This window comes from Prinia subflava, chromosome 5 (assembly GCF_021018805.1).
Source record: "Prinia subflava isolate CZ2003 ecotype Zambia chromosome 5, Cam_Psub_1.2, whole genome shotgun sequence".
Taxonomy (NCBI): domain Eukaryota; kingdom Metazoa; phylum Chordata; class Aves; order Passeriformes; family Cisticolidae; genus Prinia; species Prinia subflava.
This window is the reverse complement of record NC_086251.1, coordinates 4,316,933-4,438,828: the sequence shown is the minus strand read 5'-3', so window position 1 is coordinate 4,438,828 and position 121,896 is coordinate 4,316,933. Positions and strand designations below refer to the sequence as shown.

At 52.3% G+C, this 121,896-nt stretch overlaps 10 protein-coding genes across 10 annotated transcripts; all 10 read left to right on the top strand.

Annotated features, from left to right (window-relative positions):
* The first annotated feature begins 248 nt into the window (after window positions 1-248).
* LOC134550800 (mas-related G-protein coupled receptor member B4-like) lies at window positions 249-3,705 on the top strand. Its single transcript, XM_063397642.1, has one exon. It carries the CDS (start codon window positions 264-266, stop codon window positions 1,170-1,172), a length of 909 nt encoding a protein of 302 aa, XP_063253712.1. The 5' UTR covers window positions 249-263; the 3' UTR covers window positions 1,173-3,705.
* Window positions 3,706-4,917: 1,212 nt separating this feature from the next.
* On the top strand, window positions 4,918-6,535 carry LOC134550537 (mas-related G-protein coupled receptor member A1-like). Its single transcript, XM_063397275.1, has one exon. It carries the CDS (start codon window positions 5,026-5,028, stop codon window positions 6,013-6,015), a length of 990 nt encoding a protein of 329 aa, XP_063253345.1. The 5' UTR covers window positions 4,918-5,025; the 3' UTR covers window positions 6,016-6,535.
* Window positions 6,536-8,297: 1,762 nt separating this feature from the next.
* LOC134550536 (mas-related G-protein coupled receptor member H-like) lies at window positions 8,298-10,298 on the top strand. Its single transcript, XM_063397274.1, has one exon. It carries the CDS (start codon window positions 8,326-8,328, stop codon window positions 9,244-9,246), a length of 921 nt encoding a protein of 306 aa, XP_063253344.1. The 5' UTR covers window positions 8,298-8,325; the 3' UTR covers window positions 9,247-10,298.
* Window positions 10,299-21,225: 10,927 nt separating this feature from the next.
* LOC134550535 (mas-related G-protein coupled receptor member X1-like) lies at window positions 21,226-22,373 on the top strand. The gene has a single exon (XM_063397273.1). It carries the CDS (start codon window positions 21,241-21,243, stop codon window positions 22,150-22,152), a length of 912 nt encoding a protein of 303 aa, XP_063253343.1. The 5' UTR covers window positions 21,226-21,240; the 3' UTR covers window positions 22,153-22,373.
* Window positions 22,374-24,524: 2,151 nt separating this feature from the next.
* LOC134550533 (mas-related G-protein coupled receptor member H-like) lies at window positions 24,525-27,507 on the top strand. Its single transcript, XM_063397272.1, is given in 3 exon segments — window positions 24,525-24,725; window positions 24,727-26,931; window positions 27,246-27,507. Coding segments are annotated over 2 exon segments (921 nt in total). The 5' UTR covers window positions 24,525-24,555; the 3' UTR covers window positions 25,478-26,931; window positions 27,246-27,507.
* Window positions 27,508-32,628: 5,121 nt separating this feature from the next.
* LOC134550641 (mas-related G-protein coupled receptor member B5-like) lies at window positions 32,629-33,625 on the top strand. The gene has a single exon (XM_063397370.1). It carries the CDS (start codon window positions 32,705-32,707, stop codon window positions 33,623-33,625), a length of 921 nt encoding a protein of 306 aa, XP_063253440.1. The 5' UTR covers window positions 32,629-32,704.
* A 6,125-nt stretch (window positions 33,626-39,750) lies between these two features.
* LOC134550532 (mas-related G-protein coupled receptor member H-like) lies at window positions 39,751-41,738 on the top strand. The gene has a single exon (XM_063397271.1). It carries the CDS (start codon window positions 39,766-39,768, stop codon window positions 40,684-40,686), a length of 921 nt encoding a protein of 306 aa, XP_063253341.1. The 5' UTR covers window positions 39,751-39,765; the 3' UTR covers window positions 40,687-41,738.
* A 3,909-nt stretch (window positions 41,739-45,647) lies between these two features.
* On the top strand, window positions 45,648-47,725 carry LOC134550795 (mas-related G-protein coupled receptor member H-like). Its single transcript, XM_063397637.1, has one exon. The coding sequence runs from the start codon at window positions 45,742-45,744 to the stop codon at window positions 46,660-46,662; it is 921 nt and encodes a 306-aa protein (XP_063253707.1). The 5' UTR covers window positions 45,648-45,741; the 3' UTR covers window positions 46,663-47,725.
* A 3,761-nt stretch (window positions 47,726-51,486) lies between these two features.
* LOC134550797 (mas-related G-protein coupled receptor member B5-like) lies at window positions 51,487-53,293 on the top strand. Its single transcript, XM_063397639.1, has one exon. The coding sequence runs from the start codon at window positions 51,542-51,544 to the stop codon at window positions 52,451-52,453; it is 912 nt and encodes a 303-aa protein (XP_063253709.1). The 5' UTR covers window positions 51,487-51,541; the 3' UTR covers window positions 52,454-53,293.
* Window positions 53,294-57,115: 3,822 nt separating this feature from the next.
* LOC134550796 (mas-related G-protein coupled receptor member H-like) lies at window positions 57,116-58,111 on the top strand. The gene is given in 2 exon segments (XM_063397638.1): window positions 57,116-57,601; window positions 57,604-58,111. Coding segments are annotated over 2 exon segments (918 nt in total). The 3' UTR covers window positions 58,036-58,111.
* The last annotated feature ends 63,785 nt before the right edge of the window (window positions 58,112-121,896 follow it).

The following is a 121,896-nucleotide window of genomic DNA, read 5'->3' as shown; positions in this document are numbered from 1 at the left end:
CTCCCCAGCTCCCCCCTCCTCTGCCCTGCCCTTCCCTTCCACATCCCCTGCTGAACATCCCAACCCTGCCACCTCCCTCTCCCACCCCACCATTTCCACTGCCCTCCTCCCCTCACATCTCACTTCTCCCCTCTGAATCCTTCCCACTGCAGGGAGCTGCAGAGGAGCCGCATGCTCCATCCCGGCATTCTCCAAGCACTGACTGCCCATCCACTCTGACCACAGCCAGGGGCCACATCCCACTGCCTGCCCAGCGTCCATCCATGGAGGTGACCACCGTGTCCCCATCTCCCGCCTCACCCACCGAAGGGGACAATCTCTGTGACACAGATGTCACCAGCGTGGCCATACACAGTGTGACACTGCTCATCAGCCTCTGTGGGCTGGCTGGGAATGGAGCTGTGCTCTCACTCCTCAGCCTGAAAGGGCATAACTCTGGCATCTTTGAGCTGGCTTTTTTTGACTTCCTCCTCCTCCTCTTCACAGTCCCCTCTGTCCTCCTCTTCTTGGTGGAGGACATGTCCTGCTCTCCAATCGTGCCACTGCCGTACTTGAGTTTTGTTTTCCAGCTCTCTGTGGTCTCCTACTACTGGGCGCTGTTCCGGCTAACACGCATCAACAATGTGCTGAATATTTTCAAGCTCTGCTGCCACTGCGAGTTTCCCGAGCGCCTGGTGTGGTTGGTGTTCATTGTCAACTACTGGGCCGCTTTTGCTCTCTTCACTGCCATTCCAGTGACATACACATGCCCATCAAACCAGCAGGAGCACTGCAGGGCAGCTCTCATCTCCGTGTACACCTTCATCCTGCTCCTCTTTGCTGCACCCACGGTCATTTTTCACACGATCGACTTCACTAAGGCCAAGTGGGGCACCAAGAAACAGCAACCCCAGAGGCGTGACATCATTATCTACCTCATTGTGCTCTTCATTCTCCTTCTCAGCCTCTGCAATTTCCTGCAGCAGCTCGGCTACACCGTTGTGTCTTCCCAGGTTGTTTTCCTGCTCAACTGCATCCACAGCAGCATCAAACCCTTCATCTACTTCTTGGCAGGAGGTTTCCAAAGGCCCTGCTCCCTGAAATCCCTCCGGCTCTCCCTCCAGAGGGCCTTTGATGAGCAGGAAGAAGAAACTGCCCACAGCAATGAGGACACCACGGACACAGGTGTCTGAGCCTGGTGATCCCTTCCCCTGCTCTGCTGAAGGACCCTGGCAGAGTGGCTCAGGATTTCCTTGAGCCACCTGATCAAGAAATACCCACAGGATGCCCCTCCCTGTGGTGCTGGATTCCTGCAGGAGAAGGCAGCAGGGGCAGTGCCTTGGGTGATTTTTGACCGATGCTCTGCAGGGAGCTCATTGAAGCATGGATTTGCTCCCATGAGCCCAGGGCAGGTTTTGGCAACGATTCTGGAGCTCTTCCCAGAATGGGAGTTGTTTCTGACAAGCAGCCAGGAGCTTCACCAGCACTGCCAGCACTGCCAGCATTGCAGGGCCACCAGCAGCACCAGCAGCCCTCTGCTGCTGGAGGGACAATGACCCCTCAGGGAAGGGAGACAGCGAATGGCAGAGACCTGACAGGAGATGGAAGGAAGTTGAAGAATGGGACACTCCCCTGGGAAGGAGCGTTTCTATTTAGGGGTAAATCAGGAGCCATTCAAAACTATTATAAATATGTGAAATTGGAGATTGGCTCTCGCAAATGTTGAACGGATATTATGTGTGTTGTAATGTTAAAAGAAGCTCTGTGAAGATTTGGAGTGTTCCTAATGTGAGTATTGTGTTCGTGCTGAAAGCTGCAATGCTGGTCTGGGACCACAGCGGGGAGTGGAAGGCAGAGGGAGGGCACAAGCTCCGGGAAGGCGGGAGGAAGGAGGAGCAGTGTGGGAAGAGTGGGATATGGATGAGTGTGGGGTTGGCTCAGCAAGGGGATCTAAGGGATTGTTGCTGTTGTGGGTGGGCTGCGTCTGGCCGTGCCTCCGCCTGCGGCTGAGGGCCCAGCAGAGTTTCTTTTACCTTACTTTGTCCCTTGTTGTAATTTAATAAACTTCTTAAATTTTTAAGAAGCTAGGCATTGTTTCTCACAACAATGAAAAAGACCACTTGATTTGTGGGGGAAAATAATAAAAATCATTCTCAATAACCCCGAGGCGTGGTGTATCCCGGGATTCTCCAAGCACTGACTCCCCATCCACTCTGACCACAGCCAGGGGCCACATCCCACTGCCTGCCCAGCATCCATCCATGGATGTGGCTACTGTGTCCCCAGCTTCCCCCTGTCCCACTGAAGGAGATGATCTGTGTGTGATCGATGTCACCACCGTGGCCATACACACTGTGACACTGCTCATCTCCCTCTGTCGGCTGGTTGGGAATGGGGCTGTGCTCTGCCTCCTCGATGTCCGCTTCACCACCGACTTCATCTTCAGCCCGGCTGTAACCGTCTTCCTCTTCCTCCACTTCATGCTCCTGTCCACAGTGGTCCTCCTTGTAAAGGCTGTGTCCTGCTCTGCTATTGTGTCCCTGGGGTATTGGGCTCCCTTTTCCAGCTGTCACTGTGGTGCCCCCTTTTCCAGCTGTCGCTCTTGTGCTCCAGCGTGGGGCTGCACCCATGAATATCACAGGGTTGGGCTCTGTAGCCTTGAATTTGTTGTGCTGCTGCTGCTCCTTTTACAAACTCCTGCCCTGTGTTGTGATGAGTGCCCTGCAGTGGGACTCCCTTGCTGTTGTCCCTCTCCATCCAGCAGTGGCTCCCTGAGCCAGTTTCATGAAGAGCACTGCCAGGTGCCTCTCATCTCTGTGCACACCCTCCACCTCCTGCTCTCTGCTCCCTTCGTGCTCATTTCCAGAGTGTTCTTCTGCATTCAGGACGCATGTTGCTCAGAGAAGTGCAAGCTCAACAGGCTGCACGTTGTTGTTTTCCTGTCTCCTTCCTCAGCCTCTGCAATTTCCTGCAGCAGCTGGGCTACACCATTCTGCCATCCCGGGCTGGTTTCCTGCTTGCCTGCATCAACAGCACCATCAAACCATTCTTGGTAGGGAGAGACTGGAAAAATTGTTCCATGGGGCCCTTCGGGGAATCTCTCCAGAGGCTCTTTGGGGAGCAAGAAGAAAACAGAGCCAGCAGCAATGACTCCACCAGGGACACGACAGTCTGAGCCTGTTGTTCCCTTCCTCTGCTCTCATGTAGCACACTGGGACACTGGCTTAGGGATTCCTTAAGGAGGCACCTGATTAACAAATATCCACCAGATCATGCTCCCACCTTTATTCCTGCAGGAGAAGGGAGCAGGGGCATTGCCAAGGGCCATGTGGGAGCAATGCTCTGCGGGGAGCACATTGGAGCATGGCTTTCCCTTCTCCCTCACGCCTCCTAGAACACTATTCCCAAAAGGGATCATGCCCCACGTGGCTGTGATCCCAAAATCCCCCTGGCACCTGGTTCCTCCATCCCACTGTGGTCTGATATCAATAAACAGCTTTGTTAGCACTTCCTGGCCTCCTCTGGCTCCTGCTGCCAGCCGGGAATGTGGCTGGAGGGAGGGGACACACCCATGGCTTGTGCTCCCTGGAGCAACCGTGATCCCGAGTGCCCAGAGCTGGGCAGGCACTGGCACAGCTGGCACAGACAGGAGGGGCTCAGCATTCCCCCCTGGCTGCTCCAAGAGTGTCACAGCAAGGATGTCCCTGCTCCCGGGTGGGGTGGGGCAGGAAGGCGGCCCCGGGGAGTCTGGGTGTGTCTGAGGGGGCAGGAGGGGTCAGGAAAGGTCAGGATGCTGCCAATCCCAAATGTCCCAAACGGAGAGCAGTGGAGCCCAACGGGCAGTGCTTCAAGCCCACGGGATGGGATGGGATGGGATGGGATGGGATGGGATGGGATGGGATGGGATGGGATGGGATGGGATGGGATGGGATGGGATACTGTGCCATGCCATGCCATGCAGAGTGGGACAGCGATGGGGATGAGGAGTGATACCAAAGTCACAGAGAATGAAGTTCGTGTGAAATATTAGGCAGCAGGACACACAGGAGGATCTCTCCTTATTTCTGTTTGTGGCAAGAGTTTACAACAGGGGTTTTATCCATTATAACCACACATAGTCATTAAAAAGTCTTTCTTTTGTAGTACATAAACACCATTTTCCTAGAACTAATTTCCATGCATAAATTTCCTACCTGGAGTCCTTTGATACTCCTGGAGGATCATTCAGAGGGGTCTCTGGTGGTTGTATTCACTGAGTGCTGGGATGTTAAAGGTGGCCTTGTGTAGGTGCTGACAGTAGTCAAAGAGAAGTTTTTAGGCATCAGGCAGCAGCAGAACCTGTGAAAGGAAGTCAGATAGACTTTCCCATGCATTGCTCTGGAGGAAGACATTCCAAACAATTCCTAATCTCTGCACCTGCTCTTATTGCAATTTCTTTACTTACAGGGATGTTTTTGAAGAGGTGTTGTTCTGAATGACCAATCACGTTTCATTGTGTCAGAACACTGTATAAAAAGGATGTGCCTTTTAATAAACATTGCTTTTATGCTCTCCAAGGAAATGGAATTTTATATTGTTATTTCAGCTGTCCTGAATACTGTAACAATAACCTTGCCTTGAACTTTTGCTTTGGCTCTGTGCTGTTGCTTCTTGTTACAGAACTTGCCCCAAAACCACTGGAGGCCTCTTAATTTGTTTCTGCACTGGCTGAAGCCACGTTTATCATCCTGTGTGCCTGTCTTTACACCCTTTTATCTTTTTTGCCACTTGGTCTTTGAGCGACTTCAGGAGAGCTGAATTTGTTTATTCTCTGTGTTCTTTATCAACACCCTGCCAAACAGCCCAACCCTCCCACCTCCCTCTCCCACCCCACCATTTCCACTGCCCTCCTCCCCTCACATCTCACTTCTCCCCTCTGAATCCTTCCCACTGCAGAGAGCTGCAGAGGAGCCGCATGCTCCATCCCGGCATTCTCCAAGCACTGACTCCCCATCCACTCTGACCACAGCCAGGGGCCACATCCCACTGCCTGCCCAGCGTCCATCCATGGAGGTGAGCACCGTGCCCCCTCCTTTCACCTCACCCACCGATGAACCTGATCCGTGTGGGATCAATGTCAGCAGCATGGCCATACAGGTTGTGACGCTGCTCATCTCCCTCTGCGGGCTGGCTGGGAACGGCGCTGTCCTCTGGCTCCTCCACATCAATCCCATCTCCGACTTCATCTTCAACCAGGCTATCACCGACTTCCTCTTCCTCATCTTCATGGTCCCCTCCAGCCTGCTCTTCCTGCTGGAGGACATGTCCTGCTCTGCTATAATGCCCCTGATGTATTTGAGCTTGCTTTTCCAGCTCTCGCTGTTCTCCTACAACATGGGGCTCTATCGGCTGACCTTCATCAGCATCGAGAGGTGCAGGTCCGTCCTCTGCCTGTTTTTCTGCGGTTTGCAGCTTTCCGAGCGCCTGCTGTGGGTGCTGATGCACGTCCTGTTCTGGGCCTTCCTCTTCGTTGTCATCGCTGTCAATCCCATGGTGACTTCCCTGTGCCAGTCGCACGAGCAGGAGCACTGCCGCGTGGCTCTGCTCTCCATGTACGCCCTCAGCCTCTTCCTGTTTGCCGTGCCCATGGTCATTTCCAGCACAGTCCTCTTCATTCATTTCCAGCCTGGCTCCCAGCAGCAGCAGCAGCAGCAGCAGCAGCAGAGGCTTGACATGGTTGTTTTCCTCGCTGCACTCTGCAGTCTGCCCCTCAGTCTCTGGTATTTCCTGCAGCAGCTCGGCTACACCGTGGTGTCCTCCCAGGTGGTTTTCCTGCTCACCTGCATCAACAGCAGCATCAAACCCTTCATCTACTTCTTGGTGGGGAGCTGGGAGAGAGATTACTCCTTGGGGAGATGCTGGGGACAGTGCTCCATAGAGAGCTGCAGGAGTCACTCCTCCATGGAGTCCCTAAGGAAGGCTCTCCAGAGGGTCTTTGAGGGGCAGGAAGGAAACAGCGCCCACAGCAGTGATGCCACCATGGACACAGGGGTCTGAGCCTGCGGATCCCTTCCCCTGCACTGCTGAAGGACCTCTGGACAGTGGCTGAGAGGTTCCTGGAGCCACCTGATGGATAAATACCCACAGGATCACCCTCCTGTGCTGGTGCGCACTGGGGCCTGAGGAAGGCCTTGTGAGGCCTCAGCGCTGAGGAGCAGCCCCTGGCGCTGGTCACAAACACCCTCTGCTCCAGGAGCTGCTGCTGTCCAGCCTCCTCTGGGGTGTATGAACAGCCTTGGAGATTGGTTTAATTCCCTGAATCCCTGTTCTCACCCTCCCAAAGCGAGGTGCTGCCCGAAGCGTGGCCAGGGTGAAACATTGCTGTGGCTGAGGGCCGTGGCCTGGGGCTGTGACCAGCGGTGCCAAAGGAGACCCTTGGGGCTCTGCTGGGCCCAGCAGCGCTGACCAGAACCTCCCTCGGAGCGGGGCCTCTCCCAGCTGGATCTCTCCTGTTTATTTGGAGAAACCTGAACTAAGATCCTGGGCAGATCCCCCACTGCTCAAAGCTCCACCCTTTGCCTGGTGAGGAGATGCAAAGGCTCCTGGAGTGAGCATTGCTCTGCCTTCAAGGGGAATCTCTCACAGGGACCTTGCACTGTCTCTGTGTCTGTTTCCATAAACGTGTCATATTTCTAGTTTGATTGGCTGGGTTTGTTGTTGTTTTGTGGTTTTTGGTGGTTATTTTGTGGGTTTTCAGTTTGTGGGGGGTTTATTGTTTTGGTTTTGGTTTTGGTTTTGGTTTGTTTGCGTGGGGTTTTTTCCTCGCTGTGCCTATCTGGTCAGTATCAGAGTGACCCCGGCCAATGAAGTCCATTGTGCTGTCACTTAGCATCAAACGTGGTTTATACTGATTCCCCTTGGTGGTGATTTTTTCACATAATCCCTTGGAGCATTCTCGCGGTGTAATCCCGCAGGAGAAGGGAGCAGCAGCTCGTGGGAGGGATGCTCTGAGGGGAGCACACGGGAGCGGGGATTTCCTTCTTTCTCCTGGAACACTCTGGCCAGGAGGAGCAGGGACACTGCCAGGGTGGGGCGGGGCAGGAGCGGGGATGTCGGGCCCGGGGCGGGTCAGGGGGGTCCGAGGAGGTCAGGAAGGGTCAGGAGGGGGTCTGGATCCCGGCAAAGCCGACTGTCCCCACTGGAGGGCAGCGGAGCCCGGCGGAGCGCGCTCGGAGCCGCGGAGCCGCTGCCGGGACGGGAGAGGATGGGGTGAGGATGGAGAGCGCGGAGGGGGAGCACGGATGAGGATGGCGTAGGCACAGGCAGCAGGAAAGGGGAGCCGGGATGAGGATGGGATTGGGATACAGAGAGGAAGCTCAGCTGAGCGTCCTTGGGCCCAGCTGGGGTTTTGGCAATTGATCTCGGAGCTCTTCACAGAATGCGAAATGCTTCTGAGAAGCATCCAGCTCCTTCATCCGTACCGCCAGCGCTGCCAGCATTCCAGTGCCGGCAGCATTCCTCTGCTGCTGGAGTGACGATGACCCCAACAGGGAAGGGAAACGAGGAATGGTAGAGGCCTGTCGAGAGACTGAAGGCCGTTGGAGAATGGGACATTCTGCAGGGAAGGCATGTTTCTAATCAGGAAGAAATGAGCAGCCAGTTGCAAAATTCCATATGTGGGGCATCTGGCCAAAGTCATTTCCTTAGTTTACAAAAATCAAAAAAAATCATGACAAATGACTCTGTAGAATTGGAGCTCTGACGTTGCCATGATGCAATTTCCAACACCCCAGTGACTCCACCAAGCCTTGGGGAGGAGCACCAGGACAGGGCAAGAGAGGAGCCAGCGGGACGGGAGTGGGGAGCTCCTGGTGGTCTGGGCACTTTCTCCTTCCTGTGACTGACCTGAGAGGAGCCAATTTAGGAGACTGATCCCAAAGGAGCACGGGGTACCAGGAAGCGCCGCTGATCTGCACAGACCCCTTGGCCTGCTGCTGCCCCACTGGGAACAGGTCAGTGCAAGGTTTGCCCTCCTCCCTACCCCACCTCCCTCTCCTCCAGCAGCTGCTCTGCTCCTGCCACCCTCTCTGGTGACCGCAGGGCCCTCCCCAGCTCCCCCCTCCTCTGCCCTGCCCTTCCCTTCCGCATCCCCTGCTGAACATCCCAACCCTGCCACCTCCCTCTCCCACCCCACCATTTCCACTGCCCTCCTCCCCTCACATCTCACTTCTCCCCTCTGAATCCTTCCCACTGCAGGGAGCTGCAGAGGAGCCGCATGCTCCATCCCGGCATTCTCCAAGCACTGACTCCCCATCCACTCTCACCACAGCCAGGGGCCACATCCCACTGCCTGCCCAGCATCCATCCATGGAGGTGACCGCCGTGTCCCCATCTCCCGCCGCACCCACTGAAGGGGACGATCTCTGTGACATAGATGTCACCAGTGTGGCCATACACAGTGTGACCCTGCTCATCAGCCTCTGTGGGCTGGCTGGGAATGGGACTGTGCTCTGCCTCCTCAGCCTGAACGTGCGTAACTCTGGCATTTTTGACCTGGCTTTTGCTGACTTCCTCTTCCTGCTCTTCACAGTCGCCACCACCCTCCTCTTCCTGGTGGAGGACATGTCCTGCGCTCCTATCATGCCCCTGCCATACTTGAGCTTCCTTTTCCAGCTGACAGGAGTTTCCTACAACTGGGCGCTGTTGCGGCTGATGTTCATCACAAATAATTTGAATCTGTACAAGCTCTGCATGCTCTGCTACCGCTGCGACCGTCCCAAGCGCCTGTGGTGGTTGGTGTACAGTGTCCAATACTGGGCCTTTCTTGCTCTCTTCACTGTCATTCTTGCAGTGACAAACCTGTGCCCATCACACCGGCAGGAGCACTGCAGGGGAGCTGTCAACTCCATGTACGCCCTCATCCTGCTCATCTTTGCTGCACCCTTGGTCATTTCCGTCACAATGAACTTCATTAAGGCCAAGAGGGGCTCCCATCGGCAGCAAGCCAAGAGGCACAACATTGTTATCTTCCTCATTGTGCTCCTCATTGTCCTTCTCATCCTCTACAATTTCCTGCAGCAGCTTGGCTACACCCTTGTGTCTTCCCAGGTTGTTTTCCTGCTCAACTGCATCCACAGCAGTATCAAACCCTTCATCTACTTCTTGGTAGGGAGATGCTGGAGGCCCTGCTCCCTGAAATCCCTCCGGCTCTCCCTCCAGAGGGTCTTTGATGAGGAGGAAGGAGAAACTGCCCACAGCAATGATGGCTCCACGGACACAGGGGTCTGAGCCTGGTGATCCCTTCCCCTGCTCTGCTGAAGGACCCTGGCAGAGTGGCTCAGGCTTTCCTTGAGCCACCTGATCAAGAAATACCCACAGGATGCCCCTCCCTGTGGTGCTGTATTCCTGCAGGAGAAGGCAGCAGGGGCAGTGCCTTGGGTGATTTCTGAGGGATGCTCTGCAGGGAGCTCATTGGAGCATGGCTTTCCTCCTCCCTCCTGGATGCACATGGCTCCAGGCAGAGCAGCTGGGCTCAGTTCTGTTCCCCAGCTCTATTCCCCAGGGAAAGATCCTCCTTGCCTCAGCCCCAGGGAATGAACTCCATCTCCTCTGGCTACACACAGCAGTTTCCTGGTGTTTTCAGGGGTCTCTTGCCTGCAAAGAATGTGACACCTTAAGGCCTGGGGACACACCCAGCACGGGGTGCTGCTCATTTCCCAAATCCCTGCAGGGCTGGTGCCTCTCGATGGCAGGAGAGGTGCTGGGATCACAGGGAGCATCCTTCCCCTTCTGTCTGGCAGAGCCGGCCCTGCATTCCCAGCTGATGGGGAGAGACACCAGGAAGGGCTGCAGAGCTGGGCAGGGACAGCAACATTCCCTTCTTCTTTCAGGGGGCATTTGTCACATTCTTGAATTCCAGAATTCAGTCGTTCTGAGTACAGGGCAGGGTCGATGTTGAACTCTTTGGAATCCTTGTGCCTGTGACCAGCAAGAATATGGAACATGGAAATTCCCATGCCCAGATGCTTGGACCACTGAATTTCACAGGAATGAGGGGGTTCTGCTGCTGTTCTGCAGAATGGGGCCATCCTGTGGTTCCCAGCATCCAAGTCCAAGGAAGCCCTGGAGCACCTCCATCCTCACCTGGCCACCCTCGGGAGGAGCTGCAAAGAGATTCTGCACAGCAGCTTCAGCCAAACTCCATCTTGTTCTGATCTGTGTTGTTTTGTAACCACTCCTGAATTGAGTTTGCATTTATGTCTCTTGTTTGTTTCCAATGTGATAACTCCAAACCCAACATTTGTTGAATAAACAACATCCAGGCTTTGCTACAGAGCCAGTCCCTGGTGAACAGTGTCAAAAAATGGCTCATTTCTCACTTCTCACCTCTTCAGGAGGTTCCCTGCAGTGGTCACTTGGGAAAGGGCAGCAAAGCCCCTGGGCTGAGCCCCAGCAGCGTCCGCAGCAGCTCTGTCCCAGCTCCTGCCACAGCCCCTGTTCTCCTGCTGGCTCCTCTTCTGCAGGGCTCTCACCAACAGGGAACCATTGCACAGCCTCTGCTGGGATCAGGGCTCTGCTGCTGATCTGCTCTTGGCTTTCCCCAGGAAAGGAGCAACAGGAGAGAGCCTCAGCAAGGAGATCGATGGGAAAGGGAGTTTGTCCCCATGTCAGCTTCTGATTCCATTTTTAAAGTGACCCCAATCCCAAAATCTTCTCATTTGAACTGCCTGAACTTGCTCCCTCTCTTTCCTGGGGTGGATCCTTGGGACGCTGCACTACAAATGTGCTGCTAAAATTGTTATAAACGCCAGGACAAATTTATTGCCAAATTCAATAGTTTGGTTTATTAACATCCAAATTACAAAATTTAGAATCAAATTATAACAATTTCAAACAATAAAAACAAAACAATACGAACCCCACGAACAGCGAAACTTACTTGACAGAAGTTCTCCCGGGAAAAGCAGAGTCAAGGGTGACCCCAGAGACACCGGACCTGGCAGCCAGTGTACTCTAGCTGGGTTCACAAATCTGCCCACCTAAAGGCCCAACTTAAATACCCTTAACTTTCCCTTCGGCAATCTTCCTCCCATTGTTTCTTTAATCATCGGACATTAACTTTATTTACATTAAATCCCGAAAGGGTCCCCAGGCATATTCAAATGCTAATGTCCAGAGTTAGTCCTTGCTTTGAGTAGGTGTGTGATGACCGGTGTGAGTCCTTGCTGGCACGTCTTTGCTGGCACGTAGCGTTTGACCGTTGCAAATCCCGATGAGTTTTCCTGCACGTAGGCAGGGGCAAGTCCTCAGCGCCTCGTGTTCTCACCTTCTATTTTTGGAACCCGGAAGATCAGGGAGGTGCTTTACAGAAATTCGTGAAATGTGCGAGTTGAGCAGACACACACATACCTTCATACAATATATATCACAGTTCCCAATCTATAATTATTTATAAAACATGAATTAAATAACCATATTTCCCACAACTCCCCCATTTCTTTTCTTTTGTCAATAATTTTAATTCATGTTTTGTATTTAACCTAATTGTTTTCCTCTATTTTTGTTTATTCACATGTATTTCAAACCTTTTTAAAACCTGAGCCGCCCTTTTTCGTTGATTTTTCTTTGTATTCTTACTTCTAAAAGGCCCCATTCCCATGGTAAATCTGGAATTTACCAGGATCCATACCATTCCCATAGCACATAATCCTATTATCCCTCCTCCCCCTTTTATTATCCACCTCCACATTTGAAAACAGGTGTCCGGATTCTTTAGCTTGCTTAACCTTTTTTCTTCTTCCCCTTTTATAAGACAGTCCACCCTTTTTGACTGCACATTTGTCCAATTTTCTATTTCGGTCCAAATTAAATTGGTCTTACTTTTCTGCGGGTTGCCTCCCACCAGCCCCATTAATCTCTGCAGTCTTTTTAATTCAACTTGTATACTGATTAGAAATTCGTGGACCGCTCCCTCCAAGGATCCCTCTGAGGGGGTACTCTTGAAAGAAGAGGGTATTTCTGGCCACAAATCTTCAGACAAGGTCTGTGGGCTGGAATTTAGTTTAATCAATTTTTTTCCCGTATCCAGATTTCCCTTTTGAGGGTGCTCCATTTTGGACATTATGTCAACTTTAAGACCGTCCTTTCTAGGAATTCCCAGGCTGAGCCCAGTTTCATTGTAATAACCCTTTGTAGGTATTACAGTTAAGCTTATGATCAGTAGGGAAGTCCACAAACGAGTTCCTCTGTATAGACCAAAGCCCATTGGGTTGCGACCAACGGCTGGTTTCTGGGTGCTTCTCACAGCAGGAACAGGTTGCTTGGACCCCCTTCCTGATCCTTCCTTCATTTTCTGCTGGGTTGTTTTCCCTGGACGGCTTGAGTTGCCCTTTTCGTCACAATAGGAGCTTCACTGGATCAATCGCTTCACTTCTATGCTTTTTGCACTCTATCCCCCCCTGCCGGCCGAATTTCAGGTATTTGCCAGATTAACCCACTCTACTCCCAGCAGACCGTGAGTTCTAAGATTGTATGACCAAGGAGAAATACCTTCTTTCAGGTTACCCTTCCCTCTTTTGGTTCTCCTTTTCGAGTGGTTACAAAGTTTCTTTTGAGGCTCCTTTAGGATGCTGCTTAATGTTCCTCAGGGTGGTTGCGTCCTTGATACAGCCGGGACATCAGATCTCTGGGGGAAGAGATGACATTCCACTCGGGGTTTTCCCTCGGGGCTGGCTGTTAATTTCTTAGCTCTGGAGGCGTGTGCCCAATCTCTTTCAGCTGCTGTATCTGCAATTAAAGGACAAGAAAGGGTCCCTCCCAATGAGGGGTTAATGACACCGCTTTCCAAGCTCTTATCAGTATTTTATCTCCTGGTTGTATATCATGAATATACATCGAAATCCTGCAACTTTCTCAGATTGAATTTACCTAATACAAAATTCCAAACCAGCCCAATACTTACAGGAATATTGTACAGAGAGAATCCCTGTCATGTCCAGAAAATCTGAATATTAGAACAAGTTATCTAATAGTACATTCACACCTTTACCATAAAAACAATTTTGTCCCTGGATCACTATGATTCTCACCTCACTGTTTACCCAATGTACCATACAATCCAGAATTTTCCCCTTTTTTGTACTGTTACAGGAAAAATTAAAATTAACAGAAAGAGAATTTTACTTCTTATTAAACGAAGTTTATACTGAAACATACAAACAATTCTTTTTACATCCTACCAATACTTCTGACAATGTCCACTGGATATATAGCGAGCAAACAATAAACACTAAGACTACTCCAAATCCCATAGTATTAACACAGGTTTTAGCCTTTTAAAGAAAAATTCAGTTTAAAAAAATCATAGATGAGCACAAACAATTTGGGCTTATTTCAGGAATCAACTCAGCACATTCAGAGTGATTTGGCATACAGACAAACATTCATAAAACCCAGTATCCTACAATGCTCGGTGACAACAGCAGTTTCCAGGACAATCAGCTGTTAAAGTTACACACATCCTCACTCAGTTTCTACAGTCTCAGTGTACTACTGCTAATTAACTGAACTACAAATTTATATTCCAGACCCCTACTCAGCACATTCTCAGATACACACAGCCAAAAGAAGGACGCAACTTGAGTGAGACAATGGGACCACCTTGTCCCTATTTTCGATGTGCATCCTGCCATGGCCATTCTCACTCAGCCTCCAAGAAGCATCTGCCTTCACAACTGCTTCTCACCCTTGCTTCAGCCACCCCTAATGATCAGCAAAATTAACACAATTCCAGAAGCACTATCGGACCTTTCAGCTCTGCTGTTAGCTTGATGGCGACACTTCTTATTTTGGTTTGTAATTCCACTGCCTCGTAGCAATTGTGACTACACTCCTCAGATCCTCCCCAGGACCGAAACTGGGCGGGGTTTCGAGCAGCAGCAGTACGGAGTTCTAACTCTGGGGAATTTACCAGAATTGCCTCATATTTCAATAGCCGAGATTCAGTAAGCCATTTAAAACATACCCCACCGGTTTCCTGGCTCCCGCCCACTCCTGTGTAAGAACTCCATACGCCGTGTGATTGCTAACATCCACGAAAAGCTGGAACTCCCGGTCAATATACCGGGGCAGTTCCCGTCAACTACTCGTGCAGATCCGTCTACAAACCATTTCTCACAGACAGGATCAGCTGCAGACCCCTATTTCAGCGTGGCAAGATACAATCCTGCAGCAGTAGCTGAAGTGACTTCTTCACTTCATCAGAGAGCCAATTCAAACAATCAGTGAGCAGTAAGCAAAATTTGTACAAATTAAGAGAAAAACTTAAGACCTCACCCATAATCCTGGGGGAGTATTTTAACAAGACAGAAAAAAAACAAAGCACACCAAATAGAAGAAACTATTACAAAGAGCAGAACTTACTCTGTAATAAACCATACATTACTTAAATTCGGAACTTAAAACCCAGAAAAGTTTTCCAAAGCCAGGAGTCACTGTAAACATCAGGCCCCGGTAATCAGACAGCTTTATCTAGTACAATTATCAGAACATTAACACTACTGCTTTTTACTTCAGTCCAAAAAAAACTTCACAAACTTAGCCTTTCTTAACAAACAAACTCGAGATAACTTGTGCCTAATTCCCAAAGTAAAGCTCCTGTATTTGCTATCCATTCTTGCGTATTATTAAACTTAAATACACAAGCAAACACCGACCAAACTTAACACCGGTGACAAAATGCTGCCTCTCATACATCACTTACTCTCCACCCCTGAAAACACAGGCACCAGGGCAACCTCAAGGTTCACATCCTCCAAATTGAGGAGCAAGTAAGAAGACATAATATCAAAGGGACAACACAAACCATCTCCTTCTAAGGAGTCAATAATTAAAATTAAGAATCCCGGTTCCCAACTAGATAAAATACATACAGAATAGGAACTGCAAAGAATAAAGAAAAATCCTGTAACTACCAACACAGAGAATTATACCACTTTCCCAACTTAATACCAGAATCCTGACTCCAATTACCATTCCAACACTATCTCGACAGAAAGATTTAGTTTCCTGCCTCTCAACAGCCACTTTAATTTTGGCTTCACCTGCCACATGCTTCAACCTTTTGAAAGAAAAACTGAAACACACAAAACCCTTGCAGTACACTGTCTGCCAACACAAATGCCATATTCCTGCTCAAGCTAACAATCCGAATTCAAAATGTAGCAATAGACGAGCTACATCCACCATACTATCAACCTTTTGATTTGCACAAAATCCTCACATGCAGCAGACAGACAACTAAAAGGAAGATATATTTTCAGCTTTTCAAGAACAAACACCTAGGTATTTCCTACGCATAAGTATAGCTCTCATTCTTGGTCTCTTCTCTCAATACTTTTATCCATTTTTGCTTCCTATTTCGCCTTACAGGGCGGTTTTCTGCCCCGGGCAGCCTCGTCTAATCACTTTAAAACTGCCGCTTTCCTTCGTCTCCCGGCAACCATGGACTGACTCGCCCTGCCGCTTGCGGGAAGGGGCGGGTTTCGTTCCATTCCCACGTTAGTGAAAAAAAGAAAAAAACAACTCAGCCGATCTCGTCCAGGAGAAAAAAACTCTTAAAGCAAAATACACAACTCTAGGGAGTCTCCAAAATGTATTCAGCCTGAAGTAAAAGATCTACCACCACCAAGGAAAAGAGTAGGCAAGATTCCTTTTAATCCCTTTTCAATCTTTTTCTCCTTTTGCAGACTCACATGAACTCTCGCATTTCTAATTTGCACGCTTCCCAACACCACTAGTTATTCTCTAATGCATTCCAATTCACCTTTGGTAATTTCTGTTTTGCTCTAATGTCAAATTTCTTACGAGAATGCTTCTTTTCCCCCATTTTTCCTCCCGGGCCATTCTTGCTCTCACACCAACTGTCCCACCCCGAATCCCTCCCGGGCTCTTCAAGATCTCCTTCGGGGATCCTGGTTTTAGCCAGGGCTCTAACTGGTGTATACCTGTCTGGTTTATTCTTCCACCCTTCGTTTTCCTTACCCTTCTTCTCTTTCTCTCCATATTTTAGCGTCGGTGGCCGAGGTGCGGGGTCAGGACCAGAAACGGGGGCAGGATTCCCTCTCGGGAATCTCCTTGAATGGGAGGGAGGTTTCTGGAGTGGCCGCTGAGCTCGGGGCTCCGCATGGGTCTCGGATGGCAGTGCTAACTCTGCCCCTGAGAAGGCCGGGGAGGAGGAAGTGGTAGGGGTAGGGGCTGGCAGGACGGGGGCCACCGAGCCGTGAGAGAAGTTTATCCCGTAGTCCAGTTCATTCCGTGTTTCCCTTTCCTCAGAACACAGCTTTACTCGTACCTCATACCATAACAGAACGTATGCCAATTCCTCAAATTCTCTCCTTTTCTTCTTTGCTACATGTTCCCACAGAGCTTCCCACGCCCATTCGTCAAAAGTACCAAACACAGGCCATATAATATTAGGTCCTATCTCCTTTCCTCCCCAAACATTCATACACAAATAAATCATCCGATCTTTAGATGCTCCTCTCCTAATTGGGCATTCTTGCCAACCTTGCAACAACTTTCCTAATGGACTTTTCCGAGGAATTTCAAGAGCAGCCCTCGCTGAGGTTTCCCTTAAGGAATCCTCCCGATCTCTGCTGAGATCTGATCCCATACTCCCCGTGGCACAGAAGTTATGGGATACCAAAAATTAAATCCCGAGTTTCCGAACTCGATGCCGTTAACTTAATGATCCAACGGATGACCGTTCCGTGGATGTTCGGTTAACGGCGGGGCTCTGTAACCGCCACCGAAAAAATTAAGCGACCCCCCTGGTCGCGGTCAAGAAGGCTTACTCGTCCCCGAACTCAAAAAGGGACGTCCTCTTTCCTTCAGGACCCCCTGGTGACCTCCCCCACCCCGTCGGGTAACACTCACACACGAAGCGAAATATCACACGTTCCAATCGCTTCCCCGTCGGTCGGCCGTGTCCCTTGCGGGAGCAGCGGAAACGCGACCTTAAGGTCCGCTCTCGCTTCGTGATAAATCACGTCTCATTCACACACACACTCACACGCACATACACGTTCTCAAGCACTTGGTCACCCCCACTCAACCACGCTATACTTACGGTCCTTTTCCTGCGTGGATTCTTCGTGCACTTAGATTTTTACGAGTGAAACAATACCGCGGTTCCAGGGGAAAACCCCTGCTGAGTTCCCGAGCCCCCCCAAGCTAGCTTGTCCTAATGCCTAATCCCTTCGCTGTCGTGGGTTCTGGGTTCGTAAAGCCAGTTCGTTCTTCCGGACTTACCCGTTCTGCCAGGCCGCTTTTTACGGCGGGGCGCCCCCCGGTCAGAAGCAGGGATCCGTAGAATATTCAAAACTGGCCCCACGTTGGGCGCCAAAATTGTTATAAACGCCAGGACAAATTTATTGCCAAATTCAATAGTTTGGTTTATTAACATCCAAATTACAAAATTTAGAATCAAATTATAACAATTTCAAACAATAAAAACAAAACAATACGAACCCCACGAACAGCGAAACTTACTTGACAGAAGTTCTCCCGGGAAAAGCAGAGTCAAGGGTGACCCCAGAGACACCGGACCTGGCAGCCAGTGTACTCTAGCTGGGTTCACAAATCTGCCCACCTAAAGGCCCAACTTAAATACCCTTAACTTTCCCTTCGGCAATCTTCCTCCCATTGTTTCTTTAATCATCGGACATTAACTTTATTTACATTAAATCCCGAAAGGGTCCCCAGGCATATTCAAATGCTAATGTCCAGAGTTAGTCCTTGCTTTGAGTAGGTGTGTGATGACCGGTGTGAGTCCTTGCTGGCACGTCTTTGCTGGCACGTAGCGTTTGACCGTTGCAAATCCCGATGAGTTTTCCTGCACGTAGGCAGGGGCAAGTCCTCAGCGCCTCGTGTTCTCACCTTCTATTTTTGGAACCCGGAAGATCAGGGAGGTGCTTTACAGAAATTCGTGAAATGTGCGAGTTGAGCAGACACACACATACCTTCATACAATATATATCACAGTTCCCAATCTATAATTATTTATAAAACATGAATTAAATAACCATATTTCCCACACTTTGATTTCTGGTTCAAATCTAATTTTGCCACTTGTATACCACAATTGCAGTGGTACTTCACCTTCACCTCCCAGTTCCTAATAGAATCCATGGAATAATAAATTCTGTGCAGGAGCTGGAGCACAGGCACACAGCAGAGGGATGATTTAGGATTCCAGCAATGCCATTTCTTCTGTGAAGAGGTGAATCAGTGCTGCTCTCTTGGCTTTAATCCTTAGAAAGTCAAAGGTTCCATCTGAGTCATCTTCTGCACTCCCTTGGGAGTCCCACAGCAGCCTGCAGTGAATTCCAAGCAATTCCTAGACAGCTGAGGTGAGATGATTCCTACCCAGGCTGACATGGCTCAGGGATCTGGTATGTTCCTGCTGGAAAGTGGCCCGTGTGGTGGCCCTGGGAGCAGAACTGTCACCTCTCTGCCCTGCTGACACCACGTTTGTGTCCCCAGCTATGGAATCTCACATCCCCTCCCCAGGCAATCCTTTCAAGGGCAAACACTTCATGATCCGTGTGCTGACGGGGCTCCAGGAGAGGGGGAGAGGGACTTTGGACAAGGGGAATGGCTTCCCACTGAGAGTGGGTGGATTCAGGTGGGATGTTGGGAAGAAACCCTTCCCTGTGAGGGTGGGGAGGACCTGGCACAGGTTCCCAGAGAAGCTGTGGCTGCCCCATGCCTGGAAGTGTTCCAGGCCAGGTTGGATGGGGTTTGAAGGAACCTGGTCTAGTGGACAGGTTGGTAATCTGTCCCTGCTTGCAAAGGGGTGAGATCAGGCAAAAACAACCACAAGTATTCCCAAGACTGAGGAGGATGAGCTCTGGTGAAGGGCTGCAAATGGAACCACAGAACCCCAAAATCTGGTCTCCAATTGCTTTCATTGCATCATCAGGGGTATTGGCAGGAAGGAATGTGGGCTCTAATGCTGATTATGCAAGCATGTCCTGGTTGGACACTGACCAAAAACCAGGCACCCAAAAAAGCCCTGTGCTCACCTTCTCTTGCTCTCCGCTGGGCAGAGGAGAGGGAAACAAGAATTAAAAAAGGGCTCATGACTAGAGATGAGGACTGGGAGAGAAAACACGCTAAGTGTAAACCTTGGTTAAAATTTACCCCTAATAAGTAGATTTATTATTAACAGAGTCAGAGGATGATAATGAGAAGTAAAATGAAACTTTAAAACACCTTTTCTCCCCCTCCCTCCTTCCCACTGACAGTGCAGTGAGACAGGGCATGGGGGTTTTGGTCACTTTGTCACTCCAGATCTTCTTCTGTTTGCTCAGGGAGAGGAGTTTTTTCCTGCTCTGTCATGGGGTCTCTCCCACGGGATTCCGTTCTCCATGAGCTTCTCCAGGGGGGCTCTAATCTCAGGAGCAGCACTCCTGCCAGAACTGCTGCAACCTGAGTCCCTCCCCAGGGCAAACCTTCTTCTCAAAACTGGTACAGCGTGGGTCACTCTTCCACGGGGTGCAGCCTCCAAGGACAGGCTGCTCTCGTTTGGAAGCAGGGCTCTCTTTCTCTCTCCAGGAGCAGGAGTCTTCTCTCTGCACTCAGGTCTCCCACTGGATCACTGCTTTCTCTGCCACGCACCCACTTCAGCTTGAGCACTTCTCCCACAGGCTGCGAGTGGATTTGTGCATCCCCTCTGCACTTCATGGACTGCTGCAGGACAGTTTGTTTCATCACAGTCCTCACTGCAGCCTGCAGAGGAATCCCAGCTGGGACGTTTGGAGCACTTCTTCCCCCTTGTTTCCACTGACCTTGGTGCCACCACGTTGTGTCCCCTCACATGTCCTCACCCTCCCTCTCATCTCTGACTCCAGGAAAAACTGCTGCCCATGGGTGCCACTGCCAACAAATTGTCCCAGCTCAAAGATTCTTCCAGAATTCCGCAGTGCCCAGGGGTTGATCTCGCAGGGGTTCCAGGCTGGGAAATCGCTCGCCGTGTTTTCCCCACGGGCCAGACGACCCCGTGGAGGCAGTGCAGGCTGCTTTGATTTTCTGCTTAAATGTGTCCTCACCGAGGCGTTACCAACCTCTCCAGTGGTGCCAGCAGCGTGTCCATCTTCAGAGCCAGCACAGATTGGCTCTGGCAGACGTGGTGGAAGCTTCCAGCAGCTTCTCACAGAAGCCTCTTCCTGTGGCCCTGCACCGCTACCAAAAACCAGGCTGTGCCAAATCAGCACAGAGCACCTGATTGCTGTCCTTCCCTTGGGCTGGGGAGCCTGCATCAGAATGAAAAAATGGGAATTGTTGGCTCAGTTGTGCTTCCTTGGGCCCAGGGCAGGTTTTGGCAGTGATCCCAGAGCTCTTCCCAGAAAGGGAGGTGTTTCTGACAAGCACCAAGAGGCTTCACCAGCACTGCCAGAATTCCAGTGCCACCAGCAGCACCAGCAGCCCTCTGCTGCTCGAGGGACCATGACCCCTCATGAAACCAAAATGAGAAATGGCAGAAAGAAGTGTTTCTAATGAGGAGGAAAAGAGGATCCATTCTATTCTCAAGCAGAGTTTTGACACGACTCATTCCTCTGTAGCAAAACAAAAAAAGCACCAACGAAAAAAACCAATCAAACCAAATGTATTGAGACACTGATCCAGGCAATGATGCAATTTTCTACTGCACCGTGATCACACCAACAAACAACACCAGGACAGGCCATGGGAGGAGCCAGCAGGACGAGAGTGGGGAGCTCCTGGTGAACTCTGCACTTTGTCCTACATGTGCCTGAGCTGGGAGGAGCCGCTGTAGGAGATTGATCCCAAAGGAGCACGGGGTACCAGGAAGCGCCGCTGATCTGCACAGACCCCTTGGCCTGCTGCTGCCCCACTGGGAACAGGTCAGTGCAAGGTTTGCCCTCCTCCCTACCCCACCTCCCTCTCCTCCAGCAGCTGCTCTGCTCCTGCCACCCTCTCTGGTGACCGCAGGGCCCTCCCCAGCTCCCCCCTCCTCTGCCCTGCCCTTCCCTTCCGCATCCCCTGCTGAACATCCCAACCCTCCCACCTTCCTCTCCCACCCCACCATTTCCACTGCCCTCCTCCCCTCACATCTCACTTCTCCCCTCTGAATCCTTCCCACTGCAGGGAGCTGCAGAGGAGCCGCATGCTCCATCCCGGCATTCTCCAAGCACTGACTCCCCATCCACTCTCACCACAGCCAGGGGCCACATCCCACTGCCTGCCCAGCGTCCATCCATGGAGGTGACCGCCGTGTCCCCATCTCCCGCCTCAGCCACTGAAGGGGACGATCTCTGTGACATAGATGTCACCAACGTGGCCATACACAGTGTGACCCTGCTCATCAGCCTCTGTGGGCTGGCTGGGAATGGGGCTGTGCTCTACCTCCTCAGCCTGAAAGACCGTAATATTTGCATCTTTGCCCTGGCCTTTGCTGACTTCCTCCTCCTGCTCTTCACAGTCCCCTCTGTCCTCCTTTTCCTGGTGGAGGATGTGTCCTGCTCTCCTATCATGCCCCTGCTGTACTTGAGTTTCCTTTTCCAGCTCTCAGTGGTCTCCTACTACTGGGCGCTGTTCCAGCTGACAGACATCAGCAATGTGGTGAATATTTTCAAGCTCTGCTGCCGCTGTGAATTTCCCGAGCGCCTGGTGTGGTTGCTGTTCAGTGTCCAGTACTGGGTCTTCATTGCTCTCTTCACTGTCATTCCTGCAGTGACAAACCTGTGCCCATCAAACCAGCAGGAGCACTGCATGGCAGCCCTCATCTCTGTGTACACCCTCATCCTACTCCTCTTGGCTGCACCCACGGTCATTTCCACCACAATCTACTTCATTAAGGCCAAGTGGGGCTCCAAGAAGAAGCAACTCCAGAGGCGTGACATCCTTATGTACCTCATTGGGCTCTTCATTGTCTTTCTCAGCCTCTTCAATTTCCTGCAGCAGCTTGGCTACACCATTGTATCTTCCGAGGTGGTTTTCCTGCTCAACTGCATCCACAGCAGCATCAAACCCTTCATCTACTTCTTAGCAGGAGGTTTCCGGAGGCCCTGCTCCCTGAAATCCCTCCAGCTCTCCCTCCAGAGGGTCTTGGATGAGCAGGAAGGAGAACCTGCCCACAGCAATGAGGACTCCAAGGACACAATGATCTGAGCCTGGTGATCCCTTCCCCTGCTCTCCTGAAGGACCCTGGCAGAGTGGCTCAGGGTTTCCTTGAGCCACCTGATCAAGAAATACCCACAGGATGCCCCTCCCTGTGGTGCTGGATTCCTGCAGGAGAAGGCAGCAGGGGCAGTGCCTTGGGTGATTTCTGAGGGATGCTCTGCAGGGAGCTCATTGGAGCATGGCTTTTCTCCTCCCTCCTGGATGCACATGGCTCCAGGCAGAGCAGCTGGGCTCAGTTCTGTTCCCCAGCTCTATTCCCCAGGGAAAGATCCTCCTTGCCTCAGCCCCCAGGGAATGAACTCCATCTCCTCTGGCTACACACAGCAGTTTCCTGGTGTTTTCAGGGATCTCTTGCCTGCAAAGAATGTGACACCTTAAGGCCTGGGGACACACCCAGCACGGGGTGCTGGTCATTTCCCAAATCCCTGCAGGGCTGGTGCCTCTGGATGGCAGGAGAGGGACTGGGATCACAGGGAGCATCCTTCCCCTTCTGTCTGGCAGAGCCGGCCCTGCATTCCCAGCTGATGGGGAGAGACACCAGGAAGGGCTGCAGAGCTGGGCAGGGACAGCAACATTCCCTTCTTCTTTCAGGGGGCATTTGTCATATTCTTGAATTCCAGAATTCAGTCATTCTGAGTAAAGGGCAGGGTCGATAGTGAACTCCACTGAACCCTTGTGCCTGAGACCAAAAGGAATATGGAACATGGAAATTCCCATGCCCAGATGCTTGGACCACTGAATTTCACAGGAATGAGGGGGTTCTGCTGCTGTTCTGCAGAATGGGGCCATCCTGTGGTTCCCAGCATCCAAGTCCAAGGAAGCCCTGGAGCACCTCCATCCTCACCTGGCCACCCTCGGGAGGAGCTGCACAGCGACTCTGCACAGCAGCTTCAGCCAAAATCCATCTTGAACTCATCTTTGTCCTCAGGAATTAGGGTGGGCTCTAAGTGCTTACAAACTGCTGCAAGCACCTGATTGCTGTCCTTGCCTTGGGCTGGGGGAGCCTGCACTGGAATGATGGAAATGGGAGTCCATGGTCCAGGGGTGCTGCCATGAGCCCCGGGCAGGTTTTGGCAACGATTCTGGAGCTCTTCCCAGAATGGGAGTTGTTTCTGACAAGCAGCCAGGAGCTACACCAGCGCTGCCAGCACTGCCAGCATTGCAGGGCCAGCAGCAGCACCAGCAGCCCTCTGCTGCTGGAGGGACAATGACCCCTCAGGGAAGGGAAACAGGGAATGGCAGAGACCTGACAGGAGAGGGAAGGCAATTGAAGAATGGGACACTCTCCTGGGAAGGAGCGTTTCTATTTAGGGGTAAATCAGGAGCCATTCAAAACTATTATAAACGTGTGTTATGGAAATTTGCTCTCGCAAACGTTGAACGGATATGATGTGTGTTGTAATGTTAAAAGAAGCTCTGTGAAGATTTGGAGTGTTCCTAATGTGAGTATTGTGTTCCTGCTGAAAGCTGCAATGCTGGTCTGGGACCACAGCGGGGAGTGGAAGGCAGAGGGAGGGCACAAGCTCCGGGAAGGCGGGAGGAAGGAGGAGCAGTGTGGGAAGAGTGGGATATGGATGAGTGTGGGGTTGGCTCAGCAAGGGGATCTAAGGGATTGTTCCCGTTGTGGGCGGGCTGCGTCTGACCGTGCTTGTGGATCTTGTTTTTTCATGGTCGTAGTTTAATAAACATTTTTAAAAATATAAGGAGTGAGGCGTCATTTCTCACAACAAAGAAAAAGACCACTTGATGATTTGTAGGGGGAAGAAAGAAAGATTCAAGCTCAATATCCCCGAGGCTGTGGAACTCCGACTGCCCCGTGACTGCACCGAGACTTTGGAAACAACAGCGGGACCGGGCACGGGAGGAGCCAGCGGGACGGGAGTGGGGAGCTCCTGGTGGTCTGGGCACTTTCTCCTTCCTGTGACTGACCTGAGAGGAGCCAATTTAGGAGATTGATCCCAAAGGAGCACGGGGTACCAGGAAGCGCCGCTGATCTGCACAGACCCCTTGGCCTGCTGCTGCCCCACTGGGAACAGGTCAGTGCAAGGTTTGCCCTCCTCCCTACCCCACCTCCCTCTCCTCCAGCAGCTGCTCTGCTCCTGCCACCCTCTCTGGTGACCGCAGGGCCCTCCCCAGCTCCCCCCTCCTCTGCCCTGCCCTTCCCTTCCGCATCCCCTGCTGAACATCCCAACCCTGCCACCTCCCTCTCCCACCCCACCATTTCCACTGCCCTCCTCCCCTCACATCTCACTTCTCCCCTCTGAATCCTTCCCACTGCAGGGAGCTGCAGAGGAGCCGCATGCTCCATCCCGGCATTCTCCAAGCACTGACTGCCCATCCACTCTGACCACAGCCAGGGGACACATCCCACTGCCTGCCCAGCGTCCATCCATGGAGGTGACCACCGTGTCCCCATCTCCCGCCTCAGCCACTGAAGGGGACGATCTCTGTGACATAGATGTCACCAGTGTGGCCATACACAGTGTGACCCTGCTCATCAGCCTCTGTGGGCTGGCTGGGAATGGGGCTGTGCTCTCCCTCCTCAGCCTAGAACTCCCTAACTGGCATTTTTGACCTGGCTCTTCTTGACTTCCTCTTTCTGCTCTTCACAGTCCCCTCCACCATCCTCTTCCTGGTGGAGGACATGTCCTGCTTTGCTATCATGCCCTTGCCATACTTGAGTTTCCTTTTCCAGCTGTCAGTGGTCTCCTGCTACTGGGCGCTGGTTCAGCTCATGTTCAGCTTCATGAATCTGAATATCCACAAGCCCTGCATGCTTTGCTGCCACCACAAGCTTCCCAAGCGCCTGTGCTGGTTGGTGTTCAGTGTCCAGTACTGGGCCTTCTTTGCTCTCTTTACTGTCATTCCTGCAGTGACAAACCTGTGCCCATCACACCAGCAGGAGCACTGCAGGATGGCAGCCAACTACGTGTTCATTGTCATCGTGCTCCTCTTTCCTGCAACCGTAGTAATTTCTAAGATAATTGACCGCATTAGGGGCAAGCGGGGCTCCAAGAAGAAGCAACCCCTGAAGCGAAAAATCGTTCTCTTCCTCATTGTGAACATTGTTCTTCTCCTTCTCATCCTCTGCAGTTTACTGACGATTTTTGGCTACACAGTTGTTTCTTCCCTGGTCCTTTTCCTGCTCAACTGCATCCACAGCAGTATCAAACCCTTCATCTACTTCTTGGCAGGAGGTTTCCAAAGGCCCTGCTCCCTGAAATCCCTCCAGCTCTCCCTCCACAGAGTCTTTGATGAGCAGAAAAAAAAAGCTGCCCGCAGAAATGTGGACTCCACGGACACAGGGGTCTGAGCCTGGTGATCCCTTCCCCTGCTCTGCTGAAGGACCCTGGCAGAGTGGCTCAGGCTTTCCTTGAGCCGCCTGATCAAGAAATACTCACAGGATGCCCCTCCCTGTGGTGCTGGATTCCTGCAGGAGAAGGCAGCAGGGGCAGTGCCGTGGGTGATTTTGGAGGGATGCTCTGCAGGGAGCTCATTGGAGCATGGCTTTCCTCCTCCCTCCTGGATGCACATGGCTCCAGGCAGAGCAGCTGGGCTCAGTTCTGTTCCCCAGTTCTATTCCCCAGGGAAAGATCCTCCTTGCCTCAGCCCCAGGGAATGAACTCCATCTCCTCTGGCTACACACAGCAGTTTCCTGGTGTTTTCAGGGGTCTCTTGCCTGCAAAGAATGTGACACCTTAAGGCCTGGGGACACACCCAGCACGGGGTGCTGCTCATTTCCCAAATCCCTGCAGGGCTGGTGCCTCTGGATGGCAGGAGAGGGGCTGGGATCACAGGGAGCATCCTTCCCCTTCTGTCTGGCAGAGCCGGCCCTGCATTCCCAGCTGATGGGGAGAGACACCAGGAAGTGCTGCAGAGCTGGGCAGCGACAGCAACATTCCCTTCTTCTTTCAGGGGAGATTTGTCACATTCTTGAATTCCAGAATTCAATGGTTCTGAGTAAAGGGCAGGGTCGATGGTAAACTCCACTGAACCCTTGTGCCTGAGACCAAAAGGAATATGGAACATGGAAACTCCTATCCCCAGATGCTTGGACCATTGAATTTCACAGGAATGAGGGGGTTCTGCTGCTGTTCTGCAGAATGGGGCCATGCTGTGGTTCCCAGCATCCAAGTCCAAGGAAGCCCTGGAGCACCTCTATCCTCAACCTGGCCACCCTCGGGAGGAGCTGCACAGCGACTCTGCACAGCAGCTTCAGCCAAAATCCATCTTGAACTCATCTTTGTCCTCAGGAATTAGGGTGGGCTCTGAGTGCTGACAAGCTGCTGCAAGCACCTGATTGCTGTCCTTGCCTTGGGCTGGGGGAGCCTGCACAGGAATGATGGAAATGGGAGTCCATGGTCCAGGGGTGCTGCCATGAGCCCCGGGCAGGTTTTGGCAACGATTCTGGAGCTCTTCCCAGAATGGGAGTTGTTTCTGACAAGCAGCCAGGAGCTTCACCAGCGCTGCCGGCACTGCCAGCATTGCAGTGCCGGCAGCAGCACCAGCAGCCCTCTGCTGCTGGAGGGACAATGACCCCTCAGGGAAGGGAAACAGGGAATGGCAGAGACCTGACAGGAGAGGGAAGGCAGTTGAAGAATGGGACCCTCTCCTGGGAAGGAGTGTTTCTATTTAGGGGCAAATCAGGAGCCATTCAAAACTATTATAAACGTGTGTTATGGAAATTTGCACTTGCAAACGTTGAACGGATATGATGTGTGTTGTAATGTTAAAAGAAGCTCTGTGAAGATTTGGAGTGTTCCTAATGTGAGTATTGTGTTCCTGCTGAAAGCTGCAATGCTGGTCTGGGACCACAGCGGGGAGTGGAAGGCAGAGGGAGGACACAAGCCCCGGGAAGGCGGAGGAAGGAGGAGCAGTGTGGGAAGAGCGGGATATGGATGAGTGTGGGGTTGGCTCAGCAAGGGGATCTAAGGGATTGTTCCTGTTGTGGGCGGGCTGCGTCTGACCGTGCTTGTGGATCTTGTTTTTTCATGGTCGTAGTTTAATAAACATTTTTAAAAATATAAGGAGTGAGGCGTCATTTCTCACAACAAAGAAAAAGACCACTTGATGATTTGTAGGGGGAAAAAAGAAAGATTCAAGCTCAATATCCCCGAGGCTGTGGAACTCCGACTGCCCCGTGACTGCACCGAGACTTTGGAAACAACAGCGGGACCGGGCACGGGAGGAGCCAGCGGGACGGGAGTGGGGAGCTCCTGGTGATCTGGGCACTTTCTCCTTCATGTGCCTGACCTGGGAGGAGCCGCTTTAGGAGATTGATCCCAAAGGAGCACGGAGTACCAGGAAGCGCCGCTGATCTGCACAGACCCCTTTGCCTGCTGCTGCCCCACTGGGAACAGGTCAGTGCAAGGTTTGCCCTCCTCCCTACCCCACCTCCCTCTCCTCCAGCAGCTGCTCTGCTCCTGCCACCCTCTCTGGTGACCGCAGGGCCCTCCCCAGCTCCCCACTCCTCTGCCCTGCCCTTCCCTTCCGCATCCCCTGCTGAACATCCCAACCCTCCCACCTCCCTCTCCCACCCCACCATTTCCACTGCCCTCCTCCCCTCACATCTCACTTCTCCCCTCTGAATTCTTCCCACTGCAGGGAGCTGCAGAGGAGCCGCATGCTCCATCCCGGCATTCTCCAAGCACTGACTGCCCATCCACTCTGACCACAGCCAGGGGCCACATCCCACTGCCTGCCCAGCGTCCATCCATGGAGGTGACCACCGTGTCCCCATCTCCCGCCTCAGCCACTGAAGGGGACGATCACTGTGACATAGATGTCACCAACGTGGCCATACACAGTGTGACACTGCTCATCAGCCTCTGTGGGCTGGTTGGGATTGTGGCTTTCCTCTGCCTCCTTGGCCTGAAATGGCGTAACATTGGCATCTTTTTCCTGGCTCTTCTTGACTTCCTCTTCCTGCTCTTCACAGTCCCCTCTGCCCTCCTCTTCCTTGTGGAGGACCTGTCCTGCTCTCTTATCCTGCCCCTGCTGTACTTGAGTTTCCTTCTCTAGCTGCCATGGTCCTTCTGCTACTGGGCGCTGTTCTGGCTGATGTTAATCAGCCATAATCGGAACATGTACAAGCCCTGGATGCTCTGCTGCTGCTGCAGCCTTCCTGAGTGCCTCTTGTGCTTGATGGACACTGTCCACTACTGCATGTTTCTTGCTCTCTTCATTGTCATTTGTGTAATGCCATACCTGTGCCAATCACACCAGCAGGGGCACTGCAGGGCAGCTCTCATCTCCATGCACACCCTCATCCTGCTCCTCTTTGCTGCACCCATACTCATTTTTCACACAATCAACTTCATTAAGACCAAGAGGGGCTCCAATCAGCAGAAAAGCAAGAGGCAAGACACGGTTATCTCCCTCATTGTGCTCTTCATTGTCCTTCTCAGCCTCTGCAATTTCCTGCTGCAGCTTGGCTACACTGTTGTGTCTTCTCAAGTTCTTTTCCTGCTCAACTGCATCCTCAGCAGCATCAAACCCTTCATCTACTTCTTGGCAGGGAGGTGCTGGAGGCCCTGCTCCCTGAAATCCCTCCGGCTCTCCCTCCAGAGGGCCTTTGAGGAGCCACAAGAAAGCGCTGCCCACAGCAATGACCCTGCCTTGGACACTGTGCCCTGAGCCTGCTGATTCCTCCTGCTGCGCTCCTGAGGGCCCCTGGGACCGTGGCTGAGGGATTCCTTAAGTCCCCTGAAGAATAAATATCCAAAGTGTCACCGTCCCTGTGCTGGTGCATCCCCTCTCCCTTTCCAGGCCGTGCTGGGATCTCAGGAAGGCTCCGCAGGCCTCAGCGCTGAGGAGCAGCCCCTGGCCTGGTCACAAACACCCTCTGCTCCAGGAGCTGCTGCTGTCCAGCCTCCTCTGGGGTGTATGAACAGCCTTGGAGATTGGTTTAATTCCCTGAATCCCTGTTCTCACCCTCCCAAAGCGAGGTGCTGCCCGAAGCGTGGCCAGAGTGAAGCCTTGTTGTGGCTGAGGGCCGTGGCCTGGGGCTGTGACCAGCGGTGCCAAAGGAGACCCTTGGGGCTCTGCTGGGCCCAGCAGCGCTGACCAGAACCTCCCTCGGAGCGGGGCCTCTCCCGGCTGGATCTCTCCTGTTCCCTGCCCTCAGGGATGCCCAAACACCCACAGATCCTAAACCCATCCCCACTGCTCGAGGCTCAGCCCTTGGCCCACTGAGGAGATGCAAACAGATCCGGAGTGAGCATTTCCCTGCCTCCAAGGGGAATTTCTCACAGGGACCTTGCACTGCCTCTGTCTCTGTGTGCACACACGTGTGCATCTGCTGTGGCACATGTGGGAGAAATGCTGCTCCCTCAGGTGTTGAAGGACCTGAGACATCTGAGTACCTCAGGCCTGGAAGGAAGTATAGGGCATAAATGAGGTTAAAGGCTGTTGAGGGTTCTTCCTCTATTGAATTGCTCAATTTAAGGTGGAACTGAAGTACTGTGAAGTGTGAGTGCAGGAAAGCTTCAAGGCCATTTTCCTTTTTATCCTTACCCTCACTGTTCTTTTGTCACACACACAAACACACACACAAACACACACACACTTTGCTGTGCTGTTGCTCCAGATTAATCCTGGTTTTACTGATATCCTTGCTGGTGATTTTGTGCCTTCAGAAATTCTCCCTCTGCCCTGGCTTTGGCCTCTCCCTCAGCAGGCTCGGATGGTGCAGCTGCAAGGGAAGGGGGAGTCTGTGGTGCTCAGCACAGGCACCCCCTTCCAGGAGCAGGGTGACATCTGTGTCTGTCACCACGGGCTCCACGGGGCATCAACCCCCTCCCTGTGGCTTTGCTGAGGGCACTGAGCTGGGGGTGTTCAGCCTGGAGAGGGGAAGGTTTGGGGAGATTTTAGAGCCCCTTCCAGAGCCGGTAGAGGCTCCAAGAGCTGGAGAGGCACTTTGGACAAAGGCCTGAAGTGACAGGACAAGGGGCAATAGTTTCCCACTGCTAGAGAGCAGGGTTAGGTGGAATATTGGGAAGAAATCCTTCCCTGTGAGGCTGGAGAGGCCCTGGCACAGGTTCCCAGAGATGCTCTGGCCACCCCATGCCTGGAAGTGTTCCAGGCCAGGATGGATGGGGTTTGAAGGAACCTGGTCTAGTGGACAGGTTGGTAATCTGTCCCTGCTTGCAAAGGGGTGAGATCAGGCAAAAACAGCCACAAGTATTCCCAGGACTGCAGAGGATGAGCTCTGGTGAAGGGCTGCAAAGGGGACCACAGAACCCCAAAATCTGGTCTCCAATTGCTTTCATTGCATCATCAGGGGTATTGGCAGGAAGGAATGTGGGCTCTAATGCTGATTATGCAAGCATGTCCTGGTTGGACACTGACCAAACACCAGGCAACCAAAAAAGCCCTGTGCTCACCTTCTCTTGCTCTCCGCTGAGCAGAGGAGAGGGAAACAAGAATTAACAAAGGGCTCATTAGTTGAGAGGAGGACTGGGAGAAAAAAAACCCCTAAGTGTAATACTTGGTTAAAATTTAACACTAATAAGTAGTTTTATTATTAACAGAGTCAGAGGATGATAATGAGAAGTAAAATGAAACTTTAAAACACCTTTTCTCCCCCTCCCTCCTTCCCACCAACACTGCAGGGAGACAGGGCATGGGGGTTTTGGTCACTTTGTCACTCCAGATCTTCTTCTGTTTGCTCAGGGAGAGGAGTTTTTTCCTGCTCTGTCATGGGGTCTCTCCCACGGGATTCAGTTCTCCATGAGCTTCTCCAGTGGGGCTCTAATCTCAGGAGCAGCACTCCTGCCAGAACTGCTGCAACCTGAGTCCCTCCCAAGGGCAAACCTTCTTCTCAAAGCTGTCACAGCGTGGGTCACTCTTCCACAGGGTGCAGTCCTCCAAGGACAGACTGCTCTCGTTTGGAAGCACGGGATCTCTTTCTCTCTCCAGGAGCAGGAGCCCTCTCTCTGCACTCAGGTCTCCCACTGGATCACAGCTTTCTCTGGCAGGCACCCACTCCAGCTTGAGCACTTCTCCCACAGGCTGCGAGTGGATTTGTGCATCCCCTCTGCACTTCATGGACTGCTGCAGGACAGTTTGTTTCATCACAGTCCTCACTGCAGCCTGCAGAGGAATCCCAGCTGTGACGTTTGGAGCACTTCTTCCCCCTTGTTTCCATCGACCTTGGTGCCACCATGTTGTGTTCCCTCACATGTCTTCACCCTCCCTCTCTTCTCTGACTCCAGGAAAAACTGCTGCCCATGGGTGCCACTGCCAACAAATTGTCCCAGTTCAAAGATTCTTCCAGAATTCCGCAGTGCCCAGAGCTTGATCTCGCCCGGGTTCCAGGCTGGGAAATCGCTCGCCGTGTTTTCCCCACGGGCCAGACGACCCCATGGAGGCAGTGCAGGCTGCTTTGATTTTCTGCTTAAATGTGTCCTCACCGAGGCGTTACCAACCTCTCCAGTGGTGCCAGCAGCGTGTCCATCTTCAGAGCCAGCACAGATTGGCTCTGGCAGACGTGCTGGAAGCTTCCAGCAGCTTCTCACAGAAGCCTCTTCCTGTGGCCCTGCACCGCTACCAAAAACCAGGCTGTGCCAAATCAGCACAAAGCACCTGATTGCTGTCCTTCCCTTGGGCTGGGGGAGCCTGCATCAGAATGAAAAAATGGGAACTGTTGGCTCAGTTGGGCTTCCTTGGGCCCAGGGCAGGTTTTGGTAGTGATCCCAGAGCTCTTCCCAGAAAGGGAGGTGTTTGTGACAAGCACCAAGAGGCTTCAGCAGCACTGCCAGAATTCCAGTGCCACCAGCAGCACCAGCAGCCCTCTGCTGCTCGAGGGACCATGACCCCTCATGAAACCAAAATGAGAAATGGCAGAAAGAAGTGTTTCTAATGAGGAGGAAAAGAGGACCCATTCTATTCTCAAGCAGAGTTTTGACACGACTCATTCCTCTGTAGCAAAAAAAAAAAAAAGCAGCAACGAAAAAAACCAATCAAACCAAATGTATTGAGACACTGATCCAGGCAATGATGCAATTTTCTACTGCACCATGATCCCACCAACAAACAACACCAGGACAGGGCATGGGAGGAGCCAGCAGGACAGGAGTGGGGAGCTCCTGGTGAACTCTGCACTTTTTCCTTTATGTGCCTGACCTGGGAGGAGCCGCTTTAGGAGATTGATCCCAAAGGAGCACGGGGTACCAGGAAGCGCCGCTGATCTGCACAGACCCCTTGGCCTGCTGCTGCCCCACTGGGAACAGGTCAGTGCAAGGTTTGCCCTCCTCCCTACCCCACCTCCCTCTCCTCCAGCAGCTGCTCTGCTCCTGCCATCCTCTCTGGTGACTGCAGGGCCCTCCCCAGCTCCCCCCTCCTCTGCCCTGCCCTTCCCTTCCGCTTCCCCTGCTGAACATCCCAACCCTGCCCTCCTCCCCTCACATCTCACTTCTCCCCACTGCAGGGAGCTGCAGAGGAGCCGCATGCTCCATCCCGGCATTCTCCAAGCACTGACTGCCCATCCACTCTGACCACAGCCAGGGGCCACATCCCACTGCCTGCCCAGCGTCCATCCATGGAGGTGACCACCATGTCCCCATCTCCCGCCTCACCCACTGAAGGGGACGATCTCTGTGACATAGATGTCACCAACGTGGCCATACACAGTGTGACACTGCTCATCAGCCTCTGTGGGCTGGCTGGGAATGGGGCTGTGCTCTCCCTCCTCAGCCTGAAAATCCATAACATTGGCATCTTTGACCTGGCTTTTGCTGACTTCCTCCTCCTGCTCTTCACAGTCCCCTCTGTCCTCCTCTTCCTGGTGGAGGACGTGTCCTGCTCTCCTATCATGCCCCTGCTGTACTTGGGTTTCCTTTTCCAGCTCTCAGTGGTCTCCTACTACTGGGCGCTGTTCCGGCTGACAGACACCAGCATTGCTGATTTTGTGGAGAAGCTCTGCGAGCTCTGCTGTGGCTGCAAACTTCCTCTGCGCCTGTGCAGATTGGTGGACAGTGTTGAATACTGGGCCTTCTTTGCTCTCTTCACTGTCATTCCTGCAGTGACAAACCTGTGCCCATCACACCAGCAGGAGCACTGCAGGGCAGCTCTCATCTCTGTGCATGCCCTCATCCTGCTCTTCTTGGCTGCACCCGTGGTCATTTTCAGCACAATCGACTTCATTAAGGCCATGTGCAGCTCCAAGAAGCAGCAAAGCAAGAGGCGCGACATCGTTATCTTCCTTATCCTACTCTTCATTGTCCTTCTCAGCCTCTTCAATTTTCTGCAGCAGCTCGGCTACACCTTTGTGTCTTCCCAGGTTGTTTTCCTGCTCAGCTGCATCCACAGCAGCATCAAACCCTTCATCTACTTCTTGGCAGGGGGTTTAAAGGGCCCCTGCTCCCTGAAATCCCTCCAGCTCTCCCTGCAGAGGGCCTTTGATGAGCAGAAAAAAAAAGTAGCCCACAGAAATGATGGCTGCATGGACACAGTGATCTGAGCCTGGTGATCCCTTCCCCTGCTCTGCTGAAGGACCCTGGCAGAGTGGCTCAGGCTTTCCTTGAGCCACCTGATCAAGAAATACCCACAGGATGCCCCCCCCTGTGGTGCTGGATTCCTGCAGGAGAAGGCAGCAGGGGCAGTGCCGTGGGTGATTTTGGAGGGATGCTCTGCAGGGAGCTCATTGGAGCATGGCTTTCCTCCTCCCTCCTGGATGCACATGGCTCCAGGCAGAGCAGCTGGGCTCAGTTCTGTTCCCCAGTTCTATTCCCCAGGGAAAGATCCTCTTTGCCTCAGCCCCAGGGAATGAACTCCATCTCCTCTGGCTACACACTGCAGTTTCCTGGTGTTTTCAGGGATCTCTTGCCTGCAAAGAATGTGACACCTTAAGGCCTGGGGACACACCCAGCACGGGGTGCTGCTCATTTCCCAAATCCCTGCAGGGCTGGTGCCTCTGGATGGCAGGAGAGGGACTGGGATCACAGGGAGCATCCTTCCCCTTCTGTCTGGCAGAGCCGGCCCTGCATTCCCAGCTGATGGGGAGAGACACCAGGAAGGGCTGCAGAGCTGGGCAGGGACAGCAACATTCCCTTCTTCTTTCAGGGGGCATTTGTCATATTCTTGAATTCCAGAATTCAATCGTTCTGAGTAAAGGGCAGGGTCGATGGTGAACTCCTCTGAAACCTTGTGCCTGAGACCAAAAGGAATATGGAATATGGAAATTCCCATCCCCAGATGCTTGGACCACTGAATTTCACAGGAATTAGGGGGTTCTGCTGCTGTTCTGCAGAATGGGGCCATCCTGTGGTTCCCAGCATCCAAGTCCAAGGAAGCCCTGGAGCACCTCCATCCTCACCTGGCCACCCTCGGGAGGAGCTGCACAGAGACTCTGCACAGCAGCTTCAGCCAAAATCCATCTTGAACTCATCTTTGTCCTCAGGAATTAGGGTGGGCTCTGAGTGCTGACAAGCTGCTGCAAGCACCTGATTGCTGTCCTTGCCTTGGGCTGGGGCAGCCTGCACTGCAATGATGGAAATGGGAGTCCATGGCCCAGGGGTGCTGCCATGAGCCCCGGGCAGGTTTTGGCAAGGATTCTGGAGCTCTTCCCAGAATGGGAGTTGTTTCTGACAAGCAGCCAGGAGCTTCACCAGCGCTGCCAGCACTGCCAGCATTGCAGGGCCAGCAGCAGCACCAGCAGCCCTCTGCTGCTGGAGGGACAATGACCCCTCAGGGAAGGGAAACAGGGAATGGCAGAGACCTGACAGGAGAGGGAAGGCAGTTGAAGAATGGGACCCTCTCCTGGGAAGGAGCGTTTCTATTTAGGGGCAAATCAGGAGCCATTCACAAATGTTATACAGAGGTGGTAATGGAGATAGGCTCTCGCAAATGTTGAACGGATATTATGTGTGTTGTAATGTTAAAAGAAGCTCTGTGAAGATTTGGAGTGTTCCTAATGTGAGTATTGTGTTCATGCTGAAAGCTGCAATGCTGGTCTGGGACCACAGCGGGGAGTGGAAGGCAGAGGGAGGGCACAAGCCCCGGGAAGGCGGGAGGAAGGAGGAGCAGTGTGGGAAGAGTGGGATATGAATGAGTGTGGGGTTGGCTCAGCAAGGGGATCTAAGGGATTGTTCCTGTTGTGGGCGGGCTGCGTCTGGCCTTGCCTCTAGACCTTGTTTTTGCCAGGTCGTAGTTTAATAAACAGATTAAAATTTTAAGAAATGAGGCGTCGTTTCTCATAAAAATGCACAAGACGACTTGATTTTTAGGGTAAAAAGAAAGAATCAAGATTGTCATAAATGCCAATAACTCGCTTTTTGAAATTTATGAAAATTTAATAAAGAATAAAAATTGGTTACAAAAAACTTAATACAATAATAAAAGTTCAAAAAGTTTTCAGAGACAGGACAAATAATGAGGCAATAAGAGCAAAGAAGGTAGCCCGGGCCTACCGTCCCCTCTCCTTTCCAGAGAAAGGCTCACAAGGAGAAGGGCCCCGTTAGGGAGAAACCTCTCTATTTTTGAGGACAAACTTTAATGATTATGCATACTTTATCTAAGAAAAACCCGTTTGTCAAGAGCCTTCTGCTAAACCCTTGGCGTCATGGAGTCTGGCTTGACCAGGTGGCTTCTGTGGATTCAAGGAGATCTGCATCTTTGCCTCTGAAAAATCCAAGAGGGGTTTTAGTCTGGTGTAATTGTTCTCTCTGTGCAGAAACCTCCGGGTTATCTTCTCTTTTCTCTTGAGCTAAGGAAAATACCTTACACACAATTTTTACTTAGATTCAATGTTAAAAACTACATTTACTATATTATTAAAATGTTAATACTGCATAACTTTTCTACCTAGCATATTACATATAGTAAATGTCTGCGTAGAGCCACACACACAATATGCCTTTTTCACAAAGATCAATATCCCCGAGGCTGTGGAACTCCGACTGCCCCGTGACTGCACCGAGACTTTGGAAATAAACAGCGGGACCGGGCACGGGAGGAGCCAGCGGGACGGGAGTGGGGAGCTCCTGGTGATCTGGGCACTTTCTCCTTCATGGGACTGAGCTGGGAGGAGCCGCTTTAGGAGATTGATCCCAAAGGAGCACGGGGTACCAGGAAGCGCCGCTGATCTGCACAGACCCCTTTGCCTGCTGCTGCCCCACTGGGAACAGGTCAGTGCAAGGTTTGCCCTCCTCCCTACCCCACCTCCCTCTCCTCCAGCAGCTGCTCTGTTCCTGCTGTTATGAACGAATTCTCAGTGAGTGTGGATGCTCCAAAGGCTGCCCCTGTGTAGGTGCTGTAGCCCGGGATGTGGTGGGGTTATGTCTCCAGAACTCCTGAGACTGATGTCGCAGCCCCTCTCCGCGGGAAAGGGGCGGCCCCGCCGGCCGGCCGGGAGCTGTGGCTGATGTCGCACACCCTGAGAGGTGTCGGAGTGCCTAGCGTGGTTCTGTGGAGCTCTGGAGGGGGCAATGGGAGGCGCCGGTGCCCTGGCGCCTCAGAGACAGGCGACCCCCATCCCTGGCAGGTCTGGACAGCCATCCTGCCGGTCCTGCATTCCTACATTAGCATGTTAAAGCAAGGTGATTGTCCTAGCTGTGCCTACCCAAGGTGATTGTCCTAGCTGTGCCTACCGTAATGGGAGCGCACCTAGTTCCCCTCCATGCTGCCTACTTGAGCAGGGCGTATGCAAATAAGACGAACACACAGCACGCTGGGAGAGAGTTCTTTGGGGATGAAAGGCACTCCAAAATGGAAGACTGGACACAGTGAAAAGATCCAGGTGGTGCTCTGGCCGAGGAAGGAGTGGATGCACCCCCCTGGCCTGATTCAAAGACTCGCCAAAACCTAGTAAGTGTCTGAATGGAATGGGAGTGGACCAGCTCTAGGGACTAGGACAGAGACTGGGAAACTGTAGGGCTCTTTCTCAGAGAGAGAAGAGCTGCTATCTGCTACTCTGCATTTCAGTGATAGACTTTAGCTTCTCTGCCTTTTCATAGTTGACCAGAGAGAGCTTCTACCTGTTCCCATGGGGACAAGGATTTGCCATCTACTTCTGCCAGCTGAGTGATGAACTGCAAAAGCACTTGCTCTTTCGGATTACTACAGCAGTGTGAAAAACTCTTGCTAAGCCTTACCATCCAGCTGATCACGATTACAAAGAGCTGATCACTTTAATAAAAACTGAATATTAATAAATGCATATGCCCTGTTCTTTTCACTGCCATCCTCTCTGGTGATCGCAGGGCCCTCCCCAGTTCCCCTCTCCTCTGCCCTGCCCTTCCCTTCTGCATCCAGTGATGAACTGCACAACCCTCCGATTGCTTGCATTGCTCCGTCAGGGGTATTGGCAGGAAGGAATGTGGGCTCTAATGCTGATTATTCAAGCATGTCGTAGTTGGATACTGGCCAAATGCCCAGAACCCAAAAAAGCCCATTGCTCACCTTCTCTTGCTCTCAGCTGAGCAGAGGAGAGGGAAACAAGAATTAAAAAAGGGCTCATGAGTTGAGAGGACGACTGGGAGAGAAAACACCCTAAGACAGAAAAAAACTTGGTGCAAATTTAATGGTATTAAATAAATTTATTATTAACAGAGTCAGAGGATGATAATGTGAACTAAAACGAAACGTTGAAACACCTTTTTTCCCCCTACCTCCTTCCCACCAACACTGCAGGGAGACAGGGCATGGGGGTTTTGGTCCCTTTGTCACTCGAGATCTTCTTCTGTTTGCTCAGGGAGAGGAGTTTTTTCCTGCTCTGTCATGGGGTCTCTGCCATGGGATTCCGTTCTCCGTGAGCTTCTCCAGTGGGGCTCTAATCTCAGGAGCAGCACTCCTGCCAGAACTGCTGCAACCTGAGTCCCTCCCCAGGGCAAACCTTCTTCTCAAAGCTGTTACAGTGTGGGTCACTCTTCCACGGGGTGCAGTCCTCCAAGGACAGGCTGCTCTCCTTTGGAAGCAGGGCTCTCTTTCTCTCTCCAGGAGCAGGAGCCCTCTCTCTGCACTCATGTCTCCCACTGGATCACAGCTTTCTCTGGCAGGCACCCACTCCAGCTTGAGCACTTCTCCCACAGGCTGCGAGTGGATTTGTGCATCCCCTCTGCACTTCATGGACTGCTGCAGGACAGTTTGTTTCACCACAGTCCTCACTGCAGCCTGCAGAGGAATCCCAGCTGGGACGTTTGGAGCACTTCTTCCCCCTTGTTTCCACTGACCTTGGTGCCACCACATTGTGTCCCCACATATGTCCTCACCCTCCCTCTCTTCTCTGACTCCAGGAAAAACTGCTGCCCATGGGTGCCACTGCCAACAAATTGTCCCAGCTCAAAGATTCTTCCAGAATTCCGCAGTGCCCAGAGCTTGATCTCGCCCGGGTTCCAGACTGGGAAATCGCTTGCCGTGTTTTCCCCACCGGCCAGACGACCCCGTGGGGGCAGTGCAGGCTGCTTTGATTTTCTGCTTAAATGTGTCCTCACCGAGGCGTTACCAACCTCTCCAGTGGTGCCAGCAGCGTGTCCATCTTCAGAGCCAGCACAGATTGGCTCTGGCAGACGTGCTGGAAGCTTCCAGCAGCTTCTCACAGAAGCCTCTTCCTGTGGCCCTGCACCGCTACCAAAAACCAGGCTGTGCCAAATCAGCACAGAGCACCTGATTGCTATCCTTCCCTTGGGCTGGGGGAGCCTGCATCAGAATGAAAAAATGGGAATTGTTGGCTCAGTTGGGCTTCCTTGGGCCCAGGGCAGGTTTTGGCAGTGATCCCGGAGCTCTTCCCAGAAAGGGAGGTGTTTCTGACAAGCACCGAGAGGCTTCAGCAGCACTGCCAGAATTCCAGTGCCACCAGCAGCACCAGCAGCCCTCTGCTGCTCGACGGACGATGACCCCTCATGAAACCAAAATGAGAAATGGCAGAAAGAAATGTTTCTAATGAGGAGGAAAAGAGGAGCCGTTGTATTCTTCAAGCGGAGTTTGACAAAACTCACTTCCTTTGTAGCAAAAGAACCCACGCAAAATCCGATCAAATCATGAGAATTGAAAGTCTTATGTACTCAAGGACAGAATTTCCTACTGCACCATGATCCCACCAAGAAACAACAGCGGGACCGGGCACAGAGAGGAGCCAGCAGGACAGGAGTGGGGAGCTCCTGGTGAACTCCGCACTTTGTCCTACATGTGCCTGAGCTGGGAGGAGCCGGAGCCGCTTTAGGAGATTGATCCCAAAGGAGCACAGGGTACCAGGAAGCGCCGCTGATCTGCACAGACCCCTTGGCCTGCTGCTGCCCCACTGGGAACAGGTCAGTGCAAGGTTTGCCCTCCTCCCTACCCCACCTCCCTCTCCTCCAGCAGCTGCTCTGCTCCTGCCACCCTCTCTGGTGACCGCAGGGCCCTCCCCAGCTCCCCCCTCCTCTGCCCTGCCCTTCCCTTCCGCATCCCCTGCTGAACATCCCAACCCTGCCACCTCCCTCTCCCACCCCACCATTTCCACTGCCCTCCTCCCCTCACATCTCACTTCTCTCCTCTGAATCCTTCCCACTGCAGGGAGCTGCAGAGGAGCCGCATGCTCCATCCCGGCATTCTCCAAGCACTGACTCCCCATCCACTCTCACCACAGCCAGGGGCCACATCTCACTGCCTGCCCAGCGTCCATCCATGGAGGTGACCACCGTGTCCCCATCTCCCTCCGCACCCACTGAAGGGGATGATCTCTGTGACACAGATGTCACCAGCGTGGCCATACACAGTGTGACACTGCTCATCAGCTTCTGTGGGCTGGCTGGGAATGGGGCTGTGCTCTACCTCCTCAGCCTGAAAGAGCGTAACACTGGCATCTTTGACCTGGCTCTTCTTGACTTCCTCTTCCTGCTCTTCATAGTCCCTTCTGCCCTCCTCTTCCTGGTGGAGGACGTGTCCTGCTCTCCTATCGTGCCCCTGCCGTACTTGAATTTCCTTTTCCAGCTCTCAGTGGTCTCCTACTACTGGGCGCTGTTCCGGCTGACAGACACCAGCATTGCTGATTTTGTGGAAAAGCTCTGCGAGCTCTGCTGCGGATGCAAACTTCCTCTGCGCCTGTGCTGGTTGTTGGAAAGTCTCAATTACTGGTCCTTCTTTGCTCTCTTCACTGTTATTCCTGCAATGACAAACCTGTGCCCATCACACCAGCAGGAGCACTGCAGGGCAGCTCTCATCTCCATGTACGCCCTCGTCCTGCTCCTCTTTGCTGCACCTACGGTCATTGTTCAAACAATCTACTTCCTTAGGGCCAAGTGGGGTTCCAAGAAGAAGAAACCCCAGAGACGCAAAATCGTTATCTTCCTCATTGTGCTCCTCATTGTCCTTCTCATCCTCTGCAATTTCCTGCAGCAGCTTGGCTACACCCTTGTGTCTTCCCAAGGTTTTTTCCTGCTCAACTGCATCCACAGCAGCATCAAACCCTTCATCTACTTCTTGGCAGGGAGGTGCTGGAGGCCCTGCTCCCTGAAATCCCTCCGGCTCTCCCTCCAGAGAGTCTTTGACCAACAGAAAAAAAAACCCGCCACCAGAAATGATTCCTCCATGGACACAGGGGTCTGAGCCTGGTGATCCCTTCCCCTGCTCTGCTGAAGGACCCTGCCAGAGTGGCTCAGGCTTTCCTTGAGCCACCTGATCAAGAAATACCCACAGGATGCCCCTCCCTGTGGTGCTGGATTCCTGCAGGAGAAGGCAGCAGGGGCAGTGCCTTGGGTGATTTCTGAGGGATGCTCTGCAGGGAGCTCATTGCAGCATGGCTTTCCTCCTCCCTCCTGGATGCACATGGCTCCAAGCAGAGCAGCTGAGCTCAGTTCTGTTCCCCAGCTCTATTCCCAAGGGAAAGATCCTCCTTGCCTCAGCCCCAGGGAATGAACTCCAACTCCTCTGCCTACACACAGCAGTTTCCTGGTGTTTTCAGGGATCTCCTGCCTGCAAAGAATGTGACACCTTAAACCCTGGGGACACACCCAGCACGGGGTGCTGCTCATTTCCCAAATCCCTGCAGGGCTGGTGCCTCTGGATGGCAGGAGAGGGACTGGGATCACAGGGAGCATCCTTCCCCTTCTGTCTGGCAGAGCCGGCCCTGCATTCCCAGCTGATGGGGAGAGACACCAGGAAGGGCTGCAGAGCTGGGCAGGGACAGCAACATTCCCTTCTTCTTTCAGGGGAATTTGTCACATTCTTGAATTCCAGAATTCAGTCGTTCTGAGTAAAGGGCAGGGTCGATGGTGAGCTCCACTGAACCCTTGTGCCTGTGAACAAATGAATATGGAATATGGAAATTCCCATCCCCAGATGCTTGGACCACTGAATTTCACAGGAATGAGGGGCTTCTGCTGCTGTTCTGCAGAATGGGGCCATCCTGTGGTTCCCAGCATCCAAGTCCAAGGAAGCCCTGGAGCACCTCCATCCTCACCTGGCCACCCTCGGGAGGAGCTGCACAGCAACTGTGCACAGCAGCCTCAGCCAAAATCCATCTTGTTCTGATCTGTGTCGTTTTGTAACCACTCCTGAATTGAGTTTGCATTTATATCTGTTGTTTGTTTCCAATTCAATAACTCCAATCCCAACATTTCTTGAATAAACAACATCCGGGCTTTGCTACAGAGCCTGACCCTGTTGAACAATGTCAAAAAATTGCTCATTTCTCATTTCCCACAATGTTGTAAGCTTTTAATACCCTCTGCATGTCTCTAGACTGAAAAAAGGCATGACCAGGTTCTACCCAGTGAGGGGGCTCTGATCCAGTAGAAGGAGAAGAGTCTGACCTTGTTTCCTCTCACAGCCTGGAGAACTTCCCCACACTGCACTCCCATCACCCCACACACCCCAGCTGCTGTCCCTGGGTCAGGATCTTCAGGAGTTCCCTGCAGTGGTCACTTGGGAAAGGGCAGCAAAGCCCCTGGGCTGAGCCCCAGCAGCGTCCGCAGCGGCTCTGTCCCAGCTCCTGCCACAGCCCCTGTTCTCCTGCTGGCTCCTCTTCTGCAGGGCTCTCACCAACAGGGAACCATTGCACAGCCTCTGCTGGGATCAGGGCTCTGCTGCTGATCTGCTCTTGGCTTTCTCCAGGAAAGGAGGAACAGGAGAGAGCCTCAGCAAGGAGACCGATGGCAAAGGGAGTTTGTCCCCATGTCAGCTTCCTTTTCCATTTTTAAAGCAACCCCAATCCCAAAATCTTCTCATTTGAACTGCCTGAACTTGCCCCCTCTCTCTCCTGGGGTGGATCCTTAGGACCCTGCACTACAAATGTGCTGCTAAACTTTGATTTCTGGTTCAAATCTAATTTTGCCACTTGCATACCCCAATGGCAGTGGTACTTCACCTTCACCGCCCGGTTTCCAAGAGAATCCATGGAATAATAAATTCTGTGTGTGAGCTGGAGCACAGGCACAGAGCAGAGGGATGATTTAGGATTCCAGCAATGCCATTTCTTCTGTGAAGAGGTGAATCAGTGCTGCTGTCTTGGCTTTAAGCCTTAGAAAGTCAGAGGTTTCATCTGAGTCATCTTCTACACTCCCTTGGCAGTCCCACAGCAGCCTGCAGTGAATTCCAAGGAATTCCTAGACAGCTGAGGTGAGATGATTCCTACCCAGGCTGACATGGCTCAGGGATCTGGGATGCTCCTGCTGGAAAGTGACACGTGTGGTGGCCCTGGGAGCAGAACTGTCACCTCTCTTCCCTGCTGACACCACGTTTGTGTCCCCAGCTATGGGATGTCACATCCCCTCCCCAGGGCAATCCTTTCAAGGGCAAACACTTCATGATCCGTGCGCTGACGGGGCTCCAGGAGACGGGGAGAGGGACTTTGGACAAGGGGAATGGAATCCCATTGAGAGAGGGTGGGTTCAGATGGGATGTTGGGAAGAAATCCTTCCCTGTGAGGGTGGGGAGGACCTGGAACAGGTGCCCAGAGAAGCTGTCGCTGCCCCATCCCTGGAAGTGTTCCAGGCCAGGATGGATGGGGTTTGGAGCAACCCGGCATACTGGAAGGTGTCCCGGCTGGCAGAGGGACAGGATGGGATCAGGTACAAACATCCACAAGTGCTCCCAGGACTGAGGAGGAGGAGGAGGAGCTCTGCTGAAGTGCTGGCAGGGGGTTCACAGCACCCTGGTCTCTGACAGCTTCCATTGCATCATCCAGGGGATTGGCAGGAATTAGGGTGGGCTCTAAGTGCTGACAAGCTGCTGCAAGCACCTGATTGCTGTCCTTGCCTTGGGCTGGGGCAGCCTGCACTGGAATGATAGAAATGGGAGTCCATGGCCCAGGGGTGCTGCCATGAGCCCCGGGCAGGTTTTGGCAACGATTCTGGGGCTCTTCCCAGAATGGGAGTTGTTTCTGACAAGAGCCAGGAGCTTCACCAGCGCTGCCAGCACTGCCAGCATTGCAGGGCCAGCAGCAGAACCAGCAGCCCTCTGCTGCTGGAGGGACAATGACCCCTCAGGGAAGGGAAACAGGGAATGGTAGAGACCTGACAGGACACAGGGCAGAGAGAGGAGCCAGCAGGACCGGAGTGGGGAGCTCCTGGTGATCTGGGCACTTTCTCCTTCATGTGCCTGACCTGGGAGGAGCCGCTTGAGGAGATTGATCCCAAAGGAGCACGGGGTACCAGGAAGCGCCGCTGATCTGCACAGACCCCTTTGCCTGCTGCTGCCCCACTGGGAACAGGTCAGTGCAAGGTTTGCCCTCCTCCCTACCCCACCTCCCTCTCCTCCAGCCGCTGCTCTGCTCCTGCCACCCTCTCTGGTGACTGCAGGGCCCTCCCCAGCTCCCCCCTCCGCTTCCCTGTCCATCCCGTCTCTATCTTGACATGGAAATCGGCCAAAATAAACTTTCTGTCACAATGGGAAGCATTTGAAGCAGCAATTCTTTACCTGCACAGGGCACACTGAAGGATCTCTCAGAGATCTGTGTGTGCTGAGACTTTCCAACAGGGGTTTTATCCATTATAACCACACATAATCATTTATATGTGTTTCTTATCTGATACACAACCATCCCTTTCCTGGAACTCTTTTCCATGTGTCCTGCTCCTGCTGGAAGCCCTGTTCTGATCCTGGAGGATCATTCAGAGGGGTCTCTGGGGGTCCCATTCCCTGAGTGCTGCGATATGAAAGGTGACCTTGCCTTGAACTTTTGCTTTGGCCATGCCCTGTTGCTCCTTGTTACAGAACTTGCCCCAAACCACTGCAGCTCTCCTTATTTGTTTCTCCACTGGCTCCAGCCACATTTATCATCCTGTGTGTTCCTGAGGAGCCCATTGGAGCTGGGCTTCCCTCCTCCCTCCTGGGTCCTAGAACACTCTGGGCAGGAGGAGCAGAGACACTGCCCGGGTCCCGTGTGGAGTGGGGCTGTCAGGGGAGAAAAAGCAGCCCTGGGTGGGTTCTGGGGTGTCAGAGCAGTCTGGAAGGTTCAGGAGAGGGTCAGAGGGGGTTTGAGTGGGTCTGGATGCAGCAAACGCAGAGGACTGCAGAGCCTGACAGGGCACACTCAGAGTGGGGGAGCGGCTGCTGTGTGGGAAACCTGTGGGATGGGATGGGATTGGAGAGTGGGGTGGGAATGGAGTGCAGAGATGGGATGGGAATAGGACAGGACAGGACAGGACACGACAGGACAGGACAGTGCAGGGAGCAGCCCAGCTGTGCTTCCTTAGGGCGAGGGCGGGTTTTGGCAATGATCCCAGAGCCCTTCCCGGAATGGGAGTAACTTCTGAGAAGCACCCGGCTGCTTTATCACCACTGCCGGCACTGCCGGTGCCACCAGCGCCACCAGCAGCCCTCTGCTGCTGGAGGGACCATGATCTCTGAGGGAAGAGAAAAGAGGAATGGTAGAAACCTGTCAGGAGAGGGAAGGCAGTCAGAGAATGGGACATTGTGCACAGCAGTCACGTTTCAAATCAGGAGGAAATGAGCATCCATTTGCAAAATATTTCGTTTGGAGCTCTTGATAAAAGTCGTTTTCTCTGTAGAAATAAACCCCAAAGATGAATAACTCTGAGGAAGTGAAATTCTGACGCAGCCAAAGATGCAATTTCCGACTCCCCTGTGACTGCACCAAGCCTTGGGAAGCAGCACCAGGACAGGGCACGGAGAGGAGCCAGCAGGACGGGAGTGGGGAGCTCCTGGTGATCTGGGCACTTTCTCCTTCCTCTGACTGACCTGGGAGGAGCCGCTTTAGGAGATTGATCCCAAAGGAGCACGGGGTACCAGGAAGCGCCGCTGATCTGCACAGACCCCTTTGCCTGCTGCTGCCCCACTGGGAACAGGTCAGTGCAAGGTTTGCCCTCCTCCCTACCCCACCTCCCTCTCCTCCAGCAGCTGCTCTGCTCCTGCCACCCTCTCTGGTGACCGCAGGGCCCTCCCCAGCTCCCCCCTCCTCTGCCCTGCCCTTCCCTTCCGCATCCCCCGCTGAACATCCCAACCCTCCCTCCTCCCTCTCCCACCCCACCATTTCCACTGCCCTCCTCCCCTCACATCTCACTTCTCCCCTCTGAATCCTTCCCACTGCAGGGAGCTGCAGAGGAGCCGCATGCTCCATCCCGGCATTCTCCAAGCACTGACTCCCCATCCACTCTGACCACAGCCAGGAGCCACATCCCACTGCCTGCCCAGCGTCCATCCATGGAGGTGACCACCGTGTCCCCATCTCCCGCCTCACCCACTGAAGGGGACGATCTCTGTGACACAGATGTCACCAGCGTGGCCATACACAGTGTGACACTGCTCATCTGCCTCTGTGGGCTGGTTGGGAATGGGGCTGTGCTCTCCCTCCTCAGCCTGAAAATTCGTAACGCTCGCATCTTTGACCTGGCATTTTTTGACTTCCTCATCCTGCTCTTCACATTCCCCTCTGCCCTCCTTTTCCTAGTGGAGGACGTGTCCTGCTCTCCTATCATGCCCGTGTTGTACTTGAGTTTCCTTTTCCAGCTGTCAGTGGTCTCCACCTACTGGGTGCTGTACTGGCTGACAGACGTCAGCATTGCTGGTTTTGTGAAAAAGCTCTGCAAGCTCTGCTGCAGCTGCAACCTTCCTCTGCGCCTGTTTTGGTTGCTGGACAGTGTCCAGTACTGTGCCTTCTTTACTCTCTTCACTGTCATTCCTGCAGTGACATACCTGTGCCCATCACACCAGCAGGAGCACTGCAGGGCAGCTTCAATCTCCATGCACGCCCTCATCCTGCTCCTCTTTCCTGCACCCACGGTCATTTCCAGCACAATTGACTTCATTAAGGCCAAGTGGGGCTCCAAGAAGCTGAAACCAAAGAGGCGCGACGTCGTTGTCTCCCTCATTGTGCTCTTCATTGTCCTTCTCAGCCTCTGCAATTTCCTGCAGCAGCTTGGCTACATCGTTGTGTCTTCCGAGGTTGTTTTCCTGCTCAACTGCATCCTCAGCAGCATCAAACCCTTCATCTACTTCTTGGCTGGGAGGTGCTGGAGGCCCTGCTCCCTGAAATCCCTCCAGCTCTCCCTCCAGAGGGTCTTTGATGAGCAGAAGAAAAAAGCTGCCAACAGTAATGACGCCAACAAGGACACAGTGGTCTGAGCCTGGTGATCCCTTCCCCTGCTCTGCTGAAGGACCTGGCAGAGTGGCTCAGGCTTTCCTTGAGCCACCTGATCAAGAAATACCCACAGGATGCCCCTCCCTGTGGTGCTGTATTCCTGCAGGAGAAGGCAGCAGGGGCAGTGCCGTGGGTGATTTTGGAGGGATGCTCTGCAGGGAGCTCATTGGAGCATGGCTTTCCTCCTCCCTGCTGGATGCACATGGCTCCAGGCAGAGCAGCTGGGCTCAGTTCTGTTCCCCAGCTCTATTCCCCAGGGAAAGATCCTCCTTGCCTCAGCCCCAGGGAATGAACTCCATCTCCTCTGGCTACACACAGCAGTTTCCTGGTGTTTTCAGGGATCTCCTGCCTGCAAAGAATGTGACACCTTAAGGCCTGGGGACACACCCAGCACGGGGTGCTGCTCATTTCCCAAATCCCTGCGGGGCTGGTGCCTCTGGATGGCAGGAGAGGGGCTGGGATCACAGGGAGCATCCTTCCCCTTGTGTCTGGCAGAGCCGGCCCTGCATTCCCAGCTGATGGGGAGAGACACCAGGAAGGGCTGCAGAGCTGGGCAGGGACAGCAACATTCCCTTCTTCTTTCAGGGGGCATTTGTCACATTCTTGAATTCCAGAATTCAGTCATTCTGAGTAAAGGGCAGGGTGGATGGTGAACTCCACTAAACCCTTGTGCCTGTGAACATATGGAATATGGAATATGGAAATTCCCATCCCCAGATGCTTGGATCGCAGAATTTCACAGGAATTAGGGGGTTCTGCTGCTGTTCTGCAGAATGGAGCCATCCTGTGGTTCCCAGCATCCAAGTCCAAGGAAGCCCTGGAGCACCTCCATCCTCAACCTGGCCACCCTCGGGAGGAGCTGCACAGCGACTCTGCACAGCAGCTTCAGCCAAAATCCATCTTGTTCTCATGTTTGTCAACTTGGATCTTCTACTAAATTGAGTGTGTATTTATGTCTGTTGTTTGTTTCCAATGTGATATTTCCAAACCCAACATTTCTTGAATAAACAACATCCGGGCTTTGCTACAGAGCCTGTCCCTGGTGAACAGTGTCAAAAAATGGCTCATTTCTTACTTCTCGTAATATTTATAGCTTTTAATACCCTCTGGATGTCTCTTAACTGAAAAAAGGCATGACCAGGTTCTACCCAGTGAGGGGGCTCTGATCAAGTAGAAGGAGAAGAGTCTGACCTTGTTTCCTCTCACAGCCTGCAGAACTTCCCCACACTGCACTCCCATCACCCCACACACCCCAGCTGCTGTCCCTGGGTCAGGATCTTCAGGAGTTCCCTGCAGTGGTCACTTGGGAAAGGGCAGCAAAGCCCCTGGGCTGAGCCCCAGCAGCGTCCGCAGCGGCTCTGTCCCAGCTCCTGCCACAGCCCCTGTTCTCCTGCTGGCTCCTCTTCTGCAGGGCTCTCACCAACAGGGAACCATTGCACAGCCTCTGCTGGGATCAGGGCTCTGCTGCTGATCTGCTCTTGGCTTTCCCCAGGAAAGGAGCAACAGGAGAGAGCCTCAGCAAGGAGACCGATGGCAAAGGGAGTTTGTCCCCATGTCAGCCTCCTCTTCCATTTTGAAAGCAACCCCAATCCCAAAATCTTCTCATTTGAACTGCCTGAACTTGCCCCCTCTCTCTCCTGGGGTGGATCCTTAGGACCCTGCACTACAAATGTGCTGCTGAACTTTGATTTCTGGTTCAAATCTAATTTTGCCACTTGCATACCACAATTGCAGTGGTACTTCACCTTCACCGCCCGGTTTCCAAGAGGATCCAAGGAATAATAAATTCTGTGTGTGAGCTGGAGCACAGGCACAGAGCAGAGGGATGATTTAGGATTCCAGCAATGCCATTTCTTCTGTGAAGAGGTGAATCAGTGCTGCTGTCTTGGCTTTAAGCCTTTGAAAGTCAGAGGTTTCATCTGAGTCATCTTCTACACTCCCTTGGCAGTCCCACAGCAGCCTGCAGGGAATTCCACGGAATTCCTAGACAGCTGAGGTGAGATGATTCCTACCCAGGCTGACATGGCTCAGGGATCTGGGATGCTCCTGCTGGAAAGTGGCACGTGTGGTGGCCCTGGGAGCAGAACTGTCACCTCTCTTCTCTGCTGACACCACGTTGGTGTCCCCAGCTATGGAATCTCACATCCCCTCCCCAGGGCAATCCTTTCAAGGGCAAACACTTCATGATCCGTGCGCTGACGGGGCTCCAGGAGAGGGGGAGAGGGACTTTGGACAAGGGGAATGGAATCCCACTGAGAGAGGGTGGGTTCAGATGGGATGTTGGGAAGAAATCCTTCCCTGTGAGGCTGGAGACGCCCTGGCACAGGTTCCCAGAGTTGCTCTGGCCAACCCATCACTTGAAGTGTTCCAGACCAGGTTGGATGGGGTTTGAAGGAACCTGGTCTAGTGGACAGGTTGGTAAACTGCCCCTGCTTGCAAAGGGGTGAGATCAGGCAAAAGCAACCACAATTATTCCCAAGACTGAGGAGGAGGAGGATGAGTTCTGGTGAAGGGCTTCAAAGGGGAGCACAGAACCCCAAAATCTTGTCTCCAGTTGCTTTTATTGAAACATCAAGGGTATTGGCAGTAAGGAATGTGCGCTCTAATGCTGATTATGCACGGATGTCGTAGCTGGACACTGACCAAACACCAGGTACCCAAAAAAGCCCTGTGCTCACCTTCTCTTGCTCTCAGCTGAGCAAAGGAGAGAGAAACAAGAATTAACAATGGACTCATGAGATGAGAGAAGGACTAGGAGAAAAAACACACTAAGTGTAAAACTTGGTTCAAATTTAATAGTATTAAGTAAATTTATTATTAACAGAGTCAGGAGATGATAATGAGGACTAAAATGAAACTTTAAAACAACTTCCCACCCTGCCCCCCCCCCGCTCCATCTGACAGTGCAGGGAGACAGGGCTTGGGGGTTTTGGTCACTTTGGCACTCCAGATCTTCTTCTGTTGGCTCAGGGACAGGAGTTTTTTCCTGCTCTGTCATGGGGTCTCTCCCACGGGATTCAGTTCTCTGTGAGCTTCTCCAGTGGGGCTCTGATCTCAGGAGCAGCACTCCTGCCAGAACTGCTGCAGCCTGAGTCCCTCCCAAGGGCAAACCTTCTTCTCAAAGTTGTTACAGCATGGGTCACTCTTCCACGGGGTGCAGTCCTCCAAGGACAGGCTGCTCTCGTTTGGAAGCAGGGCTCTCTTTCTCTCCCCAGGAGCAGGAGCCCTCTCTCTGCACTCAGGTCTCCCACTGGATCACAGCTTTCTCTGGCAGGCACCCACTCCAGCTTGAGCACTTCTCCCACAGGCTGCGAGTGGATTTGTGCATCCCCTCTGCACTTCATGGACTGCTGCAGGACAGTTTGTTTCATCACAGTCCTCACTGCAGCCTGCAGAGGAGTCCCAGCTGTGACGTTTGGAGCACTTCGTCCCCCTTGTTTCCATTCTCCTTGGTGCCAGCATGTTGTGTCCCCTCACATGTCCTCACCCTCCCTCTCTTCTCTGACTCCAGGAAAAACTGCTGCCCATGGGTGCCACTGCCAACAAATTGTCCTAGTTCAAAGATTCTTCCAGAATTCCGCAGTGCCCAGGGGTTGATCTCGCCCGGGTTCCAGGCTGGGAAATCGCTCACCGTGTTTTCCCCACCGGCCAGACGACCCCGTGGGGGCAGTGCAGGCTGCTTTGATTTTCTGCTTAAATGTGTCCTCACCGAGGCGTTTCCAACCTCTCCAGTGGTGCCAGCAGCGTGTCCATCTTCAGAGCCAGCACAGATTGGCTCTGGCAGGCGTGGTGGAAGCTTCCAGCAGCTTCTCACAGAAGCCTCCTCCTGTGGACCTGCACCACTACCAAAAACCAGGCTGTGCCAAATCAGCACAGAGCACCTGATTGCTGTCCTTCCCTTGGGCTGGGGGAGCCTGCATCAGAATGAAAACATGGGAATTGTTGGCTCAGTTGTGCTTCCTTGGGCCCAGGGCAGGTTTTGGCAGGGATCCCGGAGCTCTTCCCAGAAAGGGAGGTGTTTGTGACAAGCACCAAGAGGCTTCAGCAGCACTGCCAGAATTCCAGTGCCACCAGCAGCACCAGCAGCCCTCTGCTGCTCGAGGGACCATGACCCCTCATGAAACCAAAATGAGAAATGGCAGAAAGAAATGTTTCTAATCAGGAGGAAAAGAGGAGCTATTCTATTCTTCAAGTGGAGTTTTGACAAAACTCACTTCCTTTGTATCATAAAAACGCCATCAAACCAAGCGAAGTCAGACTCTGATGTACCCAAAGAGAGAATTTTCTACTCCACCATGATCCCACCAACAAACTACACCAGGACAGGGCATGGGAGGAGCCAGCGGGACGGGAGTGGGGAGCTCCTGGTGAACTCTGCACTTTGTCCTTCATGTGCCTGAGCTGGGAGGAGCCGCTGTAGGAGATTGATCCCAAAGGAGCACGGGGTACCAGGAAGCGCCGCTGATCTGCACAGACCCCTTGGCCTGCTGCTGCCCCACTGGGAACAGGTCAGTGCAAGGTTTGCCCTCCTCCCTACCCCACCTCCCTCTCCTCCAGCAGCTGCTCTGCTCCTGCCACCCTCTCTGGTGACCGCAGGGCCCTCCCCAGCTCCCCCCTCCTCTGCCCTGCGCTTCCCTTCCACATCCCCTGCTGAACATCCCAACCCTCCCACCTCCCTCTCCCACCCCACCATTTCTACTGCCCTCCTCCCCTCACATCTCACTTCTCCCCTCTGAATCCTTCCCACTGCAGGGAGCTGCAGAGGAGCTGCATGGTCCATCCCGGCATTCTCCAAGCACTGACTCCCCATCCACTCTGACCCCAGCCAGGAGCCACATCCCACTGCCTGCCCAGCGTCCATCCATGGAGGTGACCACCGTGTCCCCATCTCCCGCCTCACCCACTGAAGGGGACGATCTCTGTGACATAGATGTCACCAACGTGGCCATACACAGTGTGACACTGCTCATCAGCCTCTGTGGGCTGGCTGGGAATGGGGCTGTGCTCTACCTCCTCAGCCTGAAAGACCGTAATATTTGCATCTTTGCCCTGGCCTTTGCTGACTTCCTCCTCCTGCTCTTCACAGTCCCCTCTGTCCTCCTCTTCCTGGTGGAAGACGTGTCCTGCTCTCCTATCATGCCCCTGCTGTACTTGAGTTTCCTTTTCCAGCTCTCAGTGGTCTCCTACTACTGGGCGCTGTTCCAGCTGACAGACATCAGCAATGTGGTGAATATTTTCAAGCTCTGCTGCCGCTGTGAATTTCCCGAGCGCCTGGTGTGGTTGCTGTTCAGTGTCCAGTACTGGGTCTTCATTGCTCTCTTCACTGTCATTCCTGCAGTGACAAACCTGTGCCCATCAAACCAGCAGGAGCACTGCATGGCAGCTCTCATCTCTGTGTACACCCTCATCCTGCTCCTCTTGGCTGCACCCACGGTCATTTCCACCACAATCTACTTCATTAAGGCCAAGTGGGGCTCCAAGAAGAAGCAACTCCAGAGGCGTGACATCCTTATGTACCTCACTGGGCTCTTCATTGTCTTTCTCAGCCTCTTCAATTTCCTGCAGCAGCTTGGCTACACCATTGTATCTTCCGAGGTGGTTTTCCTGCTCAACTGCATCCACAGCAGCATCAAACCCTTCATCTACTTCTTGGCAGGAGGTTTCCAGAGGCCGTGCTCCCTGAAATCCCTCCGGCTCTCCCTCCAGAGGGTCTTGGATGAGCAGGAAGGAGAACCTGCCCACAGCAATGAGGACTCCAAGGACACAATTATCTGAGCCTGGTGATCCCTTCCCCTGCTCTGCTGAAGGATCCTGGCAGAGTGGCTCAGGCTTTCCTTGAGCCACCTGATCAAGAAATACCCACAGGATGCCCCTCCCTGTGGTGCTGTATTCCTGCAGGAGAAGGCAGCAGGGGCAGTGCCGTGGGTGATTTTGGAGGGATGCTCTGCAGGGAGCTCATTGGAGCATGGCTTTCCTCCTCCCTGCTGGATGCACATGGCTCCAGGCAGAGCAGCTGGGCTCAGTTCTGTTCCCCAGCTCTATTCCCCAGGGAAAGATCCTCCTTGCCTCAGCCCCAGGGAATGAACTCCATCTCCTCTGGCTACACACAGCAGTTTCCTGGTGTTTTCAGGGATCTCTTGCCTGCAAAGAATGTGACACCTTAAGGCCTGGGGACACACCCAGCACGGGGTGCTGGTCATTTCCCAAATCCCTGCAGGGCTGGTGCCTCTGGATGGCAGGAGAGGGGCTGGGATCACAGGGAGCATCCTTCCCCTTGTGTCTGGCAGAGCCGGCCCTGCATTCCCAGCTGATGGGGAGAGACACCAGGAAGGGCTGCAGAGCTGGGCAGGGACAGCAACATTCCCTTCTTCTTTCAGGGGGAATTTGTCACATTCTTGAATTCCAGAATTCAATGGTTCTGAGTAAAGGGCAGGGTCGATGGTGAACTCCACTGAACCCTTGTGCCTGTGACCAACAAGAATATGGAACATGGAAATTCCCATCCCCAGATGCTTGGACCACTGAATTTCACAGGAATTAGGGGGTTCTGCTGCTGTTCTGCAGAATGGGGCCATCCTGTGGTTCCTAGCATCCAAGTCCAAGGAAGCCCTGGAGCACCTCCATCCTCACCTGGCCACCCTCGGGAGGAGCTGCACAGAGACTCTGCACAGCAGCTTCAGCCAAAACCCATCTTGAACTCATCTTTGTCCTCAGGAATTAGGTTGGGCTCTAAGTGCTGACAAGCTGCTGCAAGCACCTGATTGCTGTCCTTGCCTTGGTCTGGGGCAGCCTGCACTGGAATGATGGAAATGGGAGTCCATGGCCCAGGGGTGCTGCCATGAGCCCTGGGCAGGTTTTGGCAACGATTCTGGAGCTCTTCCCAGAATGGGAGTTGTTTCTGACAAGCAGCCAGGAGCTTCACCAGCGCTGCCAGCACTGCCAGCATTGCAGGGCCAGCAGCAGCACCAGCAGCCCTCTGCTGCTGGAGGGACAATGACCCCTCAGGGAAGGGAAACAGGGAATGGCAGAGACCTGACAGGAGAGGGAAGGCAGTTGAAGAATGGGACCCTCTCCTGGGAAGGAGCGTTTCTATTTAGGGGCAAATCAGGAGCCATTCAAAACTATTATAAACGTGTGTTATGGAAATTTGCTCTTGCAAACGTCGAACGGATATTATGTGTGTTGTAATGTTAAAAGGAGCTGTGTGAAGATTTGGAGTGTTCCTAATGTGAGTATTGTGTTCATGCTGAAAGCTGCAATGCCGGTCTGGGACCACAGCGGGGAGTGGAAGGCAGAGGGAGGGCACAAGCTCCGGGAAGGCGGGAGGAAGGAGGAGCAGTGTGGGAAGAGTGGGATATGGATGAGTGTGGGGTTGGCTCAGCAAGGGGATCGAAGGGACTGTTCCTGTTGTGGGCGGGCTGCGTCTGACCGTGCTTGTGGATCTTGTTTTTTCATGGTCGTAGTTTAATAAACATTTTTTAAAATATAAGGAGTGAGGCGTCATTTCTCACAACAGAGAAAAAGACCACTTGATGATTTGTAGGGGGAAAAAAGAAAGATTCAAGCTCAATAACCCCGAGGCTGTGGAACTCCGACTGCCCCGTGACTGCACCGAGACTTTGGAAACAACAGCGGGACCGGGCACGGGAGGAGCCAGCGGGACGGGAGTGGGGAGCTCCTGGTGATCTCTGCACTTTGTCCTTCATGTGCCTGACCTGGGAGGAGCCGCTTGAGGAGATTGATCCCAAAGGAGCACGGGGTACCAGGAAGCGCCGCTGATCTGCACAGACCCCTTTGCCTGCTGCTGCCCCACTGGGAACAGGTCAGTGCAAGGTTTTCCCTCCTCCCTACCCCACCTCCCTCTCCTCCAGCAGCTGCTCTGCTCCTGCCACCCTCTCTGGTGACCGCAGGGCCCTCCCCAGCTCCCCCCTCCTCTGCCCGGAGCATCCCGTCTCTATCTTGACACTTAAATCGGCCGAAATAAACTTTCTGTCACAATGGGAAGCATTTGAAGCAGCAATTCTTTACCTGCACAGGGCACACAGAAGGATCTCTCCTAGATCTGTGTGTGCTGAGATTTTTCCAACAGGGGTTTTATCCATTATAACCACACACAATCATTCATATGTGTTTCTTATCTAATACACAAACATCCCTTTCCTGGAGCTCTTTTCCATGTGTCCTGCTCCTGCTGGAAGCCCTGTTCTGATCCTGGAGGATCATTCAGAGGGGTCTCTGATGGTCACATTCCCTGAGTGCTGCGATATCAAAGGTGACCTTGCCTTGAACTTTTGCTTTGGCCATGCCCTGTTGCTCCTTGTTGCAGAACTTGCCCCAAACCACTGCAGCTCTCCTTATTTGTTTCTCCACTGGCTCCAGCCACGTTTATCTTCCTGTGTGCTCCTGAGGAGCCCATTGGAGCTGGGCTTCCCTCCTCCACCCTGGGTCCTAGAACACTCTGGGCAGGAGGAGCAGAGATACTGCCCGGGTCCCGTGTGGAGTGGTGCTGTCAGGGGAGAAAAAGCAGCCCTGGGTGGGTTCTGGGGTGTCAGAGCAGTCTGGAAGGTTCAGGAGAGGGTCCGAGGGGGTTGCAGTGGGTCTGGATGCCGGCAAACACAGAGGACAGCAGAGCCTGACAGGGCACACTCAGAGTGGGGGAGCGGCTGCTGTGTGGGAAACCTGTGGGATGGGATAGGATGGGGTGGGAATGGAGAGTGGGGTGGGAATGGAGTGCAGAGATGGGATAGGACAGGACAGAACAGGACAGGACAGTGCAGGGAGCATCTCAGCTGTGCGGACTTAGGGTGAGAGCAGCTTTTGGCAATGATCCCAGAGCTCTTCCCGCAATAGGAGTTACTCCTGAGAAGCACCTGGCTGCTTTATCCCCACTGCCGGCACTGCCGGTGCCACCAGCGCCACCAGCAGCCCTCTGCTGCTGGAGGGACCATGACCCCTCAGGGAAGAGAAAGGAGGAATGGTAGAAACCTGTCAGGAGAAGGAAGGCAGTCGGAGAATGGGACATTCTGCAGGGAAGGCATGTTTCTAATTAGGAGGAAATGAGCAGCCATTTCCAAAATATTTCGTTTGGAGCTTTTGACAAAAGTCACTTTCTCTGTAGAAAAAAAATCCCTGAAGACAAATAACTCTGAGAAAGTGAAGTTCTTATGTAGCCAAAGATGCAATTTCCAACTCCCCTGTGACTGCACCGAGCCTTGGGAAGCAGCACCAGGACAGGGCACAGAGAGGGGAGCCAGGGGGACGGGAGTGGAGAGCTCCTGGTGATCTGGTGTCTTGGTTTGGGAAGACAGGGAAAAACTGACAGAACTGAGTTTCCCTTGCAATGGAGAATGTAAAAAACCCTTCTTTCCAAATTATTACAATTTTGCAATTAGGAGCTTTCAGGCAAAAAATGTGGGAATAGCAATAACAGTTGTTTACTAGGACTATTAAAAAAACCACAAATGCTGTAGTACAAAAAACAAACAAGCAAACAAACAAAAGTCTTAGAAAACCCTGACAGTCAGAGATACAACTTGACACCCTGCTGCTTGGGTGTTGGAAGTCCAAATAAATCTTCCCAGAGTTACAGATGTTGTTCTGTGGAGATGATCTTGTAGAAAACAAAAAGGGGTCCAGTGCTGGCGAGATGAGTTCGGTCTTCTTCCAAGGATTCAGTGGAAAACCGGCTGCATTAGTGTTTGGGACGGCTGGTTTTATCCTGGTGGAAAGGCTTTGGCTCCTCCCACTGAGTGGAGCTTCGCACAATAGGATGAAGGAATGCAATCACTCATGTGAGAGGCCTTGAATGGTTCATTCTCAGGCGCTGTCCCTTGGAGGAGGATGGGTGCAGGAGGAGAGAAGAACAATATCTCCCAACAGGTTTCAACACATGAAAATAGAATACACATTTTTGGTTACATTTTCCAACCCAAGACATCTGGGAACTTTCTCCTTCATGTGCCTGACCTGGGAGGAGCCGCTTTGGAGATTGATCCCAAAGGAGCACGGGGTACCACGGGGTACCAGGAAGGGCCGCTGATCTGCACAGACCCCTTTGCCTGCTGCTGCCCCACTGGGAACAGGTCAGTGCAAGGTTTGCCCACCTCCCTACTCCACCTCCCTCTCCTCCAGCAGCTGCTCTGCTCCTGCCACCCTCTCTGGTGACCGCAGGGCCCTCCCCAGCTCCCCCCTCCTCTGCCCTGCCCTTCCCTTCCGCATCCCCTGCTGAACATCCCAACCCTGCCACCTCCCTCTCCCAGCCCACCATTTCCACTGCCCTCCTCCCCTCACATCTCACTTCTCCCCTCTGAATCCTTCCCACTGCAGGGAGCTGCAGAGGAGCTGCATGCTCCATCCCGGCATTCTCCAAGCACTGACTCCCCATCCACTCTGACCACAGCCAGGGGCCACATCCCACTGCCTGCCCAGCGTCCACCCATGGAGGTGACCACCGTGTCCCCATCTCCCGCCTCACCCACTGAAGGGGACGATCTCTGTGACATAGATGCCACCGACGTGGCCATACACAGTGTGACACTGCTCATCAGCCTCTGTGGGCTGGTTGGGAATGGGGCTGTGCTCTCCCTCCTCAGCCTGAAATGGCGTAACATTGGCATCTTTTTCCTGGCTCTTCTTGACTTCCTCTTCCTGCTCTTCACAGTCCCCTCTGCCCTCCTCTTCCTTGTGGAGGACCTGTCCTGCTCTCTTATCCTGCCCCTGCTGTACTTGAGTTTCCTTCTCCAGCTGCCATGGTCCTTCTGCTACTGGGCACTGTTCTGGCTGATGTTAATCAGCCATAATCGGAACATGTACAAGCCCTGGATGCTCTGCTGCTGCTGCAACCTTCCTGAGTGCCTCTTGTGCTTGATGGACACTGTCCACTACTGCATGTTTCTTGCTCTCTTCATTGTCATTTGTGAATGCCATACCTGTGCCAATCACACCAGCAGGGGCACTGCAGGGCAGCTCTCATCTCCATGCACACCCTCATCCTGCTCCTCTTTGCTGCACCCATACTCATTTTTCACACAATCAACTTCATTAAGACCAAGAGGGGCTCCAATCAGCAGAAAACCAAGAGGCAAGACACGGTTATCTCCCTCATTGTGCTCTTCATTGTCCTTCTCAGCCTCTGCAATTTCCTGCTGCAGCTTGGCTACACCTTTGTGTCTTCTCAAGTTCTTTTCCTGCTCAGCTGCATCCTCAGCAGCATCAAACCCTTCATCTACTTCTTGGCAGGGAGGTGCTGGAGGCCCTGCTCCCTGAAATCCCTCCGGCTCTCCCTCCAGAGGGCCTTTGAGGAGCCACAAGAAAGTGCTGCCCACAGCAGTGACCCTGCCTTGGACACTGTGCCCTGAGCCTGCTGATTCCTCCTGCTGCACTCCTGAGGGCCCCTGGGACAGTGGCTGAGGGATTCCTTAAGTCCCCTGAAGAATAAATATCCAAAGTGTCACTGTCCCTGTGCTGGTGCATCCCCTCTCCCTTTCCAGGCCGTGCTGGTATCTCAGGAAGGCTCCGCAGGCCTCAGCGCTGAGGAGCAGCCCCTGGCCTGGTCACAAACACCCTCTGCTCCAGGAGCTGCTGCTGTCCAGCCTCCTCTGGGGTGTATGAACAGCCTTGGAGATTGGTTTAATTCCCTGAATCCCTGTTCTCACCCTCCCAAAGCGAGGTGCTGCCCGAAGCGTGGCCAGGGTGAAACATTGCTGTGGCTGAGGGCCGTGGCCTGGGGCTGTGACCAGCGGTGCCAAAGGAGACCCTTGGGGCTCTGCTGGGCCCCGCAGCGCTGACCAGAACCTCCCTCGGAGCGGGGCCTCTCCTGGCTGGATCTCTCCTGTTCCCTGCCCTCAGGGATGCCCAAACACCCACAGATCCTAAACCCATCCCCACTGCTCGAGGCTCAGCCCTTGGCCCACTGAGGAGATGCAAACAGATCCGGAGTGAGCATTTCCCTGCCTCCAAGAAGAATTTCTCACAGGGACCTTGCACTGCCTCTGTCTCTGTGTGCACACACGTGTGCATCTGCTGTGGCACATGTGGGAGAAATGCTGCTCCCTCAGGTGTTGAAGGACCTGAGACATCTGGGTACCTCAGGCCTGGAAGGAAGTATAGGGCATAAATGAGGTTAAATGCTGTTGAGGGTTCTTCCTCTATTGAATTGCTCAGTTTAAGGTGGAACTGAAGTACTGTGAAGTGTGAGTGCAGGAAAGCTTTTAGGCCATTTTCCTTTTTATCCTTACCCTCACTGTCGTTTTCTCACACACACAAACACACACACAAACACATACACACTTTGCTGTGCTGTTGCTTCAGATTAATCCTGGTTTTACTGATATCATTGCTGGTGATTTTGGCCTCCAGAAATTCTCCCTCTGCCCTGGTTTTGGCCTCTCCCTCAGCAGGCTTGGATGGTGCAGCTGCAAGGGAAGGGGAGTCCGTGGTGCTCAGCACAGGCATCCCCTTCCAGGAGCAGGGTGACATCTGTGTTTGTCACCACGGGCTCCACAGGGCATCACCCACCTCCCTGTGGCTTTGAGGAGGGCCATGGGAAATTAAACTCACCTGGCCATGTTCCTGATGTCAGATTGTGGGAGACATTTGGCACTCGAAAAACAGCCCGAGTTCCAAAATGTGGCATCTTGCATCTGGGAGAAATCTTGAATGCCACGGCATTTTTGCAGTCCGAAGCCGGTGTGACCGGATGAGGGTGGTGGACACGAACGGTGGCCCTTTTCCATGGGAAACTAAACTCACCTGGCCATGTTCCTGGTGTCAGATTGTGGGAGACATTTGGCACTCCAAAAGCAGCCCAAGTTCCAAAATGTGGCATCTTGCATCTAGGAGAAATCTTGAATGCCATGGCATTTTTGCAGGCAAAAGCCGATGCTGCAGAATGAGGCAAGATGAGGGTGGTGGACATGAACAGTGGCCCTTTTCCATGGGAAACTAAACTCACCTGGCCATGTTCCTGATGTCAGATTGTGGGAGACATTTGGCACTGGAAAAACAGCCCGAGTTCCAAAATGTGGCATCTTGCATCTGGGAGAAATCTTGAATGCCACGGCATTTTTGCAGGCAGAAGCCGATAGGGCAGGATGGGGCAGGATGAGGGTGGTGGACTCGAACGGTGGCCCTTTTCCATGGGAAACTAAACTCACCTGGCCATGTTCCTGATGTCAGATTGTGGGAGACATTTGGCACTCCAAAAGTAGCCCGAGTTCCAAAATGTGGCATCTTGCATCTAGGAGAAATCTTGAATGCCACGGCATTTTTGCAGGCAAAAGCCGATGGTGCAGAATGAGGCAAGATGAGGGTGGTGAACACGAACGGTGGCCCTTTTCCATGGGAAACTAAACTCACTTCGCCATGTTCCTGATGTCAGATTGTGGGAGACATTTGGCACTCCAAAAGCAGCCCGAGTTCCAAAATGTGGCATCTTGCATCTGGGACAAAACTTGAATGCCACGGCATTTTTGCAGGCCGAAGCCGATGTGGCCGGATGAGGGTGGTGGACACGAACGGTGGCCCTTTTCCATGGGAAAATAAACTCACCTGGCCATGATCCTGGTGTCAGATTGTGGGAGACATTTGGCACTCCAAAAGTAGCCCGAGTTCCAAAATGTGGCATCTTGCATCTGGGAGAAATCTTGAATGCCACGGCATTTTTGCAGGCAGAAGCCGGTGTGACCAGATGAGGGTGGTGGACACGAACGGTGGCCCTTTTCCATGGGAAACTAAACTCACCAGGCCATGTTCCTGGTGTCAGATTGTGGGAGACATTTGGCACTCCAAAAGCAGCCCAAGTTCCAAAATGTGGCATCTTGCATCTAGGAGAAATCTTGAATGCCACGGCATTTTTGCAGGCAAAAGCCGATGGTGCAGAATGAGGCAAGATGAGGGTGGTGGACATGAACGGTGGCCCTTTTCCATGGGAAACTAAACTCACCTGGCCATGTTCCTGATGTCAGATTGTGGGAGACATTTGGCACTCCGAAAGCAGCCCGAGTTCCAAAATGTGCCATCTTGCATCTGGGAGAAATCTTGAATGCCACGGCATTTTTGCAGGCAGAAGCCGATAGGGCAGGATGGGGCAGGATGAGGGTGGTGGACTCAAACGGTGGCCCTTTTCCATGGGAAACTAAACTCACCTGGCCATGTTCCTGGTGTCAGATTGTGGGAGACATTTGGCACTCCAAAAGTAGCCCGAGTTCCAAAATGTGGCATCTTGCATCTGGGAGAAATCTTGAATGCCACGGCATTTTTGCAGGCAAAAGCCGATGGTGCAGAATGAGGCAGAATGAGGGTGGTGAACACGAACGGTGGCCCTTTTCCATGGGAAACTAAACTCACTTGGCCATGTTCCTGATGTCAGATTGTGGGAGACATTTGGCACTCCAAAAGCAGCCCGAGTTCCAAAATGTGGCATCTTGCATCTGGGAGAAAACTTGAATGCCACGGCATTTTTGCAGTCCGAAGCCGATGTGGCCGGATGAGGGTGGTGGACACGAACGGTGGCCCTTTTCCATGGGAAACTAAACTCACCTGGCCATGTTCCTGGTGTCAGATTGTGGGAGACATTTGGCACTCCAAAAGTAGCTCGAGTTCCAAAATGTGGCATCTTGCATCTGGGAGAAATCTTGAATGCCACGGCATTTTTGCAGGCAGAAGCCGGTGTGGCCGGATGAGGGTGGTGGACTCGAACGGTGGCCCTTTTCCATGGGAAACTAAACTCACTTGGCCATGTTCCTGATGTCAGATTGTGGGAGACATTTGGCACTCCAAAAGCAGCTCGAGTTCCAAAATGTGGCATCTTGCATCTGGGAGAAATCTTGAATGCCACGGCATTTTTGCAGGCAAAAGCCGATGGTGCAGAATGAGGCAGGATGAAGGGGTTGGCCACGAACGGTGGCCCTTTTCCATGGGAAACTAAACTCACCAGGCCATGTTCCTGATGTCAGATTGTGGGAGACATTTGGCACTCCAAAAGCAGCCCAAATTCCAAAATGTGGCATCTTGCATCTGGGAGAAATCTTGAATGACACGGCATTTTTGCAGGCCGAAGCTGATGTGGCCGGATGAGGGTGGTGGACATGAACGGTGGCCCTTTTCCATGGGAAATTAAACTCACCTGGCCATGTTCCTGGTGTCAGATTGTGGGAGACATTTGGCACTCCAAAAGCAGCCCGAGTGCCAAAATGTGGCATCTTGCATCTGGGAGAAATCTTGAATGCCACGGCATTTTTGCAGGCAGAAGCCAATAGGGCAGGATGGGGCAGGATGAAGGTGGTGGACATGAACAGTGGCCCTTTTTCCATGGGAAACTAAACTCACCTGGCCATGTTCCTGGTATCAGATTGTGGGAGACATTTGGCACTCCAAAAGTAGCCCACATTCCAAAATGTGGCATCTTGCATCTGGGAGAAATCTTGAATGCCATGGCATTTTTGCAGGCAGAAGCCGGTGTGGCCGGATGTGGGTGGTGGACTCGAACGGTGGCCCTTTTCCATGGGAAACTAAACTCACCTGGCCATGTTCCTGATGTCAGATTGTGGGAGACATTTGGCACTCCAAAAGCAGCCCGAGTTCCAAAATGTGGCATCTTGCATGTGGGAGAAATCTTGAATGCCACGACATTTTTGCAGGCAGAAGCCGATAGGGCAGGATGGGGCAGGATGAGGGTGGTGGACTCGAACGGTGGCCCTTTTCCATGGGAAACTAAACTCACCTGGTCATGTTCCTGATGTCAGATTGTGGGAGACATTTGGCACTCCAAAAGCAGCCCAAGTTCCAAAATGTGGCATCTTGCATGTGGGAGAAATCTTGAATGCCACGGCATTTTTGCAGGCCGAAGCCGATGTGGCCGGATGAGGGTGGTGGACACGAACGGTGGCCCTTTTCCATGGGAAACTAAACTCACCTGGCCATGTTCCTGGTGTCAGATTGTGGGAGACATTTGGCACTCCAAAAGTAGCCCGAGTTCCAAAATGTGGCATCTTGCATGTGGGAGAAATCTTGAATGCCACGGCATTTTTGCAGGCAAAAGCCGATGGTGCAGAATGAGGCAGAATGAGGGTGGTGAACACGAACGGTGGCCCTTTTCCATGGGAAACTAAACTCACTTCGCCATGTTCCTGATGTCAGATTGTGGGAGACATTTGGCACTCCAAAAGCAGCCCGAGTTCCAAAATGTGGCATCTTGCATCTGGGACAAAACTTGAATGCCACGGCATTTTTGCAGGCCGAAGCCGATGTGGCCGGATGAGGGTGGTGGACACGAACGGTGGCCCTTTTCCATGGGAAACTAAACTCACCTGGCCATGTTCCTGGTGTCAGATTGTGGGAGACATTTGGCACTCCAAAAGTAGCCCGAGTTCCAAAATGTGGCATCTTGCATCTGGGAGAAATCTTGAATGCCACGGCATTTTTGCAGGCAGAAGCCGGTGTGGCCGGATGAGGGTGGTGGACTCGAACGGTGGCCCTTTTCCATGGGAAACTAAACTCACTTGGCCATGTTCCTGATGTCAGATTGTGGGAGACATTTGGCACTCCAAAAGCAGCTCGAGTTCCAAAATGTGGCATCTTGCATCTGGGAGAAATCTTGAATGCCACGGCATTTTTGCAGGCAAAAGCCGATGGTGCAGAATGAGGCAGGATGAGGGTGGTGGACACGAACGGTGGCCCTTTTCCATGGGAAACTAAACTCACCAGGCCATGTTCCTGATGTCAGATTGTGGGAGACATTTGGCACTCCAAAAGCAGCCCGAGTTCCAAAATGTGGCATCTTGCATGTGGGAGAAATCTTGAATGCCATGGCATTTTTGCAGGCAGAAGCCGATTGGGCAGGGTGGGGCAGGATGAGGGTGGTGGACACGAACGGTGGCCCTTTTCCATGGGAAAATAAACTCACCAGGCCATGTTCCTGGTGTCAGATTGTGGGAGACATTTGGCACTCCAAAAGCAGCCCGAGTTCCAAAATGTGGCATCTTGCATCTAGGAGAAATCTTGAATGCCACGGCATTTTTGCAGGCAAAAGCCGATGGTGCAGAATGAGGCAGGATGAGGGTGGTGGACACGAACGGTGGCCCTTTTCCATGGGAAACTAAACTCACCTGGCCATGTTCCTGGTGTCAGATTGTGGGAGACATCTGGCACTCCAAAAGCAGCCCGAATTCCAAAATGTGGCATCTTGCATCTAGGAGAAATCTTGAATGCCACGGCATTTTTGCAGGCCGAAGCCGATGTGGCCGGATGAGGGTGGTGGACTCGAACGGTGGCCCTTTTCCATGGGAAACTAAACTCACCTGGCCATGTTCCTGGTGTCAGATTGTGGGAGACATTTGGCACTGGAAAAACAGCCCGAGTTCCAAAATGTGGCATCTTGCATCTGGGAGAAATCTTGAATGCCACGACATTTTTGCAGGCAGAAGCCAATAGGGCAGGATGGGGCAGGATGAGGGTGGTGGACTCGAACAGTGGCCCTTTTCCATGGGAAACTAAACTCACCTGGCCATGTTCCTGATGTCAGATTGTGGGAGACATTTGGCACTCCAAAAGTAGCCCGAGTTCCAAAATGTGGCATCTTGCATCTGGGAGAAATCTTGAATGCCACGGCATTTTTGCAGGCAAAAGCCGATGGTGCAGAATGAGGCAAGATGAGGGTGGTGAACACGAACGGTGGCCCTTTTCCATGGGAAACTAAACTCACTTCGCCATGTTCCTGATGTCAGATTGTGGGAGGCATTTGGCACTCCAAAAGCAGCCCGAGTTCCAAAATGTGGCATCTTGCATCTGGGAGAAAACTTGAATGCCACGGCATTTTTGCAGGCCGAAGCCGATGTGGCCGGATGAGGGTGGTGGACACGAACGGTGGCCCTTTTCCATGGGAAACTAAACTCACCTGGCCATGTTCCTGGTGTCAGATTGTGGGAGACATTTGGCACTCCAAAAGTAGCCCGAGTTCCAAAATGTGGCATCTTGCATCTGGGAGAAATCTTGAATGCCACGGCATTTTTGCAGGCAGAAGCCGGTGTGGCCGGATGAGGTTTGTGGACTCGAACGGTGGCCCTTTTCCATGGGAAACTAAACTCACCAGGCCATGTTCCTGATGTCAGATTGTGGGAGACATTTGGCACTCCAAAAGCAGCTCGAGTTCCAAAATGTGGCATCTTGCATGTGGGAGAAATCTTGAATGCCACGGCATTTTTGCAGGCAAAAGCCGATGGTGCAGAATGAGGCAGGATGAGGGTGGTGGACACGAACGGTGGCCCTTTTCCATGGGAAACTAAACTCACTTGGCCATGTTCCTGATGTCAGATTGTGGGAGACATTTGGCACTCCAAAAGCAGCCCGAGTTCCAAAATGTGGCATCTTGCATCTGGGAGAAATCTTGAATGCCACGGCATTTTTGCAGGCAGAAGCCGATTGGGCAGGGTGGGGCAGGATGAGGGTGGTGGACACGAACGGTGGCCCTTTTCCATGGGAAACTAAACTCACCTGGCCATGTTCCTGGTGTCAGATTGTGGGAGACATTTGGCACTCCAAAAGCAGCCCAAGTTCCAAAATGTGGCATCTTGCATGTGGGAGAAATCTTGAATGCCACGGAATTTTTGCAGGCAAAAGCCGATGGTGCAGAATGAGGCAGGATGAGGGTGGTGGACACGAACGGTGGCCCTTTTCCATGGGAAACTAAACTCACCTGGCCATGTTCCTGGTGTCAGATTGTGGGAGACATTTGGCGCTCCAAAAGCAGCCAGAGTTCCAAAATGTGGCATCTTGCATCTGGGAGAAATCTTGAATGCCACGGCATTTTTGCAGGCCGAAGCCGAAGTGGCCGGATGAGGGTGGTGGACACGAACGGTGGCCCTTTTCCATGGGAAACTAAACACTTGGCCATGTTCCTGATGTCAGATTGTGGGAGACATTTGGCACTCTAAAAGCAGCCCGAGTTCCAAAATGTGGCATCTTGCATGTGGGAGAAATCTTGAATGCCACGGCATTTTTGCAGGCAGAAGCCGATAGGGCAGGATTGGGCAGGATGAGGGTGGTGGACATGAACGGTGGCCCTTTTCCATGGGAAACTAAACTCACCTGGCCATGTTCCTGATATCAGATTGTGGGAGACATTTGGCGCTCCAAAAGCAGCCCGAGTTCCAAAATGTTGCATCTTGCATGTGGGAGAAATCTTGAATGCCACGGCATTTTTGCAGGCCGAAGCCGAGGTGGCCGGATGAGGGTGGTGGACACGAACGGTGGCCCTTTTCCATGGGAAACTAAACTCACCTGGCCATGTTCCTGATGTCAGATTGTGGGAGACATTTGGCACTCCAAAAGCAGCCAGAGTTCCAAAATGTGGCATCTTGCATCTAGGAGAAATCTTGAATGCCACGGCATTTGTGCAGGCCGAAGCCGAAGTGGCCGGATGAGGGTGGTGGACACGAACGGTGGCCCTTTTCCATGGGAAACTAAACTCACCTGGCCATGTTCCTGATGTCAGATTGTGGGAGACATTTGGCGCTCCAAAAGCAGGCCGAGTTCCAAAATGTGCCATCTTGCATGTAGGAGAAAGCTTGAATGCCACGGCATTTCTGCAGGCAGGCGCCCAGGTGGCCAGATGAGGGTGGTGGACACGAACGGTGGCCCTTTTCCATGGGAAACTAAACTCACCTGGCCATGTTCCTGGTGTCAGATTGTGGGAGACATTTGGCACTCCAAAAGCAGCCAGAGTTCCAAAATGTGGCATCCTGCATGTGAGAGAAATCTTGAATGCCACGGCATTTGTGCAGGCCGAAGCTGAAGTGGCCGGATGAGGGTGGTGGACATGAACGGTGGCCCTTTTCCATGGGAAACTAAACTCACCTGGCCATGTTCCTGGTGTCAGATTGTGGGAGACATTTGGCACTCCAAAAGCAGCCCGAGTTCCAAAATGTGGCATCTTGCATCTGGAAGAAATCTTGAATGCCACGGCATTTTTGCAGGCCGAAGCCAAGGTGGCCGGATGAGGGTAGTGGACACGAACGGTGGCCCTTTTCCATGGGAAACTAAACTCACCTAGACATGTTCCTGGTGTCAGATTGTGGGAGACATTTGGCACTCCAGAAGCAGCCCGAGTTCCAAAATGTGGCATCTTGCATCTGGGAGAAAGCTTGAATGCCACGGCATTTATGCAGGCAGAAGCCGATAGTGCAGGATTAGGGAGGATGAGGGTGGTGGACACGAACGGTGGCCCTTTTCCATGGGAAAATAAACTCACCTGGCCATGTTCCTGGTGTCAGATTGTGGGAGACATTTGGCACTCCAGAAGCCGCATGAGTTCCAAAATGTGGCATCTTGAATCTGGGAGAAAGCTTGAATGCCACGGCATTTTTGCAGGCAGAAGCCGAAGTGGCCGGATGAGGGTGGTGGACATGAACGGTTGCCCTTTTCCATGGGAAACTAAACTCACCTGGCCATGTTCCTGGTGTCAGATTGTGGGAGACATTTGGCGCTCCAAAAGCAGCCAGAGTTCCAAAATGTGGCATCTTGCATCTGGGAGAAATCTTGAATGCCACGGCATTTTTGCAGGCCGAAGCCGAAGTGGCCGGATGAGGGTGGTGGACACGAACGGTGGCCCTTTTCCATGGGAAACTAAACACTTGGCCATGTTCCTGATGTCAGATTGTGGGAGACATTTGGCACTCTAAAAGCAGCCCGAGTTCCAAAATGTGGCATCTTGCATGTGGGAGAAATCTTGAATGCCACGGCATTTTTGCAGGCAGAAGCCGATAGGGCAGGATTGGGCAGGATGAGGGTGGTGGACATGAACGGTGGCCCTTTTCCATGGGAAACTAAACTCACCTGGCCATGTTCCTGATATCAGATTGTGGGAGACATTTGGCGCTCCAAAAGCAGCCCGAGTTCCAAAATGTTGCATCTTGCATGTGGGAGAAATCTTGAATGCCACGGCATTTTTGCAGGCCGAAGCCGAGGTGGCCGGATGAGGGTGGTGGACACGAACGGTGGCCCTTTTCCATGGGAAACTAAACTCACCTGGCCATGTTCCTGATGTCAGATTGTGGGAGACATTTGGCACTCCAAAAGCAGCCAGAGTTCCAAAATGTGGCATCTTGCATCTAGGAGAAATCTTGAATGCCACGGCATTTGTGCAGGCCGAAGCCGAAGTGGCCGGATGAGGGTGGTGGACACGAACGGTGGCCCTTTTCCATGGGAAACTAAACTCACCTGGCCATGTTCCTGATGTCAGATTGTGGGAGACATTTGGCGCTCCAAAAGCAGGCCGAGTTCCAAAATGTGCCATCTTGCATGTAGGAGAAAGCTTGAATGCCACGGCATTTCTGCAGGCAGGCGCCCAGGTGGCCAGATGAGGGTGGTGGACACGAACGGTGGCCCTTTTCCATGGGAAACTAAACTCACCTGGCCATGTTCCTGGTGTCAGATTGTGGGAGACATTTGGCACTCCAAAAGCAGCCAGAGTTCCAAAATGTGGCATCCTGCATGTGAGAGAAATCTTGAATGCCACGGCATTTGTGCAGGCCGAAGCTGAAGTGGCCGGATGAGGGTGGTGGACATGAACGGTGGCCCTTTTCCATGGGAAACTAAACTCACCTGGACATGTTCCTGGTGTCAGATTGTGGGAGACATTTGGCACTCCAAAAGCAGCCCGAGTTCCAAAATGTGGCATCTTGCATCTGGAAGAAATCTTGAATGCCACGGCATTTTTGCAGGCCGAAGCCAAGGTGGCCGGATGAGGGTAGTGGACACGAACGGTGGCCCTTTTCCATGGGAAACTAAACTCACCTAGACATGTTCCTGGTGTCAGATTGTGGGAGACATTTGGCACTCCAGAAGCAGCCCGAGTTCCAAAATGTGGCATCTTGCATCTGGGAGAAAGCTTGAATGCCACGGCATTTATGCAGGCAGAAGCCGATAGTGCAGGATTAGGGAGGATGAGGGTGGTGGACACGAACGGTGGCCCTTTTCCATGGGAAAATAAACTCACCTGGCCATGTTCCTGGTGTCAGATTGTGGGAGACATTTGGCACTCCAGAAGCCGCATGAGTTCCAAAATGTGGCATCTTGAATCTGGGAGAAAGCTTGAATGCCACGGCATTTTTGCAGGCAGAAGCCGAAGTGGCCAGATGAGGTTGGTGGACATGAACGGTTGCCCTTTTCCATGGGAAACTAAACTCACCTGGCCATGTTCCTGATATCAGATTGTGGGAGACATTTGGCGCTCCAAAAGCAGCCCGAGTTCCAAAATGTGGCATCTTGCATGTGGGAGAAATCTTGAATGCCACGGCATTTTTGCAGGCCGAAGCCCAGGTGGCCAGATGAGGGTGGTGGACATGAACGGTGGCCATTATCCTTGGGAAACTAAACTCACTTGGCCATGTCCCTGGTGTCAGATTGTGGGAGACATTTGGCGCTCCCAAAGCAGCCCGAGTTCCAAAATGTGGCATCTTGCATGTGAGAGAAATCTTGAATGCCACGGCATTTTTGCAGGCCAAAGCCGAAGTGGCCGGATGAGGGTGGTGGACACGAACGGTGGCCCTTTTCCATGGGAAACTAAACTCACCTGGCCATGTTCCTGGTGTCAGATTGTGGGAGACATTTGGCACTCCAAAAGTAGCCCGAGTTCCAAAATGTGGCATCTTGCATCTGGGAGAAATCTTGAATGCCACGGCATTTTTGCAGGCAAAAGCCGATGGTGCAGAATGAGGCAGAATGAGGGTGGTGAACACGAACGGTGGCCCTTTTCCATGGGAAACTAAACTCACCTGGCCATGTTCCTGATATCAGATTGTGGGAGACATTTGGCGCTCCAAAAGCAGCCCGAGTTCCAAAATGTTGCATCTTGCATCTGGGACAAAACTTGAATGCCACGGCATTTTTGCAGGCCGAAGCCGATGTGGCCGGATGAGGGTGGTGGACACGAACGGTGGCCCTTTTCCATGGGAAACTAAACTCACCTGGCCATGTTCCTGGTGTCAGATTGTGGGAGACATTTGGCACTCCAAAAGTAGCCCGAGTTCCAAAATGTGGCATCTTGCATCTGGGAGAAATCTTGAATGCCACGGCATTTTTGCAGGCAAAAGCCGATGGTGCAGAATGAGGCAGGATGAGGGTGGTGGACACGAACGGTGGCCCTTTTCCATGGGAAACTAAACTCACCTGGCCATGTTCCTGGTGTCAGATTGTGGGAGACATTTGGCACTCCAAAAGGAGCCTGAGTTCCAAAATGTGGCATCTTGCATGTGGGAGAAATCTTGAATGCCACGGCATTTTTGCAGTCCGAAGCCGATTGGGCAGGGTGGGGCAGGATGAGGGTGGTGGACACGAACGGTGGCCCTTTTCCATGGGAAAATAAACTCACCTGGCCATGTTCCTGGTGTCAGATTGTGGGAGACATTTGGCACTCCAAAAGTAGCCCGAGTTCCAAAATGTGGCATCTTGCATCTGGGAGAAATCTTGAATGCCACGGCATTTTTGCAGGCAGAAGCCGGTGTGACCAGATGAGGGTGGTGGACACGAACGGTGGCCCTTTTCCATGGGAAACTAAACTCACCAGGCCATGTTCCTGGTGTCAGATTGTGGGAGACATTTGGCACTCCAAAAGCAGCCCAAGTTCCAAAATGTGGCATCTTGCATCTAGGAGAAATCTTGAATGCCACGGCATTTTTGCAGGCAAAAGCCGATGGTGCAGAATGAGGCAAGATGAGGGTGGTGGACATGAACGGTGGCCCTTTTCCATGGGAAACTAAACTCACCTGGCCATGTTCCTGATGTCAGATTGTGGGAGACATTTGGCACTCCGAAAGCAGCCCGAGTTCCAAAATGTGCCATCTTGCATCTGGGAGAAATCTTGAATGCCACGGCATTTTTGCAGGCAGAAGCCGATAGGGCAGGATGGGGCAGGATGAGGGTGGTGGACTCAAACGGTGGCCCTTTTCCATGGGAAACTAAACTCACCTGGCCATGTTCCTGGTGTCAGATTGTGGGAGACATTTGGCACTCCAAAAGTAGCCCGAGTTCCAAAATGTGGCATCTTGCATCTGGGAGAAATCTTGAATGCCACGGCATTTTTGCAGGCAAAAGCCGATGGTGCAGAATGAGGCAGGATGAGGGTGGTGAACACGAACGGTGGCCCTTTTCCATGGGAAACTAAACTCACTTGGCCATGTTCCTGATGTCAGATTGTGGGAGACATTTGGCACTCCAAAAGCAGCCCGAGTTCCAAAATGTGGCATCTTGCATCTGGGAGAAAACTTGAATGCCACGGCATTTTTGCAGTCCGAAGCCGATGTGGCCGGATGAGGGTGGTGGACACGAACGGTGGCCCTTTTCCATGGGAAACTAAACTCACCTGGCCATGTTCCTGGTGTCAGATTGTGGGAGACATTTGGCACTCCAAAAGTAGCTCGAGTTCCAAAATGTGGCATCTTGCATCTGGGAGAAATCTTGAATGCCACGGCATTTTTGCAGGCAGAAGCCGGTGTGGCCGGATGAGGGTGGTGGACTCGAACGGTGGCCCTTTTCCATGGGAAACTAAACTCACTTGGCCATGTTCCTGATGTCAGATTGTGGGAGACATTTGGCACTCCAAAAGCAGCTCGAGTTCCAAAATGTGGCATCTTGCATCTGGGAGAAATCTTGAATGCCACGGCATTTTTGCAGGCAAAAGCCGATGGTGCAGAATGAGGCAGGATGAAGGGGTTGGCCACGAACGGTGGCCCTTTTCCATGGGAAACTAAACTCACTTGGCCATGTTCCTGATGTCAGATTGTGGGAGACATTTGGCACTCCAAAAGCAGCCCAAATTCCAAAATGTGGCATCTTGCATCTGGGAGAAATCTTGAATGACACGGCATTTTTGCAGGCCGAAGCTGATGTGGCCGGATGAGGGTAATGGACATGAACGGTGGCCCTTTTCCATGGGAAATTAAACTCACCTGGCCATGTTCCTGGTGTCAGATTGTGGGAGACATTTGGCACTCCAAAAGCAGCCCGAGTGCCAAAATGTGGCATCTTGCATCTGGGAGAAATCTTGAATGCCACGGCATTTTTGCAGGCAGAAGCCAATAGGGCAGGATGGGGCAGGATGAAGGTGGTGGACATGAACAGTGGCCCTTTTCCATGGGAAACTAAACTCACCTGGCCATGTTCCTGGTATCAGATTGTGGGAGACATTTGGCACTCCAAAAGTAGCCCACATTCCAAAATGTGGCATCTTGCATCTGGGAGAAATCTTGAATGCCATGGCATTTTTGCAGGCAGAAGCCGGTGTGGCCGGATGTGGGTGGTGGACTCGAACGGTGGCCCTTTTCCATGGGAAACTAAACTCACCTGGCCATGTTCCTGATGTCAGATTGTGGGAGACATTTGGCACTCCAAAAGCAGCCCGAGTTCCAAAATGTGGCATCTTGCATGTGGGAGAAATCTTGAATGCCACGACATTTTTGCAGGCAGAAGCCGATAGGGCAGGATGGGGCAGGATGAGGGTGGTGGACTCGAACGGTGGCCCTTTTCCATGGGAAACTAAACTCACCTGGTCATGTTCCTGATGTCAGATTGTGGGAGACATTTGGCACTCCAAAAGCAGCCCAAGTTCCAAAATGTGGCATCTTGCATGTGGGAGAAATCTTGAATGCCACGGCATTTTTGCAGGCCGAAGCCGATGTGGCCGGATGAGGGTGGTGGACACGAACGGTGGCCCTTTTCCATGGGAAACTAAACTCACCTGGCCATGTTCCTGGTGTCAGATTGTGGGAGACATTTGGCACTCCAAAAGTAGCCCGAGTTCCAAAATGTGGCATCTTGCATGTGGGAGAAATCTTGAATGCCACGGCATTTTTGCAGGCAAAAGCCGATGGTGCAGAATGAGGCAGAATGAGGGTGGTGAACACGAACGGTGGCCCTTTTCCATGGGAAACTAAACTCACTTCGCCATGTTCCTGATGTCAGATTGTGGGAGACATTTGGCACTCCAAAAGCAGCCCGAGTTCCAAAATGTGGCATCTTGCATCTGGGACAAAACTTGAATGCCACGGCATTTTTGCAGGCCGAAGCCGATGTGGCCGGATGAGGGTGGTGGACACGAACGGTGGCCCTTTTCCATGGGAAACTAAACTCACCTGGCCATGTTCCTGGTGTCAGATTGTGGGAGACATTTGGCACTCCAAAAGTAGCCCGAGTTCCAAAATGTGGCATCTTGCATCTGGGAGAAATCTTGAATGCCACGGCATTTTTGCAGGCAGAAGCCGGTGTGGCCGGATGAGGGTGGTGGACTCGAACGGTGGCCCTTTTCCATGGGAAACTAAACTCACTTGGCCATGTTCCTGATGTCAGATTGTGGGAGACATTTGGCACTCCAAAAGCAGCTCGAGTTCCAAAATGTGGCATCTTGCATCTGGGAGAAATCTTGAATGCCACGGCATTTTTGCAGGCAAAAGCCGATGGTGCAGAATGAGGCAGGATGAGGGTGGTGGACACGAACGGTGGCCCTTTTCCATGGGAAACTAAACTCACCAGGCCATGTTCCTGATGTCAGATTGTGGGAGACATTTGGCACTCCAAAAGCAGCCCGAGTTCCAAAATGTGGCATCTTGCATGTGGGAGAAATCTTGAATGCCATGGCATTTTTGCAGGCAGAAGCCGATTGGGCAGGGTGGGGCAGGATGAGGGTGGTGGACACGAACGGTGGCCCTTTTCCATGGGAAAATAAACTCACCAGGCCATGTTCCTGGTGTCAGATTGTGGGAGACATTTGGCACTCCAAAAGCAGCCCGAGTTCCAAAATGTGGCATCTTGCATCTAGGAGAAATCTTGAATGCCACGGCATTTTTGCAGGCAAAAGCCGATGGTGCAGAATGAGGCAGGATGAGGGTGGTGGACACGAACGGTGGCCCTTTTCCATGGGAAACTAAACTCACCTGGCCATGTTCCTGGTGTCAGATTGTGGGAGACATCTGGCACTCCAAAAGCAGCCCGAGTTCCAAAATGTGGCATCTTGCATCTGGGAGAAATCTTGAATGCCACGGCATTTTTGCAGGCAGAAGCCGATTGGGCAGGGTGGGGCAGGATGAGGGTGGTGGACACGAACGGTGGCCCTTTTCCATGGGAAACTAAACTCACCTGGCCATGTTCCTGGTGTCAGATTGTGGGAGACATTTGGCACTCCAAAAGTAGCCCGAGTTCCAAAATGTGGCATCTTGCATCTGGGAGAAATCTTGAATGCCACGGCATTTTTGCAGGCAAAAGCCGATGGTGCAGAATGAGGCAGGATGAGGGTGGTGAACACGAACGGTGGCCCTTTTCCATGGGAAACTAAACTCACTTGGCCATGTTCCTGATGTCAGATTGTGGGAGACATTTGGCACTCCAAAAGCAGCCCGAGTTCCAAAATGTGGCATCTTGCATCTGGGAGAAAACTTGAATGCCACGGCATTTTTGCAGTCCGAAGCCGATGTGGCCGGATGAGGGTGGTGGACACGAACGGTGGCCCTTTTCCATGGGAAACTAAACTCACCTGGCCATGTTCCTGGTGTCAGATTGTGGGAGACATTTGGCACTCCAAAAGTAGCTCGAGTTCCAAAATGTGGCATCTTGCATCTGGGAGAAATCTTGAATGCCACGGCATTTTTGCAGGCAGAAGCCGGTGTGGCCGGATGAGGGTGGTGGACTCGAACGGTGGCCCTTTTCCATGGGAAACTAAACTCACTTGGCCATGTTCCTGATGTCAGATTGTGGGAGACATTTGGCACTCCAAAAGCAGCTCGAGTTCCAAAATGTGGCATCTTGCATCTGGGAGAAATCTTGAATGCCACGGCATTTTTGCAGGCAAAAGCCGATGGTGCAGAATGAGGCAGGATGAAGGGGTTGGCCACGAACGGTGGCCCTTTTCCATGGGAAACTAAACTCACTTGGCCATGTTCCTGATGTCAGATTGTGGGAGACATTTGGCACTCCAAAAGCAGCCCAAATTCCAAAATGTGGCATCTTGCATCTGGGAGAAATCTTGAATGACACGGCATTTTTGCAGGCCGAAGCTGATGTGGCCGGATGAGGGTAATGGACATGAACGGTGGCCCTTTTCCATGGGAAATTAAACTCACCTGGCCATGTTCCTGGTGTCAGATTGTGGGAGACATTTGGCACTCCAAAAGCAGCCCGAGTGCCAAAATGTGGCATCTTGCATCTGGGAGAAATCTTGAATGCCACGGCATTTTTGCAGGCAGAAGCCAATAGGGCAGGATGGGGCAGGATGAAGGTGGTGGACATGAACAGTGGCCCTTTTTCCATGGGAAACTAAACTCACCTGGCCATGTTCCTGGTATCAGATTGTGGGAGACATTTGGCACTCCAAAAGTAGCCCACATTCCAAAATGTGGCATCTTGCATCTGGGAGAAATCTTGAATGCCATGGCATTTTTGCAGGCAGAAGCCGGTGTGGCCGGATGTGGGTGGTGGACTCGAACGGTGGCCCTTTTCCATGGGAAACTAAACTCACCTGGCCATGTTCCTGATGTCAGATTGTGGGAGACATTTGGCACTCCAAAAGCAGCCCGAGTTCCAAAATGTGGCATCTTGCATGTGGGAGAAATCTTGAATGCCACGACATTTTTGCAGGCAGAAGCCGATAGGGCAGGATGGGGCAGGATGAGGGTGGTGGACTCGAACGGTGGCCCTTTTCCATGGGAAACTAAACTCACCTGGTCATGTTCCTGATGTCAGATTGTGGGAGACATTTGGCACTCCAAAAGCAGCCCAAGTTCCAAAATGTGGCATCTTGCATGTGGGAGAAATCTTGAATGCCACGGCATTTTTGCAGGCCGAAGCCGATGTGGCCGGATGAGGGTGGTGGACACGAACGGTGGCCCTTTTCCATGGGAAACTAAACTCACCTGGCCATGTTCCTGGTGTCAGATTGTGGGAGACATTTGGCACTCCAAAAGTAGCCCGAGTTCCAAAATGTGGCATCTTGCATGTGGGAGAAATCTTGAATGCCACGGCATTTTTGCAGGCAAAAGCCGATGGTGCAGAATGAGGCAGAATGAGGGTGGTGAACACGAACGGTGGCCCTTTTCCATGGGAAACTAAACTCACTTCGCCATGTTCCTGATGTCAGATTGTGGGAGACATTTGGCACTCCAAAAGCAGCCCGAGTTCCAAAATGTGGCATCTTGCATCTGGGACAAAACTTGAATGCCACGGCATTTTTGCAGGCCGAAGCCGATGTGGCCGGATGAGGGTGGTGGACACGAACGGTGGCCCTTTTCCATGGGAAACTAAACTCACCTGGCCATGTTCCTGGTGTCAGATTGTGGGAGACATTTGGCACTCCAAAAGTAGCCCGAGTTCCAAAATGTGGCATCTTGCATCTGGGAGAAATCTTGAATGCCACGGCATTTTTGCAGGCAGAAGCCGGTGTGGCCGGATGAGGGTGGTGGACTCGAACGGTGGCCCTTTTCCATGGGAAACTAAACTCACTTGGCCATGTTCCTGATGTCAGATTGTGGGAGACATTTGGCACTCCAAAAGCAGCTCGAGTTCCAAAATGTGGCATCTTGCATCTGGGAGAAATCTTGAATGCCACGGCATTTTTGCAGGCAAAAGCCGATGGTGCAGAATGAGGCAGGATGAGGGTGGTGGACACGAACGGTGGCCCTTTTCCATGGGAAACTAAACTCACCAGGCCATGTTCCTGATGTCAGATTGTGGGAGACATTTGGCACTCCAAAAGCAGCCCGAGTTCCAAAATGTGGCATCTTGCATGTGGGAGAAATCTTGAATGCCATGGCATTTTTGCAGGCAGAAGCCGATTGGGCAGGGTGGGGCAGGATGAGGGTGGTGGACACGAACGGTGGCCCTTTTCCATGGGAAAATAAACTCACCAGGCCATGTTCCTGGTGTCAGATTGTGGGAGACATTTGGCACTCCAAAAGCAGCCCGAGTTCCAAAATGTGGCATCTTGCATCTAGGAGAAATCTTGAATGCCACGGCATTTTTGCAGGCAAAAGCCGATGGTGCAGAATGAGGCAGGATGAGGGTGGTGGACACGAACGGTGGCCCTTTTCCATGGGAAACTAAACTCACCTGGCCATGTTCCTGGTGTCAGATTGTGGGAGACATCTGGCACTCCAAAAGCAGCCCGAATTCCAAAATGTGGCATCTTGCATCTAGGAGAAATCTTGAATGCCACGGCATTTTTGCAGGCCGAAGCCGATGTGGCCGGATGAGGGTGGTGGACTCGAACGGTGGCCCTTTTCCATGGGAAACTAAACTCACCTGGCCATGTTCCTGGTGTCAGATTGTGGGAGACATTTGGCACTGGAAAAGCAGCCCGAGTTCCAAAATGTGGCATCTTGCATCTGGGAGAAATCTTGAATGCCACGGCATTTTTGCAGGCAGAAGCCAATAGGGCAGGATGGGGCAGGATGAGGGTGGTGGACTCGAACAGTGGCCCTTTTCCATGGGAAACTAAACTCACCTGGCCATGTTCCTGATGTCAGATTGTGGGAGACATTTGGCACTCCAAAAGTAGCCCGAGTTCCAAAATGTGGCATCTTGCATCTGGGAGAAATCTTGAATGCCACGGCATTTTTGCAGGCAAAAGCCGATGGTGCAGAATGAGGCAAGATGAGGGTGGTGAACACGAACGGTGGCCCTTTTCCATGGGAAACTAAACTCACTTCGCCATGTTCCTGATGTCAGATTGTGGGAGGCATTTGGCACTCCAAAAGCAGCCCGAGTTCCAAAATGTGGCATCTTGCATCTGGGAGAAAACTTGAATGCCACGGCATTTTTGCAGGCCGAAGCCGATGTGGCCGGATGAGGGTGGTGGACACGAACGGTGGCCCTTTTCCATGGGAAACTAAACTCACCTGGCCATGTTCCTGGTGTCAGATTGTGGGAGACATTTGGCACTCCAAAAGTAGCCCGAGTTCCAAAATGTGGCATCTTGCATCTGGGAGAAATCTTGAATGCCACGGCATTTTTGCAGGCAGAAGCCGGTGTGGCCGGATGAGGTTTGTGGACTCGAACGGTGGCCCTTTTCCATGGGAAACTAAACTCACCAGGCCATGTTCCTGATGTCAGATTGTGGGAGACATTTGGCACTCCAAAAGTAGCTCGAGTTCCAAAATGTGGCATCTTGCATGTGGGAGAAATCTTGAATGCCACGGCATTTTTGCAGGCAAAAGCCGATGGTGCAGAATGAGGCAGGATGAGGGTGGTGGACACGAACGGTGGCCCTTTTCCATGGGAAACTAAACTCACTTGGCCATGTTCCTGATGTCAGATTGTGGGAGACATTTGGCACTCCAAAAGCAGCCCGAGTTCCAAAATGTGGCATCTTGCATCTGGGAGAAATCTTGAATGCCACGGCATTTTTGCAGGCAGAAGCCGATTGGGCAGGGTGGGGCAGGATGAGGGTGGTGGACACGAACGGTGGCCCTTTTCCATGGGAAACTAAACTCACCTGGCCATGTTCCTGGTGTCAGATTGTGGGAGACATTTGGCACTCCAAAAGCAGCCCAAGTTCCAAAATGTGGCATCTTGCATGTGGGAGAAATCTTGAATGCCACGGAATTTTTGCAGGCAAAAGCCGATGGTGCAGAATGAGGCAGGATGAGGGTGGTGGACACGAACGGTGGCCCTTTTCCATGGGAAACTAAACTCACCTGGCCATGTTCCTGGTGTCAGATTGTGGGAGACATTTGGCACTCCAAAAGCAGCCAGAGTTCCAAAATGTGGCATCTTGCATCTGGGAGAAATCTTGAATGCCACGGCATTTTTGCAGGCCGAAGCCGAAGTGGCCGGATGAGGGTGGTGGACACGAACGGTGGCCCTTTTCCATGGGAAACTAAACACTTGGCCATGTTCCTGATGTCAGATTGTGGGAGACATTTGGCACTCTAAAAGCAGCCCGAGTTCCAAAATGTGGCATCTTGCATGTGGGAGAAATCTTGAATGCCACGGCATTTTTGCAGGCAGAAGCCGATAGGGCAGGATTGGGCAGGATGAGGGTGGTGGACATGAACGGTGGCCCTTTTCCATGGGAAACTAAACTCACCTGGCCATGTTCCTGATATCAGATTGTGGGAGACATTTGGCGCTCCAAAAGCAGCCCGAGTTCCAAAATGTTGCATCTTGCATGTGGGAGAAATCTTGAATGCCACGGCATTTTTGCAGGCCGAAGCCGAGGTGGCCGGATGAGGGTGGTGGACACGAACGGTGGCCCTTTTCCATGGGAAACTAAACTCACCTGGCCATGTTCCTGATGTCAGATTGTGGGAGACATTTGGCACTCCAAAAGCAGCCAGAGTTCCAAAATGTGGCATCTTGCATCTAGGAGAAATCTTGAATGCCACGGCATTTGTGCAGGCCGAAGCCGAAGTGGCCGGATGAGGGTGGTGGACACGAACGGTGGCCCTTTTCCATGGGAAACTAAACTCACCTGGCCATGTTCCTGATGTCAGATTGTGGGAGACATTTGGCGCTCCAAAAGCAGGCCGAGTTCCAAAATGTTCCATCTTGCATGTAGGAGAAAGCTTGAATGCCACGGCATTTCTGCAGGCAGGCGCCCAGGTGGCCAGATGAGGGTGGTGGACACGAACGGTGGCCCTTTTCCATGGGAAACTAAACTCACCTGGCCATGTTCCTGGTGTCAGATTGTGGGAGACATTTGGCACTCCAAAAGCAGCCAGAGTTCCAAAATGTGGCATCCTGCATGTGAGAGAAATCTTGAATGCCACGGCATTTGTGCAGGCCGAAGCTGAAGTGGCCGGATGAGGGTGGTGGACATGAACGGTGGCCCTTTTCCATGGGAAACTAAACTCACCTGGCCATGTTCCTGGTGTCAGATTGTGGGAGACATTTGGCACTCCAAAAGCAGCCCGAGTTCCAAAATGTGGCATCTTGCATCTGGAAGAAATCTTGAATGCCACGGCATTTTTGCAGGCCGAAGCCAAGGTGGCCGGATGAGGGTAGTGGACACGAACGGTGGCCCTTTTCCATGGGAAACTAAACTCACCTAGACATGTTCCTGGTGTCAGATTGTGGGAGACATTTGGCACTCCAGAAGCAGCCCGAGTTCCAAAATGTGGCATCTTGCATCTGGGAGAAAGCTTGAATGCCACGGCATTTATGCAGGCAGAAGCCGATAGTGCAGGATTAGGGAGGATGAGGGTGGTGGACACGAACGGTGGCCCTTTTCCATGGGAAAATAAACTCACCTGGCCATGTTCCTGGTGTCAGATTGTGGGAGACATTTGGCACTCCAGAAGCCGCATGAGTTCCAAAATGTGGCATCTTGAATCTGGGAGAAAGCTTGAATGCCACGGCATTTTTGCAGGCAGAAGCCGAAGTGGCCAGATGAGGTTGGTGGACATGAACGGTTGCCCTTTTCCATGGGAAACTAAACTCACCTGGCCATGTTCCTGATATCAGATTGTGGGAGACATTTGGCGCTCCAAAAGCAGCCCGAGTTCCAAAATGTGGCATCTTGCATGTGGGAGAAATCTTGAATGCCACGGCATTTTTGCAGGCCGAAGCCCAGGTGGCCAGATGAGGGTGGTGGACATGAACGGTGGCCATTTTCCTTGGGAAACTAAACTCACTTGGCCATGTCCCTGGTGTCAGATTGTGGGAGACATTTGGCGCTCCCAAAGCAGCCCGAGTTCCAAAATGTGGCATCTTGCATGTGAGAGAAATCTTGAATGCCACGGCATTTTTGCAGGCCAAAGCCGAAGTGGCCGGATGAGGGTGGTGGACACGAACGGTGGCCCTTTTCCATGGGAAACTAAACTCACCTGGCCATGTTCCTGGTGTCAGATTGTGGGAGACATTTGGCACTCCAAAAGTAGCCCGAGTTCCAAAATGTGGCATCTTGCATCTGGGAGAAATCTTGAATGCCACGGCATTTTTGCAGGCAAAAGCCGATGGTGCAGAATGAGGCAGAATGAGGGTGGTGAACACGAACGGTGGCCCTTTTCCATGGGAAACTAAACTCACCTGGCCATGTTCCTGATATCAGATTGTGGGAGACATTTGGCGCTCCAAAAGCAGCCCGAGTTCCAAAATGTTGCATCTTGCATCTGGGACAAAACTTGAATGCCACGGCATTTTTGCAGGCCGAAGCCGATGTGGCCGGATGAGGGTGGTGGACACGAACGGTGGCCCTTTTCCATGGGAAACTAAACTCACCTGGCCATGTTCCTGGTGTCAGATTGTGGGAGACATTTGGCACTCCAAAAGTAGCCCGAGTTCCAAAATGTGGCATCTTGCATCTGGGAGAAATCTTGAATGCCACGGCATTTTTGCAGGCAGAAGCCGGTGTGGCCGGATGAGGGTGGTGGACTCGAACGGTGGCCCTTTTCCATGGGAAACTAAACTCACTTGGCCATGTTCCTGATGTCAGATTGTGGGAGACATTTGGCACTCCAAAAGCAGCTCGAGTTCCAAAATGTGGCATCTTGCATCTGGGAGAAATCTTGAATGCCACGGCATTTTTGCAGGCAAAAGCCGATGGTGCAGAATGAGGCAGGATGAAGGGGTTGGCCACGAACGGTGGCCCTTTTCCATGGGAAACTAAACTCACTTGGCCATGTTCCTGATGTCAGATTGTGGGAGACATTTGGCACTCCAAAAGCAGCCCAAATTCCAAAATGTGGCATCTTGCATCTGGGAGAAATCTTGAATGACACGGCATTTTTGCAGGCCGAAGCTGATGTGGCCGGATGAGGGTAATGGACATGAACGGTGGCCCTTTTCCATGGGAAATTAAACTCACCTGGCCATGTTCCTGGTGTCAGATTGTGGGAGACATTTGGCACTCCAAAAGCAGCCCGAGTGCCAAAATGTGGCATCTTGCATCTGGGAGAAATCTTGAATGCCACGGCATTTTTGCAGGCAGAAGCCAATAGGGCAGGATGGGGCAGGATGAAGGTGGTGGACATGAACAGTGGCCCTTTTTCCATGGGAAACTAAACTCACCTGGCCATGTTCCTGGTATCAGATTGTGGGAGACATTTGGCACTCCAAAAGTAGCCCACATTCCAAAATGTGGCATCTTGCATCTGGGAGAAATCTTGAATGCCATGGCATTTTTGCAGGCAGAAGCCGGTGTGGCCGGATGTGGGTGGTGGACTCGAACGGTGGCCCTTTTCCATGGGAAACTAAACTCACCTGGCCATGTTCCTGATGTCAGATTGTGGGAGACATTTGGCACTCCAAAAGCAGCCCGAGTTCCAAAATGTGGCATCTTGCATGTGGGAGAAATCTTGAATGCCACGACATTTTTGCAGGCAGAAGCCGATAGGGCAGGATGGGGCAGGATGAGGGTGGTGGACTCGAACGGTGGCCCTTTTCCATGGGAAACTAAACTCACCTGGTCATGTTCCTGATGTCAGATTGTGGGAGACATTTGGCACTCCAAAAGCAGCCCAAGTTCCAAAATGTGGCATCTTGCATGTGGGAGAAATCTTGAATGCCACGGCATTTTTGCAGGCCGAAGCCGATGTGGCCGGATGAGGGTGGTGGACACGAACGGTGGCCCTTTTCCATGGGAAACTAAACTCACCTGGCCATGTTCCTGGTGTCAGATTGTGGGAGACATTTGGCACTCCAAAAGTAGCCCGAGTTCCAAAATGTGGCATCTTGCATGTGGGAGAAATCTTGAATGCCACGGCATTTTTGCAGGCAAAAGCCGATGGTGCAGAATGAGGCAGAATGAGGGTGGTGAACACGAACGGTGGCCCTTTTCCATGGGAAACTAAACTCACTTCGCCATGTTCCTGATGTCAGATTGTGGGAGACATTTGGCACTCCAAAAGCAGCCCGAGTTCCAAAATGTGGCATCTTGCATCTGGGACAAAACTTGAATGCCACGGCATTTTTGCAGGCCGAAGCCGATGTGGCCGGATGAGGGTGGTGGACACGAACGGTGGCCCTTTTCCATGGGAAACTAAACTCACCTGGCCATGTTCCTGGTGTCAGATTGTGGGAGACATTTGGCACTCCAAAAGTAGCCCGAGTTCCAAAATGTGGCATCTTGCATCTGGGAGAAATCTTGAATGCCACGGCATTTTTGCAGGCAGAAGCCGGTGTGGCCGGATGAGGGTGGTGGACTCGAACGGTGGCCCTTTTCCATGGGAAACTAAACTCACTTGGCCATGTTCCTGATGTCAGATTGTGGGAGACATTTGGCACTCCAAAAGCAGCTCGAGTTCCAAAATGTGGCATCTTGCATCTGGGAGAAATCTTGAATGCCACGGCATTTTTGCAGGCAAAAGCCGATGGTGCAGAATGAGGCAGGATGAGGGTGGTGGACACGAACGGTGGCCCTTTTCCATGGGAAACTAAACTCACCAGGCCATGTTCCTGATGTCAGATTGTGGGAGACATTTGGCACTCCAAAAGCAGCCCGAGTTCCAAAATGTGGCATCTTGCATGTGGGAGAAATCTTGAATGCCATGGCATTTTTGCAGGCAGAAGCCGATTGGGCAGGGTGGGGCAGGATGAGGGTGGTGGACACGAACGGTGGCCCTTTTCCATGGGAAAATAAACTCACCAGGCCATGTTCCTGGTGTCAGATTGTGGGAGACATTTGGCACTCCAAAAGCAGCCCGAGTTCCAAAATGTGGCATCTTGCATCTAGGAGAAATCTTGAATGCCACGGCATTTTTGCAGGCAAAAGCCGATGGTGCAGAATGAGGCAGGATGAGGGTGGTGGACACGAACGGTGGCCCTTTTCCATGGGAAACTAAACTCACCTGGCCATGTTCCTGGTGTCAGATTGTGGGAGACATCTGGCACTCCAAAAGCAGCCCGAATTCCAAAATGTGGCATCTTGCATCTAGGAGAAATCTTGAATGCCACGGCATTTTTGCAGGCCGAAGCCGATGTGGCCGGATGAGGGTGGTGGACTCGAACGGTGGCCCTTTTCCATGGGAAACTAAACTCACCTGGCCATGTTCCTGGTGTCAGATTGTGGGAGACATTTGGCACTGGAAAAGCAGCCCGAGTTCCAAAATGTGGCATCTTGCATCTGGGAGAAATCTTGAATGCCACGGCATTTTTGCAGGCAGAAGCCAATAGGGCAGGATGGGGCAGGATGAGGGTGGTGGACTCGAACAGTGGCCCTTTTCCATGGGAAACTAAACTCACCTGGCCATGTTCCTGATGTCAGATTGTGGGAGACATTTGGCACTCCAAAAGTAGCCCGAGTTCCAAAATGTGGCATCTTGCATCTGGGAGAAATCTTGAATGCCACGGCATTTTTGCAGGCAAAAGCCGATGGTGCAGAATGAGGCAAGATGAGGGTGGTGAACACGAACGGTGGCCCTTTTCCATGGGAAACTAAACTCACTTCGCCATGTTCCTGATGTCAGATTGTGGGAGGCATTTGGCACTCCAAAAGCAGCCCGAGTTCCAAAATGTGGCATCTTGCATCTGGGAGAAAACTTGAATGCCACGGCATTTTTGCAGGCCGAAGCCGATGTGGCCGGATGAGGGTGGTGGACACGAACGGTGGCCCTTTTCCATGGGAAACTAAACTCACCTGGCCATGTTCCTGGTGTCAGATTGTGGGAGACATTTGGCACTCCAAAAGTAGCCCGAGTTCCAAAATGTGGCATCTTGCATCTGGGAGAAATCTTGAATGCCACGGCATTTTTGCAGGCAGAAGCCGGTGTGGCCGGATGAGGTTTGTGGACTCGAACGGTGGCCCTTTTCCATGGGAAACTAAACTCACCAGGCCATGTTCCTGATGTCAGATTGTGGGAGACATTTGGCACTCCAAAAGTAGCTCGAGTTCCAAAATGTGGCATCTTGCATGTGGGAGAAATCTTGAATGCCACGGCATTTTTGCAGGCAAAAGCCGATGGTGCAGAATGAGGCAGGATGAGGGTGGTGGACACGAACGGTGGCCCTTTTCCATGGGAAACTAAACTCACTTGGCCATGTTCCTGATGTCAGATTGTGGGAGACATTTGGCACTCCAAAAGCAGCCCGAGTTCCAAAATGTGGCATCTTGCATCTGGGAGAAATCTTGAATGCCACGGCATTTTTGCAGGCAGAAGCCGATTGGGCAGGGTGGGGCAGGATGAGGGTGGTGGACACGAACGGTGGCCCTTTTCCATGGGAAACTAAACTCACCTGGCCATGTTCCTGGTGTCAGATTGTGGGAGACATTTGGCACTCCAAAAGCAGCCCAAGTTCCAAAATGTGGCATCTTGCATGTGGGAGAAATCTTGAATGCCACGGAATTTTTGCAGGCAAAAGCCGATGGTGCAGAATGAGGCAGGATGAGGGTGGTGGACACGAACGGTGGCCCTTTTCCATGGGAAACTAAACTCACCTGGCCATGTTCCTGGTGTCAGATTGTGGGAGACATTTGGCACTCCAAAAGCAGCCAGAGTTCCAAAATGTGGCATCTTGCATCTGGGAGAAATCTTGAATGCCACGGCATTTTTGCAGGCCGAAGCCGAAGTGGCCGGATGAGGGTGGTGGACACGAACGGTGGCCCTTTTCCATGGGAAACTAAACACTTGGCCATGTTCCTGATGTCAGATTGTGGGAGACATTTGGCACTCTAAAAGCAGCCCGAGTTCCAAAATGTGGCATCTTGCATGTGGGAGAAATCTTGAATGCCACGGCATTTTTGCAGGCAGAAGCCGATAGGGCAGGATTGGGCAGGATGAGGGTGGTGGACATGAACGGTGGCCCTTTTCCATGGGAAACTAAACTCACCTGGCCATGTTCCTGATATCAGATTGTGGGAGACATTTGGCGCTCCAAAAGCAGCCCGAGTTCCAAAATGTTGCATCTTGCATGTGGGAGAAATCTTGAATGCCACGGCATTTTTGCAGGCCGAAGCCGAGGTGGCCGGATGAGGGTGGTGGACACGAACGGTGGCCCTTTTCCATGGGAAACTAAACTCACCTGGCCATGTTCCTGATGTCAGATTGTGGGAGACATTTGGCACTCCAAAAGCAGCCAGAGTTCCAAAATGTGGCATCTTGCATCTAGGAGAAATCTTGAATGCCACGGCATTTGTGCAGGCCGAAGCCGAAGTGGCCGGATGAGGGTGGTGGACACGAACGGTGGCCCTTTTCCATGGGAAACTAAACTCACCTGGCCATGTTCCTGATGTCAGATTGTGGGAGACATTTGGCGCTCCAAAAGCAGGCCGAGTTCCAAAATGTTCCATCTTGCATGTAGGAGAAAGCTTGAATGCCACGGCATTTCTGCAGGCAGGCGCCCAGGTGGCCAGATGAGGGTGGTGGACACGAACGGTGGCCCTTTTCCATGGGAAACTAAACTCACCTGGCCATGTTCCTGGTGTCAGATTGTGGGAGACATTTGGCACTCCAAAAGCAGCCAGAGTTCCAAAATGTGGCATCCTGCATGTGAGAGAAATCTTGAATGCCACGGCATTTGTGCAGGCCGAAGCTGAAGTGGCCGGATGAGGGTGGTGGACATGAACGGTGGCCCTTTTCCATGGGAAACTAAACTCACCTGGCCATGTTCCTGGTGTCAGATTGTGGGAGACATTTGGCACTCCAAAAGCAGCCCGAGTTCCAAAATGTGGCATCTTGCATCTGGAAGAAATCTTGAATGCCACGGCATTTTTGCAGGCCGAAGCCAAGGTGGCCGGATGAGGGTAGTGGACACGAACGGTGGCCCTTTTCCATGGGAAACTAAACTCACCTAGACATGTTCCTGGTGTCAGATTGTGGGAGACATTTGGCACTCCAGAAGCAGCCCGAGTTCCAAAATGTGGCATCTTGCATCTGGGAGAAAGCTTGAATGCCACGGCATTTATGCAGGCAGAAGCCGATAGTGCAGGATTAGGGAGGATGAGGGTGGTGGACACGAACGGTGGCCCTTTTCCATGGGAAAATAAACTCACCTGGCCATGTTCCTGGTGTCAGATTGTGGGAGACATTTGGCACTCCAGAAGCCGCATGAGTTCCAAAATGTGGCATCTTGAATCTGGGAGAAAGCTTGAATGCCACGGCATTTTTGCAGGCAGAAGCCGAAGTGGCCAGATGAGGTTGGTGGACATGAACGGTTGCCCTTTTCCATGGGAAACTAAACTCACCTGGCCATGTTCCTGATATCAGATTGTGGGAGACATTTGGCGCTCCAAAAGCAGCCCGAGTTCCAAAATGTGGCATCTTGCATGTGGGAGAAATCTTGAATGCCACGGCATTTTTGCAGGCCGAAGCCCAGGTGGCCAGATGAGGGTGGTGGACATGAACGGTGGCCATTTTCCTTGGGAAACTAAACTCACTTGGCCATGTCCCTGGTGTCAGATTGTGGGAGACATTTGGCGCTCCCAAAGCAGCCCGAGTTCCAAAATGTGGCATCTTGCATGTGAGAGAAATCTTGAATGCCACGGCATTTTTGCAGGCCAAAGCCGAAGTGGCCGGATGAGGGTGGTGGACACGAACGGTGGCCCTTTTCCATGGGAAACTAAACTCACCTGGCCATGTTCCTGGTGTCAGATTGTGGGAGACATTTGGCACTCCAAAAGTAGCCCGAGTTCCAAAATGTGGCATCTTGCATCTGGGAGAAATCTTGAATGCCACGGCATTTTTGCAGGCAAAAGCCGATGGTGCAGAATGAGGCAGAATGAGGGTGGTGAACACGAACGGTGGCCCTTTTCCATGGGAAACTAAACTCACCTGGCCATGTTCCTGATATCAGATTGTGGGAGACATTTGGCGCTCCAAAAGCAGCCCGAGTTCCAAAATGTTGCATCTTGCATCTGGGACAAAACTTGAATGCCACGGCATTTTTGCAGGCCGAAGCCGATGTGGCCGGATGAGGGTGGTGGACACGAACGGTGGCCCTTTTCCATGGGAAACTAAACTCACCTGGCCATGTTCCTGGTGTCAGATTGTGGGAGACATTTGGCACTCCAAAAGTAGCCCGAGTTCCAAAATGTGGCATCTTGCATCTGGGAGAAATCTTGAATGCCACGGCATTTTTGCAGGCAAAAGCCGATGGTGCAGAATGAGGCAGGATGAGGGTGGTGGACACGAACGGTGGCCCTTTTCCATGGGAAACTAAACTCACCTGGCCATGTTCCTGGTGTCAGATTGTGGGAGACATTTGGCACTCCAAAAGGAGCCTGAGTTCCAAAATGTGGCATCTTGCATGTGGGAGAAATCTTGAATGCCACGGCATTTTTGCAGGCAGAAGCCGATTGGGCAGGGTGGGGCAGGATGAGGGTGGTGGACACGAACGGTGGCCCTTTTCCATGGGAAAATAAACTCACCTGGCCATGTTCCTGGTGTCAGATTGTGGGAGACATTTGGCACTCCAAAAGCAGCCCGAGTTCCAAAATGTGCCATCTTGCATGTAGGAGAAAGCTTGAATGCCACGGCATTTCTGCAGGCAGGCGCCCAGGTGGCCAGATGAGGGTGGTGGACACGAACGGTGGCCCTTTTCCATGGGAAACTAAACTCACCTGGCCATGTTCCTGGTGTCAGATTGTGGGAGACATTTGGCACTCCAAAAGCAGCCAGAGTTCCAAAATGTGGCATCCTGCATGTGAGAGAAATCTTGAATGCCACGGCATTTGTGCAGGCCGAAGCTGAAGTGGCCGGATGAGGGTGGTGGACATGAACGGTGGCCCTTTTCCATGGGAAACTAAACTCACCTGGCCATGTTCCTGGTGTCAGATTGTGGGAGACATTTGGCACTCCAAAAGCAGCCCGAGTTCCAAAATGTGGCATCTTGCATCTGGAAGAAATCTTGAATGCCACGGCATTTTTGCAGGCCGAAGCCAAGGTGGCCGGATGAGGGTAGTGGACACGAACGGTGGCCCTTTTCCATGGGAAACTAAACTCACCTAGACATGTTCCTGGTGTCAGATTGTGGGAGACATTTGGCACTCCAGAAGCAGCCCGAGTTCCAAAATGTGGCATCTTGCATCTGGGAGAAAGCTTGAATGCCACGGCATTTATGCAGGCAGAAGCCGATAGTGCAGGATTAGGGAGGATGAGGGTGGTGGACACGAACGGTGGCCCTTTTCCATGGGAAAATAAACTCACCTGGCCATGTTCCTGGTGTCAGATTGTGGGAGACATTTGGCACTCCAGAAGCCGCATGAGTTCCAAAATGTGGCATCTTGAATCTGGGAGAAAGCTTGAATGCCACGGCATTTTTGCAGGCAGAAGCCGAAGTGGCCAGATGAGGTTGGTGGACATGAACGGTTGCCCTTTTCCATGGGAAACTAAACTCACCTGGCCATGTTCCTGATATCAGATTGTGGGAGACATTTGGCGCTCCAAAAGCAGCCCGAGTTCCAAAATGTGGCATCTTGCATGTGGGAGAAATCTTGAATGCCACGGCATTTTTGCAGGCCGAAGCCCAGGTGGCCAGATGAGGGTGGTGGACATGAACGGTGGCCATTTTCCTTGGGAAACTAAACTCACTTGGCCATGTCCCTGGTGTCAGATTGTGGGAGACATTTGGCGCTCCCAAAGCAGCCCGAGTTCCAAAATGTGGCATCTTGCATGTGAGAGAAATCTTGAATGCCACGGCATTTTTGCAGGCCAAAGCCGAAGTGGCCGGATGAGGGTGGTGGACACGAACGGTGGCCCTTTTCCATGGGAAACTAAACTCACCTGGCCATGTTCCTGGTGTCAGATTGTGGGAGACATTTGGCACTCCAAAAGTAGCCCGAGTTCCAAAATGTGGCATCTTGCATCTGGGAGAAATCTTGAATGCCACGGCATTTTTGCAGGCAAAAGCCGATGGTGCAGAATGAGGCAGAATGAGGGTGGTGAACACGAACGGTGGCCCTTTTCCATGGGAAACTAAACTCACCTGGCCATGTTCCTGATATCAGATTGTGGGAGACATTTGGCGCTCCAAAAGCAGCCCGAGTTCCAAAATGTTGCATCTTGCATCTGGGACAAAACTTGAATGCCACGGCATTTTTGCAGGCCGAAGCCGATGTGGCCGGATGAGGGTGGTGGACACGAACGGTGGCCCTTTTCCATGGGAAACTAAACTCACCTGGCCATGTTCCTGGTGTCAGATTGTGGGAGACATTTGGCACTCCAAAAGTAGCCCGAGTTCCAAAATGTGGCATCTTGCATCTGGGAGAAATCTTGAATGCCACGGCATTTTTGCAGGCAGAAGCCGGTGTGGCCGGATGAGGTTTGTGGACTCGAACGGTGGCCCTTTTCCATGGGAAACTAAACTCACCAGGCCATGTTCCTGATGTCAGATTGTGGGAGACATTTGGCACTCCAAAAGCAGCTCGAGTTCCAAAATGTGGCATCTTGCATGTGGGAGAAATCTTGAATGCCACGGCATTTTTGCAGGCAAAAGCCGATGGTGCAGAATGAGGCAGGATGAGGGTGGTGGACACGAACGGTGGCCCTTTTCCATGGGAAACTAAACTCACTTGGCCATGTTCCTGATGTCAGATTGTGGGAGACATTTGGCACTCCAAAAGCAGCCCGAGTTCCAAAATGTGGCATCTTGCATCTGGGAGAAATCTTGAATGCCACGGCATTTTTGCAGGCAAAAGCCGATGGTGCAGAATGAGGCAGGATGAGGGTGGTGGACACGAACGGTGGCCCTTTTCCATGGGAAACTAAACTCACCTGGCCATGTTCCTGGTGTCAGATTGTGGGAGACATTTGGCACTCCAAAAGCAGCCAGAGTTCCAAAATGTGGCATCTTGCATCTGGGAGAAAGCTTGAATGCCACGGCATTTTTGCAGGCCGAAGCCGAAGTGGCCGGATGAGGGTGGTGGACACGAACGGTGGCCCTTTTCCATGGGAAACTAAACTCACCTGGCCATGTTCCTGATGTCAGATTGTGGGAGACATTTGGCACTCTAAAAGCAGCCCGAGTTCCAAAATGTGGCATCTTGCATGTGGGAGAAATCTTGAATGCCACGGCATTTTTGCAGGCAGAAGCCGATAGGGCAGGATTGGGCAGGATGAGGGTGGTGGACATGAACGGTGGCCCTTTTCCATGGGAAACTAAACTCACCTGGCCATGTTCCTGATATCAGATTGTGGGAGACATTTGGCGCTCCAAAAGCAGCCCGAGTTCCAAAATGTTGCATCTTGCATGTGGGAGAAATCTTGAATGCCACGGCATTTTTGCAGGCAAAAGCCGATGGTGCAGAATGAGGGAGAATGAGGGTGGTGAACACGAACGGTGGCCCTTTTCCATGGGAAACTAAACTCACCTGGCCATGTTCCTGATATCAGATTGTGGGAGATATTTGGCGCTCCAAAAGCAGCCCGAGTTCCAAAATGTTGCATCTTGCATCTGGGACAAAACTTGAATGCCACGGCATTTTTGCAGGCCGAAGCCGATGTGGCCGGATGAGGGTGGTGGACACGAACGGTGGCCCTTTTCCATGGGAAACTAAACTCACCTGGCCATGTTCCTGGTGTCAGATTGTGGGAGACATTTGGCACTCCAAAAGTAGCCCGAGTTCCAAAATGTGGCATCTTGCATCTGGGAGAAATCTTGAATGCCACGGCATTTTTGCAGGCAAAAGCCGATGGTGCAGAATGAGGCAGGATAAGGGTGGTGGACACGAACGGTGGCCCTTTTCCATGGGAAACTAAACTCACCTGGCCATGTTCCTGGTGTCAGATTGTGGGAGACATTTGGCACTCCAAAAGGAGCCTGAGTTCCAAAATGTGGCATCTTGCATGTGGGAGAAATCTTGAATGCCACGGCATTTTTGCAGGCAGAAGCCGATTGGGCAGGGTGGGGCAGGATGAGGGTGGTGGACACGAACGGTGGCCCTTTTCCATGGGAAAATAAACTCACCTGGCCATGTTCCTGGTGTCAGATTGTGGGAGACATTTGGCACTCCAAAAGCAGCCCGAGTTCCAAAATGTGGCATCTTGCATCTAGGAGAAATCTTGAATGCCACGGCATTTTTGCAGGCAAAAGCCGATGGTGCAGAATGAGGCAGGATGAGGGTGGTGGACACGAACGGTGGCCCTTTTCCATGGGAAACTAAACTCACCTGGCCATGTTCCTGGTGTCAGATTGTGGGAGACATCTGGCACTCCAAAAGCAGCCCGAATTCCAAAATGTGGCATCTTGCATCTAGGAGAAATCTTGAATGCCACGGCATTTTTGCAGGCCGAAGCCGATGTGGCCGGATGAGGGTGGTGGACTCGAACGGTGGCCCTTTTCCATGGGAAACTAAACTCACCTGGCCATGTTCCTGGTGTCAGATTGTGGGAGACATTTGGCACTGGAAAAACAGCCCGAGTTCCAAAATGTGGCATCTTGCATCTGGGAGAAATCTTGAATGCCACGGCATTTTTGCAGGCAGAAGCCAATAGGGCAGGATGGGGCAGGATGAGGGTGGTGGACTCGAACAGTGGCCCTTTTCCATGGGAAACTAAACTCACCTGGCCATGTTCCTGATGTCAGATTGTGGGAGACATTTGGCACTCCAAAAGTAGCCCGAGTTCCAAAATGTGGCATCTTGCATCTGGGAGAAATCTTGAATGCCACGGCATTTTTGCAGGCAAAAGCCGATGGTACAGAATGAGGCAAGATGAGGGTGGTGAACACGAACGGTGGCCCTTTTCCATGGGAAACTAAACTCACTTCGCCATGTTCCTGATGTCAGATTGTGGGAGGCATTTGGCACTCCAAAAGCAGCCCGAGTTCCAAAATGTGGCATCTTGCATCTGGGAGAAAACTTGAATGCCACGGCATTTTTGCAGGCCGAAGCCGATGTGGCCGGATGAGGGTGGTGGACACGAACGGTGGCCCTTTTCCATGGGAAACTAAACTCACCTGGCCATGTTCCTGGTGTCAGATTGTGGGAGACATTTGGCACTCCAAAAGTAGCCCGAGTTCCAAAATGTGGCATCTTGCATCTGGGAGAAATCTTGAATGCCACGGCATTTTTGCAGGCAGAAGCCGGTGTGGCCGGATGAGGTTTGTGGACTCGAACGGTGGCCCTTTTCCATGGGAAACTAAACTCACCAGGCCATGTTCCTGATGTCAGATTGTGGGAGACATTTGGCACTCCAAAAGCAGCTCGAGTTCCAAAATGTGGCATCTTGCATGTGGGAGAAATCTTGAATGCCACGGCATTTTTGCAGGCAAAAGCCGATGGTGCAGAATGAGGCAGGATGAGGGTGGTGGACACGAACGGTGGCCCTTTTCCATGGGAAACTAAACTCACTTGGCCATGTTCCTGATGTCAGATTGTGGGAGACATTTGGCACTCCAAAAGCAGCCCGAGTTCCAAAATGTGGCATCTTGCATCTGGGAGAAATCTTGAATGCCACGGCATTTTTGCAGGCAGAAGCCGATTGGGCAGGGTGGGGCAGGATGAGGGTGGTGGACACGAACGGTGGCCCTTTTCCATGGGAAACTAAACTCACCTGGCCATGTTCCTGGTGTCAGATTGTGGGAGACATTTGGCACTCTAAAAGCAGCCCAAGTTCCAAAATGTGGCATCTTGCATGTGGGAGAAATCTTGAATGCCACGGAATTTTTGCAGGCAGAAGCCGATAGGGCAGGATTGGGCAGGATGAGGGTGGTGGACACGAACGGTGGCCCTTTTCCTTGGGAAACTTAACTCACCTGGCCATGTTCCTGGTGTCAGATTGTGGGAGACATTTGGCGCTCCAAAAGCAGCCCGAGTTCCAAAATGTGGCATCTTGCATGTGGGAGAAATCTTGAATGCCACGGCATTTTTGCAGGCAGAAGCCGAGGTGGCCGGATGAGGGCTGTGGACACGAACGGTGGCCCTTTTCCATGGGAAACTAAACTCACCTGGCCATGTTCCTGGTGTCAGATTGTGGGAGACATTTGGCACTCCAAAAGCAGCCAGAGTTCCAAAATGTGGCATCTTGCATGTGGGAGAAATCTTGAATGCCACGGCATTTGTGCAGGCCGAATCCGAAGTGGCCGGATGAGGGTGGTGGACATGAACGGTGGCCCTTTTCCATGGGAAACTAAACTCACCTGGCCATGTTCCTGGTGTCAGATTGTGGGAGACATTTGGCACTCCAAAAGCAGTCCGAGTTCCAAAATGTGGCATCTTGCATCTGGGAGAAATCTTGAATGCCACGGCATTTTTGCAGGCAGAAGCCGATAGTGCAGGATTAGGGAGGATGAGGGTGGTGGACACGAACGGTGGCCCTTTTCCATGGGAAACTAAACTCACCTGGCCATGTTCCTGATGTCAGATTGTGGGAGACATTTGGCGCTCTAAAAGCAGCCCGAGTTCCAAAATGTGGCATCTTGCATCTGGGAGAAATCTTGAATGCCACGGCATTTTTGCAGGCCGAAGCCGAAGTGGCCGGATGAGGGTGGTGGACACGAACGGTGGCCCTTTTCCATGGGAAACTAAACTCACCTGGCCATGTTCCTGATGTCAGATTGTGGGAGACATTTGGCGCTCCAAAAGCAGCCCGAGTTCCAAAATGTGCCATCTTGCATGTAGGAGAAAGCTTGAATGCCACGGCATTTTTGCAGGCAGGCGCCCAGGTTGCCAGATGAGGGTGGTGGACACGAACGGTGGCCCTTTTCCATGGGAAACTAAACTCACCTGGCCATGTTCCTGGTGTCAGATTGTGGGAGACATTTGGCACTCCAAAAGCAGCCAGAGTTCCAAAATGTGGCATCTTGCATGTGAGAGAAATCTTGAATGCCACGGCATTTGTGCCGTCCGAAGCTGAAGTGGCCGGATGAGGGTGGTGGACATGAACGGTGGCCCTTTTCCATGGGAAACTAAACTCACCTGGCCATGTTCCTGGTGTCAGATTGTGGGAGACATTTGGCACTCCAAAAGCAGCCCGAGTTCCAAAATGTGGCATCTTGCATCTGGAAGAAATCTTGAATGCCACGGCATTTTTGCAGGCCGAAGACAAGGTGGCCGGATGAGGGTAGTGGACACGAACGGTGGCCCTTTTCCATGGGAAACTAAACTCACCTGGCCATGTTCCTGATGTCAGATTGTGGGAGACATTTGGCGCTCCAAAAGCAGCCCGAGTTCCAAAATGTGCCATCTTGCATGTAGGAGAAAACTTGAATGCCACGGCATTTTTGCAGGCCGAAGCCGATGTGGCCGGATGAGGGTGGTGGACACGAACGGTGGCCCTTTTCCATGGGAAACTAAACTCACCTGGCCATGTTCCTGGTGTCAGATTGTGGGAGACATTTGGCACTCCAAAAGTAGCCCGAGTTCCAAAATGTGGCATCTTGCATCTGGGAGAAATCTTGAATGCCACGGCATTTTTGCAGGCAGAAGCCGGTGTGGCCGGATGAGGTTTGTGGACTCGAACGGTGGCCTTTTCCATGGGAAACTAAACTCACCAGGCCATGTTCCTGATGTCAGATTGTGGGAGACATTTGGCACTCCAAAAGCAGCTCGAGTTCCAAAATGTGGCATCTTGCATGTGGGAGAAATCTTGAATGCCACGGCATTTTTGCAGGCAAAAGCCGATGGTGCAGAATGAGGCAGGATGAGGGTGGTGGACACGAACGGTGGCCCTTCTCCATGGGAAACTAAACTCACTTGGCCATGTTCCTGATGTCAGATTGTGGGAGACATTTGGCACTCCAAAAGCAGCCCGAGTTCCAAAATGTGGCATCTTGCATCTGGGAGAAATCTTGAATGCCACGGCATTTTTGCAGGCAGAAGCCGATTGGGCAGGGTGGGGCAGGATGAGGGTGGTGGACACGAACGGTGGCCCTTTTCCATGGGAAACTAAACTCACCTGGCCATGTTCCTGGTGTCAGATTGTGGGAGACATTTGGCACTCCAAAAGCAGCCCAAGTTCCAAAATGTGGCATCTTGCATGTGGGAGAAATCTTGAATGCCACGGAATTTTTGCAGGCAAAAGCCGATGGTGCAGAATGAGGCAGGATGAGGGTGGTGGACACGAACGGTGGCCCTTTTCCATGGGAAACTAAACTCACCTGGCCATGTTCCTGGTGTCAGATTGTGGGAGACATTTGGCACTCCAAAAGCAGCCAGAGTTCCAAAATGTGGCATCTTGCATCTGGGAGAAATCTTGAATGCCACGGCATTTTTGCAGGCCGAAGCCGAAGTGGCCGGATGAGGGTGGTGGACACGAACGGTGGCCCTTTTCCATGGGAAACTAAACTCACCTGGCCATGTTCCTGATGTCAGATTGTGGGAGACATTTGGCACTCTAAAAGCAGCCCGAGTTCCAAAATGTGGCATCTTGCATGTGGGAGAAATCTTGAATGCCACGGCATTTTTGCAGGCAGAAGCCGATAGGGCAGGATTGGGCAGAATGAGGGTGGTGGACATGAACGGTGGCCCTTTTCCATGGGAAACTAAACTCACCTGGCCATGTTCCTGATATCAGATTGTGGGAGACATTTGGCGCTCCAAAAGAAGCCCGAGTTCCAAAATGTTGCATCTTGCATGTGGGAGAAATCTTGAATGCCACGGCATTTTTGCAGGCAGAAGCCGAGGTGGCCGGATGAGGGTGGTGGACACGAACGGTGGCCCTTTTCCATGGGAAACTAAACTCACCTGGCCATGTTCCTGATGTCAAATTGTGGGAGACATTTGGCACTCCAAAAGCAGCCAGAGTTCCAAAATGTGGCATCTTGCATCTAGGAGAAATCTTGAATGCCACGGCATTTGTGCAGGCCGAAGCCGAAGTGGCCGGATGAGGGTGGTGGACACGAACGGTGGCCCTTTTCCATGGGAAACTAAACTCACCTGGCCATGTTCCTGGTGTCAGATTGTGGGAGACATTTGGCGCTCCAAAAGCAGGCCGAGTTCCAAAATGTGCCATCTTGCATGTAGGAGAAAGCTTGAATGCCACGGCATTTTTGCAGGCAGGCGCCCAGGTGGCCAGATGAGGGTGGTGGACACGAACGGTGGCCCTTTTCCATGGGAAACTAAACTCACCTGGCCATGTTCCTGGTGTCAGATTGTGGGAGACATTTGGCACTCCAAAAGCAGCCAGAGTTCCAAAATGTGGCATCCTGCATGTGAGAGAAATCTTGAATGCCACGGCATTTGTGCAGGCCGAAGCTGAAGTGGCCGGATGAGGGTGGTGGACATGAACGGTGGCCCTTTTCCATGGGAAACTAAACTCACCTGGCCATGTTCCTGGTGTCAGATTGTGGGAGACATTTGGCACTCCAAAAGCAGCCCGAGTTCCAAAATGTGGCATCTTGCATCTGGAAGAAATCTTGAATGCCACGGCATTTTTGCAGGCCGAAGCCAAGGTGGCCGGATGAGGGTAGTGGACACGAACGGTGGCCCTTTTCCATGGGAAACTAAACTCACCTAGACATGTTCCTGGTGTCAGATTGTGGGAGACATTTGGCACTCCAAAAGTAGCCCGAGTTCCAAAATGTGGCATCTTGCATCTGGGAGAAAGCTTGAATGCCACGGCATTTATGCAGGCAGAAGCCGATAGTGCAGGATTAGGGAGGATGAGGGTGGTGGACACGAACGGTGGCCCTTTTCCATGGGAAAATAAACTCACCTGGCCATGTTCCTGGTGTCAGATTGTGGGAGACATTTGGCACTCCAGAAGCCGCATGAGTTCCAAAATGTGGCATCTTGAATCTGGGAGAAAGCTTGAATGCCACGGCATTTTTGCAGGCAGAAGCCGAAGTGGCCAGATGAGGTTGGTGGACATGAACGGTTGCCCTTTTCCATGGGAAACTAAACTCACCTGGCCATGTTCCTGATATCAGATTGTGGGAGACATTTGGCGCTCCAAAAGCAGCCCGAGTTCCAAAATGTGGCATCTTGCATGTGGGAGAAATCTTGAATGCCACGGCATTTTTGCAGGCCGAAGCCCAGGTGGCCAGATGAGGGTGGTGGACATGAACGGTGGCCATTTTCCTTGGGAAACTAAACTCACTTGGCCATGTCCCTGGTGTCAGATTGTGGGAGACATTTGGCGCTCCCAAAGCAGCCCGAGTTCCAAAATGTGGCATCTTGCATGTGGGAGAAATCTTGAATGCCACGGCATTTTTGCAGGCCAAAGCCGAAGTGGCCGGATGAGGGTGGTGGACACGAACGGTGGCCCTTTTCCATGGGAAACTAAACTCACCTGGCCATGTTCCTGGTGTCAGATTGTGGGAGACATTTGGCACTCCAAAAGCAGCCCGAGTTCCAAAATGTGGCATCTTGCATGTGGGAGAAATCTTGAATGCCACGGCATTTTTGCAGGCAGAAGCCGATAGGGCAGGATTGGGCAGGATGAGGGTGGTGGACATGAACGGTGGCCCTTTTCCATGGGAAACTAAACTCACCTGGCCATGTTCCTGATATCAGATTGTGGGAGACATTTGGCGCTCCAAAAGCAGCCCGAGTTCCAAAATGTTGCATCTTGCATGTGGGAGAAATCTTGAATGCCACGGCATTTTTGCAGGCCGAAGCCGAGGTGGCCGGATGAGGGTGGTGGACACGAACGGTGGCCCTTTTCCATGGGAAACTAAACTCACCTGGCCATGTTCCTGGTGTCAGATTGTGGGAGACATTTGGCACTCCAAAAGCAGCCCGAGTTCCAAAATGTGGCATCTTGCATCTGGGAGAAATCTTGAATGCCACGGCATTTTTGCAGGCAGAGCCGAAGTTGCCGGATGAGGGTGGTGGACACGAACGGTGGCCCTTTTCCATGGGAAAATAAACTCACCTGGCCATGTTCCTGGTGTCAGATTGTGGGAGACATTTGGCACTCCAAAAGCAGCCCGAGTGCCAAAATGTGGCATCTTGCATGTGAGAGAAATCTTGAATGCCACGGCACTTTTGCAGGCCGAAGCCAAAGTGGCCCGAAGAGGGTGGTGGACACGAACGGTGGCCCTTTTCCATGGGAAACTAAACTCACCTGGCCATGTTCCTGGTGTCAGATTGTGGGAGACATTTGGCACTCCAAAAGGAGCCTGAGTTCCAAAATGTGGCATCTTGCATGTGGGAGGAATCTTGAATGCCACGGCATTTTTGCAGGCAGAAGCCAAGGTGGCCGAATGAGGGTGGTGGACATGAACGGTGGCCCTTTTCCATGGGAAACTAAACTCACCTTGCCATGTTCTTAGTCTCAGATTATGGGAGACATTTGGCACTCCAAAAGCAGCCCGAGTTCCAAAATGTGGCATCTTGCATGTGTGAGAAATCTTGAATGCCACGGCATTTTTGCAGGCCGAAGCCGAGGTGGCCGGATGAGGGTGGTGGACACGAACGGTGGCCCTTTTCCATGGGAAACTAAACTCACCTGGCCATGTTCCTGGTGTCAGATTGTGGGAGATATTTGGCACTCTAAAAGCAGCCCGAGTTCGAAAATGTGGCATCTTGCATCTGGGAGAAATCTTGAATGCCACGGCATTTTTGCAGGCAGAAGCCGAGGTGGCCGGATGAGGGTGGTGGACACGAACGGTGGCCCTTTTCCATGGGAAACTAAACTCACCTGGACATGTTCCTGGTGTCAGATTGTGGGAGACATTTGGCACTCCAGAAGCAGCCCGAGTTCCAAAATGTGGCATCTTGCATCTGGGAGAAAGCTTGAATGCCACGGCATTTTTGCAGGCAGAAGCCGAAGTGGCCGGATGAGGGTGGTGGACACGAACGGTGGCCCTTTTCCTTGGGAAACTAAACTCACCTGGCCATGTTCCTGGTGTCAGATTGTGGGAGACATTTGGCGCTCCAAAAGCAGCCCGAGTTCCAAAATGTGGCATCTTGCATCTGGGAGAAATCTTGAATGCCACGGCATTTTTACAGGCAGAAGCCGATAGGGCAGGATTGGGCAGGATGAGGGTGGTGGACACGAACGGTGGCCCTTTTCCTTGGGAAACTAAACTCACCTGGCCATGTTCCTGGTGTCAGATTGTGGGAGACATTTGGCGCTCCAAAAGCAGCCCGAGTTCCAAAATGTGGCATCTTGCATCTGGGAGAAATCTTGAATGCCACGGCATTTTTGCAGGCAGAAGCCGAGGTGGCCGGATGAGGGCTGTGGACACGAACGGTGGCCCTTTTCCATGGGAAACTAAACTCACCTGGCCATGTTCCTGGTGTCAGATTGTGGGAGACATTTGGCACTCCAAAAGCAGCCAGAGTTCCAAAATGTGGCATCTTGCATGTGGGAGAAATCTTGAATGCCACGGCATTTGTGCAGGCCGAATCCGAAGTGGCCGGATGAGGGTGGTGGACATGAACGGTGGCCCTTTTCCATGGGAAACTAAACTCACCTGGCCATGTTCCTGGTGTCAGATTGTGGGAGACATTTGGCACTCCAAAAGCAGTCCGAGTTCCAAAATGTGGCATCTTGCATCTGGGAGAAATCTTGAATGCCACGGCATTTTTTTAGGCAGAAGCCGATAGTGCAGGATTAGGGAGGATGAGGGTGGTGGACACGAACGGTGGCCCTTTTCCATGGGAAACTAAACTCACCTGGCCATGTTCCTGATGTCAGATTGTGGGAGACATTTGGCGCTCTAAAAGCAGCCCGAGTTCCAAAATGTGGCATCTTGCATCTGGGAGAAATCTTGAATGCCACGGCATTTTTGCAGGCCGAAGCCGAAGTGGCCGGATGAGGGTGGTGGACACGAACGGTGGCCCTTTTCCATGGGAAACTAAACTCACCTGGCCATGTTCCTGATGTCAGATTGTGGGAGACATTTGGCGCTCCAAAAGCAGCCCGAGTTCCAAAATGTGCCATCTTGCATGTAGGAGAAAGCTTGAATGCCACGGCATTTTTGCAGGCAGGCGCCCAGGTTGCCAGATGAGGGTGGTGGACACGAACGGTGGCCCTTTTCCATGGGAAACTAAACTCACCTGGCCATGTTCCTGGTGTCAGATTGTGGGAGACATTTGGCACTCCAAAAGCAGCCAGAGTTCCAAAATGTGGCATCTTGCATGTGAGAGAAATCTTGAATGCCACGGCATTTGTGCCGTCCGAAGCTGAAGTGGCCGGATGAGGGTGGTGGACATGAACGGTGGCCCTTTTCCATGGGAAACTAAACTCACCTGGCCATGTTCCTGGTGTCAGATTGTGGGAGACATTTGGCACTCCAAAAGCAGCCAGAGTTCCAAAATGTGGCATCTTGCATCTAGGAGAAATCTTGAATGCCACGACATTTGTGCAGGCCGAAGCTGAAGTGGCCGGATGAGGGTGGTGGACATGAACGGTGGCCCTTTTCCATGGGAAACTAAACTCACCTGGCCATGTTCCTGGTGTCAGATTGTGGGAGACATTTGGCACTCCAAAAGCAGCCCGAGTTCCAAAATGTGGCATCTTGCATCTGGAAGAAATCTTGAATGCCACGGCATTTATGCAGGCAGAAGCCGATAGTGCAGGATTAGGGAGGATGAGGGTGGTGGACACGAACGGTGGCCCTTTTCCATGGGAAACTAAACTCACCTGGCCATGTTCCTGATGTCAGATTGTGGGAGACATTTGGCGCTCCAAAAGCAGCCCGAGTTCCAAAATGTGCCATCTTGCATGTAGGAGAAAGCTTGAATGCCACGGCATTTTTGCAGGCAGGCGCCCAGGTGGCCAGATGAGGGTGGTGGACACGAACGGTGGCCCTTTTCCATGGGAAACTAAACTCACCTGGCCATGTTCCTGGTGTCAGATTGTGGGAGACATTTGGCACTCCAAAAGCAGCCAGAGTTCCAAAATGTGGCATCCTGCATGTGAGAGAAATCTTGAATGCCACGGCATTTGTGCAGGCCGAAGCTGAAGTGGCCGGATGAGGGTGGTGGACATGAACGGTGGCCCTTTTCCATGGGAAACTAAACTCACCTGGCCATGTTCCTGGTGTCAGATTGTGGGAGACATTTGGCACTCCAAAAGCAGCCCGAGTTCCAAAATGTGGCATCTTGCATCTGGAAGAAATCTTGAATGCCACGGCATTTTTGCAGGCCGAAGCCAAGGTGGCCGGATGAGGGTAGTGGACACGAACGGTGGCCCTTTTCCATGGGAAACTAAACTCACCTAGACATGTTCCTGGTGTCAGATTGTGGGAGACATTTGGCACTCCAGAAGCAGCCCGAGTTCCAAAATGTGGCATCTTGCATCTGGGAGAAAGCTTGAATGCCACGGCATTTATGCAGGCAGAAGCCGATAGTGCAGGATTAGGGAGGATGAGGGTGGTGGACACGAACGGTGGCCCTTTTCCATGGGAAAATAAACTCACCTGGCCATGTTCCTGGTGTCAGATTGTGGGAGACATTTGGCACTCCAGAAGCCGCATGAGTTCCAAAATGTGGCATCTTGAATCTGGGAGAAAGCTTGAATGCCACGGCATTTTTGCAGGCAGACGCCCAGGTGGCCAGATGAGGTTGGTGGACATGAACGGTTGCCCTTTTCCATGGGAAACTAAACTCACCTGGCCATGTTCCTGATATCAGATTGTGGGAGACATTTGGCGCTCCAAAAGCAGCCCGAGTTCCAAAATGTGGCATCTTGCATCTGGGAGAAATCTTGAATGCCACGGCATTTTTGCAGGCCGAAGCCCAGGTGGCCAGATGAGGGTGGTGGACATGAACGGTGGCCATTTTCCTTGGGAAACTAAACTCACTTGGCCATGTCCCTGGTGTCAGATTGTGGGAGACATTTGGCGCTCCCAAAGCAGCCCGAGTTCCAAAATGTGGCATCTTGCATGTGGGAGAAATCTTGAATGCCACGGCATTTTTGCAGGCCAAAGCCAAGGTGGCCGGATGAGGGTGGTGGACACGAACGGTGGCCCTTTTCCATGGGAAACTAAACTCACCTGGACATGTTCCTGGTGTCAGATTGTGGGAGACATTTGGCACTCCAAAAGCAGCCCGAGTTCCAAAATGTGGCATCTTGCATGTGGGAGAAATCTTGAATGCCACGGCATTTTTGCAGGCAGAAGCCGATAGGGCAGGATTGGGCAGGATGAGGGTGGTGGACATGAACGGTGGCCCTTTTCCATGGGAAACTAAACTCACCTGGCCATGTTCCTGATATCAGATTGTGGGAGACATTTGGCGCTCCAAAAGCAGCCCAAGTTCCAAAATGTTGCATCTTGCATGTGGGAGAAATCTTGAATGCCACGGCATTTTTGCAGGCCGAAGCCGAGGTGGCCGGATGAGGGTGGTGGACACGAACGTGTGGCCCTTTTTCCATGGGAAACTAAACTCACCTGGCCATGTTCCTGGTGTCAGATTGTGGGAGACATTTGGCACTCCAAAAGCAGCCCGAGTTCCAAAATGTGGCATCTTGCATCTGGGAGAAATCTTGAATGCCACGGCATTTTTGCAGGCAGAGCCGAAGTTGCCGGATGAGGGTGGTGGACACGAACGGTGGCCCTTTTCCATGGGAAAATAAACTCACCTGGCCATGTTCCTGGGTGTCAGATTGTGGGAGACATTTGGCACTCCAAAAGCAGCCCGAGTGCCAAAATGTGGCATCTTGCATGTGAGAGAAATCTTGAATGCCACGGGCACTTTTGCAGGCCGAAGCCGAAGTGGCCCGAAGAGGGTGGTGGACACGAACGGTGGCCCTTTTCCATGGGAAACTAAACTCACCTGGCCATGTTCCTGGGTGTCAGATTGTGGGAGACATTTGGCACTCCAAAAGGAGCCTGAGTTCCAAAATGTGGCATCTTGCATGTGGGAGAAATCTTGAATGCCACGGCATTTTTGCAGGCAGAAGCCAAGGTGGCCGAATGAGGTGGTGGTGGACATGAACGGTGGCCCTTTTCCATGGGAAACTAAACTCACCTTGCCATGTTCTTAGTCTCAGATTATGGGAGACATTTGGCACTCCAAAAGCAGTTCGAGTTCCAAAATGTGGCATCTTGCATGTGTGAGAAATCGTGAATGCCACGGCATTTTTGCAGGCCGAAGCCGAAGTGGCCGGATGAGGGTGGTGGACACGAACGGTGGCCCTTTTCCATGGGAAACTAAACTCACCTGGCCATGTTCCTGGTGTCAGATTGTGGGAGATATTTGGCACTCTAAAAGCAGCCCGAGTTTGAAAATGTGGCATCTTGCATCTGGGAGAAATCTTGAATGCCACGGCATTTTTGCAGGCAGAAGCCGAGGTGGCCGGATGAGGGTGGTGGACACGAACGGTGGCCCTTTTCCATGGGAAACTAAACTCACCTGGACATGTTCCTGGTGTCAGATTGTGGGAGACATTTGGCACTCCAGAAGCAGCCCGAGTTCCAAAATGTGGCATCTTGCATCTGGGGGAAAGCTTGAATGCCACGGCATTTTTGCAGGCAGAAGCCGAAGTGGCCGGATGAGGGTGGTGGACACGAACGGTGGCCCTTTTCCTTGGGAAACTAAACTCACCTGGCCATGTTCCTGATATCAGATTGTGGGGAGACATTTGGCGCTCCAAAAGCAGCCCGAGTTCCAAAATGTGGCATCTTGCATCTGGGAGAAATCTTGAATGCCACGGCATTTTTACAGGCAGAAGCCGATAGGGCAGGATTGGGCAGGATGAGGGTGGTGGACACGAACGGTGGCCCTTTTCCATAGGAAACTAAACTCACCTGGCCATGTTCCTGATGTCAGATTGTGGGAGACATTTGGCACTCCAGAAGCAGCCAGAGTTCCAAAAGTGGCATCTTGCATGTGGGAGAAATCTTGAATGCCACGGCATTTTTGCAGGCAGAAGCCGAGGGTGGCAACATGAGGGTGGTGGACATGAACGGTGGCCCTTTTCCATGGGAAACTAAACTCACCTGGCCATGTTCTTGGTGTCAGAATTGTGGGAGACATTTGGCACTCTAAAAGCAGCCCGAGTTCCAAAATGTGGCATCTTGCATCTGGGAGAAATCTTGAATGCCACGGCATTTTGCAGGCAGAAGCCGATAGGGCAGGATTGGGCAGGATGAGGGTGGTGGACATGAACGGTGGCCCTTTTCCATGGGAAACTAAACTCACCTGGCCATGTTCCTGATATCAGATTGTGGGAGACATTTGGCGCTCCAAAAGCAGCCCGAGTTCCAAAATGTGGCATCCTGCATGTGAGAGAAATCTTGAATGCCACGGCATTTGTGCAGGCCGAAGCTGAAGTGGCCGGATGAGGGTGGTGGACATGAACGGTGGCCCTTTTCCATGGGAAACTAAACTCACCTGGCCATGTTCCTGGTGTCAGATTGTGGGAGACATTTGGCACTCCAAAAGCAGCCCGAGTTCCAAAATGTGGCATCTTGCATCTGGAAGAAATCTTGAATGCCACGGCATTTTTGCAGGCCGAAGCCAAGGTGGCCGGATGAGGGTAGTGGACACGAACGGTGGCCCTTTTCCATGGGAAACTAAACTCACCTAGACATGTTCCTGGTGTCAGATTGTGGGAGACATTTGGCACTCCAAAAGCAGCCCGAGTTCCAAAATGTGGCATCTTGCATCTGGAAGAAATCTTGAATGCCACGGCATTTTTGCAGGCCGAAGCCAAGGTGGCCCGGATGAGGGTAGTGGACACGAACGGTGGCCCTTTTCCATGGGAAACTAAACTCACCTGGCCATGTTCCTGATATCAGATTGTGGGAGACATTTGGCGCTCCAAAAGCAGCCCGAGTTCCAAAATGTGGCATCTTGCATCTGGAGAGAAATCTTGAATGCCACGGCATTTTTGCAGGCCGAAGCCCAGGTGGCCAGATGAGGGTGGTGGACATGAACGGTGGCCATTTTCCTTGGGAAACTAAACTCACTTGGCCATGTCCCTGGTGTCAGATTGTGGGAGACATTTGGCGCTCCCAAAGCAGCCCGAGTTCCAAAATGTGGCATCTTGCATGTGGGAGAAATCTTGAATGCCACGGCATTTTTGCAGGCCAAAGCCGAAGTGGCCGGGATGAGGGTGGTGGACACGAACGGTGGCCCTTTTCCATGGGAAACTAAACTCACCTGGCCATGTTCCTGGTGTCAGATTGTGTGGAGACATTTGGCACTCCAAAAAGCAGCCCGAGTTCCAAAATGTGGCATCTTGCATGTGGGAGAAATCTTGAATGCCACGGCATTTTTTGCAGCAGAAGCCGATAGGGCGCAGGATTGGGCAGGATGAGGGTGGTGGGACATGAACGGTGGCCCTTTTCCATGGGAAACTAAACTCACCTGGCCATGTTCCTGATATCAGATTGTGGGGAGACATTTGGCGCTCCAAAAGCAGCCCGAGTTCCAAAATGTGCCATCTTGCATGTGGGAGAAATCTTGAATGCCACGGCATTTTTGCAGGCCGAAGCCGATGTGGGCCGGATGAGGGTGGTGGACACGAACGGTGGCCCTTTTCCATGGGAAACTAAACTCACCTGGCCATGTTCCTGGTGTCAGATTGTGGGAGACATTTGGCACTCCAAAAGCAGCCCGAGTTCCAAAATGTGGCATCTTGCATCTGGGAGAAATCTTGAATGCCACGGCATTTTTGCAGGCAGAGCCGAAGTTGCCGGATGAGGGTGGTGGACACGAACGGTGGCCCTTTTCCATGGGAAAATAAACTCACCTGGCCATGTTCCTGGTGTCAGATTGTGGGAGACATTTGGCACTCCAAAAGCAGCCAGAGTGCCAAAATGTGGCATCTTGCATGTGGGAGAAATCTTGAATGCCACGGCATTTTTGCAGGCAGAAGCCAAGGTGGCCCGAATGAGGGTGATGGACATGAACGGTGGCCCTTTTCCATGGGAAACTAAACTCACCTTGCCATGTTCTTAGTCTCAGATTATGGGAGACATTTGGCACTCCCAAAAGCAGCCCGAGTTCCAAAATGTGGCATCTTGCATGTGTGAGAAATCTTGAATGCCACGGCATTTTTGCAGGCAGAAGCCGAGGTGGCCGGATGAGGGTGGTGGACACGAACGGTGGCCCTTTTCCATGGGAAACTAAACTCACCTGGCCATGTTCCTGATGTCAGATTGTGGGAGACATTTGGCACTCCAGATGCAGCCCGAGTTCCAAAATGTGGCATCTTGCATCTGGGAGAAAGCTTGAATGCCACGGCATTTTTGCAGGCAGAAGCCGAAGTGGCCGGATGAGGGTGGTGGACACGAACGGTGGCCCTTTTCCTTGGGAAACTAAACTCACCTGGCCATGTTCCTGGTGTCAGATTGTGGGAGACATTTGGCGCTCCCAAAAGCAGCCCGAGTTCCAAAATGTGGCATCTTGCATCTGGGAGAAATCTTGAATGCCACGGCATTTTTACAGGCAGAAGCCGATAGGGCAGGATTGGGCAGGATGAGGGTGGTGGACACGAACGGTGGCCCTTTTTCCATAGGAAACTAAACTCACCTGGCCATGTTCCTGATGTCAGATTGTGGGAGACATTTGGCACTCCAGAAGCAGCTAGAGTTCCAAAAGTGGCATCTTGCATGTGGGAGAAATCTTGAATGCCACGGCATTTTTGCAGGCAGAAGCCGAGGTGGCCACATGAGGGTGGTGGACATGAACGGTGGCCCTTTTCCATGGGAAACTAAACTCACCTGGCCATGTTCTTGGTGTCAGATTGTGGGAGACATTTGGCGCTCCAAAAGCAGCCCGAGTTGGGAGAAATCTTGAATGCCACGGCATTTTTGCAGGCAGAAGCCGAGGTGGCCGGATGAGGGCTGTGGACACGAACGGTGGCCCTTTTCCATGGGAAACTAAACTCACCTGGCCATGTTCCTGGTGTCAGATTGTGGGAGACATTTGGCACTCCAAAAGCAGCCAGAGTTCCAAAATGTGGCATCTTGCATCTGGGAGAAATCTTGAATGCCACGGCATTTGTGCAGGCCGAATCCGAAGTGGCCGGATGAGGGTGGTGGACATGAACGGTGGCCCTTTTCCATGGGAAACTAAACTCACCTGGCCATGTTCCTGGTGTCAGATTGTGGGAGACATTTGGCACTCCAAAAGCAGCCCGAGTTCCAAAATGTGGCATCTTGCATCTGGGAGAAATCTTGAATGCCACGGCATTTTTGCAGGCAGAAGCCGATAGTGCAGGATTAGGGAGGATAAGGGTGGTGGACACGAACGGTGGCCCTTTTCCATGGGAAACTAAACTCACCTGGCCATGTTCCTGATGTCAGATTGTGGGAGACATTTGGCGCTCTAAAAGCAGCCCGAGTTCCAAAATGTGGCATCTTGCATCTGGGAGAAATCTTGAATGCCACGGCATTTTTGCAGGCCGAAGCCGAAGTGGCCGGATGAGGGTGGTGAACACGAACGGTGGCCCTTTTCCATGGGAAACTAAACTCACCTGGCCATGTTCCTGATGTCAGATTGTGGGAGACATTTGGCGCTCCAAAAGGAGCCTGAGTTCCAAAATGTGCCATCTTGCATGTAGGAGAAAGCTTGAATGCCACGGCATTTTTGCAGGCAGGCGCCCAGGTTGCCAGATGAGGGTGGTGGACACGAACGGTGGCCCTTTTCCATGGGAAACTAAACTCACCTGGCCATGTTCCTGGTGTCAGATTGTGGGAGACATTTGGCACTCCAAAAGCAGCCAGAGTTCCAAAATGTGGCATCTTGCATGTGAGAGAAATCTTGAATGCCACGGCATTTGTGCAGTCCGAAGCTGAAGTGGCCGGATGAGGGTGGTGGACATGAACGGTGGCCCTTTTCCATGGGAAACTAAACTCACCTGGCCATGTTCCTGGTGTCAGATTGTGGGAGACATTTGGCACTCCAAAAGCAGCCCGAGTTCCAAAATGTGGCATCTTGCATCTGGAAGAAATCTTGAATGCCACGGCATTTTTGCAGGCCGAAGCCAAGGTGGCCGGATGAGGGTAGTGGACACGAACGGTGGCCCTTTTCCATGGGAAACTAAACTCACCTGGCCATGTTCCTGATGTCAGATTGTGGGAGACATTTGGCACTCCAAAAGCAGCTCGAGTTCCAAAATGTGGCATCTTGCATCTGGGAGAAATCTTGAATGCCACGGCATTTTTGCAGGCAAAAGCCGATGGTGCAGAATGAGGCAGGATGAGGGTGGTGGACACGAACGGTGGCCCTTTTCCATGGGAAACTAAACTCACTTGGCCATGTTCCTGATGTCAGATTGTGGGAGACATTTGGCACTCCAAAAGCAGCCCAAATTCCAAAATGTGGCATCTTGCATCTGGGAGAAATCTTGAATGACACGGCATTTTTGCAGGCCGAAGCTGATGTGGCCGGATGAGGGTGGTGGACATGAACGGTGGCCCTTTTCCATGGGAAATTAAACTCACCTGGCCATGTTCCTGGTGTCAGATTGTGGGAGACATTTGGCACTCCAAAAGCAGCCCGAGTGCCAATATGTGGCATCTTGCATCTGGGAGAAATCTTGAATGCCACGGCATTTTTGCAGGCAGAAGCCAATAGGGCAGGATGGGGCAGGATGAAGGTGGTGGACATGAACAGTGGCCCTTTTTCCATGGGAAACTAAACTCACCTGGCCATGTTCCTGGTATCAGATTGTGGGAGACATTTGGCACTCCAAAAGTAGCCCACATTCCAAAATGTGGCATCTTGCATCTGGGAGAAATCTTGAATGCCACGACATTTTTGCAGGCAGAAGCCGATAGGGCAGGATGGGGCAGCATGAGGGTGGTGGACTCGAACGGTGGCCCTTTTCCATGGGAAACTAAACTCACCTGGCCATGTTCCTGATGTCAGATTGTGGGAGACATTTGGCACTCCAAAAGCAGCCCGAGTTCCAAAATGTGGCATCTTGCATGTGGGAGAAATCTTGAATGCCACGACATTTTTGCAGGCAGAAGCCGATAGGGCAGGATGGGGCAGGATGAGGGTGGTGGACTCGAACGGTGGCCCTTTTCCATGGGAAACTAAACTCACCTGGTCATGTTCCTGATGTCAGATTGTGGGAGACATTTGGCACTCCAAAAGCAGCCCAAGTTCCAAAATGTGGCATCTTGCATGTGGGAGAAATCTTGAATGCCACGGCATTTTTGCAGGCCGAAGCCGATGTGGCCGGATGAGGGTGGTGGACACGAACGGTGGCCCTTTTCCATGGGAAACTAAACTCACCTGGCCATGTTCCTGGTGTCAGATTGTGGGAGACATTTGGCACTCCAAAAGTAGCCCGAGTTCCAAAATGTGGCATCTTGCATGTGGGAGAAATCTTGAATGCCACGGCATTTTTGCAGGCAAAAGCCGATGGTGCAGAATGAGGCAGAATGAGGGTGGTGAACACGAACGGTGGCCCTTTTCCATGGGAAACTAAACTCACTTCGCCATGTTCCTGATGTCAGATTGTGGGAGACATTTGGCACTCCAAAAGCAGCCCGAGTTCCAAAATGTGGCATCTTGCATCTGGGACAAAACTTGAATGCCACGGCATTTTTGCAGGCCGAAGCCGATGTGGCCGGATGAGGGTGGTGGACACGAACGGTGGCCCTTTTCCATGGGAAACTAAACTCACCTGGCCATGTTCCTGGTGTCAGATTGTGGGAGACATTTGGCACTCCAAAAGTAGCCCGAGTTCCAAAATGTGGCATCTTGCATCTGGGAGAAATCTTGAATGCCACGGCATTTTTGCAGGCAGAAGCCGGTGTGGCCGGATGAGGGTGGTGGACTCGAACGGTGGCCCTTTTCCATGGGAAACTAAACTCACCTAGACATGTTCCTGGTGTCAGATTGTGGGAGACATTTGGCACTCCAGAAGCAGCCCGAGTTCCAAAATGTGGCATCTTGCATCTGGGAGAAAGCTTGAATGCCACGGCATTTATGCAGGCAGAAGCCGATAGTGCAGGATTAGGGAGGATGAGGGTGGTGGACACGAACGGTGGCCCTTTTCCATGGGAAACTAAACTCACCTGGCCATGTTCCTGGTGTCAGATTGTGGGAGACATTTGGCACTCCAAAAGCAGCCCGAGTTCCAAAATGTGGCATCTTGCATCTGGGAGAAATCTTGAATGCCACGGCATTTTTGCAGGCAGAGCCGAAGTTGCCGGATGAGGGTGGTGGACACGAACGGTGGCCCTTTTCCATGGGAAAATAAACTCACCTGGCCATGTTCCTGGTGTCAGATTGTGGGAGACATTTGGCACTCCAAAAGCAGCCCAAATTCCAAAATGTGGCATCTTGCATGTGAGAGAAATCTTGAATGCCACGGCACTTTTGCAGGCAAAAGCCGAAGTGGCCCGAAGAGGGTGGTGGACACGAACGGTGGCCCCTTTTCCATGGGAAACTAAACTCACCTGGCCATGTTCCTGGTGTCAGATTGTGGGAGACATTTGGCACTCCAAAAGGAGCCTGAGTTCCAAAATGTGGCATCTTGCATGTGGGAGAAATCTTGAATGCCACGGCATTTTTGCAGGCAGAAGCCAAGGTGGCCGAATGAGGGTGATGGACATGAACGGTGGCCCTTTTCCATGGGAAACTAAACTCACCTTGCCATGTTCTTAGTCTCAGATTATGGGAGATATTTGGCACTCCAAAAGCAGCCCGAGTTCCAAAATGTGGCATCTTGCATGTGGGAGAAATCTTGAATGCCACGGCATTTTTGCAGGCAGAAGCCGAGGTGGCCGGATGAGGGTGGTGGACACGAACGGTGGCCCTTTTCCATGGGAAACTAAACTCACCTGGCCATGTTCCTGATGTCAGATTGTGGGAGACATTTGGCACTCCAGATGCAGCCCGAGTTCCAAAATGTGGCATCTTGCATCTGGGAGAAAGCTTGAATGCCACGGCATTTTTGCAGGCAGAAGCCGAAGTGGCCGGATGAGGGTGGTGGACACGAACGGTGGCCCTTTTCCTTGGGAAACTAAACTCACCTGGCCATGTTCCTGGTGTCAGATTGTGGGAGACATTTGGCGCTCCAAAAGCAGCCCGAGTTCCAAAATGTGGCATCTTGCATCTGGGAGAAATCTTGAATGCCACGGCATTTTTACAGGCAGAAGCCGATAGGGCAGGATTGGGCAGGATGAGGGTGGTGGACACGAACGGTGGCCCTTTTCCATAGGAAACTAAACTCACCTGGCCATGTTCCTGATGTCAGATTGTGGGAGACATTTGGCACTCCAGAAGCAGCCAGAGTTCCAAAAGTGGCATCTTGCATGTGGGAGAAATCTTGAATGCCACGGCATTTTTGCAGGCAGAAGCCGAGGTGGCCACATGAGGGTGGTGGACATGAACGGTGGCCCTTTTCCATGGGAAACTAAACTCACCTGGCCATGTTCTTGGTGTCAGATTGTGGGAGACATTTGGCGCTCCAAAAGCAGCCCGAGTTCCAAAATGTGGCATCTTGCATGTGGGAGAAATCTTGAATGCCACGGCATTTTTGCAGGCAGAAGCCGAGGTGGCCGGATGAGGGCTGTGGACACGAACGGTGGCCCTTTTCCATGGGAAACTAAACTCACCTGGCCATGTTCCTGGTGTCAGATTGTGGGAGACATTTGGCACTCCAAAAGCAGCCAGAGTTCCAAAATGTGGCATCTTGCATCTGGGAGAAATCTTGAATGCCACGGCATTTGTGCAGGCCGAATCCGAAGTGGCCGGATGAGGGTGGTGGACATGAACGGTGGCCCTTTTCCATGGGAAACTAAACTCACCTGCCATGTTCCTGGTGTCAGATTGTGGGAGACATTTGGCACTCCAAAAGCAGCCCGAGTTCCAAAATGTGGCATCTTGCATCTGGGAGAAATCTTGAATGCCACGGCATTTTTGCAGGCAGAAGCCGATAGTGCAGGATTAGGGAGGATAAGGGTGGTGGACACGAACGGTGGCCCTTTTCCATGGGAAACTAAACTCACCTGGCCATGTTCCTGATGTCAGATTGTGGGAGACATTTGGCACTCCAAAAGCAGCCCGAGTTCCAAAATGTGGCATCTTGCATCTGGGAGAAATCTTGAATGCCACGGCATTTTTGCAGGCCGAAGCCGAAGTGGCCGGATGAGGGTGGTGGACACGAACGGTGGCCCTTTTCCATGGGAAACTAAACTCACCTGGCCATGTTCCTGATGTCAGATTGTGGGAGACATTTGGCGCTCCAAAAGGAGCCTGAGTTCCAAAATGTGCCATCTTGCATGTAGGAGAAAGCTTGAATGCCACGGCATTTTTGCAGGCAGGCGCCCAGGTTGCCAGATGAGGGTGGTGGACACGAACGGTGGCCCTTTTCCATGGGAAACTAAACTCACCTGGCCATGTTCCTGGTGTCAGATTGTGGGAGACATTTGGCACTCCAAAAGCAGCCAGAGTTCCAAAATGTGGCATCTTGCATGTGAGAGAAATCTTGAATGCCACGGCATTTGTGCAGTCCGAAGCTGAAGTGGCCGGATGAGGGTGGTGGACATGAACGGTGGCCCTTTTCCATGGGAAACTAAACTCACCTGGCCATGTTCCTGGTGTCAGATTGTGGGAGACATTTGGCACTCCAAAAGCAGCCCGAGTTCCAAAATGTGGCATCTTGCATCTGGAAGAAATCTTGAATGCCACGGCATTTTTGCAGGCCGAAGCCAAGGTGGCCGGATGAGGGTAGTGGACACGAACGGTGGCCCTTTTCCATGGGAAACTAAACTCACCTGGCCATGTTCCTGATGTCAGATTGTGGGAGACATTTGGCACTCCAAAAGCAGCTCGAGTTCCAAAATGTGGCATCTTGCATCTGGGAGAAATCTTGAATGCCACGGCATTTTTGCAGGCAAAAGCCGATGGTGCAGAATGAGGCAGGATGAGGGTGGTGGACACGAACGGTGGCCCTTTTCCATGGGAAACTAAACTCACTTGGCCATGTTCCTGATGTCAGATTGTGGGAGACATTTGGCACTCCAAAAGCAGCCCAAATTCCAAAATGTGGCATCTTGCATCTGGGAGAAATCTTGAATGACACGGCATTTTTGCAGGCCGAAGCTGATGTGGCCGGATGAGGGTGGTGGACATGAACGGTGGCCCTTTTCCATGGGAAATTAAACTCACCTGGCCATGTTCCTGGTGTCAGATTGTGGGAGACATTTGGCACTCCAAAAGCAGCCCGAGTGCCAAAATGTGGCATCTTGCATCTGGGAGAAATCTTGAATGCCACGGCATTTTTGCAGGCAGAAGCCAATAGGGCAGGATGGGGCAGGATGAAGGTGGTGGACATGAACAGTGGCCCTTTTTCCATGGGAAACTAAACTCACCTGGCCATGTTCCTGGTATCAGATTGTGGGAGACATTTGGCACTCCAAAAGTAGCCCACATTCCAAAATGTGGCATCTTGCATCTGGGAGAAATCTTGAATGCCACGACATTTTTGCAGGCAGAAGCCGATAGGGCAGGATGGGGGCAGCATGAGGGTGGTGGACTCGAACGGTGGCCCTTTTCCATGGGAAACTAAACTCACCTGGCCATGTTCTGATGTCAGATTGTGGGAGACATTTGGCACTCCAAAAGCAGCCCGAGTTCCAAAATGTGGCATCTTGCATGTGGGAGAAATCTTGAATGCCACGACATTTTTGCAGGCAGAAGCCGATAGGGCAGGATGGGGCAGGATGAGGGTGGTGGACTCGAACGGTGGCCCTTTTCCATGGGAAACTAAACTCACCTGGTCATGTTCCTGATGTCAGATTGTGGGAGACATTTGGCACTCCAAAAGCAGCCCAAGTTCCAAAATGTGGCATCTTGCATGTGGGAGAAATCTTGAATGCCACGGCATTTTTGCAGGCCGAAGCCGATGTGGCCGGATGAGGGTGGTGGACACGAACGGTGGCCCTTTTCCATGGGAAACTAAACTCACCTGGCCATGTTCCTGGTGTCAGATTGTGGGAGACATTTGGCACTCCAAAAGTAGCCCGAGTTCCAAAATGTGGCATCTTGCATGTGGGAGAAATCTTGAATGCCACGGCATTTTTGCAGGCAAAAGCCGATGGTGCAGAATGAGGCAGAATGAGGGTGGTGAACACGAACGGTGCCCTTTTCCATGGGAAACTAAACTCACTTCGCCATGTTCCTGATGTCAGATTGTGGGAGACATTTGGCACTCCAAAAGCAGCCCGAGTTCCAAAATGTGGCATCTTGCATCTGGGACAAAACTTGAATGCCACGGCATTTTTTGCAGGCCGAAGCCGATGTGGCCGGATGAGGGTGGTGGACACGAACGGTGGCCCTTTTCCATGGGAAACTAAACTCACCTGGTCATGTTCCTGATGTCAGATTGTGGGAGACATTTGGCACTCCAAAAGCAGCCCAAGTTCCAAAATGTGGCATCTTGCATGTGGGAGAAATCTTGAATGCCACGGCATTTTTGCAGGCCGAAGCCGATGTGGCCGGATGAGGGTGGTGGACACGAACGGTGGCCCTTTTCCATGGGAAACTAAACTCACCTGGCCATGTTCCTGGTGTCAGATTGTGGGAGACATTTGGCACTCCAAAAGCAGCCCGAGTTCCAAAATGTGGCATCTTGCATGTGGGAGAAATCTTGAATGCACGACATTTTTGCAGGCAGAAGCCGATAGGGCAGGATGGGGCAGGATGAGGGTGGTGGACTCGAACGGTGGCCCTTTTCCATGGGAAACTAAACTCACCTGGTCATGTTCCTGATGTCAGATTGTGGGAGACATTTGGCACTCCAAAAGCAGCCCAAGTTCCAAAATGTGGCATCTTGCATGTGGGAGAAATCTTGAATGCCACGGCATTTTTGCAGGCCGAAGCCGATTGTGGCCGGGATGAGGGTGGGTGGACACGAACGGTGGCCCTTTTCCATGGGAAACTAAACTCACCTGGCCATGTTCCTGGTGTCAGATTGTGGGAGACATTTGGCACTCCAAAAGTAGCCCGAGTTCCAAAATGTGGCATCTTGCATGTGGGAGAAATCTTGAATGCCACGGCATTTTTGCAGGCAAAAGCCGATGGTGCAGAATGAGGCAGAATGAGGGTGGTGAACACGAACGGTGGCCCTTTTCCATGGGAAACTAAACTCACCTGGCCATGTTCCTGATGTCAGATTGTGGGAGACATTTGGCACTCCAAAAGCAGCCCGAGTTCCAAAATGTGGCATCTTGCATCTGGACAAAGCTTGAATGCCACGGCATTTTTGCAGGCCGAAGCCGATGTGGCCGGATGAGGGTGGTGGACACGAACGGTGGCCCTTTTCCATGGGAAACTAAACTCACTTCGCCATGTTCCTGATGTCAGATTGTGGGAGACATTTGGCACTCCAAAAGCAGCCCGAGTTCCAAATGTGGCATCTTGCATCTGGGACAAAACTTGAATGCCACGGCATTTTTGCAGGCCGAAGCCGATGTGGCCGGATGAGGGTGGTGGACACGAACGGTGGCCCCTTTTCCATGGGAAACTAAACTCACCTGGCCATGTTCCTGGTGTCAGATTGTGGGAGACATTTGGCACTCCAAAAGTAGCCCGAGTTCCAAAATGTGGCATCTTGCATCTGGGAGAAATCTTGAATGCCACGGCATTTTGCAGGCAAAAGCCGATGGTGCAGAATGAGGCAGGATGAGGGTGGTGGACACGAACGGTGGCCCTTTTCCATGGGAAACTAAACTCACCAGGCCATGTTCCTGATGTCAGATTGTGGGAGACATTTGGCACTCCAAAAGCAGCCCGAGTTCCAAAATGTGGCATCTTGCATGTGGGAGAAATCTTGAATGCCATGGCATTTTTGCAGGCAGAAGCCGATTGGGCAGGGTGGGGCAGGATGAGGGTGGTGGACACGAACGGTGGCCCTTTTCCATGGGAAAATAAACTCACCAGGCCATGTTCCTGGTGTCAGATTGTGGGAGACATTTGGCACTCCAAAAGCAGCCCGAGTTCCAAAATGTGGCATCTTGCATCTAGGAGAAATCTTGAATGCCACGGCATTTTTTCAGGCAAAAGCCGATGGTGCAGAATGAGGCAGGATGAGGGTGGTGGACACGAACGGTGGCCCTTTTCCATGGGAAACTAAACTCACCTGGCCATGTTCCTGGTGTCAGATTGTGGGAGACATCTGGCACTCCAAAAGCAGCCCGAATTCCAAAATGTGGCATCTTGCATCTAGGAGAAATCTTGAATGCCACGGCATTTTTGCAGGCCGAAGCCGATGTGGCCGGATGAGGGTGGTGGACAAGAACGGTGGCCCTTTTTCCATGGGAAACTAAACTCACCTGGCCATGTTCCTGGTGTCAGATTGTGGGAGACATTTGGCACTGGAAAAACAGCCCGAGTTCCAAAATGTGGCATCTTGCATCTGGGAGAAATCTTGAATGCCACGGCATTTTTGCAGGCAGAAGCCAATAGGGCAGGATGGGGCAGGATGAGGGTGGTGGACTCGAACAATGGCCCTTTTCCATGGGAAACTAAACTCACCTGGCCATGTTCCTGATGTCAGATTGTGGGAGACATTTGGCACTCCAAAAGTAGCCCGAGTTCCAAAATGTGGCATCTTGCATCTGGGAGAAATCTTGAATGCCACGGCATTTTTGCAGGCAAAAGCCGATGGTGCAGAATGAGGCAAGATGAGGGTGGTGAACACGAACGGTGGCCCTTTTCCATGGGAAACTAAACTCACTTCGCCATGTTCCTGATGTCAGATTGTGGGAGGCATTTGGCACTCCAAAGCAGCCCGAGTTCCAAAATGTGGCATCTTGCATCTGGGAGAAAACTTGAATGCCACGGCATTTTTGCAGGCCGAAGCCGATGTGGCCGGATGAGGGTGGTGGACACGAACGGTGGCCCTTTTCCATGGGAAACTAAACTCACCTGCCATGTTCCTGGTGTCAGATTGTGGGAGACATTTGGCACTCCAAAAGTAGCCCGAGTTCCAAAATGTGGCATCTTGCATGTGGAGAAATCTTGAATGCCACGGCATTTTTGCAGGCAGAAGCCGGTGTGGCCGGATGAGGTTTGTGGACTCGAACGGTGGCCCTTTTCCATGGGAAACTAAACTCACCAGGCCATGTTCCTGATGTCAGATTGTGGGAGACATTTGGCACTCCAAAAGCAGCTCGAGTTCCAAAATGTGGCATCTTGCATGTGGGAGAAATCTTGAATGCCACGGCATTTTTGCAGGCAAAAGCCGATGGTGCAGAATGAGGCAGGATGAGGGTGGTGGACACGAACGGTGGCCCTTTTCCATGGGAAACTAAACTCACTTGGCCATGTTCCTGATGTCAGATTGTGGGAGACATTTGGCACTCCAAAAGCAGCCCGAGTTCCAAAATGTGGCATCTTGCATGTGGGAGAAATCTTGAATGCCACGGCATTTTTGCAGGCAGAAGCCGATTGGGCAGGGTGGGGCAGGATGAGGGTGGTGGACACGAACGGTGGCCCTTTTCCATGGGAAACTAAACTCACCTGGCCATGTTCCTGGTGTCAGATTGTGGGAGACATTTGGCACTCCAAAAGCAGCCCAAGTTCCAAAATGTGGCATCTTGCATGTGGGAGAAATCTTGAATGCCACGGCATTTTTGCAGGCAAAAGCCGATGGTGCAGAATGAGGCAGGATGAGGGTGGTGGACACGAACGGTGGCCCTTTTCCATGGGAAACTAAACTCACCTGGCCATGTTCCTGGTGTCAGATTGTGGGAGACATTTGGCACTCCAAAAGCAGCCAGAGTTCCAAAATGTGGCATCTTGCATCTGGGAGAAATCTTCAATGCCACGGCATTTTTGCAGGCCGAAGCCGAAGTGGCCGGATGAGGGTGGTGGACACGAACGGTGGCCCTTTTCCATGGGAAACTAAACTCACCTGGCCATGTTCCTGGTGTCAGATTGTGGGAGACATTTGGCACTGTAAAAGCAGCCCGAGTTCCAAAATGTGGCATCTTGCATCTGGGAGAAATCTTGAATGCCACGGCATTTTTGCAGGCAGAAGCCGATAGGGCAGGATTGGGCAGGATGAGGGTGGTGGACATGAACGGTGGCCCTTTTCCATGGGAAACTAAACTCACCTGGCCATGTTCCTGATATCAGATTGTGGGAGACATTTGGCGCTCCAAAAGCAGCCCGAGTTCCAAAATGTTGCATCTTGCATGTGGGAGAAATCTTGAATGCCACGGCATTTTTGCAGGCAGAAGCCGAGGTGGCCGGATGAGGGTGGTGGACACGAACGGTGGCCCTTTTCCATGGGAAACTAAACTCACCTGGCCATGTTCCTGATGTCAGATTGTGGGAGACATTTGGCACTCCAAAAGCAGCCCGAGTTCCAAAATGTGGCATCTTGCATCTAGGAGAAATCTTGAATGCCACGGCATTTGTGCAGGCCGAAGCCGAAGTGGCCGGATGAGGGTGGTGGACACGAACGGTGGCCCTTTTCCATGGGAAACTAAACTCACCTGGCCATGTTCCTGATGTCAGATTGTGGGAGACATTTGGCGCTCCAAAAGCAGCCCGAGTTCCAAAATGTGCCATCTTGCATGTAGGAGAAATCTTGAATGCCACGGCATTTTTGCAGGCAGGCGCCCAGGTGGCCAGATGAGGGTGGTGGACACGAACGGTGGCCCTTTTCCATGGGAAACTAAACTCACCTGGCCATGTTCCTGGTGTCAGATTGTGGGAGACATTTGGCACTCCAAAAGCAGCCAGAGTTCCAAAATGTGGCATCCTGCATGTGAGAGAAATCTTGAATGCCACGGCATTTGTGCAGGCCGAAGCTGAAGTGGCCGGATGAGGGTGGTGGACATGAACGGTGGCCCTTTTCCATGGGAAACTAAACTCACCTGGCCATGTTCCTGATGTCAGATTGTGGGAGACATTTGGCACTGTAAAAGCAGCCCGAGTTCCAAAATGTGGCATCTTGCATCTGGGAGAAATCTTGAATGCCACGGCATTTTTGCAGGCAGAAGCCGATAGGGCAGGATTGGGCAGGATGAGGGTGGTGGACATGAACGGTGGCCCTTTTCCATGGGAAACTAAACTCACCTGGCCATGTTCCTGGTGTCAGATTGTGGGAGACATTTGGCACTCCAAAAGCAGCCAGAGTTCCAAAATGTGGCATCTTGCATCTGGGAGAAATCTTCAATGCCACGGCATTTTTGCAGGCCGAAGCCGAAGTGGCCGGATGAGGGTGGTGGACACGAACGGTGGCCCTTTTCCATGGGAAACTAAACTCACCTGGCCATGTTCCTGGTGTCAGATTGTGGGAGACATTTGGCACTCTAAAAGCAGCCCGAGTTCCAAAATGTGGCATCTTGCATCTGGGAGAAATCTTGAATGCCACGGCATTTTTGCAGGCAGAAGCCGATAGGGCAGGATTGGGCAGGATGAGGGTGGTGGACATGAACGGTGGCCCTTTTCCATGGGAAACTAAACTCACCTGGCCATGTTCCTGATATCAGATTGTGGGAGACATTTGGCGCTCCAAAAGCAGCCCGAGTTCCAAAATGTTGCATCTTGCATGTGGGAGAAATCTTGAATGCCACGGCATTTTTGCAGGCAGAAGCCGAGGTGGCCGGATGAGGGTGGTGGACACGAACGGTGGCCCTTTTCCATGGGAAACTAAACTCACCTGGCCATGTTCCTGATGTCAGATTGTGGGAGACATTTGGCACTCCAAAAGCAGCCCGAGTTCCAAAATGTGGCATCTTGCATCTAGGAGAAATCTTGAATGCCACGGCATTTGTGCAGGCCGAAGCCGAAGTGGCCGGATGAGGGTGGTGGACACGAACGGTGGCCCTTTTCCATGGGAAACTAAACTCACCTGGCCATGTTCCTGATGTCAGATTGTGGGAGACATTTGGCGCTCCAAAAGCAGCCCGAGTTCCAAAATGTGCCATCTTGCATGTAGGAGAAAGCTTGAATGCCACGGCATTTTTGCAGGCAGGCGCCCAGGTGGCCAGATGAGGGTGGTGGACACGAACGGTGGCCCTTTTCCATGGGAAACTAAACTCACCTGGCCATGTTCCTGGTGTCAGATTGTGGGAGACATTTGGCACTCCAAAAGCAGCTAGAGTTCCAAAATGTGGCATCCTGCATGTGAGAGAAATCTTGAATGCCACGGCATTTGTGCAGGCCGAAGCTGAAGTGGCCGGATGAGGGTGGTGGACATGAACGGTGGCCCTTTTCCATGGGAAACTAAACTCACCTGGCCATGTTCCTGATGTCAGATTGTGGGAGACATTTGGCACTGTAAAAGCAGCCCGAGTTCCAAAATGTGGCATCTTGCATCTGGGAGAAATCTTGAATGCCACGGCATTTTTGCAGGCAGAAGCCGATAGGGCAGGATTGGGCAGGATGAGGGTGGTGGACATGAACGGTGGCCCTTTTCCATGGGAAACTAAACTCACCTGGCCATGTTCCTGATATCAGATTGTGGGAGACATTTGGCGCTCCAAAAGCAGCCCGAGTTCCAAAATGTTGCATCTTGCATGTGGGAGAAATCTTGAATGCCACGGCATTTTTGCAGGCAGAAGCCGAGGTGGCCGGATGAGGGTGGTGGACACGAACGGTGGCCCTTTTCCATGGGAAACTAAACTCACCTGGCCATGTTCCTGATGTCAGATTGTGGGAGACATTTGGCACTCCAAAAGCAGCCCGAGTTCCAAAATGTGGCATCTTGCATGTGGGAGAAATCTTGAATGCCACGGCATTTGTGCAGGCCGAAGCCGAAGTGGCCGGATGAGGGTGGTGGACACGAACGGTGGCCCTTTTCCATGGGAAACTAAACTCACCTGGCCATGTTCCTGGTGTCAGATTGTGGGAGACATTTGGCACTCCAAAAGCAGCCAGAGTTCCAAAATGTGGCATCTTGCATCTGGGAGAAATCTTCAATGCCACGGCATTTTTGCAGGCAGAAGCCGATAGGGCAGGATTGGGCAGGATGAGGGTGGTGGACATGAACGGTGGCCCTTTTCCATGGGAAACTAAACTCACCTGGCCATGTTCCTGATATCAGATTGTGGGAGACATTTGGCGCTCCAAAAGCAGCCCGAGTTCCAAAATGTTGCATCTTGCATGTGGGAGAAATCTTGAATGCCACGGCATTTTTGCAGGCAGAAGCCGAGGTGGCCGGATGAGGGTGGTGGACACGAACGGTGGCCCTTTTCCATGGGAAACTAAACTCACCTGGCCATGTTCCTGATGTCAGATTGTGGGAGACATTTGGCACTCCAAAAGCAGCCCGAGTTCCAAAATGTGGCATCTTGCATCTAGGAGAAATCTTGAATGCCACGGCATTTGTGCAGGCCGAAGCCGAAGTGGCCGGATGAGGGTGGTGGACACGAACGGTGGCCCTTTTCCATGGGAAACTAAACTCACCTGGCCATGTTCCTGATGTCAGATTGTGGGAGACATTTGGCGCTCCAAAAGCAGCCCGAGTTCCAAAATGTGCCATCTTGCATGTAGGAGAAAGCTTGAATGCCACGGCATTTTTGCAGGCAGGCGCCCAGGTGGCCAGATGAGG

Excerpts from the sequence above, each read along its gene's own strand:
- LOC134550641 (XM_063397370.1), top strand. The coding sequence starts at position 32,705 with ATGGAGGTGACCACCATGTCCCCATCTCCCGCCTCACCCACTGAAGGG.
- LOC134550795 (XM_063397637.1), top strand. The coding sequence starts at position 45,742 with ATGGAGGTGACCACCGTGTCCCCATCTCCCGCCTCACCCACTGAAGGG.
- LOC134550537 (XM_063397275.1), top strand. The coding sequence starts at position 5,026 with ATGGAGGTGAGCACCGTGCCCCCTCCTTTCACCTCACCCACCGATGAA.
- LOC134550532 (XM_063397271.1), top strand. The coding sequence starts at position 39,766 with ATGGAGGTGACCACCGTGTCCCCATCTCCCTCCGCACCCACTGAAGGG.
- LOC134550797 (XM_063397639.1), top strand. The coding sequence starts at position 51,542 with ATGGAGGTGACCACCGTGTCCCCATCTCCCGCCTCACCCACTGAAGGG.
- LOC134550535 (XM_063397273.1), top strand. The coding sequence starts at position 21,241 with ATGGAGGTGACCGCCGTGTCCCCATCTCCCGCCTCAGCCACTGAAGGG.
- LOC134550536 (XM_063397274.1), top strand. The coding sequence starts at position 8,326 with ATGGAGGTGACCGCCGTGTCCCCATCTCCCGCCGCACCCACTGAAGGG.
- LOC134550800 (XM_063397642.1), top strand. The coding sequence starts at position 264 with ATGGAGGTGACCACCGTGTCCCCATCTCCCGCCTCACCCACCGAAGGG.